General features: G+C 41.7%; 6 protein-coding genes across 16 annotated transcripts in view; 1 reads left to right on the forward strand and 5 right to left on the reverse strand.

The window, feature by feature from the left end:
- Positions 1-3,868: 3,868 nt before the first annotated feature.
- Positions 3,869-5,790, forward strand: LOC110534299 (fatty acid-binding protein, intestinal). Its single transcript, XM_021619074.3, has 4 exons — positions 3,869-3,966; positions 4,371-4,543; positions 5,067-5,174; positions 5,510-5,790. The coding sequence occupies exons 1-4, from the start codon at positions 3,900-3,902 to the stop codon at positions 5,558-5,560; spliced, it is 399 nt and encodes a 132-aa protein (XP_021474749.1). The 5' UTR covers positions 3,869-3,899; the 3' UTR covers positions 5,561-5,790.
- A 184-nt stretch (positions 5,791-5,974) lies between these two features.
- Positions 5,975-61,644, reverse strand: LOC110534297 (ubiquitin carboxyl-terminal hydrolase 53). 2 transcript variants are annotated; one of them, XM_021619071.3, is made up of 19 exons: positions 60,901-61,644; positions 56,886-57,076; positions 56,449-56,624; positions 56,121-56,213; positions 55,566-55,700; positions 53,253-53,366; positions 52,573-52,655; positions 47,503-47,608; positions 41,115-41,261; positions 38,984-39,133; positions 35,761-35,929; positions 33,089-33,199; positions 32,260-32,382; positions 29,949-30,762; positions 29,531-29,598; positions 19,291-19,369; positions 18,277-19,160; positions 17,910-17,998; positions 5,975-9,992 (listed from the first exon to the last, which is right to left on the reverse strand). In XM_021619071.3, exons 2-18 carry the CDS (start codon positions 56,950-56,952, stop codon positions 17,922-17,924), a joined length of 3,396 nt encoding a protein of 1,131 aa, XP_021474746.2. In that variant the 5' UTR covers positions 56,953-57,076; positions 60,901-61,644; the 3' UTR covers positions 5,975-9,992; positions 17,910-17,921. The 2 variants fall into 2 exon arrangements, with proteins under 2 accessions (XP_021474746.2, XP_021474748.2); XM_021619073.3 differs by having other exon boundaries at positions 29,531-29,595; positions 60,901-61,017.
- Positions 61,645-63,226: 1,582 nt separating this feature from the next.
- On the reverse strand, positions 63,227-78,502 carry LOC110534300 (myozenin-2). Of its 4 annotated transcripts, none has more exons than XM_021619075.3 (6): positions 78,149-78,472; positions 76,740-76,862; positions 74,727-74,893; positions 65,904-66,006; positions 64,345-64,528; positions 63,227-63,943 (listed from the first exon to the last, which is right to left on the reverse strand). In XM_021619075.3, the coding sequence occupies exons 2-6, from the start codon at positions 76,819-76,821 to the stop codon at positions 63,712-63,714; spliced, it is 768 nt and encodes a 255-aa protein (XP_021474750.1). In that variant the 5' UTR covers positions 76,822-76,862; positions 78,149-78,472; the 3' UTR covers positions 63,227-63,711. The 4 variants fall into 4 exon arrangements, with proteins under 4 accessions (XP_021474750.1, XP_021474751.1, XP_021474753.1 ...); XM_021619076.3 differs by having other exon boundaries at positions 78,107-78,292; XM_021619078.3 differs by lacking the exon at positions 76,740-76,862 and having other exon boundaries at positions 78,149-78,502.
- Positions 78,503-82,102: 3,600 nt separating this feature from the next.
- On the reverse strand, positions 82,103-94,405 carry LOC110534301 (synaptopodin-2). Of its 6 annotated transcripts, none has more exons than XM_021619079.3 (4): positions 93,638-94,405; positions 87,369-89,569; positions 84,297-84,341; positions 82,103-84,069 (listed from the first exon to the last, which is right to left on the reverse strand). In XM_021619079.3, exons 1-4 carry the CDS (start codon positions 94,377-94,379, stop codon positions 83,530-83,532), a joined length of 3,528 nt encoding a protein of 1,175 aa, XP_021474754.3. In that variant the 5' UTR covers positions 94,380-94,405; the 3' UTR covers positions 82,103-83,529. The 6 variants fall into 6 exon arrangements, with proteins under 6 accessions (XP_021474754.3, XP_090043278.1, XP_090043277.1 ...); XM_090187152.1 differs by having other exon boundaries at positions 93,651-93,724; XM_090187151.1 differs by lacking the exon at positions 84,297-84,341 and having other exon boundaries at positions 88,134-89,569.
- Positions 94,406-129,934: 35,529 nt separating this feature from the next.
- Positions 129,935-132,487, reverse strand: enam (enamelin). Of its 2 annotated transcripts, none has more exons than XM_090187155.1 (7): positions 132,317-132,487; positions 131,667-131,727; positions 131,491-131,514; positions 131,273-131,347; positions 131,089-131,112; positions 130,791-130,886; positions 129,935-130,605 (listed from the first exon to the last, which is right to left on the reverse strand). In XM_090187155.1, the coding sequence occupies exons 2-7, from the start codon at positions 131,718-131,720 to the stop codon at positions 130,237-130,239; spliced, it is 642 nt and encodes a 213-aa protein (XP_090043281.1). In that variant the 5' UTR covers positions 131,721-131,727; positions 132,317-132,487; the 3' UTR covers positions 129,935-130,236. The 2 variants fall into 2 exon arrangements, with proteins under 2 accessions (XP_090043281.1, XP_021474757.2); XM_021619082.3 differs by having other exon boundaries at positions 131,273-131,344; positions 132,317-132,448.
- A 9,118-nt stretch (positions 132,488-141,605) lies between these two features.
- LOC110534304 (uncharacterized) overlaps positions 141,606-144,179 on the reverse strand; it is a 5,846-nt gene continuing 3,272 nt past the window's right edge. The window contains exons 8-12 of the mRNA XM_021619084.3: positions 143,367-143,405; positions 143,192-143,242; positions 142,345-142,434; positions 142,032-142,066; positions 141,606-141,942 (exon numbers count right to left, since the gene is read on the reverse strand). Of these exons, the coding sequence (XP_021474759.2) occupies positions 142,046-142,066; positions 142,345-142,434; positions 143,192-143,242; positions 143,367-143,405 (201 nt within the window). The 3' untranslated portion in view covers positions 141,606-141,942; positions 142,032-142,045. The remainder of the gene's footprint in view (positions 141,943-142,031; positions 142,067-142,344; positions 142,435-143,191; positions 143,243-143,366; positions 143,406-144,179) is intronic.

Genomic DNA, 144,179 nt, shown 5'->3' on the forward strand with positions numbered 1-144,179 from the left:
GCCAGTAGCTGTGGGGGGTGCAGAGCTGTTGGCCGGGGATGGGGTAGCCAGGTGGAAAGCGTGGCCAGCCGTAGAGAAATGTTTATTGAAATTCTCGATTATCATGGTTTTATTGGTGTTGACAGTGTTTCCTAGCCTCAGTGCAGTGGGCAGCTGAGAGGAGGTGCTCTTATTCTCCATGGATTTTACAGCGTCCCAAAACTTTTTGGAGTTAGTGCTGCAAGATGCAAATTTATGTTTGAAAAAGCTAGCCTTTGCTTTCCTAACTGACTGTGTATGTTGGTTCCTGACTTCCCTGAAAAGTTGCATATCGCGGGGACTATTCAAAGCTAATTCAGTGCGCCACAGGATGTTTTTGTGCTGGTCAAGGGCAGTCAAGTCTGGAGTGAACCAAGGGCTATATCTGTTCTTAGTTCTACATTTTTGAAAGGGGCACACTTATTTAAGATGGTGAGGAAGGCACTTTTGAAGAGCTCGTCTACTGACGAGATGCTGTCAATATCCTTCCAGGATACCCGGGTCTGGTCGATTAGAAAGGCCTGCTCGCAGAACTGTTTTAGGGAGCGTTTGACAGTGATAAGGGGTGGTCGTTTGACCGCGGACGCATAACGGACGCAGGCAATGAGGCAGTAATCGCTGAGATCCTGGTTGAAAACAGCAAAGTAGTATTTAGAGGGCAAGCTGGTCAGGATGATTTCTATGAGGGTGCCCATTGTTACGGATTTGGGGTTGTACACGGTAGGTTCCTTGATCATTTGTGTGAGATTGAGGGCATCTAGGTGTCCAGGGCACAGCTGGGAGCTGAGGGGGGTCTATAACAAGCGGCAACAGTGAGAGACTTACTTCTGGAGTGATGGATTTTTAAAGTAGTAGTTCGAACTGTTTGGGCATATACCTGGATAGTAGGTCAGAACTCTGCAGAACTCTGCAGGCTATCTATACAGTAGATTGAATCTGAGATTCCCAAAGATTGGAAAGCTGCCGCGGTCATCCCCCTCTTCAAAGGGGGTGACACTTTAGACCCAAACTGCTATAGACCTATATCTATCCTACCCTGCCTTTCTAAGGTCTTCGAAAGCCAAGTTAACAAACAAATTACCAACCATTTAGAATCCCATCGTACCTTCTCCGCTATGCAATCTGGTTTCAGAGCTGGTCATGGGTGCACCTCAGCCACGCTCAAGGTCCTAAACGATATCATAATCGATAAGAGACATTACTGTGCAGCCGTATTCATTGACCTGGCCAAGGCTTTCGACTCTGTCAATCACCACATTCTTATCGGCAGACTCAACAGCCTTGGTTTTTCAAATGATTGCTACTCCTCCTGGTTCACCAACTACTTCTCTGATAGAGTTCAGTGTTGTCCAGACATCTGGCAGTCTCTATGGGGACAGCCAGACTGCTACTAATACATCAATGATGTCGCTCTTGCTGCTGGTGATTCTCTGTTCCACCTCTACGCAGACGACACCATTTTGTATACTTCTGGCTCTTCTTTGAACACTGTGTTAACTAACCTCCAGACGAGCCATTCCATGCCAAACAACTTTCCTTCCGTGGCCTCCAACTGCTCTTAAATGCAAGTAAAACTAAATGCATGCTATTCAACCGATCACTGCCCGCACCTGCCCGCCCATCCAGCATCAATACTCTGGATGGTTCTGACTTAGAATATGTGGACTACAAATACTACAAATACCTAGGTGTCTGGTTACACTGTAAACTCTCCTTCCAGACTCACATTAAGCATCTCCAATCCAAAATTAAATCTAGAATCGGCTTCCTATTTCGCAACAAAGCATCCTTCACTCATGCTGCCAAACATACCCTCATAAAACGGACCATCCTACCGATCCTCGACTTTGGCAATGTCATTTACAAAATAGCCTCCAACACTCTACTCAACAAATTGGATGCAGTCTATCACAGTGCCATCCGTTTTGTCACCAAAGCCCCATATATTACCCACCACTGCGACCTGTACGCTCTCGTTGGCTGGCCCTCTCTTCATACTCGTTGCTAAACCCACTGGCTCCAGGTCATCTACAAGTCTCTGCTAGGTAAAGCCCCACCTTATCTCAGCTCACTGGTCACCATAACGGCACCCATCCGTAGCACGCGCTCCAGCAGGTATATCTCACTGGTCACCCCCAAAGCCAATTCTTCTTTTGGCCGCCTTTCCTTACAGTTCTGTTGCTGCCAATGACTGGAACAAACTGCAAAATTCACTGAAGCTGGTGATATCTCCCTCACTAGCTATACGCACCAGCTGTCAGAGCAGCTCACAGATCACTCACTGTACATAGCCCATCTGTAAATAGCCAATCCAACTACCACATCCCCATGCTGTATTTATTTATTTATCTTGCTCCTTTGCACCCCAGTATCTCTACTTGCACATTCATCTTCTGCACATCTACCACTTCAGTGTTTAATTGCTATAATTGTCATTATTTTGCCACCATGGCCTATTTATTGCCTTAACTCCCTCATCCTACCTCATTTGAACACACTCTATATATACTTTTTCTACTGTATTATTGACTCTATGTTTGTTTATTCCATGTGTAACTCTGTGTTGTTGTATGTGTCGAACTGCTTTTCTTTATCTTGGCCAGGTCGCAGTTGTAAATGAGAACTTGTTCTCAACTAGCCTACCTGGTTAAATAAAGGTTAACTAAAAAATGAAATACTACTACTGTACTACTACTACTACTACTTGTGGCCAGCAGCATACCACCCTGTATACCACTGCTGGCTTGAAGCTTAAGCAGGGTTGGTCCTGGTCAGTTCCTGGATGGGAGACCAGATGCTGCTGGAAGTGGTGTTGGAGGGCCAGTAGGAGGCACTCTTTCCTCTGGTCTAAAAACATATCCCAATGCCCCAGGGCATTGTGTAGAGTGCGTCTTTCGGAGGGGACGTTAAACGGGTGTCCTGACTCTCTGAGGTCATTAAAAGATCCCATGGCACTTATCGTAAGAGTAGGGGTGTTAACCCCGGTGTCCTGGCTAAATTCCCAATCTGGCCCTCAAACCATCACGGTCACCTAATAATCCCCAGTTTACAATTGGCTCATTCATCCCCTAACTATTCCCCAGGTCGTTGCTGTAAATGAGAATGTGTTCTCAGTCAACTTACCTGGTAAAATAATGGATAAATAAAATACTACTACTAATGTACTAGTACTATTACTAATACTACTACTGCTATTACTACAACTACTACTACTATTAATGCACTACTACTACTACTGCTACTACCACTGCTATTACTACTACTAACTGCTACTATCTACTACTACTACTACTACTATTACTACTACTACTTGTTTACTACTACTACTACTACAGCAACTTCTACTACTACTACTATTTACTACTACTACTACTACTATTTACTACTACTACGACTATTTACTACTACTACTACTACTACTACTACTACTACTACTACTACTTGTCTACTACTACTACAACTTGTAGTAGGAGTAGGAGCAGCAGCAATACTGCTCTACTAAATAGATGGAAAACAGTGACTCATTGTTTATAACAAAGGAACCATCCTGCACATCCGAAGCACAGCACAGATTACATGCGGCCACAAATAACTATGTGATAGTAAAGGGCAAAGGATGTCGAAACAATAACCTTGCATATTGTATGATCATTAAAGGGACAATTACCATTGTCCCAAAACACAGCTATTGGCACTACACAGTGGAAGATAATGACTTGTGTAGCCTTGAGGAAATATGAGCTTTACACACCACATCAGCATATGAGATAGGGGAGAGCGATAAGAGAGTGAGCTAACACAGGCAGTGGTTTAAAAGGCCAAGTGGTAGGCTAAGGCAGGTCACTCCTTAGAGTAGAGCCAGTCCAACCCTTCCAGCAACCATGACCTACAACGGCACTTGGAAAGTAGACCGCAGCGAGAACTATGAGAAATTCATGGAGCAGATGGGTAAGAGATCAATAGTTTTTGGAAAATTAGTTTTGGGGGAAAGACACTTCGGCACAAATGGCCTTTTGGTGGATGTTGAAAGCAAAGACAAGTAGGCCTACAAAATGTTTACAGAAACAGGCATACAAAGTGCATTTAATGCAAATAAAGTCAATTCACTTTTTGTACCACAGGCAATTCAGTGGTGTGTTTGTATAAAAGCGATTTTTAATGCATTAAATGCCTTTAGATTAGAGGACTATGTATGTTTTCTGACATTTGACATAAGGCACTGTAAAATGATTGCATAATATCTAGCCAGGTGCTGCACTGTAGTACATACAAATGAAATATCTTGTATAGTCGTTTACGCATGGTTCAATTCGATTTGGAGTTGGACACATGGATTGTGTCTCTGTTCACAGGTGTCAACATGGTCAAGAGGAAGCTGGCCGCTCACGATAACCTCAAGATTACCCTTGAACAAACTGGAGACAAATTTGTCGTGAAGGAGGCCAGTTCTTTCCGCACGCTGGATATGGAATTTACCCTGGGAGTCACCTTTGAATATGCTCTTGCAGATGGGACAATGCTATCAGTAAGCAATGCATTTATACAGTATTATATAGTATTATATTCTTGCAGCCATACATACAATGGCTGTGGTAGAGCCTAGGCATAGTTTTTATGTTGATGCGTAAGAAGAAATTAGTAACAACATAATTGAATGGGTGCATACCACAATTCCAAAGATTTTATTCCTATCTGTTATTTCCAATAACAAACGTTTATTGCATTATTGTTCTGCGCTCGAAGCTATTCAATACTTGATAATGAGTTGCAAAGTACAGGGCACAGTCACATTGGCACTGTTCCAACATGTCCACACTAGGATACCAGTTAAAACACATTCACAATACATGTCTTCATTATGTACAGTTTGCTACTGTGCATTTAGGAACACAGGCCTGATGAAGTATAAAACCTTTCAGCAACTAGATGAATATGATAAGGAAATATTTTTCGATGTGCAGCATGACTGCAAAAAATATTACCTGGCGTGTTGCCACTTGATTCTTGGACCAGTATCATGATGAATTATTTGACCTTTCACCCCCCAGGGTACATGGGGCATGGAAGGAGACATGATGAAAGGTACATTCACCAGAAAGGACAATGGAAAGGTGCTGACAACTACCAGAGCCATTGTTGGAGAGGAACTTGTACAGGTTAGTTACCCTCTAAGGAAAATGTTATTTGCATGTGAAAAAAGTGTATATGCACCCTGTTTTACACACCCTAAATGAAAACATATTTACACTTCTGAAGAAGAAAACAGGCAGCAGACCTTGGCCAAAGTACAAATCAAATGCTTGAAAGTACCTAGCATGATTTACCTTGGAGTTTGCAAGGTTGGGACAATTCCATTGGTTTAATTATACAGGGCAAACCAAATCAAGTGCAGCATTTGACAGAAGTATTTGTCATGGATATGGATTTGAACCAGGTCTGGTTGTAGGATATTTTTGTTGTCATAATAAAATATATACTCTTCCTCCAACAGAGCTACAGCTATGATGGAGTCGAAGCCAAGAGAATTTTCAAGAGGGGTTAGAGGAAACCGATCAAACAATCCAACCACTAAGACCAAGAAGAGCTACGTTCAAAACCAGAATGATACCATTTTACAACCTTTCTGAAGCCACTGGACCACTTTAGGTCTTTGTAACGCCAACATCATTTTTAGCTGTACAAGAAGCACTGTTTGTAATAGAAATGTGTAAAGCAGGTTTTATTTGCACTTCAAGTTTTGATATTTTAAGAAGTAAACACATTTTTGAATTATTTATGGACTGATTTTCTCATTTTCTCAATGTCCACAAAATGTATACAGATATTTGTGAATATTCAAGATTAGATGAGTGCAAGCACACTAGCGCAATACACTATTGCCAATGACTGTGACTCACTGTTGTCAATCATCAATGGAAATCAAGTGACTGCAAAAACCAGAGGCATACAAAAAACGTTTAGTGATTGCATAATTTTAAGTTTATTAAACAATGAATAAAAATAAATGCATAGGCATCTCCAAAAATATAAAGTGTACACAGTCAGCTATACTGTACATGTTTCTTTTCAAATGGAACATGTTAAACCTTCTCATGGAAAAAATGCAAAGGCACTCCAGATATAACAGCAGAGCAATATATACAAAATCCATACTCCCAAAAATACCCAGTGAGAAAAACAATTAAAACCTTTCCGCTGAAGCAAGACTTACATAAATAAATAATAAACTGTATATTACATGAATATATTAATGTAAAGCATTGAAATAACCAACTTTACAACAAGCAAATAAAAACACTACTAGTGAGAACTGGGAACACAGTTAGTTTCATGTTGAGCTCAAAAAGATTAAAGAGGATTCATATATCAACAGCCTAGGAACCTTAGTGGGCAAATACTATGACATCCATTGTTATTACTGTCCCGGTTTGTTGAGTCTTACCCCAAATTATTTGAATGCCAAAATGTCATAACAAAAAATGAAATTTACCAGACATAATGGCAAAACCATTAATTTTGAAGCAGCATGGATTTAAATAAATTACAAAAATCAAATGACGGATCACAATTGGATTACATTTTGTTTTGATAACTGAAAAAGGACAGCCAAGATGCTAAGTTTTCAATAGCTTTTTTCTCTTAAAGATTTGTGCACATAGACGCAGCACTACATTTTATGCTGATGAATGTAAAAGATTCTAATATCGGGGATATTGACTTGCATTGAATTTGTGCCATTAGATGGTAAAACGTTTGCATTTGGAGACAGTGGCCAGGTAAACAAAACCAAAGCACGGATTGCTGTCTCACCTTGTCCATAGACTGCATAGACCAACATGTAATTTTGTAATTTGGGTGAACTATCCCTTTAAATAATTTTTGTTCTTCTGAAAGTAGCAGGGTTTTGTTTTTGGTTCTGCCCAACCATGTAATTGCTTTACCTGTTCTTTGCACACATTGCAAATGGATAGAGGAACATTGCAATTAAAATAAATCATTACGTTAATGAATCTACATACGTATCCCCAGTTAGCCGCAATGAAGTTTTGCCTATTGATGACTTAAATACCATAAAACTACAATGTAGCTCTGTTGTAATTTTTTATAACAGGCAATGGAGTTGAGATATCTGGAAAGTTTTCAAGAGACATTTTCCTCTCACCAAGAAGCACTTTGCATGAGCAAACTAACCATAACATTTTAAATATGTAATGACACATGATCCAAGGCAATTTCCAAATGCTGCAAAATTGCAACATAAATCATGAGCTGCAGTGTTCAGAAATCCCCATGGATAAAGTACCATCCCACCTATATAAAATATTACGGATAGTTTCCTCAAGCAAACTGTCACCAACACAAGTGTTATATTGTGAAGTGTTAAAGGTTAAATGCAGCTGTTTTTATCTCAATATCAAATCATTTCTAGGTAACAATGAAATGCCTTACTTTGATTGTTTTCAATTAAAATTTTCAAAAATAAACAAAAATATCTTATTAGGAATAGCAAATTCTCGAGCAAGAATTTTGCTAGGACTGCCTGGGAGTGATTTGAGCAGGGAAAAACTACAAAAAAAGATTTTTTTTTGCTTTTGCTGTTAATGGTGGAGAGGTTTGGAACTCTCGTATCTTCGACCCATCTCTCAGTCTATTAACTAATTTACTGCATGTTGATGTCACCATGGAAGGCCAATATTACCTCCCACCAAAACAGGCAGAAATTTCAGACGCTCTTTTCAAACAGCTTACACTAAAATGGTTTTCATCATTATCACAATGTCACAGTATTATTCCAACCTCATAGTGTGGAAATATATATAGAACAAGATTTTGACTGCACTGGGCCTTTAAAGTTTACACATTAGCATGATCTGAATGGTTTTATGGATCACCAAAACTGAAGCCATCTCCCATTGGGTTATTTACCTAATACTTTTCTTCCTTTAACAATGTGAAATGTGAAAATGTTGTATGTAAAAAAGTTATGGTAAAAGTTATGGTTCCTGGTTTTTGACAGGAAAATGACCCCTGACCTATCCAATGAAAACAGCATGAAATTAATTTTAATGTGAATTATATTTGTTTGGCTTCATTCAGAAACATCTAGAGGGCAACTTGCTATCGGATTTACCAACATTTAAATCAATTGCACCTTAAATTGTGATACTATGGGTGTCATTGCCAAAAACGTATTGACACAATCATGCTTACATAGTGTCCAACACTTTGGCCCGGATTCAATCCGATCGTAGGTTATAGACATTGATGAAAACATATTGACACAATCATGCTAGCATAGTATCCCACACCTTGGAACACTATGCTTTTTTCAGACTTACGATATTTTCCGATTGAGACAACATTAGCATTTACCGTAAATAGGATCTCCGTGAATGTGCAAACATTGGCTTTAAAAGCTGCAATAGCTATAACTCGCGATCATATTGAATCCCTGCCGTTATCTTCTCTCTAAATAAATACAATAAATAATAACAACTTAAAGGATTTTTTTTTTGCTGTTTTCAAACATACCTCTATTTTTTCCACTTACTCTGAAAGTAGTCTATGGGGCCAAAGAAACTGTCATCCACAGGTTTGATTTGTTTAAATAGCCACTATTAACAATTGGGAGTGATAGGGGCAAGCTCACCATGTTCAAAATTGCACGACCAAATCAACTCAAATACCTTCAAATCACTGGTGCGAAGGTGTCTGGCCGGCTCTGTCTGGCCGGCTCCCCTCTCTACACTGGCTTGCTAGTGCTCTCCCATTCCGTCCCTAAGAGAGGTGCATCACGTCGTGCAAGGCTTTTTTCGCTATACTCAACGTTATCTTCCTGTCCGGTTTTGGGCTTGTGTGGTGGGGGAGATCTTTGTGGGCTATACGCCGCCTTGTCTCTGGGTAGTAAGTCGGTGGTCTGTTGATATCCTTCTAGTGGTGTGGGGGCTGTGCTTTGTCAAAGTGGGTGAGATTACATCGTGCCTGGTTTGCCCCGCCTGGGGGTATCGTCGGGCAGGGCCACAGTGTCCCCGACCCCCCGTCTCAGTCTCCAGTATCTATGCTGCAATATGGAGTTTTTCCTAGCCACCTTGCTTTTACACCTGCATTGCTTGTTTTGGGGTTTTAGGCTGGGTTTCTGTATACACACTTTGTGACATCTGCTGATGTAAAAAGGTATTTATAAAGATATTTGATTGATTGAAGTCACTTCTAATTCTAATTCTGAACATAGTGAGCTTTACCCTATCATTCCTTTCACTTTTTGGTTAGCAGTGGCTAAAGTTGGTCAAGTTAGCAGTGGTTGAAATAAATCTGATGTCTCTCCTGCCCTATAAAGTACTTGCATGGTACTGTATGTGGAAAAATTGAGGCAGGTCAAAAAAGTGTAGATATAATTTAAGTAGACCCAATAACATAAACCAATTGGAATTTGGATGTCAGTTGGATACAAATGTAAAGTATGCCATGCGCATGCTCATACTGTACACATCACTATTGTTACCTCTTTATAAGTCCTCATGCAGGTTGGCTAACATTATTACAGTTGTCTATTCAGCAGGATAACAAGTATACAAACACAATGATAGTGTTTGTATTATGAGATTGCTGAATTTGCCGCTTATATTCGGAAACAGAATTTGTGTTGGCTACACAATCAGAGATGCACATTACCTTAAACCAAAAGGTATAGAGTGTATACTCAACAGGTAATCATTATATTTTACTGTATTATGACTTGGACTGCCCTTTCCAACTTCCAACTCATCTATCAACATAGATACATTTTTTCTCTGACAGTGGACTATCAAACTGTATCTTACTTTAAAATACATAGAAGTACTTCAGTAACCCACAGTGCATCAGTGATTTGACATTTGACACTGATTACAGTTGAAGTTCTGGGAGCAACACTTTTCCAGCCAGCAGACTCTTTGGCATCCAGTTCAATAGCTTATTTTATATGGACATCAGACCTATGAGTAAGAAGAGGACAGTAGATTATTATGACAGTAGATTATTATGATATGGATTATATGTGTACGCCATGAATACATTTTCACTGTTTACATTAAGAAATAAATGCCATTTAGCATACATACATTGTTTATGTATGGGTGGACGTGGGAATTGAAACCACTGTCCTGGTGTTGCAAGTGCCATGCTCTACCAAATGAGCAACAGAGGACCGCATTACTAATGTGTGTTATAGAGCTTGTTGCTAAAAACCTTTCTTGTCCTTACACACTTCTTGTATTGCAGACCTGGGTACAATATCTGTCAAATATTTTCAAATACATGGAGTTTCATTTCATTTGGTTGAGTACAATGAAACCAATGCAATATTACTAGAAGTGCACCACACAAACTATATATTTTTGATTAACAGATATTTTAAAGTATTTAAACTACTCAACCTATGTATTTGATCTAAGTCTTGTTTATTGGTTGTGCATTTTTCAGCTCTTGTTTTTGCTTGTTTAAGTTGACATTTTAGTAATTTAGTAGACACTTGTATTCAGAGCAGCTTAGTTAGTGCATTTGTCTTAAAGGCCCAATGCAGCTGTATATACAGTGCCTTGCGAAAGTATTCGGCCCCCTTGAACTTTGCAACCTTTTGCCACATTTCAGGCTTCAAGCATAAAGATATAAAACTGTATTTTTTTGTGAAGAATCAACAACAAGTGGGACACAATCATGAAGTGGAACGACATTTCTTGGATATTTCAAACTTTTTTAACAAATCAAAAACTGAAAAATTGGGCGTGCAAAATTATTCAGCCCCCTTAAGTTAATACTTTGTAGCGCCACCTTTTGCTGTGATTACAGCTGTAAGTCGCTTGGGGTATGTCTCTATCAGTTTTGCACATCGAGAGACTGAAATTTTTTCCCATTCCTCCTTGCAAAACAGCTCGAGCTCAGTGAGGTTGTATGGAGAGCATTTGTGAACAGCAGTTTTCAGTTCTTTCCATAGATTCTCGATTGGATTCAGGTCTGGACTTTGACTTGGCCATTCTAACACCTGGATATGTTTATTTTTGAACCATTCCATTATGTTTTGGATCATTGTCTTGTTGGAAGACTAATCTCCGTCCCAGTCTCAGATCTTTTGCAGACTCCATCAGGTTTTTTTCCAGAATGGTCCTGTATTTGGCTCCATCCATCCATCTTCCCATCAATTTTAACCATCTTCCCTGTCCCTGCTGAAGAAAAGCAGACCCAAACCATGATGCTGCCACCACCATGTTTGACAGTGGGGATGGTGTGTTCAGCTGTGTTGCTTTTACGCCAAACATAACGTTTTGCATTGTTGCCAAAAAGTTCAATTTTGGTTTCATCTGACCAGAGCACCTTCTTCCACATGTTTGGTGTGTCTCCCAGGTGGCTTGTGGCAAACTTTAACCAACACTTTTTATGGATATCTTTAAGAAATGGCTTTCTTCTTGCCACTCTTCCATAAAGGCCAGATTTGTGCAATATACGACTGATTGTTGTCCTATGGACAGAGTCTCCCACCTCAGCCGACAGAGATGGCCGCCTCGCTTCGCGTTCCTAGGAAACTATGCAGTTTTTTGTTTTTTTACGTGTTATTTCTTACATTAGTTCCCCAGGTTATCTTAGGTTTCATTACATACAGTCGAGAAGAACTACTGAATATAAGATCAGCGTCAACTCACCATCAGTACGACCAAGAATATGTTTTTCGCGACGCAGATCCTGTGTTCTGCCTTACAAACAGGACAACGGAGTGGATCCTATGCAGCGACCCAAAAAAATGACTCCGAAAGAGAGGGAAACGAGGCGGTCTTCTGGTCAGACTCCGGAGACGGGCACACCGTGCACCACTCCCTAGCATTCTTCTTGCCAACGTCCAGTCTCTTGACAACAAGGTTGATGAAATCCGAGCAAGGGTAGCATTCCAGAGGGACATCAGAGACTGTAACGTCCTTTGCTTCACTGAAACATGGCTCACTGGAGAGACTCTATCCGAAGCGGTGCAGCCAACGGGTTTCTCCACGCATCGCGCTGACAGAAACAAACATCTTTCTGGTAAGAAGAGGGGCGGGGGCGTATGCCTCATGGCCAACGTGACATGGTGTGATGAAAGAAACATACAGGAACTCAAATCCTTCTGTTCACCTGATTTAGAATTCCTCACAATCAAATGTAGACCGCATTATCTACCAAGAGAATTCTCTTCGATTATAATCACAGCCGTATATATCCCCCCCCAAGCAGACACATCGATGGCTCTGAACGAACTTTATTTAACTCTCTGCAAACTGGAAACGATTTATCCGGAGGCTGCATTCATTGTAGCTGGGGATTTTAACAAGGCTAATCTGAAAACAAGACTCCCTAAATTTGATCAGCATATCGATTGCGCAACCAGGGTTGGAAAGACCTTGGATCATTGTTACTCTAACTTCCGCGACGCATATAAGGCCCTGCCCCGCCCCCCTTTCGGAAAAGCTGACCACGACTCCATTTTGTTGATCCCTGCCTACAGACAGAAACTAAAACAAGAGGCTCCCACGCTGAGGTCTGTCCAACGCTGGTCCGACCAAGCTGACTCCACACTCCAAGACTGCTTCCATCACGTGGACTGGGAGATGTTTCGTATTGCGTCAGATAACAACATTGACGAATACGCTGATTCGGTGTGCGAGTTCATTAGAACGTGCGTTGAAGATGTCGTTCCCATAGCAACGATTAAAACATTCCCTAACCAGAAACCGTGGATTGATGGCAGCATTCGTGTGAAACTGAGAGCGCGAACCACTGCTTTTAATCAGGGCAAGGTGTCTGGTAACATGACCGAATACAAACAGTGCAGCTATTCCCTCCGCAAGGCTATCAAACAAGCTAAGCGCCAGTACAGAGACAAAGTAGAATCTCAATTCAACGGCTCAGACACAAGAGGCATGTGGCTGGGTCTACAGTCAATCACGGACTACAGGAAGAAATCCAGCCCAGTCACGGACCAGGATGTCTTGCTCCCAGGCAGACTAAATAACTTTTTTGCCCGCTTTGAGGACAATACAGTGCCACTGACACGGCCTGCAACGAAAACATGCGGTCTCTCCTTCACTGCAGCCGAGGTGAGTAAGACATTTAAACGTGTTAACCCTCGCAAGGCTGCAGGCCCAGACGGCATCCCCAGCCGCGCCCTCAGAGCATGCGCAGACCAGCTGGCCGGTGTGTTTACGGACATATTCAATCAATCCCTATACCAGTCTGCTGTTCCCACATGCTTCAAGAGGGCCACCATTGTTCCTGTTCCCAAGAAAGCTAAGGTAACTGAGCTAAACGACTACCGCCCCGTAGCACTCACATCCGTCATCATGAAGTGCTTTGAGAGACTAGTCAAGGACCATATCACCTCCACCCTACCTGACACCCTAGACCCACTCCAATTTGCTTACCGCCCAAATAGGTCCACAGACGATGCAATCTCAACCACACTGCACACTGCCCTAACCCATCTGGAATACCTATGTGAGAATGCTGTTCATCGACTACAGCTCGGCATTCAACACCATAGTACCCTCCAAGCTCGTCATCAAGCTCGAGACCCTGGGTCTCGACCCCGCCCTGTGCAACTGGGTACTGGACTTCCTGACGGGCCGCCCCCAGGTGGTGAGGGTAGGCAACAACATCTCCCCCCCGCTGATCCTCAACATTGGGGCCCCACAAGGGTGCGTTCTGAGCCCTCTCCTGTACTCCCTGTTCACCCACGACTGCGTGGCCACGCACGCCTCCAACTCAATCATCAAGTTTGCGGACGACACAACAGTGGTAGGCTTGATTACCAACAACGACGAGACGGCCTACAGGGAGGAGGTGAGGGCCCTCGGAGTGTGGTGTCAGGAAAATAACCTCACACTCAACGTCAACAAAACTAAGGACATGATTGTGGACTTCAGGAAACAGCAGAGGGAACACCCCCCTATCCACATCGATGGAACAGTAGTGGAGAGGGTAGCAAGTTTTAAGTTCCTCGGCATACACATCACAGACAAACTGAATTGGTCCACTCACACAGACAGCATCGTGAAGAAGGCGCAGCAGCGCCTCTTCAACCTCAGGAGGCTGAAGAAATTTGGCTTGTCACCAAAAGCACTCACAAACTTCTACAGATGCACAATCGAGAGCATCCTGGCGGGCTGTATCACCGCCTGGTATGGCAACTGCACCGCCCTCAACCGTAAGGCTCTCCAGAGGGTAGTGAGGTCTGCACAACGCATCACCGGGGGCAAACTACCTGCCCTCCAGGACACCTACACCACCCGATGTCACAGGAAGGCCATAAAGATCATCAAGGACATCAACCACCCGAGCCACTGCCTGTTCACCAGGCTATCATCCAGAAGGCGAGGTCAGTACAGGTGCATCAAAGCTGGGACCGAGAGACTGAAAAACAGCTTCTATCTCAAGGCCATCAGACTGTTAAACAGCCACCACTAACACTGAGTGGCTGCTGCCAACACACTGACACTGACTCAACTCCAGCCACTTTAATAATGGGAATTGATGGGAAATGATGTAAATATATCACTAGCCACTTTAAACAATGCTACCTTATATAATGTTACTTACCCTACATTATTCATCTCATATGCATACGTATATACTGTACTCTATATCATCGACTGTATCCTTATGTAATACATGTATCACTAGCCACTTTAAACTATGCCACTTTGTTTACATACTCATCTCATTTGTACATACTGTACTCGATACCATCTACTGTATCTTGCCTTTGCTGCTCTGTACCATCACTCATTCATATATCCTTATGTACATATTCCTTATCCCCTTACACTGTGTACAAGACAGTAGTTTTGGAATTGTTAGTTAGATTACTTGTTATTACTGCATTGTCGGAACTAGAAGCACAAGCATTTCGCTACACTCGCATTAACATCTGCTAACCATGTGTATGTGACAAATAAAATTTGATTTGATTTGATTTGATCTCTGCAGTTCATCCAGAGTGATCATGGGCCTCTTGGCTGCATCTCTGATCAGTCTTCTCCTTGTATGAGCTGAAAGTTTAGAGGGACGGCCAGGTCTTGGTAGATTTGCAGGGGTCTGATACTCCTTCCATTTCAATATTATCGCTTGCACAGTGCTCCTTGGGATGTTTAAAGCTTGGGAAATCTTTTTGTATCCAAATCCGACTTTAAACTTCTTCACAACAGTATCTCGGACCTGCCTGGTGTGTTCGTTGTTCTTCATGGTGCTCTCTGCGCTTTTAACGGACCTCTGAGACTATCACAGTGCAGGTGCATTTATACGGAGACTTGATTACACACAGGTGGATTGTATTTATCATCATTAGTCATTTAGGTCAACATTGGATCATTCAGAGATCCTCACTGAACTTCTGGAGAGAGTTTGCTGCACTGAAAGTAAAGGGGCTGAATAATTTTGCGCGCCCAATTTTTCAGTTTTTGATTTGTTAAAAAAGTTTGAAATATCCAATAAATATTGTTCCACTTCATGATTGTGTCCCACTTGTTGTTGATTCTTCACAAAAAAATACAGTTTTCTATCTTTATGTTTGAAGCCTGAAATGTGGCAAAAGGTCGCAAAGTTCAAGGGGGCCGAATACTTTCGCAAGGCACTGTATATAAATATTTACTCGTTTCTGGGTAACAATTAAGTACCTTACAGTAATAGATTTCCATTAAAATGGGCAAAATTAACTTTTCTCAAACTAAAATTTAGCTAGAATATTTTATTTGTCAAATGTCAATCATCATGTCACCAGAATAAGACCTTCGATATTTATTGTAAAGGAGCATCAAGAAGTTCATCATAACTTATTATATATAGCCTAAACTCTTTTGGTTTACCGAGTCGTAGTGGGAGGACCACACAGCATGTCATCGCGTGACTCCAAGTTTACTTCGATACGATGGTTATTATATCAATATATGTGTATAAAGGCTTTTCCACCGACATTTTACAGACACAAAAATTCACACTTCGAACAAACACATTATCGGTCGGCATTTATAGAATTGTATCGAAACTGCTCCCATCACAGCTGTGGATGGAAACATTGTTACTGTCAGCAAACATTTCCTCAATAAGTAGCAAAGTCAGTGCTTGTCCTGAGTAGTGGTATTAAACAGCTTCAATTCTAGTATACAGATTAATATATTTATTTATTGTATTTAACTAGGCAAGTCTTATTTACAATGATGGCCTACCAAAAGGCAAAAGGCCTCCTGCGGGAACGGGGGCCTGGGAATAAAATCAATACAATATAAATATAGGACAAAACACACATCACAACAAGATAGACCTAAGACAACAACATAGCAAGGCAGCAACACATGACACCACAGCATGGTAGCAACACAACATAACAACAACATGGTAGCAGCACAAAAGATTGTACAAACATTATTGGGCACAGTCAACAGCACAATGGTCAAGAAGGTAGAGACAACAATACATCACACAAAGCAGCCACAACTGTCATTAAGAGTGTCCATGATTGAGTCTTTGAATGAAGCGATTGAGATAAAACTGTCCAGTTTGAGTGTTTGTTGCAGTTCGTTCCAGTCGTTAGCTGCAGCGAACTCAGGGATGTGTGTGCTTTGGGGACCTTTAACAGAATGTGACTGGCAGAACGGGTGTTGTATGTGGAGGATGAGGGCTGCAGAAGATATCTCAGATAGGAGGGAGTGAGACCTAAGGGGGTTTTATAAATAATCATCAACCAGTGGGTCTTGCGACAGGTATACAGAAATGACCAGTTTACAGAGGAGTATAGACTGCAGTGATGTGTCCTATAAGGAGCTTTGGTGGCAAATCTGATGGCCGAATGGTAAAGAACATCTAGCCGCTCGAGAGCACCCTTACCTGCCGATCTATAAATTATGTCTCCGTAATCTAGCATGGGAAGGATAGTCATCTGAATCAGGGTTAGTTTGGCAGTTAGGGTGAAAGAGGAGCGATTTCGATAGAAGAAACCAAGTCTAGATTTAACTTTAGCCTTTGATATGTGCTGAGAAGGACAGTGCACCGTCTAGCCATTCTCCCAAGTACTAGTATGAGGTGACTACCTCAAGCTCTAAACCCTCAGAGGTAGTAATAACACCTGTGGGAAGAGGGGCATTCTTCTTACCAAACCACATGACCTTTGTTTTGGAGGTGTTCAGAACAAGGTTAAGGGTAGAGAAAGCTTGTTGGACACTAAGAAAGCTTTGTTGTAGAGCATTTAGCACAAAATCCGGGGAGGGGCTAGCTGAGTATAAGACTGTATCATCTGCATATAAATGGATGAGAGAGCTTCCTACTGCCTGAGCTATGTTATTGATGTAAGTTGAGAAAAGCGTGGGGCCTGGGATTGAGCCTTGGAGTACTCACTTGGTGACAGGCAGTGGCTGAGACAGCAGATCTTCTCACTTTATACACTGCACTCTTTGAGAGAGGTAGTTAGCAAACCAGGCCAAAGACCCCTCAGAGACATCAATACTCCTTCGCCAATAAAGTCAATAAAAATAGCAGCACAATGTTGCTTCGACTCAAGGGCAATGGTGACATCATTGAGGACCTTTAAGGTTGCAGTGACACATCCATAACCATATATACATTTATATATGTATACATATATGTAAATATATAGAGAGAGATTTTTTACTGCATTAAATGAATGTGTCCTCATCATCACCAGTGAAATGAAATTAATTTGTGCCTGCCCTTCTCTCACTGATTTTGACCCAGGCGAGTGCAGCATGTCATGCTGTAATGCACAAAATAAACTGCATCTGTATGCATAAAAGGATCTGGTCGCGGAGCCATCAAAAAGGTGCTGATAAGAGGAACTGTGACGCATGGCAATTCCTGAAAGGTCACAGTGTATCACTTACCAGGTAATATCGTCACAAATAGCCACGCTCATCCAGTCCTTTGGCTGTCACTGGGTTCCATTTTGCAGTGGGCTTATTGCTGTTATGGCCTGTTTTTGTGGAAAAAATAAAACAATATAGATATAGATGAACTCAATGCAAAAACACACATGAAAAAAAAATATATATATATATATATATTTTTTTTTACAGATAAACGTCAAAGCTAATTTTGGGCAGATGCCAGCATTTAAAATATTTGGATGCTTTATATTTCTAATTAGAGTTGTAAGTTTACTGTTGCGATCACTCGTTTTGGAACAGTGTACTTACTGTACATGACTGCCCGTAGGTGTTTTTACAAGCTGCTGTGACTGTCCAAGCTTACCTGCATCAGGCCGGGTTTTGGGTGGGTCTAGCATGGAGTGTGTGTTTGCGGGGTGCAGGTGGTGGCTGGGGTGTTCTCCGGGCTCCGTTGGTGCTTTGGGCATGATAGCTGAGAGTAGGAGGGGTCGCTGGTGATGGTACTTAAGTCTGTATGTGTCTGTCATGCAATTGTCCACGCTGAAGTACGTGGTGAGGGAAACCCCTTGGGCTACCGCTGACTCGGCTCCAGGTGGCCTGCAGATGGGGAGCCTCTCCTCGCTTTCGCCCGACGACGGGTTGCTCCTCTCTGGGTCCGAGCCCGACTTGGAGCTGGCACTCGACGAGGGCCTCTGCAGAGGGCCATTGGATTCCGACCTCTGGTTGGGGCTGGGGGTATGTGAGGCCGGGGTGGGCCGGACGCTGGGCCGGGGGCTGGTCTGGGAGGGCTCTTGGAGTAGCCTGGGACGGAAGCAATGGCGGCCAACATCCCCCTGGTGAGGGGAAGCTCGCTGGGCGGCTTTAGGGTGAGGCAGTGACGGCATGGAAGGCTGATGTTGAGATGAGGGTTCTTCCAGTTCGATATGGGGGGGTTGGTGGAAGGCCAGGTGGTGGGGGGGACAGGGGCAGGGAGACTCGGACAGAGGGGGCTTGATGTTGCTGGAGCGGTAGGCACTGTCCTCTGGTTCCGAGAGATTTCCAGCCAGGTCGTCAGAGCTGTTCCACTCCGAGCTACTGGTTTTACCCAAGCGCCGCACGGCGGGGCTGTCGCCATGGTGACCACCTCTGTTGTTGTTACTCATCTCTGGCGATCCCATCATGTGACTACTCCTGTTGTCTGAGGAGCTAGCGTCCCTCTCTAGACCTGCTCCTTTCTTAGAACTGCCAGAGCTGTATCTACATTTTCGCCTGTAGAATAGAATACAATAGAATAGAACACAATAGACTTTTTAAGTGCACAAAATATGGATGTACGCATTGACAATTAACAACATTAAACATATCAATAACAATAACAATATCCAAGTTGGTACATTACCTTGAACTTGGACTACTTTTCAGGAGATGTGAAACTTGATGGTCGCAGTTCTTTCCCTGAGTTGTCAGTTGATGTTTGCCTAGAAAACAAATAGACAAAGCTGACTCACTGCTTAGGACAAAATTCAAATGAAACCCCAAAATCATGCAACCACCAACATTTAATGGAGTTCTTTATTTACATTATTTATAAAGTATGGATAGTTTTCCCCCCACAATAAATCTTGATATTTTGTCCAAAAGGGAAAAGTAATACAACTTGGGGGTGATTATATTGAATAAATTCAATCAACAGTTAATCAGGTCTATTTATTCATGATTTCTAAATTAGGAATAAGTATTTGACATTTTCATTTAAACCTCCATTTTCTAGAGACAGATAGAAACTGACACCTAATCGCAGAGAAGAGAAATAACAAACAGAGAAACACACAGGAGAGACATTAGAGCGAGGGAGAAAGCGAGAGAAAGAGAGAAAAGGATGGACAGGCAGATGGACAGACAGAAACAGAGAGAGAAAGAGAGAAAGGGATGGACAGGCAGGTAGACAGACAGAAACAGAGAAAGAAAGAGAGAAAGGGATGGACAGGCAGGTAGACAGACAGAAACAGAGAGAGAAAGAGAGAAAGGGATGGACAGGCAGGTAGACAGACAGAAACAGAGAGAGAAAGAGAGAAAGGGATGGACAGGCAGGTAGACAGACAGAAACAGAGAAAGAAAGAGAGAAAGGGATGGACAGGCAGGTAGACAGACAGAAACAGAGAGAGAAAGAGAGAAAGGGATGGACAGGCAGGTAGACAGACAGAAACAGAGAAAGAAAGAGAGAAAGGGATGGACAGGCAAGTAGACAGACAGAAACAGAGAGAGAAAGAAAGAAAGGGATGGACAGGCAGGTAGACAGACAGAAACAGAGAGAGAAAGAAAGAAAGGGATGGACAGGCAGGTAGACAGACAGAAACAGAGAGAGAAAGAAAGAAAGGGATGGACAGGCAGGTAGACAGACAGAAACAGAGAGAGAAAGAGAGAAAGGGATGGACAGGCAGGTAGACAGACAGAAACAGAGAGAGAAGGAAAGAAAGGGATGGACAGGCAGGTAGACAGACAGAAACAGAGAAAGAAAGAGAGAAAGGGATGGACAGGCAGGTAGACAGACAGAAACAGAGAGAGAAAGAGAGAAAGAGCGAGAGAGAGAGAGAGAGAGAGAGAGAGAGAGAGAGAGAGAGAGAGAGAGAGAGAGAGAGAGAGAGAGAAATAGGGAATGGCCTATTTTCAGGGAGATAGCCTATTTCTCTCACAGTGCCGGTGAGTTGGGAGAGTAAAAGCATTTCTGTTTTTCTGAAGCACGGTGGCAGCACAGTGTTGATCTCCACCGCCATTGTCCCTGCCACCGGATCGACCAATCGGCAGACGGGCCAGCACAGCAGGAGGCAGTATGCATGCTAAATTCATCCACTTTAAAAATAGAAGCGTCTTTTTTCCCCCCACTAACCTAGAGGTCCATGCAAGGATAAAAGCTGTGGGAGACGGTTTGGCTCTAGATTCACACAGGCTTGACTGTAAGAAGGAAGCATTGCTATAAGCTAACCCATTCATGTAAAGGGATAAAACATGTTCAACTCTATGCTCTTGCATAAAACAATGAAAGAGTGCTTGCAGTCAACACTCGATCACATGAAAATTGAAAAAGGGGCCAGCACTCACTTGATTCAGTTACAATAAAAGCTTTCAATAGCTTAGCTTTTATATATTTTATGGGGAGCATATCCTACTAGAGCACACAGTGCTCTACACACAAGCTAACATATGACTAAAATGGAAACAGTCAAGTCCAGCTGCGGCATCTGAACAAGCATTTGGGGATTACTGTCAGATTAATGAATGTGGAGGGGCTTTGTGGGTGAACAGGTTAAATCAACAGGTGGACATTCTAGAGACATACAGACAACCAGCGCACAATCCAAAATGACATTCTGTTTTACATTTATTCACCCCATACTGTGTTTTCATTTTTTTTTTCTGTGACTAAAATGTCCTCTTTAGCCTCTGAACACACACAGGATAAAACGTAACTAAAATGCCATACTCTGGCCCCTCAATAATAAGATCAAGCTCTCAACATGACAACAACAAATTATAGTCAGGATGTTACTGCATTTTTATATTTTGCCTAGCCTCATTCTCCGTGTGGAAAATAGTTAGAAACCTACAGTACTACACAACACATATCCTACTGTACACTACACATGTCTGATATATTTTGATGTGACACTTACAGTATTGCTATTTACAGTAGCAACAGTTGGCCATTTGTTAGCTCGGCTCAAAATCTATTTCCACGCTAGGTTTATTTAGCGTTTTCTTCTCGGAAATCGTCTTGTTTTTTAAATAGCTAGTGCAGATTAGAACGTAAGAGATTTGAAGGGCATGGTCTTGCATGACTCACCAGGGCTGTGCAATCATGACAAAAATCCTTTGCGTTTAGGGCCTATGGCCCCATATTCAGTTGGCCATAATCTAGCGCCATTAAATCAGGGGATCAAAATGAAAAGTCCCTTAATCTGCTTTTCCTTCTTTTTTAAAGCCTATGTTTCCCTGAAACATTGGTATGGGGGAGGGGAAGATAATACTGATATATCTCTTTTCAAAACACTGAGGATTTTGTCTTTGCTCGGATGTAAATACAAAGTCATCTTATAATACAGTTTGAACATTTTATCAAGGGTTGAACTATGATAGTGTGATGGAAATGAAGTAAAACATTTCCATCACAATAGATAGAAGATACATTATGTATTGTATTGTCTTAGAACTATTACTATGATTTTGCAGTTATAATGCTAGATCTTTGCAAGAATAAACCTTGTTTTAAGTGTTCTGAGAGATTTGTTATGAATGCAACTCTTTAGGGACAGTTTGAAATACGAAAAAAATATTTTCACATGACCCTCCCCTTGCACTGTAAAATGTTCTGCACACAATCCACCTCATAAAATTAAATACAAAATAATTATTACCAACATAAACAACAATAACTGTAGCAACCTTGTGTTTATAAAACGTGGATATCGTCTTTAGAAGGTTGAGGGTTCGCCGACCACCACAGATAAGCTCACTCTCCCTGCCTGTATCTTAACACTACGACAAGAGCCAACTGCAGACAATGATCAGCTACTGTAGGGGGAATCATATTTTCAAAATGTTATTTATAATGATATAAAATATATGAAATGAATTTTCCACCAACAGGTTTCTATGCCAATGCACCACACAACCAATAAGCAAGAAATAACTGCATACCGATTACCAACTTCAAGCACTCATCATCATGGTTTGTGTCTTCAACACCACAACCAAGTAGAGTATGTCAGTCTCGAAAAAACAGAAAATACATCCCTCCCTAATCAATATCGAAGGCTTGGTTTGACAATCTCCAAATGTCATGACATTTTGTGTGTGTTTTGTAACAGTTGTCTCTTTACATTAATCGAATAGCAGTTAAGCAGTTTGGATAATGGAATTATATTCAAGTGGAGTGTATGAACGTGATAAGATAGCCGACGGGAGACTTTTGAAGTGGCCTAATCAGATTAAAACACTGTGACTAGTTGTGTTTATGCCACACATAAAAGGTAATACATTTAAAAAGTGAAATTACAAATATTTAGGCTATATTGAAGCGTTAGGTTCTAGGTCAAAGAATATCCGCTCGGATCGGAGGCAGAACACTTGTTATATTTTTGTGAGGACAGACACTGGGAGATGAGAAGCAAGTACAGGAAGTGATTTAATAGATACACGGACAAAAAACAAAACAAGAACAGCGTCTGGACAGGGGGGAAAAAACAACATTAATGCAGACAATGAGAATGAGGAAGTGACAGATATAGGGGAGGCAATCAATAAAGCAATAGAGTCCAGGTGATTCCCATGAAGCGCTGATGCGCGTAACGATGGTGACAGGTGTGCGTAATGGTGGGCCGAGCGCCAGAAAGGGGGAGCGTGAGCAGGCGTGACAACTTTCCTGAATAATGGGCCTGCTGGGAGCATAGGCCTATGTGGACACTATATAGGACGACTTCAGAGAATGATGATCGGCAACAGACAGCGCATTAGTATCAGAAGTAAATATACAGCCAGACTGTCCCGCTACTGTGCCTTTCTATAATCTGTCCTGAGTAGACCCACAACTGATCCTAATGGAATGAATGGAATGAAACATTCAAATAACAGGGCTTTTGCACCATTACAATTTACAGCCCAGAGTAGAATTTTACTCAATTGAATATATTTTTGTGTGGTGTGATTGATAGTTAACCTATTGCAGATCTTGACAAAATATTCACCTACCACGATTGTCACTATGGATAGAAGGCAGTATAGACAGTTGACTGGTAGACTACCCAGCTAGCACATAATGTTCTGAGAACCATATGTTTCTTAGAGCTTGGTGAGTGCGTGGTTGTCCTATGGTTATTTTGCATACAACCTTCCCAAAACATTCTGGGAATGGTGCAGGATACCCAGCTACTGTAGCACATACACTATATATAGAAAAGTATTTGGACACCCCTTCAAATGAGTGGATTTGGCTATTTCAGCAACACCCGTTACTGACAGGTGAATAAAACTGAGCACACAATCTCCATTGACAAACATTGGAAGTAGAATGGCCTTACTGAAGAACTCAGTGACTTTCAATGTGGCACTGTCATAGGCTACCACCTTTCCACCAAGTCATTTCATGACATTTCTGTCCTGCAAGAGCTTCCCCAGTCAACTGTAAGTGCTATTATTGTGAAGTGGAAATGTCTAGGAGCAACAAAGGCTCAGCCACTAAGTGGTAGGCCACACAAGCTCACAGAACGAGACCACTGAGCGCTGAAGCTGGTAGATGTCCTCGGTTGTAACACTCACTACCGAGTTCTAAACTCTACAAAAGCTGCCAGGAGCTTCATGAAATGGGTTTCCATGGCCGAGCAGCCGAACACAAGCCTAAGATCACCATGCGCAATGCCAAGCGTAGGCTGGAGTGGTGTAAAGCTTGCCGCTATTGGACTATTGGAATCTGACCCAATGCATAGTGCCAATTGTAAAGTTTGGTGGAGGTGGAATAACGGTCTGGTTCAAGCTAGACCCCTTGGTTCCAGTGAAGGGAAATCTTAACACTACCGCATACAATGACATTCTAGACGTGCCAACAGTTTGAGGAAGGCCCTTTCCAATTTTACCATGACAATGCCCCCGTGCACAAAGCGAGGTCCATACAGAAATGGTTTGTCGAGATCATGTAGAAGAACTTCACTGGCCTGCACAGAGCCCTGACCTCAACCCCATCAAACACCTTTGGGATGAATTGGGACGCCGACTGCAAGCCAGGCCTAATCGACCAACATCAGTGCTTGACCTCACTAATTCTCTTATGGGTGAATGGAAGCAAGTCCCGTAGCAATTTTTCAACATCTAGTGGAAAGCCTTACCAGAAGAGTGGAGGCTGTTATAGCAGAAAAAGGGGGACCAATTCCATATTAATGCCCATGATTTTGCAATGAGATGTTCGATGAGCAAGTGTCCACATACCTTTGGTCATGTGGTGTAACATTCTGAGAACCATATGTTTCTTAGGTGGGAATTCAGTACTTCAGCATAACGTTTCCTACAGGTTTCCCCATTGTTCTATTTATAGTAATGTTCTCAAATTGTTCCGAGACCATTAAGAAACAATGTCATTCTGTTGGAATTTCAGTACTTCAGCAGAACATTTTCTACAGGTTTCCTCATGGTCCTATTTAAAGTCATGTTCTCAGAACATTAAGAAACAACATTCCTCTGTGGGAATTTCAGTACTCCAGGATATTATTTTCTGCAGGTTTCCTGATGGTGATATATATTAAGTCACAATAAGAACACTTTCCATAAAAAACACAAAAAAACATTACTAACGTTCAAAGAACATTCTAAGAATGTCATTTAAAAATAGACAGTTCCTAGAGAAAGTATTCACACCCCTTGACTTTTTCAAAATGTTGTAGTAATTACAGCCTGAATTTAAAAATGATTAAATTGAGACTTTGTGTCACTGGCCTACACACAATAACCCAAATGTCAAAGTGGAATTATGTTTGTAAAAATGAAAAGCTTTTGTAAAAATTAAAAGCTGAAATGTCTTGACTCAATAAGTATTCAACCCCTTTATTATGGCAAGCCTAAATATGTTCAGGAGTAAACATTTTCTTAACAAGTCATAGTGTTTAACATGATTTTTGAATGACTACCTCATTTCTGTACCCCACACATACAAATATCTGTAAGGTCCTTCAGTTGAGCAGTGAATTTCTTACACAGATTCAACCACAAAGACGAGGGAGGTTTTCCAATGCCTTGGAAAGAAGGGCACCTATTGGTAGATGGGTAAAACAAAAAAAAGCAGATATCGAAAATCCCTTTGAAGATGGTGAAGTTACTAATTACACTTTGGATGGTGTATAAATATACCCAGTCACCACAATTTTCACCTAAAATGACATACCCAAATCTAACTGCCTGTAGCTCAGGACCTGAAGCAAAGATATGCATATTATTGATACCATTTGAAAGGAAACACTTTGAAGTTTGTGGAAATGGGAAATTAATGTAGGAGAATATAACACATTTGATCTGGTAAAAGATAATACAAACAAAAAAACATGTCTTCAATTTTTTTTCCATCATCTTTGAAATGCAAGAGAAAGGCCATAATATAATATTGCAGGTTAGATGATATTTCGATTTTGGCCACTAGTTAGCAGCAGTGCGTGTGTGCAAAGTTTCAGATTCAACCAGTGAAGCATTGCAATACTGCACAGTATATTGTATCAAGTCTGCCCAAATGTGCCGAATTGGTCAATTGATACATTTTCAAGTACATAACTATAGAGAACATACAAAAATGTTATGGTAATACAACATTTAAGTTTACACACTCCCAGGAATGTCATACATGACGGATCATTAGCTTATAAATCTAGATGGCCGGGCAGGGTGGGTGTGGAGCAAGAGACAGCAGGGGTTGAAACTGTAGAACCCAGTTCCTACATTTGAATATAAAAAATAATTTTATCAAACAAAACTATGCTACATTTTATCTCTGGGACCCTGAGGATGACAAATCAGAGCAAGATTACTGAACGTAAGTACACTGTTTACCTTCAGAGGTGAATGTAATCAAACCAGTTGCAGTGATAAAAGTGTTTTGTTGTTGTGCACTCTCCTCAGACAATAGCATGGTATTTTTTCACTGTAATAGCTATTGTAAATTGGACAGTGCAGTTACATTAACAAGCATTCAAGCTTTCGGCCCATATAAGACATGTCTACAGTATCTCCTGGAAAGTTTGCTCTTACTAACAACGTCATTAGCACACGTTAGCGCATGTTAGCATCAACCGTCCCGGTATAGGGACACCGATCCCGTAAAGGTTTCCTAACTCAGTTGCTGGAGAGGAAGGAAACTTCTCAGAGATTTCACCATGAGGGCAATGGTAACTTTAAAACAGTTACAGAGCTTAATGGCTGTGATCAGAGAAAACTGAGGATGGAACAACATTGTAGTTACTCCACAATAATAACCTACATGACAGAATAAAAATATTCAAAATGCATCCTGTTTAAAACAATGCACTAAAGTGAAACTGTAAAAAATGTGGCAAAGAAATTAACTTCCTGTCCTGAATTCAAAGCGTTATGTTTGGGGTAACTCCAACAGAACACATTACTGACTCTTCATATATTCTATATATGGCTGCATCATGTTATGGGTATGCTTGTCATGGGAAAGGACTAAGGAGGTTTGTAGGAAAAAAAGTAACGGAATAGAGCTAAGCATAGGCAAAAGTGGGAGACAAATGCACCTTTCTGTAGGACAATAAATTAAAACAAAAGGCCAAATATACACTGGAGTTGCTTACCAAGACTACATTGAATGTTCCTGAGTGGCCTAGTTACAGTTTTGACTTAAATTGACTTGAAAATCTATGACAAGACCTGAAAATGGCTGTCTAGCAATGATCAACAAACAACTTGACAGAGCTTGAAGATATTTAAAAATAATTATACAAATATTGTACAATCCAGGTGTGCAAAGCTCTTAAAGACTTACTCAGAAAGACTCACAGTTGTCATCATTGCCAAAGGTGATTCTAATATTGCAGGCGAAACCCTGAGGAAAATCAAACCAGAAAGTGGCTTCTATTTTGAAAACTCCATGTTCCATAGCCTGCCTTTGCTCCATTTAAAGGGATATCAACCAGATTCCTTTTCCTATCGCTTCCTCAAGGTGTCAACAGTCGTTAGACATAGTTTTGGGCTTTTATTTTGAAAAATGAGCGAGAACGATAACATCGTGTCATTGTATGGCTGGGTGCCAACAGCGTTTTGTAAGCGCAACAGAGTTTGGGCAGCCATTGTCTCTCCCTCTCCTACTGAAAAATACAGTTGCGGTTGATATATTATCGATTATATATTTTAAAAACAACCTAAGGATTGATTATATGTTACGGATACTATTTGGAATTTTCATCTGCGTTGTCGTGACCGCTCTTTCCTGTGGATTTATGAACATAACGTGCCAAACAAACTAAGGTATTTTGGATATAAAAATAATCTTTATGGAACAAAAGGAACATTTATTGTGTAACTGGGAGTCTCGTGAGTGAAAACATCCGAAGATCATCAAAGGTAAATTATTAATTTGATTGCTTTTCTGATTTTCGTGACCAAGCTACTTGATGCTAGGTGTTCATAATGTTTTGTCGAGCGATCGATAAACTTACACAAACGCTTGGATTGCTTTCGCTGTAAAGCATATTTTCAAAATCTGACACGACAGGTGGATTAACAAAAGGCTAAGCTGTGTTTTGCAATATTGCACTTGTGATTTCATGAATATAAATATTTTTTGTAATATTATTTGAATGTGGCGGAAACAGGTACAAAAGTATCTATATCCACAGTAAAACGAGTCCTACATCGATATAACCCGAAAGGCCGCTCAGCAAGGAAGAAGCCACTACTCCAAAACCACCATATAAAAGCCAGACTACGGTTTGCAACTGCACATGGCGACAAAGATCATACTTTTTGGAGAAATGTCCTCTGGTCTGATGAAACAAAAATAGAACTGTTTGGCCATAATGACCATTGATATGTTTGGAGGATAAGGGGGGAGGCTTGCAAAGCTGAAGAACAACATCCCAATCGTGAAGCATGGGGGTGGCAGCATCATGTTGTGGGGGTGCTTTGCTGCAAGAGGGACTGGTGCACTTCACAAAATAGATGGCATCATGGGGGAGGGAAATTATGTGGATATATTGAAGCAACATCTCACGACATCAGTCTGGAAGTTAAAGCTTGGTCGCAAATGGGTCTTCCAAATGGACAATGACCCCAAACATACTTCTAAAGTTGTGGCAAAATGGACAACAAAGTCAAGGTATTGGAGTGGGCATCACAAATCCCTAACCTCAATCCTATAGAAAATGTGTGGGCAGAACTGAAAAAGCGTGTGCGAGCAAGGAGGCCTACAAACATGACTCAGTTACACCAGCTCTGTCAGGAGGAATGGGCCAAAATTCACCCAACTTATTGTGGGAAGCTTGTGGAAGGCTACCTGAAACGTTTGATCCAAGTTAAACAATTTAAAGGCAATGCTACCAAATACTAATTGAATGTATGCAAACCTCTGACCCACTGGGAATGTGATGAAAGAAATAAAGGCTGAAATAAATCATGAAAACCTGCAAAATGGTGACTGTAAATCAGGGAAAAAACGTACTCCCCTGTTTTGGAGCAGCCCTCCCACCCCAGTACATTTTTTAACTGTCCCTTAGAGAGAACATGACAGTTTTTCAGTTTAAACTACAATTGATGAACCTTCACTACATACAGTACTACAGCTGTAGGATCTTAATTGGAACAGTAAAAATAATCCTGCAGCATGTTGCTTGATCGGTGGTTAGGCTATATTAGTGGTTAGGCTATTAGCCGGCCAAAATTGGGCAACATGAAAAGTGCAATACGGTTAATATAACCATGTTTTCATGTTTGCATGTTTTCAGTGAATTTATGTAAATCATGAAGCCCATCTGCCTTTCCTGCTTTGCAGAAAAATTCTCAGAAACAAAAGAGTGATAAAAATAAGATCATACATCTGTACAACAACTTCTATATTAAAAACACACTCTTGAAAGCTCAGAACATCCACTTACCTTGATGCAAAGAGGAGTGTACAGCGTCAGGTTTTGAATCACATCTGTTTGGGTGAAGTTGACCCCTGCTGAAAAAAATAAGAAGATTTCAACTCTTGAGAGTAAGATCGTTGTGATGCCCCAAGAGATGAAGCTTATGATGGACATTGTGGTGCAACTATCATTGTGTGATATTTAAAGTGTCAAATGCATTGTATTAGCGTATGGGTCCCCTGGAAAGACAAAAAATCTATGTAAACAAATATAAGGAAAGTTTATTCGGTGTCAAACTACGAACTCGATTAAACGAGACTTGCATGTAAACAAAGTCCACCTTTGTGACTGCACACCTGGCACTAACCTATGCTCCTAGGCTTTAGCTCAGCAGGCTAAAGCCCGGTCTCTAGATCTGGGTTCAAACCTAGTCTGTCACACATACCTCTGAGACTGCACCTCTGGTGTCAACCGCTGCTCCTTCCCGGCAAAGCTGTCTACCCCGGGCGAGTCAGGGTTGGTGGAGCCGCTGCTCAGCCGGTCGCTGCTCTCGTATCCCGACTCAGTCCTCTGGATTGTCCAGGTGTCGCTGCGCAACAGGGCTTTGGGCCCGCCCTTGGCCCTCCCCCCACCTCTGCTCCCACCCCCTCCACCGCCCTGGTCTCCGTGCCCACTTGCCCTGCCCTCCGATTCGAGGGAGCTGTGGCTCTCTGTCTCCTGCCGCTGCTCGTCCTCGTAAATCGTCATCAAGCACTTCTGCTGCTTGCGCTCTTCCCTTATCCTGAGACGCTCCCGTTCCCGCTCTTTATCCCTTTCCCGCTCTTTTTCCCAGTCCCGGTTGTCCCGATCGCTGCCGTGAGGCCTCTCCTGACAGGAGGGTTTAGAGAGCCGGGGGCTACCACCACCGCCGCCGTGCTGCTGCTGTTGTTGCCGTCGTTCAAGGTCATTCAAGACGCTGTCCACGTTCAGAACTTCCCGGATGGGCCTCCAGGAGGGCTTGACTTTGTTGCGGCCCGCTCCCGACCCGCCATCCTTCTCCCACGCATCCTGGCTGCCGTCCTGTTCTTGGCGACCAGGGGAGGTTTCCTGTCTCCAACTGTGTCCACCAGGGGCACCGGATTGAGAGCGTGGGTCCTGGGAAGCTCTGTTCTGGTGGGAGGATGACAACTTGTCAGCCCGGGCGCCACTCCCGCCTCGCAACCTCTGGTCGGCGTGCTGCCTCAGCCCGCCCTCAGAAGGGGATCTGGCATAGGCCATATCTAAACAGGAAGTGACATACAGATATAGGATCTTCATTTGTGCCAGTTTGCTACAGCAGGACAATAATCCTGCAGCAGCAGGAAATGTGAATAATTATAATTAATGGACATTTTTGTAGGGGTACATTAAGACAGATCAAGTCTGAAATTTCAAAGTGGAAATTACAAACTTTAGAAATTCTAAACCTCAAATACACTTCACATTTTTATTTTCCCAGATTGCAGGAAAGTTCTACTGCAACAGGGTGATCAAATTAAGATCCTACATACAGTGGGACAAAAAAGTATTTAGTCAGCCACCAATTGTGCAAGTTCTCCCACTTAAAGAGCTGAGAGAGGCCTGAGGTAAACCTCAACTATGACAGACAAAATGAGGAAAAAAAATCCAGTAAATCACATTGTAGGATTTTTAATTAATTTATTTGCAAATTATGGTGGAAAATAAGTATTTGGTCAATAACAAAAGTTTATCTAAATACTTTGTTATATACCATTTGTTGGCAATGACAGAGGTCAAACATTTTCTGTAAGTCTTCACAAGGTTTTCACATACTGTTGCTGGTATTTTGGCCCATTCCTCCATGCAGATCTCCTGTGCTGGCTGACTAAATACTTTTTTGCCCCACTGTATGTAAGAAACAGCATTTTTGTTTTAGTGTGTCAAGCGTGCATATGTAAAATGTAAAAATGCATTGTAAAATGTATTTAGGCCAACAATCTACATATAAGCTTGCACTTTTGGGACACATGTCACATGGTCTTCTGGGAAACACTGGCAAAATGCAACGCACATTGTTTAGCTTTATCAGAAAACATACCTCTGAACTGAAAATGTAAGAATAAAAGCTAGGATTAGAACTAAACAAAAAAAATGAAAGAGGTGAAGCACTCTGGAACCAATTATTTCCATCTTGCATGGTTCTGTTTGCCCTGAGCCAACTTTATCTGTGTAGGACAGATGTTATGCTCTTTTCTTGGAGATTGGCCATTGCTGCCCTTAGTTTGCCCTTTTCTTCAGGGCCACATCTAAAATCAAATGCACCAAAACATTATCCAAGTGACCCATCAGGCAATCTATTGGAGGTGCACCGCATCATCATATCACATTATAGTAAATACAATTTGTGGCTATAAACAGTGTGAAAAATCATACAACCACACATGAGGAGAAAACCGTTGCATCTTAATAATCTACATTCAGGTTAACACAGTCAAGTTTACATTGACTTTGGTTGTAGCACTGTTTGGTTGTATAGTTCACTCATCACACGCAACATTAAGTTTGTGGTAGTCAGTGACAAGTAACTGCCTCTGATTCAGTGAATAGTCATTTCTAACTGCCACTGTAAGCTAAAACTGTTTCGACAAAGAGACTATGGACACAATATACGGGTTCTTATGCATGTCATCAGCGCTCGTCATTGTTTTTCAAGGTACCCCTCAAAGTACAGTAAAACGTTACCTTGTTAGTAGAATAATCACTGTACTGCATGTTACCTTTGTGTGGATCTAGTTTTCGATGCCCTCTTTCGGCCTCTTTCTTTATCCCTTCTACCACCCTCTGGGAAGTCTCCTTGGAAGGATCCCGGAATGTGTTGGGACTAGCAGGTGGGCCTTTCACTAGGGATATTGGGATTGGGATAACACATGAGTTACAACACATGCTCTTTGGATTTGATTTGATTTATTGTACAATTTAAAAACACAATTCAACCACACAATGTGGATACAAAACATTTAAAATCATTAAGTATACCACAAAAAAGGTTTAAAAACACTGCTGTTATTTTTATTTTTTTATATATTTTTTGAAATCTTAGTTGTCTTCCTCTGCCAATTTGCCTTGGGGCCCTGACATACAGTGGGGAGAACAAGTATTTGACACACTGCCGATTTTGCAGGTTTTCCTACTTACAATGCATGTAGAGGTCTGTAATTTTTATCATAGGTACACTTCAACTGTGAGAGACGGAATCTAAAACAAAAATCTAGAAAATCACATTGTATGATTTTTAAGTAATTAATTAGCATTTTATTGCATGACATAAGTATTTGATACATCAGAAAAGCTCCCTCCAAAGATTTCCCATTGGGTTCAGGTCTGGAGACTGGCTAGTAAGTAGGAAACCCTGCAAAATTCGCAGTGTATCAAATACTTGTTCTCCCCACTGTATTTCATCTAAGGCCAAAGGGGCCTGGGTCATGTTCTTCAGGGCACCCGGAAGTACAACGATTTTAAAAGTTTTGAAATGTAATCGAAAATTAGGTTCAATACGCTTCAAAGCCTTTACTGTTCTGTGCCTACTGGCCTTGACCCGGATCTTACCTCTTTTGTAGCCTGAGGTGGAGGGTGGAGGTAGCATCTGCTTATAGGGCCCCTGGTTGGAGCGGAGTGGGCCTGCTTTCTCCCGGACGGCATCCAGCTTCTTCATCCCTGCTGCAGAAGCAGAACATCAGACAAGCATTCTGTGAGATGAGGTGAGAGCTATTGGCCATGTTCCAGGCTGACTACATTTCAGATGCATGCCAGATCTCAGAACGCTTGGATGGGTGTTTAACATGTCAGCTATCCACATCATATGATATAGAAATCTGATGCTTAACTGCGCAGTCAGTGACGTGGCACACAACCAATGCAACATCTGCAATGCAGTTGGTCTGGAAAGCAACCTATGTGTATGAAGGCCTTTGCTCTAGCCTGACACTAACCCAGCTGATTGAGTTTCCCAACGGTTAGCAGAATAAACTTGTTAAAGAAGGGCTAGAATAACATCCTGCAGTGGTGGCCAACTGCACAGGAGGAGAGTTGGCCACCGCTGCTGTAAGCTAAAATGCAACATTGGACAATGCATTTTAAAAAACGTTATAATAATGTTGCACATTTTCCACAAATGATGTCTGCTCCATTGGTGTTTTTTACGACACATGACATGACCTAGCCCCAGTAGTTTGCCTGTCACAAACCTGTGTGTCTATCCTTGCCAAGGTGTTCCGCCTCACGAAAACAGCAACTGGCCCAGTCTGGCATTCGTTCACTCCATTTTTGGTAGCATCTAGCCAGCCCATGTTGCGTCCCAATTCTCTACCCTGCTGCCTTGTGTTCAGTTGCCTTCACGGATTTAAAAGGAAAAGACTGTGGCAAAGAATACGGTGGAAACTCCCTTTAACCCAGGGGTCTCAAACCCATGGGAGCTATATCAGGCCCATAAAATGCTTTCTTGTGGGGTCCAGACTGATATCTGATTCCGATTGGAATTAGGCCCTCAAAGGATTTTCTTGCTTTTGGAATCAACCCACATGCGCAATTAGGTAAATGATTTAATATACTTTTTCGATCATGCTTTTAAATGCATTAGGGAAGAGCATCCAATTTGGCAGTGCACACTTTGGAAGAAAGGTAGAGAATTTGGACGTCTAACTAGTGTTACAGCATACCAGCTACTCTTCATCCAAATCAGTAGTCATGTGTATACAGTATATAGAACAACCAGTGAGGAGTATTTGCCAGTTAACCAGGCTTCAATTAGATAATGGAAAGGCATGCAAAGTCCAAAATAAAGTACTTTTATCTGTCGGCACGTTGATTAGTAGTCCACTGTTTGATTGTCCCCCCGAATTTGTTTTCGCTTTACAGGTGTATCGATATCAAATAAAAAATGCACTCTTTGTTTACTTTATATAATTAGCCCAATATTGTATGGTCACAGTGTATTTATATTTGATTGGATTTCAACATAAAATAAGTATTTATGCTCTGAGTAGTCTGTGGCGAGCCCACGAGTTACACAATCTCCAATTCGGGAAAAGGTTATTCTCAGACAAGAGCACTGCTAAGGCAGGTTAACAATGCCTAAAAAAACCTATCAACAGCATTGATAATCCAGCCAATACTGCCCAAAAGCAGTATAACAAATATACGTCCTTATATAAACCAATAATCTAACTCAAACAATAACGAAACACAACACTTTAATTACTTACTCTTATCCACATAATAATGCAAATCAAATCCCATTCCAAAAGAGGTGACCGGATACGACGCCCAGGCTAAACGGTCCATTTCAAAGAGCAGGACACCATTTCCGAAAGCAAGTGCATATTAGAATGGGAACAAACGCGGCATGGGAGATCACTGGAGGGAGTGAAAGCTACCAAGCGCACTTGACCCGGGGAGCAGGGATTGCAGGGAAAGCAGGGATTAGGCAGGGAGGCAGGCGTGGGCAGTAATCTGCACGCCAGAGACATCCTCATATCAAGTTCAACTCTGCACACGACAAGGGAGGACAATCCCAATCCCCAACTGGGGAGCGGTTTTAAAAACAATGCCAGGCGCCATCACATTGAAAGGATGTTTTTTTCTCAAAGCGACGGCAGAGTTAGTTGTGTACTGTAGGACTCTGTATTACGCATGTAGTGGAAGCAGGATAGTACATATTCTCTTTCCACAGCTACGTTATTTGAGGGGAAATGTATTGTTGCTGGGTTGTGGGTGGTGGATATGTGATTAATTTTCTTGTGTATGGGCAAGAAAATTGTGGAAAGACAGTGAGGACGACTGTGAAACAAAGTCTACTTAAGGCATTTAGGTAAAATGCATTCCACTTAAATGCCTTAAGTAAAGTGTTACCAACATTTTTGCACCAGGTAGGTGGTAGTGACCGAAAAAGTTAAGTAAACGTTTAACGAGCATAACCTAACCTGCCCCACACCTCCCATTAAAGGTCTGCTACACTGGACACTTAATTTTTGCTGAGCGTGAGACGCTCTCATTCATTTCAATATAACCAAGAACCTACAAAACTTTGCATAAAATTATGCTCTGGTTCTATTTTCAAGAATTTGAAGTGTAGCACACGGCCAAAAACTCTTCATAAAGTGGCTCCCGCTCTGCTCACGATGGCAAAAGTAACGAATCCAGTGTAGCAGGTAAAAACCAACTGTTTTTGTGACGACTCATTGTGACACACATGTAAACCCACCGTTAATGTTTCGTCTTACCTGGCACTTCCCCGTTGATGTTGGCTTTAAAGCGGGGACACATGGTTGTTTGTCTGGGTGCGTCCTCGCTGGAGACTGGGGTTCCCTCCAGGTTAGTGTAGAACAGGAGCAGTGGCTGGAAATGTCCCCGGATGCATTTAGAGGCCACGTCTTTCCACTTGGATCCGATCTAAGAAGAACATAAAAATAATGGAAAAGTGAAAATTATGTTTTGATGTGTAACTGACATGTTTGAGACTAAACGCTAAAGAATAGCAACTACTATGTTGACATACATGACGTTTTTATTTTCTTCATATAATGTGAAGTACAGAGAATTTTCAGTGTATTTCTACAGTACCAACCAGTCAAAAGTTTGGACACACCTATTCAAAAGTTTTTCTTTATTTCTACTATTTTCTACATTGTAGAATAACAGTGAACACATCAAAACTATGAAATAACACATATGGGATCATGTAGTAACCAAAAAAGTGTTAAACACATCAAAAGATATTTAATATTCTTCAAAGCAGCCCCCCCAGCCTTGATGACAACTTTGCACCCTCTTGGCATTCTCTCAACCAGCTTCATGAGAAATGCTTTTCCAACAGTCTTGAAGGAGTTCCCACATATGCTGAGCACTTATTAGCTGCTTTTCCTTCACTCTGCGGTCCAACTTATACCAAACCATCTGAATTTTGTAGTGGTCAGATGATTGTGGAGGCCAGGTCATCTGATGCAGAACTCCATCACTCTCCTTCTTGGTCAAATAGCTTTTACACAGCCTGGAGGTGTGTTGGGTCATTGTCCTGTTAAAAAACAAATGATAGTCCCACTAAGCGCAAACCAGATGGAATGGCGTATCGCTGCAGAATGCTGTGGTAGCCATGCTGATTAAGTGTGCCTTGAATTCTAAAAAAATCGCTGACAGTGTCACCAGCAAAGCACCCCCACACCATCACACCTCCTCCTCCATGGTAACCACACATGTGGAGATCATCCGTTCACCTACACTGCATCTCACAAAGACACGGCAGTTGGAACCAAAAATCGCAAATTTGGACTCATCAGACCAAAGGACAGATTTCCACCGGTCTAATGTCCATTGCTGCTGTTTCTTGGCCCAAGCCAGTCTCTTCTTCTTATTGGTGTCCTTCAGTAGTGGCTTCTTTGCATCAATTCGATCATGAAGGCCTGATTCACGCAGGACAGTTGTTCCTCTGAACAGTTGATGTTGAGATGTGTCTGTTACCTGAACTCTGTGATGCATTTATTTGGGCCACAATCTGAGGTGCAGTTAACTCTAATGAACTTATCCTCTGCAGCAGAGGTAACTCTGGGTCTGTCACGCCCTGGCCTTAGTTACCTTTGTTTTCTTTATTATTTTGGTTAAGCCAGGGTGTGATATGGGTGATTTATGTGTTTTGTCTTGTCTAGGTTTTTTTTTTGTAGATTTATGGGGTTGTGTTCAGTTTAGGTGTCTAGGTAAGCCTATGGTTGCCTAGATTGGTTCTCAATCAGAGGCAGGTGTTTATTGTTGTCTCTGATTGGGAACCATATTTAGGCAGCCATATTTTTGGGGTATTTTGTGGGTGATTGTTTCCTGTCTTTGTGTTTTATGCACCAGTTAGGACTGTTACGGTTTTCATGTTTATTGTTTTGTAGTTTGTTCATGTTTGAGTTTTCTTATTAAAGAACCATGAACTATAACCACGCTGCGTTTTGGTCCGCCTCTCCTTCCCAGGAAGAAAGCCGTGACAGGGTCCTCCTTTCCTGTGAGAGGTAGTTTTGTGACTGCACTTGAAGAAACTTTCAAAGTTCTTGAAATGTTCCAGGCTGACTGACCTTCATATCTTAAAGTAATGATGGACTGTCATTTCTCTTTGCTTATTTGAGCTGTTCTTGCAATAATATGGACTTAGCCCTATTTGGTAAAAGACCATCTTCTGTATGCCACCCCTACCTTGTCACAACACAACTGATTGTCTCAAAGGCATTAAGAAGGAAATTCCACAAATTAACAAGGAACACCTGTTAATTGAAATGCATTCCAGGTGACTACCTCATGAAGCTGCTTGAGAGAATGCCAAGAATGTGGAAAGCTGTCATCAAGGCAAAGGGTGGCTACTTTGAAGAATCTCAAATATAAAATATATTTTGATTTGTTTAACACTTTTTTGGTTACAACATGATTCCATGTGTGTTATTTCATAGTTTTGATGTCTTTCACTATTATTCTACAATGTAGAAAACAGTAAAAATAAAGAAAAACCCTTGAATGAGTAGGTGTCCAAACTTTTGACTGGTACTGTACGTGTGTGGTGATTCCAAATGAAACAAGGTCTAGTGTCGTGTTTTTGTTGGTGAGTCATAGACCTTGTATAACTATCAGCTTAACGATGGATAGTTTGAGTAAGATGTTAAAATGGCTTCCATCTTTTGTGAACCTGTCCATTTTGCCTTCACATTTCATCATTACAATTTGGCAGAGCTCTTGTGAGAGCCTTTAGTTGATTGCTAAGCTTTTTTAAATTTTTAAATTAAAAAAATGTTTAACTAGGCAAGTCAGTTAAGAACAAATTCTTATTTACAATGACAGCCTACCCTCCCTAACCCAGACAATGCTGGGCCAATTGTGCGCCACCCTATGGGACTGCGATACAGCCCGGGATGGAACCTGGGTCTGTAGTGACACCTCTAGCATTGCCGCTGCGCGACTAAGGATCACAAGGATACCTCAAAGGATAGCCCAGCTGTTAAAAGGAAAGCATTGCTTTTATGGCTCTTGTCAAAAAAATATATTTAGTATCAATAACCTACTTTCTTTCATTCATTAAACACAGATGATGTTTGCCGTTGGCTATGTTAAAGTGACATTACACTCCAAAATCAACATTTGCAAGATGTTTTTAGACCTCAAATGTAGTCTTAACATCAAGATGAATCCACATTGGATTGTGTCAATGTAACTGTATGCCAACACCAAATGAATGGAAAAGATAAGCACCTAATAAGATCTGGAAATGATTTGGTCCTTAACGTTCTGATTTATTTGATGTAGCTGGATCGGCTGAATTGATGGCCTGGGACTTATCTCAACATAAGAGCACTTTTGAGGTTGTTTTCAATGTTTTGACATGACTTCTGCAACATCTGCACAAATAGATCATCTATGAGATATTAGAAGCATTTTTCTCAATTCATTTGAAACAGACCCCAACACATTCATTTAAACACTCACCTCTTTCACGGTGGCGTCATCAAAGAAGACCCATTTTGAGGACTTGGTGTGATAAGCGAACGCAGAGTAATGTTTGCTGGAGAAACAAATCATTCCCACGAGACGTAACTCACTCCTTTTGGCGTTCTCATCAGTGACCCGGTTGAACAGCTGAAATAAGACATACATGAAAGATGGCATACACGAACAATGGATACATATTATCAATTAGGATAGGAATCTTCAACCAACTTTGACACTTAGTTAACACTCAAGCAAACCCTAATACAGCTATCCATTCTGGCTACTTTACAGACGCCCTCCAGATCTCACAGCACCTGGATAGGATTTAGTCAGACTGGAATGTGAACTTAAACAGTGGACAATCATGTCTCTTTGTGTGTGAGCTATTTCACATTTGGAGCGTGTTCATACTTTTGTTCTTGGATCATACTTCACAATATGTGCCCCTAATAACTTTGCATTTAAATGGTAGGCTACAAAGGCAGATACAGTGTAATTACAATGACATATTTCTACATACTACTAACAATTGTTATACCTGATTGTGGCATGAATAAATTCTACCTACATACTGTAGGCAGGTGCAGTCAGTGTAATTATAGTGTAGGCACACATTGTAACATATAACCTACATCTGTTATACCTGTTATAGCACTACATCTAAAGTTCCCCTATACATGTAGTTACACAGTAATAACTGTAGTAACACCATTGTAATGATGTCAGCTTTTCCTGATTTGTTTATCTGTTGTTATTATATTTTGAAAACAAGCAATTGAGTAATATCTCACATATTTGCAAATATTTGATTTAGTGTTTCTTGTTTTCTTTCATGAAAAGATCTTCATTTTTAAGTTGTATTCTTAAAAATGGAGGCGTAGTTACTTTATTTTAGCAGATACAATGAGACCACTGGAAATTGTACAGATTGAACTTTTAAGGATAATACTGTATGCTGAAGATTTTCCTCTGGGGGTGCTTTTGAAACCAAAAGGGCCCACGAAATGGAATAAAATATTGTGCAGAAATTACATAATTAGACACCCATGTAGGAGTTAAAAATATTCAAAAATTAAGGACTATGTTGTTGAATGGGATTGGGGTGCAGTGTGGGTCAGTTGGTAGATCATGGTGCTTGCAATGCCCAGGATTGTGGGTTCGAATGGCACTGGGGCCACCCAAACAAAAATTACTAAGTTGCTTTGGATAAAAGTCTGCTAAATGTATACACTAACGTTCAAAAGTGCGGGGTCACATTTAGAAATTTCCTTGGATCCTAATAACATATCAAAACACCAAATACTTAGAAATTTCCTTGTTTTTGAAAGAAAGTCATTTTTTTTGTCCACTAAAATAACATCAAATTGATCAGAAATACAGTGTAGACATTGTTAATGTTGTAAATGACTATTGTAGCTGGAAAGGGCAGGTTTTTTATGGAATATCTACATAGGAGTACAGAGGCCCATTACCTGCAACCATCACTCCTGTGTTCCAATGGCACGTTGTGTTAGCTAATCCAAGTTTATCATTTGAAAATCTTTTTGCAATTATGTTAGCACAGATGAAAACTGTTGTCCTGATTAAAGAAGCAATGAAACTGGCCTTCTTTAGACTAGCTGAGTATTTGTGGGTTCGATTACAGGCTCAAAACGGCCAGAAACAAAGACCTTTCTTCTGAAACTCATCCGTCTATTCTTGTTCTGAGAAATGAAGGCTATTCCATGCGTGAAATTGCCAAGAAACTGAAGATTTCGTACAACGCTGTGTAGTTCTCCCTTCACAGAACAGCGCAAACTGGCACTAACCAGAATATAAAGAGGAGTGGGAGGCCCCGGTGCACAACTGAGCAAGAGGACAAGTACATTAGAGTGTCTAGTTTGAGAAACAGACGCCTAACAATATGCTTTTCTGACATTTCTAAGTGACCCCAAACTTTTGAACGGTCGTGTATATTGTTTTATGAATTATTATTGTCATCTTATTCTGTATTATTATCATTGCTATTATTAAAATTAATTTATTAATATTCAATAATCTTGTATATGAACCATTCAGTCAACCGTCAAGCCAAATTTGATGTAAACAAGTAGCGACTAAACTTCCATTGTGTATTTTTAACTCTTACCCCCGAGAGGTTGAGATGTGGACCCAGTGACCTAATCACATCCTCTGTAAGGTCAGACTGCTCTGCGTCCCACACAAAGCCAATGGTGACGATCTCTGGGCAGTTCAGGAGAACCCGACGGATCTTGATGCTCTGGCCACAGTTGCTCTGCAAAGAAGATGAGAAACTATGATCCATGAGAGGTAATTAAAAGCAGAAATCTATTTATAAATCTATGTATTTTATTCCAGAAACCTTGTCAACTTTGCCATGAAACATGTTGCATCATATTGGAATCATAAACTATAATATATACAGAACTATGGTAGCACTTTATAATAACTCCACGTAAATAAAGCATTCATAAGGGATTAGTAAATACGTTTCATAATTTATTATTCACAACTCCCACATTTGTAAATGTTAGTAACCTAGTAACCATTTATAAACAACTTCTAAATGATTTAATAATGATGTATGAGATGTTTAATAAACCATTTCCTAATCGTTAGTTAAGTCTTTTTGTGTGGCCTCATCTAAAGTGTGGGCTATATATACTTTATAAATGCTTTGAGCGACCAGTGTCACAAGATATGCTATTGGTAGATATTCCAGCAGTCTCAAAATGGCCCCTAGAATTTATCAATGGTTAAACAATAAGCACACAACACAGAGGATCTTTAAGAAAATATATTGAAAATGATATTCCAAAACAGTCACACTGCTGTAATAGTGTGATGTGTACCTTTATACAAATGCTGAGGAAAATAACGAAAATGCTAATATATGCACACACAGTGTTTTCGGAAAGTATTCATACCCCTTGACTTTTTCCACATTTTGTTACGTTACAGCCTTACTCTAAAATGGATTAAATAACAAAAAAATCCTCAGCAATCTATACACAATACCTCACAATGATAAAGCAAAAACAGTTTCTTAGTAATGTTTGCAAATGTATTTAAAAAAAACGTATATACCTTATTTACACAAGCATATATTAATGAGATTCGAAATTGAGCTCAGGTGCATCCTGTTTCCATTGATCATCCTTGAGATGATTCCACAACTTAATTGTCCACCTGTGGTAAATTCAATTGATTGGAAATAATTTTTAAAGGCACACACCTGTCTATATAAGGTCCAACAGTTGACAGTGCATGTCTGAGCGAAAACCAAGCCATGAAGTTGAAGGAAAGATCTGAGACAGGATTGTGTCAATTCATAGGTCTGGGGAAGGGTACCAAAAAATGTATGCAGGATTGAAGGTCCCCAAGAACACTGTGGCATCCATCATTCTTCAATGGAATAAGTTTGGAACCACCTAGGCTCTTCCTCTTCCAGGCCAAACTGAGCAATCTGGGGAGAAGGGCCTTGGTCAGGGAGGTGACGAAGAACCCAATTGTCACTCTGACAAAACTCTAGAGTTCCTCTGTGGAGATTGAAGAACCTTCCAGAAGGACAACCATCTCTGCAGCACTCCACCAATCAGTCCTTTATGGTAGACTGGGCAGATGAAAACACCTACTCAGTAAAAGGCACATGACAGCCCACTTGGAGTTTGCCAAAAGGCACCTAAATGACTCTCAGACCATGGGAAACAAAATTCTCTGGTCTGATGAAACCAAGACTGAACTCTTTAGGCTGAATGCCAAGTGTCATATCTGGAGGAAACCTGGCACCATCCCTACAGTGAAGCATTGTGGTGGCAGCATCATGCTGTGGGGCTGTTTTTCAGCGGCAGGGACTGGGGGCAAAGTACAGAGAGATCCTTGATGAAAACCTGCTCCAGATGGCTCAGGAATTCAGACTGGGGCGAAGGTTCACCTTCCAACAGGACAACAACCCTAAGCACACAGCCAAGACCATGCAGGAGTGGCCTCGAGACAAGTCTCTGAATGTCCTTGAGTGGCCCAGCCAGAGCCCGGCTTGAACCCGATTGAACTTCTCTGGAGAGACCTTGAAAATAGCTGTGCAGCAACATCTGATCTGCAGAGAAGAATGGGAGAAACTCCCCAAATACAGGTGTGCCAAGTTTGTAATGTCATACCCAAGAAGACTTGATGCTGTAGTCGGTGCCAAAGGTGCTTAAACAAAGTACTGAGTAAAGGGGTCTGAATACTTATGTAAATGTAATATTTCTGTTTTTACTTTTTATGAAATTAGCAAAAATGTCTAAAAACCTGTTTTTGCTTTGTCATTATGCGGTATTGTGTGTAAATTGATGATAAGAACAAAACAATTTAATACATTTTAGAATAAAGCTGTAACGTAAGAAAATGTGAAAAAAGTCAAGAGGTCTGAATACTTCCCGAAGGCACTGTCCGTGTTTTTTTTGGCAGTGACTTTTCTACCAAACCAAAGTGTGGATTGCAGTCACTCCTTTAGACAGTCGAATCTCAGTTAACCCAGAACTAAAACCTTGCGTGTTTGTGTTTGCGAAGTCTATCCTCGCAAAAGGAAACTCTCCGCCAAAGCAAAAGGAAACTCTCCGCCAAAGCAAAAGGAAACTCTCCGCCAAAGCAAAAGGAAACTCTCCGCCAAAGCAAAAGGAAACTCCGCCAAAGCAAAAGGAAACTATCCACCAAAGCAAAAGGAAACTATCCACCAAAGCAAAAGGAAACTCTCCACCAAAGCAAAAGGAAACTCTCCGCCAAAGCAAAAGGAAACTCTCCGCCAAAGGAAACTCTCCGCCAAAGCCCCTGGCCTCCTTCCGGTAATTTCGCCACACGCACGAAGCGGTCAACGTTTAAGCACTACATTCACCCATTCCTGGTACATCCAAATAATCAGTGACGAAAACCCAAACACTGAAACTACTCCTGCGAACAGATTATTTGGTTTACGCACAGAATTTATCCTCATGAAAAGGTCTACTTAGTGAAATGTCTCTGCCGCATTTAATCAAACCCCTCTGAATCAGAGAGATGGGGAGGGTTGCATTAATGAATCAACATCCTCGGCGCCCAGGGAACAATGGGTTAACGGTGTTGCTCAGGGGCAGAATGACAGATTTTTACCTTGTCAGCTCGGGGATTCGATCCAGCAACCTTCGGTAACTGGCCGAATGCTCCAACCCGCCAGGCTATCTACTGCCCAGAACAGTCCATATACTGCTTACGAGGTAAGGAAGCACATATCTGAATACATTATTCCGCTGAACTATCCCATTACGTTTAAAACCTTACTGCCTTTAAAAGACATGTAAAGTTGCTGCCAAACAAAGCCATGTGTGAATTTAGTCAGCGGTTAAAAGACTGAGGCACTGCAGGCATTTGAAGTTTATACATGTAACATTTCTAACTGCAAATCATACATGTAACATTTATACCTCAATCATATATCAGTAGTATTGAATAAATAAAAATCCACTAGTGAAAAATTGCTGTTGTGTGTAGGCTACATCTCCCTGTTTTATTTTTTTATTTTTTTTTTATTTTACCTTTATTTAACCAGGCAAGTCAGTTAAGAACAAATTCTTATTTTCAATGACGGCCTGGGAACAGTGGGTTAACTGCCTGTTCAGGGGCAGAACGACAGATTTGTACCTTGTCAGCTCGGGGGTTTGAACTCGCAACCTTCCGGTTACTAGTCCAACGCTCTAACCACTAGGCTACCCTGCCGCCCCATGATGATTATGATTATGATTATTTTGCGTTGGCGAGGTTGACAACATAAGCAGAACATTCCATTACAACGCTTCCTCAAGTCCTGACATCAGATGTTTGACTATATACACTGCTCAAAAAAAATAAAGGGAACACTTAAACAACACAATGTAACTCCAAGTCAATCACACTTCTGTGAAATCAAACTGTCCACTTAGGAAGCAACACTGATTGACAATAAATTTCACATGCTGTTGTGCAAATGGAATAGACAACAGGTGGAAATTATAGGCAATTAGCAAGACACCCCCAATAAAGGAGTGGTTCTGCAGGTGGGGACCACAGACCACTTCTCAGTTCCTATGCTTCCTGGCTGATGTTTTGGTCACTTTTGAATGCTGGCGGTGCTTTCACTCTAGTGGTAGCATGAGACGGAGTCTACAACCCACACAAGTGGCTCAGGTAGTGCAACTCATCCAGGATGGCACATCAATGCGAGCTGTGGCAAGAAGGTTTGCTGTGTCTGTCAGCGTAGTGTCCAGAGCATGGAGGCGCTACCAGGAGACGGGCCAGTACATCAGGAGACGTGGAGGAGGCCGTAGGATGGCAATAACCCAGCAGCAGGACCGCTACCTCCGCCTTTGTGCAAGGAGGAGCACTGCCAGAGCCATGCAAAATGACCTCCAGCAGGCCACAAATGTGCATGTGTCTGCTCAAACGGTCAGAAACAGACTCCATGAGGGTGGTATGAGGGCCCGATGTCCACAGGTGGGGTTTGTGCTTACAGCCCAACACCGTGCAGGACGTTTGGCATTTGCCAGAGAACACCAAGATTGGCAAATTCGCCACTGGCGCCCTGTGCTCTTCACAGATGAAAGCAGGTTCACACTGAGCACGTGACAGACTTGAGTCTGGAGACGCCGTGGAGAACGTTCTGCTGCCTGCAACATCCTACAGCATGACCGGTTTGGCGGTGGGTCAGTCATGGTGTGGGGTGGCATTTCTTTGTGGGGCCGCACAGCCCTCCATGTGCTCGCCAGAGGTAGCCTGACTGCCATTAGGTACCGAGATGAGATCCTCAGACCCCTTGTGAGACCATATGCTGGTGCGGTTGGCCCTGGGTTCCTCCTAATGAAAGACAATGCTAGACCTCATGTGGCTGGAGTGTGTCAGCAGTTCCTGCAAGAGGAAGGCATTGATGCTATGGACTGGCCCGCCCGTTCCCCAGACCTGAATCCAATTGAGCACATCTGGGACATCATGTCTCGCTCCATCCACCAACGCCACGTTGCACCACAGACTGTCCAGGAGTTGGCGGATGCTTTAGTCCAGGTCTGGGAGGAGATCCCTCAGGAGACCATCCGCCACCTCATCAGGAGCATGCCCAGGCGTTGTAGGGAGGCCACACACACTACTGAGCCTCATTTTGACTTGTTTTAAGGACATTACATCAAAGTTGGATCAGCCTGTAGTGTGGTTTTCCACTTAAATTTTGAGTGTGACTCCAAATCCAGACCTCCATGGGTTGATACATTTCATTTCCATTGATAATTTTTGTGTGATTTTGCTGTCAGCACATTCAACTATGTAAAGAAACATTTATTTAATAAGAATATTTCATTCATTCAGATCTAGGATGTGTTATTTTAGTGTTCCCTTTACTTTTTTGAGCAGTGTATTTTCTTAAAGACCCTCTGTATTGTGTGCTTATTGTTTAACCATTGATATGTTCTAGGGGCCATTTTGAGACCTTCAGGAGCATCAGGTACTGCTGGAATGTCTACCAATGGCCAACTTTTTGTGAGAAATTACACTGGTATCTCAAAATATTTATTAAGTATTTTTAAGATATAAATAGCTCACACTACTAGACGAGGCCATGCAAAAATACTTAACTAAGGAATAGAAATACATTAAACATATTTTAAACGGAGTAATGATTAATAAATGATGAATAAACTATTTACTAATCCTTTATAATTATTATTTACATGTTGTTAATTATTCTTAATGTTGTTAATATGAAAAATGTAAAACAACTTTCATTACAGAAAATACAAAAATAGCTTTAATATCTAACTTTAAGAATCCTGTGTGATATGATTTTATTTTTCCCAGGCACAGTAGAAAGGGTTAATGGAACATAGCACTTTCACCAGGGCTGACGCACATTGAAGTGGTAGACCAGTGCTAGCCAATCGAGATGAGAGAGCAACAGTGGATAAGCCTTAACTGCTATTTATATCCCTAGCACTAGTCTGGCAGCCTTTCCTTCAGGCCTGTTCCCATCATAATGTCACACAGCAGAATACAGACAGTAGAAATCAGCTCGATGCGGGTTTGAATGAAATAATGTCTGGATCTGCATTCACTTGCTTTGGGATACTGCAGGTACAGTAGCTATAATATATTGTTCTGATGGTCATACTTTAAGGGTTCAGTTCAATAAAACAGTATTGTAGTATTTAAAGAGTAGCGTTGACTGTGAAGAAGTTTCCCATTGTATTTTATATCACAGAATGTTTTTGATACTGATAGAATAGCTGGTAGAATCCATTCATACTGAACATTGCTTCAGTAAGGGACTCACACAGTTCAGAAAGCATAAAAAAATCCATTGGAGTCATGTACTGCTCGAAGCTGGGATGACTTCCTCTAAATGACACATTGCAGTCACATTGTTCAGCACCAACTTTATGGCTGCATAGATAACAACATGGCCACATGTCAAAAACAAATATATCACATTGGATATTCGACTTCAAACTATGTTTCACAATGAAAATGAGCTAGCAACATACTGGACAGTTCCGTAGGTCACCGATGGTGTTTGCCGCCTGCAGCAATTCCCCGAACATGTCCGACCGAAGCCTGTCGTTCTTCCCCAGGACGTGGCCCACCTGTTGGCTGGGACACAGAGGAGGCGGGATAATAGGGGTGTCTTTCTGCACTGTAAATCACATAAGCCTTATCCAAAACTAACAGCAAGTGGAAGAGGAACAATGTATGCAGTGACCCTTAGCAGGCTAGTACGGTCACACTTTACATTAGTGCCTTACAGCCCTTATTACTGTGTAATTATTTCTGTAAGTACAGTACAGTCACTGTGTAGTTACTACACTGTACTGACACACTGTACTTACCACACACAAGTTAAACAGTTATAATAACATTGTAGTGTAAAGTCTTACCTACCACTAGCACATTATGCAGTTGGAGTACTTTGGAACTAATAGTTTAGTTGGACGACCAACTAGAGCAGTAGGTCTATTCTATAACTAGCTGTGCTTACACACCTAGTACAAGGCATTCGCATAGGTTATTGCCTTAATAGTTATCGTAGAATGATGCCTATGCACTGTCAAATCAAATGTTGTCAAATCAAATGTTATTTGTCGCATGCTTCATAAAACAACAGGTGAAATGCTTACGTACAGGTTTTTCCCAACAATGCAGAGAGAAAAATATAGAAAAAATAATAACACAAGGAATACATACACAATGAGTAATGATAACTTGCTTAGACACTAAGTGTACACAACATTAGGAACACCTGCTCTTTTCATGACATAGACTGACCAGGTGAACCCAGGTGAAAGCTATGATCCCTTATTGCTATCACCTGTTAAATCCACTTCAATCAGTATAGATGAAGGGGGGAGACAGGTTAAATAATTATTTTAAGCCATAAGACAATTGAGACATGGATTGTATATGTGTGCCATTCAGAGGGTGAATGGGCAAGACAATATATTTAAGTGCCTTTGAAAGTGGTATGGTAGTAGTTGCCAGGCATATCCGTTTGAGTGTGTCAAGAACTGCAACGTTGCTGGGTTTTTCACACTCAATAGTTTCCCTTCTGTATCAAGAATGGTTCACCACCCAAAGGATATCCAGGCCAGCATCCCTGTGGAACGCATTCGGCACCTTGTAGTCCATGCCCTGACAAATTGAGGTTATCGATGTGCAGGGGTACGAGGTAATTGAAGTAGATACATTATTTATACAAAAGTATGTGAACACCCCTTCAAATTACTGTATTCTGCTATTTCAGTCACACCTGTGCACACAGCCATGCAATCTCCATAGACAAACATTGGCAGTAGAATGGCCTTACAGAAGAGCTCAGTGACTTTCAACATGGCACCGTCATAGGATGTCACCTTTCCAACAAGTCAATTTGTCAAATTTCTGCCCTGCTAGAGATGCCGCGGTCAACTGTAGGTGCTGTTATTGTGAAGTAAAAACGTCTAGGAGCAACAACAGCTCAGCAGCAAATTGTTAGGTCACAAGCTCAAAGAACGGGAATGCCCCCGAATGCTGAAGTGCCCAGCGCGTAAAAATCGTCTGTCCTCGGTTGCAACACTCACTACATACAATAACTGTTCGTAGGGAGCTTCATGAAATAGGTTTCCATGGCCGAGCAGCCGCACACAAGCCTAAGATCACCATGCACAATGTCAAGCGTCAGCTGGAATGGTGTAAGCGCGCCGTCATTGGACTCTGGAGCATTGGAAATGTGTTCTTTGGAGTGATGAATCATGCTTCACCATCTGGAAGTCCGAATGACAAATTTGGGTTTGGCGGACGCCAGGAGAATGCGACCTGCCCCAATGCATGGTGCCGATTGTAAAGTTTGGTAGAGGAGGAATAATGGGGCTGTTTTTATGATTTGGGCTAGGCCCCTTTGTTACAGTGAAGGGAAATCTTAATGCTACAGCATACAATGACATTAATCTAGACGATTCTGTGCTTCCAACTTTTTGGCAAGAGTTTGGGGAAGGCCCTTTCCTGTTTCAGCATGACAATACCCCCGTGCAAAAGTGAGGTCCATACAGAAATGGTTTGTCGAGGTCGGTGAGGAAGAACTTGACAGGCCTGCACTGACCCTGACCTCAACTCCATCAAACACATTTGGGATGAATTGGAATGCAGACTGCGAGTAAGGCCTAATCGCCCAACATCAGTGCCCGCAGCAGTACCCGCAGCAATGTTCCAACATCTAGTGGAAAGCCTTCACAGAAGAGTGGAGGCTGTTATAGCAGCAAAGGGACCAACTCCATATTAATGCCCATGATTATGGAATGAGATGTTCGACGAGCAGGTGTCCACATACTTTTGGCCATGTATTGTATGTACATATAGGTAGGGGTAAAGTGACTAGGCATCAGGATATATTATAAACAGTAGCAGCAGTGTATGTGATGAGTCAAAATAGTTAGAAGAGCTAGTGCAAAGAGGGTCAATGCAGATAGTCCGGGTAGCTATTTGTTGAACTATTTAGTAGTCTTATGGCTTGTGGGTAGTTTACGGTCCTGTTGGTTACAGACTGGGTGCATCGGGACCACTTGCCGTGCGGTAGCAGAGAGTAAAGTCTATGACTTGGGTGGTTGGAATTTTTGTTAATTTATAAGGCCTTCTTCTGACATCGCCTGGTATAGGCGTCCTGGATGGCAATGCCATGCGTAGCACCTTGCGGTCGGATGCCAAGCAGTTGCCATACAAAGTGGTGATGCAGCCAGTCAAGATGCTCTCAATGGTGCAGCTGTAGAACTTTTTGAGGATCTGAAGGCCCCTGCCAAATCTTTTCAGCCTCCTGAGGGGGAGGACTGTGTTGGTGTGTAACTTGAAGCTCTTGAAGCTCTCAAACGAGCTGATCATGTAGTTCATGATCAGCTCGTTTGTCTTGCTGATGTTGAGGGAGAGGTTGTTTTCCTGGCACCACACTACCAGGTCACAGACCTCCTCTCTATAGGCGGCAGGGTAGCCTAGTGGTTAGAGCCGGAAGGTTGCAAGTTCAAACCCCCGAGCTAACAAGGTACAAATCTGTCGTTCTGCCCCTGAACAGGCAGTTAACCTACTGTTCCTAGGCCGTCATTGAAAACTCGGGGGTTTGAACTTGCAACCTTCTGGTTACTAGTCCAACGCTCTAACCACTAGGTCCAGAGTGCCTGGGATGATGGTGTTGATGTGAGCCATGACCAGACTTTCAAAGCATTTCATGGCTACAGATGTGTGAGTGCTACGTGCTACGGCGGGATAGCCATTTAGACAAGTTACCTTGGCATTCTTGGGCACAGGGAATATGGGGGTCTGCTTGAAACATGCATTTATTACAGACTGGGTCAGGGAGAGGTTGATATCAGTGAAAACACCAGACAGCTGGTCAGAACATGCTCTGACTAAGCATCCTCTGACTAAGCATCCTGGTAATCCATCTGGCCCCGCGGCCTTGTAAATGTTAACCTGTTTAAAGGTTTGACTCACATTGGCTGCGGAGAGCGAGATCACACAGTTGTCCAGAACTACTTCTGCACTCATGCATGGTTCAGTGTTGCTTGCCTCGAAGCATGCATAGACGGCATTTAGCTTGTCTGCTAGGCTTGTGTCACTGGGCAGCTCGAGGCTGGGTTTCACTTTGTAATCTGTGATAATGTGCAAGCATTGCTACATCCGACGAGTGTCAGAGCCGGCGTAGTAGGATTCGATACTAGTCTTGTATTGACGTTTTGCCTTTTTGATGGCTCCTAGAAGGTCTGTGGGATTTCTTATAAGCGTCCGGATCAGTATCTTGGTCCCTGAAAGCAGCAGCTCTTGCCTTTAGCTCAGTGAGGATGTTGCCCTTAATCCATGGCTTCTGGTTGGGATATGTACACTGTGGGGACGATGTCTTCGAGGCAATAATTAATAAAGCCAGTGACTGATGTGGCAAACTCCTCAACATTATCAGATGAATCCCGGAACATATTCCAGTCTGTGCTAGCAAAACAGTTCTGTAGCTTAGCATTCACTTCATCAGACCACTTCCGTATTGAGTGCATCACTGGTACTTCCTGTTTGAGTTTTTCTTGTAAGCAGGAATCAGGAGGATAGAGTTATGGTCAGATTTGCCAAAGGGAAGGTGAGGGAAACGCCTTGTACGGATTTCTGTGTGTGGAGTAAAGGTGATCTAGAGTTGTGTTGCCTCTAGTTGCACAGGTGACATGATGGTAAAATTAGTTAAAACAAAAAGTGCCCCCCCTGGAAAAACACCCCCTCTGGATGAGAATTTTCTTGTTTGCTTATGGCCCTATACACCTTGTTGAGTGTGGTCATAGTGCCAGCATCAGTTTGTGGTGGTAAATAGACAGCTATCAAAAATCTAGATGATAACACTCTTGGTAAATAGTATGGTGTGCAGCTTATTATGAGGTATTCTAACTCAGGTGAGCAAAAATCTGCCACTTTCTTAACATTAGAGATTGATCACCAGCCGTTGTTAATAAAGAGACACACCCCTCCCCCCCTCTCATCTTACCCGAAGCTGCTGTCTGATCTTGATTGTGCATGGAAAAGCCAGTGAGGTGTATATTATCCAAGTTTGTTCAGTCACGACTTCGAGAAACATAGGATATTATGGTTCTTCAGGTTCCATTGATAGGATAGTCTCGAACGGAGCTCGTCCAGTTTGTTATGTAGTGATTGTACATTCGCCTACAAAACAGAGGGCAATGACGTTCTAGATGCTCGCTGACATAGCTTAATCATGACTCTGCCTCGCTTGCCTCTCTTTCTCCGCCTGTTCCTCTTTCGAATCCCGGCGATCCGGGCCTGGTCCGGGGTAAGCATAATGTCCAGAGTTGCCGACTCATTGTAGTAGAAATGTTTTTCCAAATCGAGGTTAGTGATCGCTGTTCTGATGTCCAGAAGCTGTTTTCGGTCACAGGAAATGATGGTGGAAATAAGTTAAGATCAGCGTAAAAAAACACAAAATATTAGGAGCCCGTAAGACGGCAGCTATCCACTGCAGCGCCATCTCACCAGAGAATCCAATTTTGGCTTAGGGCAAAGATTCAGTTCAGTTTGACAAGTTTCTTAGAGGAAGTACTTACCACAGGGCTGTGGTGGAAACATAATGCACTAGCTCTGTGAAAGGAAGGGGGTCCGAGGAGGCGCCACAACTACGACATACAAACTGTAGGTGGAGAAAAACAAGGTTCATGTCAAATTAAAATAACAGAATAACTATAGAGAAAGTTGAAATTGGAAATCCGACGATATGTGTATAGGCCTAATCAGATTGGCCTTCGGGTCATCTATATACAGTATATTTGACAAAATCTCATTTATGCTTTAAAAAAAAAAACATCTTCCCTTAGCTGTGTATGTTTGCTGTGTGTATGCTTTTATTTATGCATGTATATGTCTTTCTTAAGTGGTGTAAGAATTCCCCATCGGGGACAATAAAGATCTATTGAATTGACTTGGTTTAATAATATTTTTGTTGTTAGTGAGTATCTCACTATTGGGTAACACTTTACTTAAGGCATACAGTATTATTACTTGTTACAAGAATGTATAAGTCCTTATAACTGTTTTATAAAGGAACTTATTAAATGCTACATCTTTTTATGTGGAAATGTATCAACTGAAAATGGCTGAAAATAGCAGTTTCATTATAAGATGAAAACACATTATAAACACTTCATAAATACTGATTGTTATCCAATAGTCTGTATGTCTCTCCTTTTCCCTCTTCCCAATCAACAGTGGAATAAATACATCACATTACCTGTTCATAAAGTGTCATGGCAAACTTCTGGTGGGTAATGCAGGACTTGGATGTGCAGGTCTCAGTCGCTGTGTCAGAAACTATGTGCAGGTGAATCCTCTCCAGAATGTTCTCCTTGTGCACCAAGAATGAAACAAAATGAGGTCAGACATCTGAAGTCAGTTACTGTTAAGAGTTTTCCATTACATCCTTAGCATATGAAGTCCAAACTATCCTGATACACATATTTGTGAGTAAAAACATAACAGTGTACACTGAGTGTACAAAACATTAAGAACACCTTCCTAATATTGAGTTGCACTTGTAGTCCATGCCTCAATTCGTCAGACCATGGACTATAAGGTGTCGAAAGCATTCCACAGGGATGATGGTCCATGTTGACTCCAATTCTTCCCACAGTTATGTGGCTTTAAGTTAAGTTTGCTGGATGTCCTTTGGGTGGTGGACAATTCTCGATACACACGGCAAACTGTTGAGCGTGAAAAACCTAGCAGTGATGCAGTTATTGACACACTCAAACCGGTGCGCCTGGCACCTACTACCACACACCGTTCAAAGGCACTTCAATCTTTTGTCTTGGCCATTCACCCTCTGAATGGGACACATCTGTCCATAATGAAGCGAGGCTCTGCCTTCTTAACAATACTATCCACAAGACAGGTCCTACAGGCCATAGTTTTGTCGCACCTGGACTACTGTTCAGTCGTGTGGTCAGGTGCCACAAAGAGGGACTTAGGAAAATTACAATTGGCTCAGAACAGGGCAGCACGGCTGGCCCTTAAATGTACACGGGCAGCTAACATTAATGATATGCATGTCAATCTCTCATGGTTCAAAGTGGAGGAGAGATTGACTTCATCACTACTTGTTTTTGTAAGAGGTGTTGACAAGCTGAATGCACCGAGCTGTTTAAACTACTCCAGTAGTACAAAGCTCGGAGACCCATGCATACCTCGCAAGAGATGTCTTCACAATCCCCAAGTCCAGAACAGACTATGGGAGGTGCACAGTACTACATAGAGCCATGACTACATTGAACTATATTCCACATCAGGTAACTGATGCAAGCAGTAGAATCAGATTTTTTTTTAAGATAAAAAAACATCTTATGGAACAGCGGGGAGTGTAAAGAGACACACACACACACACACAGGTACAGACACACGCATACGCACACAGGCACTAGCACACGCACTCCCCACACACGTACATTGTAATATTGTTGTATGGTGGTATTATACATTTTGTATTGTAGATATGTAGTGGTGGTACAGTATAATGTTATAGGATGTACTGTTTTATCTATGTGTAATGTAAGTGCCGTAATGTGCTTGGACCCCAGGAAGACCCCTTTGCAGCAGATAATGGGGATCCCTAATAAATACAAATACATACACAATCCATGTCCCAATTGTCTCAAAGCTTCTTTAACCTGTCTCCTCCCCTTTATCTACACTGATTGAAGTGGTGACATCAATAAGGGATCATAGATTCCATCTGTTCAGTCTATGTCATGGAAAGAGCAGGTTTTCCTAATGTTTGGTACACTCAGTGTATATTAAATCATTTATCTCGCACTATCCGTTTAAAATGACTGTTCACTGATATATTATGTTGAATTTTAATGACTATCAATGGCCATGCTAATGTTAGCCGAAAATGCTAACATGCAAAGTAAGCATACAGAAATATTAAACAAGTACTTCAATCCTGATTCAGTGGTGAACTATTAATATACTGTGCAAAAATTCACATTTCAACTATGTAATCAATGAAACAATGTTAACAGAGTTGACCAAAAAGAAACTCAACTGCTCAAAATTTGAAATGTATTTTTTTTGCAGCATAGGAGAAATGTCATCTTGTCTTACCCCTGGCGTCTTCCTGGGTTGTTATGGTCTTCAGCTAAGATGGTACCATTGGACAGCTCTGGGAGAATCCCCAAATATCTCAGTTGGAGCTATAACCTTGTCTGTGCTAAGCAGAAAATACCCTCTGACCTCCTAGCTTCTGTTCTTTTAGCTCAGTGTTTCCCAAACCTCTCCTTAAAGTACCCCTAGCCGTTTGCCCTTATTTGATTTATTCCAGAACTATCACAGCTGACTTAACTGGTTAAGTGACTAGTTGAATCAGGTGTATTTGTACTGGAATACATAGAGTAGGCTGGGTTAGGGTTGCAAAATTACTTTTGGGAAAGTTACTGGAATTTAGCTAATTTAAGGGGTACCAAAGAAGAGTTTTGGGAAACTACTTTAGTTCAATAAAAAAGGCATTGCGACCGCTAAAAAAGAAAGCGCTACAGTTCTGACTTACAAAGCACTCTGCAGCGTCATCCATGTGGCCTAGTTGGAAGCGTTGCTCGTCCTTAAAGGTTTCGGCAAGGGCGTGGCGCAGGCTATCTGAAGGCAACGCTCGCTCTCGGCTCTCCTGGAACTGGCTGAAAATACTCTGCAGGGGGAAAATGCATCGTAGAGAATTACTTAGTACTGTAAGTTGCCTTACTTATCAAGTCACTAAGGGCCGGTTTCCTGGACCCAGAAAGAATGTTCAATGCAGTCCAGGATTAGTCTTAATTCTAGATGTGGAACACTGCCGACTAGGCACAGACGTCAATTTTACATCTATTTCATGTTGGATCAACGTTATTTTATTGAAATGAAGTGGAAAAAATATTGATTCAACCAGTGTGTTCCCAGTGGGTGGGTTTAAAATATCTATAATATCAATGGCTATTTTTGTTTAAATAGAAACATAATAACTATTCTACATTTAATGAGTGGTATGGTGAACTTGGACATCTTGTGATCTCTTGAATAAGTCATCAAACTAGGTGGAAGATGTATTGTGATGATGATATTATATACAAACCTTTAAAGCGCAGAAAATGCAGGCATCCCCTAGACAAAAATGACCAGGAAGCTGTCTCAAACTCCTCCTGAAAATGTCCAACTGCCATAGCACCTGTTCCGGTGAAATGACAGACAGGTCACATTTATATGTGTATTAATCGAACAAAATCTGTAACATAAAATGTTATTACTGTTTTAGTCCTACATGAAGTTATACATGAAACGTAGACCTAGGTCCTACTTAGAACATGGATACATCTTAATTCAGTAGTAATCTTGCCCCTTAGCCTTCCATAGGAAATAAGCTATGTTTAAACTATTGCATATTGACAAGGTTTAGCACTCACCTGTACGGCACTGTTGAGGAAGCAGCTATTCTGGCCTGGTTCGTTCAGCAGGCCTTTGGTGAGAGCCAGAGACAACATGCTCCCAGGCTGATAGGACTTCCCCAGACCCCCACCACCACCAACACCTCCAGGCTTTTTGAAGAGTTTGACCCATGCCAGAGAGTTAGAGCCTGACCCTGGAGGGAGAGTAGTCACCAGTTGTTTTTATGTTCTAATAGCAATGGGATATACAAATGTGGCTCTTGGACCAGGAGTTTAAGACCCCTGTTATGAGATATATCCATAGAAAACACTTTAATCATACAATACATCCTGAGGGGTAAGTCCTTATGTGTCCATGTAAATCTTAGAGAGGAAATAGCACTTGGCCACTGGTTATGATCATACATTGGGTTTGGTAGGATTTAGTGACTTGTGTGATGGGAGCTGTTGTTTACCTTCTCCGGAGAGTGGGGGAGGTTTGCCACAGCTGGACATACTGGGAAGAGGGAGCTGGCAGGCCATGGGACCAATCCATTACATCCCTGCCTCGCACTTCCAAAGAGATCCATTGAAGTCATTCCCAGGCTCATCCATAGGGAAGCTTTGGAATAGCACTATTGTACATTGAATGACAATGGGACCAAGTCTAAAGAGAGATGGGACAAATCGTTGGCTTTAAAAAAAAAACGTTGGGCAATGACGGCACAAACAGCACAAAGCATCATTCTGTTACCAAACTTTGCATCTGCTCTGTTCTACAAGTAAATGTGCTTTTGTAAAAAAAAAAATGCAGGAATTGTTAAAAGTAGTAGCCATTGGTTTTTGTTTGAAATACATTTTAAAGTGAAAAATCTGGTTCTCAATGTCACTCTGTTACCGTTGCATTGCCCTAATATTTAATAGCAGTGAGTTACCACTTAAGTTCTCATGTATCTAACTTGAATATTTTCCCTGTGTTCATTTTCAAATAGATTTTTTGAACAGATTAGGGAGATACAAATTAACAGTTGAAACAGTTTTTCAGTAAAATGCATCATAGTTTAAGCCAATTGTCAATGCTATTTGTGATACAATTTCCTGGTTTCCCATAGCCACCCCTTACTGGTGCTTGGTCCCCGCTCTGGCCCCCCATTAAAATACTGCTTAGAATCGCCCCTGCTATTATGTTGCGTTACTGCCATTGTTTTATCCTATGCCTTAATACATTGTTTATGACATTCTCAAAGTGTTAAGATTTTATTTTACATACACCTAAATAGAATCATGATGATGATAGTTATATAAGTGACTATAGATACTAGATACTAGTGACCACAGAGACTAGGCCTACAGTTGCAATGGCTTCTCTGTGTTGTGATTGACATGAGCTGGGTGGACAATGTTGGAACTGTATAGCTTACTTGGACACTGAATCAACAGTCAGTTCACAGGCCGTAGCTGCATTTTCAAGTCACGGGTTGTCACAGCACTGAAAAATACAGTTCACCCTGGCATTTCATCAAATTATTTAATCACTTTAGGACTGTGTGAAGGTCCGGCTACTCCCCATACCAAAACAGCACATATAGTTTGCTAACTAGGCCAATGAGGCTCCCTGCAGGGTTGGGGTCAATATGAATGGAAGTCAGTCGATTCTGGAAGTAAACTGACATTCCAAGCGAATAATTGAAAAAAGGGCATCTATTTACAATGACTTCTCAATTAACTGAAAAGTAGAAGATACACTACATGACCAAAAGTATGTGGACACCTGCTCGTCGAACATCTCATTCCAAAATCATGGGCATCAATATGGAGTTGGTCCCCTCTTTCCTGCTATAACAGCCTCCACTCTTCTGGAAAGGCTTTCAACTAGATGTTGAAACATTGCTGCGGGGACTTGATTCCATTCAGCCACAAGAGCATTAGTGAGGTTGGGCGAATCTGACGGATTCATCCATCAGACTGTCAGATGGTGAAGCGTTATTCATCACTCCAGAGAACACGTTTCCACTGCTCCAGAGTTCAATGGCTTTACACCACTCATGTGCAATAGTGCTCTTAGGCTTGTGTGCAGCTGCTCGGCCATGGAAATCCATTTCATGAAGCTCCTGACGAACAGTTATTCTGCTGACGTTGCTTCCAGAGGCAGTTTGGAACTCTGTAGTGAGAATTGCAACGGAGGACAGATGATTTTAACATGCTTCAGCACTCGGAGGTCCCATTCTTTGAGCTTGTGTGGCTACCACTTTGCTGCTGAGACGTTGTTGCTCCTAGATGTTTCCACTTCATAATAACAACACTTACAGTTGACCAGGGCAGCTCTAGCATGAAAGAAATTTGACCAACCGACTTGTTGGAAAGGTGGCATCCTATGACGGTGCCACGTTGAAACTCATGGAGCTCTTCAGTAAGGCCATTTATTTTTTATTTTTTTATTTAACCTTAATTTAACTAGGCAAGCCAGTTAAGAACAAATTCGGGGACGGGGGCTGGGATTAATAATAAAATTAATTAAATAAAATATAGGACAAAACACACATCACGACAAGAAATTCTTCTGCCAATGTTTGTCTATGGAGATTGCATTCCTGTCTGCTCGATGTTATACATCTGTCAGCAACGGGTGTGGACGAAATAGCCGAATCCACTAATTTGAAGGGGTGTCCACACACTTTTGTATATATAGTGTATTAAAAAAAAAAAAAATTAAATCATTGTTTTTATTTTTATTTTATTTAAATCACTTCCTGAATTGACTGCCTTCGATTCAAATTTACCCAAACATTACAGACAGGACAGGTTGTTGATCTTGTTGCTGAGCTGTGATGCTGCCGAGTCTTGATGTTTTCCAGGAATCCACAGAATTAATTCCATATGAAGTAGGATTAGGCCTCGGCCAAGTAATAAGCCTAATAGCCTACAGGTAGGTAACCCAGAAGCACATTACAAAACCTTTGCTCCCAGGTTGCTCTTATAGGAGTGTAATAACACTGTAATTGCACTTTATTCTACATTGAACTCCATCTCTATCACTATGTGATTGTAAAGCATTACTAAAATAATATGTTATTACAATGTTGTTATTGTAGTAATTACAGTGTTAATACACAGGTATAAGAGCAAAAATAATGGAAATGTTACCGGTAAAGCATCTCATCCTCTTCTCTAAGAGTTGGCTATGGACTATCACTTTAATGTTTCTAATCCATAAAGACACTGCTATATAACACATAATATTTTATATTCTATAATATTTTCTGGGTCCAACCAGCCACATTTTTCTTGGAAGATGGTTATCCTCCTTCTGTCTGACAATGTAGTCAGATGTGCCATGGAAACAATGAGCAGGATGAATTATACCTCCCATTAATACTGTATCTGTGTCCCAAATGGCACCCTATTCCCTTTGAAGTTCTCTACTTTTGACCAGGACCCATACGGAACTATATGGGGAATAGGGTGCCATTTGGGATGCATCCAATAGCTCCTACTAATAGCCATGTATTAAACAAGAAGCCCTGTATTAAGACATATAAATCCCAACCCAAAGTACTCTACAAACCTACTTCAGGGATCATACAAGAGCTAGAGGCAATAGCACCAGCATTCCATCTGATATTGTTTCATAACTACCTAGATGTAGGGGCTAGAGGATGTTTGCTTCTGGAGAGGGCTGCAGCTTGGTTTGAAAAAGCTATAAGCCCTGTCCAGAAACAACCTGTTAGCCACTAATGCAGATCTGAAAGGTTTGGATAAGAATAAGCAACATGACAGAACATCCCACCTATCGATACATTACTTTAGGTATGCATGAAATTAGATGTGTTTTTTTGTGAACTATCCTTTCACATTATGTTTGCCATCACTGACTTAAGCATAATATCTAACTGCATCTGTAGTTGACCCATGTTTCTCCTTATTTTTGCTATTTGCAAATAATATGTTTTTGCTTGTAAGAATCAAATATTTACAAAATGTGCAAGATGTTTACTGGATACACTAGATACACTGCCTTCAATTCGAATTGAGCCCAACCCTGGTGTCCAGGCTAGTTATCCAGCCCATGTTGTGACCAAAAAGTGGTACAGTATACATATGAACCTGAATAATCACAAGCAAATAGACGTGAACAAATATTATTCAATGTGTTTATCTGCACATGTGGTGTATTCTTCAAATAGAAAAATGATGCTTATCAAAGCCCTATAATTATAACCTAAACCTTCATATGATTTAATTTAGCCGAAAATTCTCCATCCTTGCATGCACTGTATTAATCGAAATAGCGAGGGGTTTACACGAACATGAGGGACTTTTCTACCACGCATAGGGCTACTTCAGATGCCATTACATATCGTGCAATTTACACCTGTTAGGACGCATGCGTGTTATGGGGGAACCGCTTTATTTACCGCAACTCGCATCACTGCATCACAGAAAAACATACCCGTTCGATACAAAATGTCATAGCACACATGCAATACTCACCGTATCTCGTCGATGATATTTGGCCGATATAATAGATCTCCCAAAGCAGCTTAGTTGTCAACATTAGATTGCCACAAGTTTTGTCCCGTAAAAATCCTATAAGCAAAAATGACTGCAATAGACTACACAGACACGCTCGTGGATGTCAGGTAGTACTGGTGGATGGAATCTGTGGGCAAATGCAGTATTAAGGCCTGCATAGCTACAATAAATTCCTACGTTAGTGCAGTGATACAATTCCAACCCGCATTTTAACCGTCATACCCGAATACTTTTTAGCTCTTGTCTTATTCTAGCCTGACAATTTTCTTGCTGTTTTGACGTTTTCGGTTCAACAGCGGAATTCATTTCGGGAAATAAATCCAGCAGCGGTCTATGCCTGAATGTCATCCGCAGATTAGTGATGTTTTGAGAGTTGCGAGGTCAAAATCCGCCCCTAGTGTACAGTAGCCTAATGCAATTCCAAAAGAGAAATTTCGGCCGCATGGGCGCATTTGATAGCAAATTGCTTGTCTCGCAGAGCAGACAAGCATTCGGCGTTTGGTTTGTCCCATTTGAGGTGAGACTAGAAATCACATGACTCAAAAAACTGTTTCACAATAATGCTGACTGCAGCATGTAACGTGGCAATATTCTAGGTTTACTATATTAAGCTATGTTTTGACGTTTGCAATTATAAAATGCAATTATCTGAAGACCATGTTCATTGTCATCCAAGTAAAGTCATATCTTATTAAAAAAAAATCATGACAGCTTTGACAGAAACAGGAAGTGTCGTTGTAATTTTATAAATGCCAACATAAGACATGGGATTTTTTTGTGTAGGTAAAATTAATTATGCGGGAAATGGTGGTGGAAATGCCTTTATAGATAACTATTGATAGAATTCCGTTCATATATGAAAGTAAATATGGAGTCATGATGATGTGGTGTGTGGTCCTCACACTACGAATAGGGAAACCACACAGTTTATTAGGCTACAGATGAAATCAATTATGATGAACTTCACAGGGTGGTGAAAGTGCACAGAGGGTCTTATTCTGGTGACATGATGATGCTTGACTGCCATTTGACAAATCAAAATATTCTCGCTCTTATCCATAATAATCTGATCATGTAGACTAGCCAACCCGCACAGCCTACCTGCACTGTATATGCGAGCTGTTGGGTAGAGCGCAGGCGCCAAGACCAGATTTGGCACATTTGCTCTTTAACACAACAGTTTTTGTGACAAAACTATTGGTAGAGTTGAAAATGCAATGGAAACAAATTGAACTTTAGATTTTTATTTGGTACATGAAAAATTAAGCAAAAAAGCTAATTCTGTGTGCACTACCTCATCACACACTGATTTTTATCTGCAACAAGTCCGTTTGATGGAAACATACTGTACCACTGGTGGGAAAATGAACATATATTCCGTGTATTCTGGAATATCCGAATGAAAATCTGTCCCCAATTGGATACAAACCTTGCTACTGTCAAGACACTATTATTGTTATAATGTTAAAACAGCATACTTGTTTAAAATGAATGTACTTTCAAATATTACAAAATTACACATAGGCCTACAGTGCTATGTTCAGACTGCTCAGACTACAGAGAATTGTTTCACACTGATGGTTCGATCCATGTTTTCTACTATAATTCGTTTGCCAGCCATTGTGGCTAATGAGCAGGTCACATTCTGCAGTTAAACTAACAACATTGCTATGGATAAAGCTATAGGCTAATTTAACCCAACTGTTTAACATAATGACTTACAATAATGACATTGGTTCTAGGTATTTTCCTCTCCTTTGAATTTGTGATTTTGGTAGTAAAAAAAGTGAAATGATTTCTGGAAGTTCTTTTGAGGTGGAGTACATCTGCTGCAAAGCTATTTTTACCTTCTTTAAATGTGGTCTGTCAACGAACCCTAGCAGATAATTTACAGTGTGTGTGTGTGTGTGCGTGTGTTCGTGCGTGTGTGTGTGTGTGTGTGTGTGTGTGTGTGTGTGTGTGTGTGTGTGTGTGTGTGTGTGTGTGTGTGTGTGTGTGTGTGTGTGTGTGTGTGTGTGTGTGTGTGTGTGTGTGTGTGTGTGTGTGTGTGTGTGTGTGTGTGTGTGTGTGCGTGTGTGTGTGTGTGTGTGTAAATGGATCAACCATCATCAACTGTTGTTGGTGTATGATTGTTGGTCTGAGGTTGGTCATACAGTTCCTGGGTAGTAGCCAACTTACTTTTCTTTTCATTTGCAGAATTGTGTGTTTCAAGTCTGTACAGGTTCATTTGTTCCACATATCCAAACCACACATTGATTTACATAAGCCAATTCATTATACAATGTCATGACAAAGAGATAGATCTTTTTTATTTGCACATCGATAAGCCCATTCTAAAAGATTAATAGGCAACATGTCTACATAATTAAAAGACAAAGATAATTTTGGATCTGATATCCAATATAAGCCAACAGATGCATTGAAGTTTCAATGTATTGCTCATGTTTTTTTTCCTCTTAGACATTTCAATAACATTTCAGCCATGTGTGCTGTTTATTTACATGTTGTTCTCTGAATACACAATGCAAAACTAACCATCAGTATCATTACTCAGGCAAATGGCACAGAATTGAAACAGGGCAGCATGGAGGCCCCATTTTAAACCATCAGTTTGTCGTCGGTTGCACATAATCAGAAATTATGATTTAGGCTTCAGCTCCAACCCCTACATCGCAGATCAGGCAGTATGGTTAGAGGTGACAGCAGTGGATTTTGTCAGACTAGTGCTCTCTTGTGTTTCCAGGATATTATGGGTCATCTAAAGGTCATCTAGAGGTCATCGGACTCAGGGATGGGCATAGGTTCCAGAGGCACGGTGGGCAGGATCAGTGGGATGCCGTCGGATATCCATCCCTGGGCGACCCTGTTGAAGGTGGGTCTTTTCACCCCTGGGTCTTGGAGCTCAGAGTAGTTGTGGAGGTTTAGGTCGATCTCGGGCAGCTTGAACGTGATCCCGCTGCTCCGGGGGGCTTTGTCGAAACCACCAAATGGTGTGGCCACCCTGTAAATCAGATGTGGCGATACAAGGGTGAATGCAAAATCAAAATGAAGATCTCTAAAGATGTGACGGTTGCGTAGAATATAGAAAGCTGGCTTTTTATAGGGTGTTATAGTAGTGCATCCATGTAACAGTGAATCTGAACTGTGTTATAAGAAAACCATTTCATTCCATGGAAATGTTTGCAATATCAATGTCATTATATGTACTGATGATCATTTCTACTGAGAGTATTATCCCAGACTTCAGATTTGCATACTTAACTCAAAATCTGCCATGAGAGAAGTGCATGACTGATGCACTATGTTCAAGTAACACGCAAATCGTTGGCTTAAATTTTGAGCTGTTGAATAGCAGTTGTCTGAAAACTCTCCTCAGAACACCTGTTTTCACATTAGCCTCACCTGTTAAAGCTCTTGTAGTCAGGAGCCTCTGGTCTGGGCTCAGGGACAGGCATCCTGATATTGAGGGTCGCGGCCAGGTTGGGGTCGTTAATGATAGCTTGCTCCCAAGGGGAATGGTAGGACTTGGGTATAGCTGTAGAGTTGAACGTCTCTGCAGGGACATCCTTCAAGGGGCCTCCATATCCTGAGACACATACCAAGAAGACAGGATCATAAGACCAACAGTGCAGCGTACAGACACTCACTTATCCTATCAACACATTAGCAGATCTGTGGGGTTGGACTTAAGTGGGATACATGATTACTGGCAATGTCTTGCTTGTTGTCCTTTCACAAGAAATATAAAGAAGTACTAGGGCATTGAGAATGTATCTTGTTTTTTTTGTGTTGAATTTTCATTGTTGGACATAAAAGACTGTAAAAACAACAGGTAATCAGCTCCAACTGATTTTAATTTAAGAAATCTGTTCCCAAGTATTCTCAAGCATTATAGAGAAACACGGGATTGTATACAAACGTAAGCAAGGTTTGAATTATTATGTTTTAGTCCAACATTATATCTGTTTGAGCTTCATGCAGTCAATTTGCAGTCTACAAATTATTTGTAATTATGTTCCGCCCCCCGACCATCCGCTCCAGAAAAAACTGGCTTGCGGCTGAATCTAGTTTATGATCCCTGGTGTAGACTGAACAAGGTAGCAAAGACAACAAATTAGTCCCTCAGTTGTTACCACCTTTTCATCCATGCTAATTTCATCAAGACATAACAAAAAAAAATAAAAAATTTGGTTTAGTATTATCTGTTTTTATTGTTTGGGAAACAAAATAGGTGTCAACATGACTGTGGCAGTGTTGTTTTATCAATATCCACTGTCATTAAATAACAGTATTGACTAGAGCAGTGGAAAAAGTGATGAAGACTCAACACAATTTGTCGATCTTTATCATCTCAAGTCTTAAAATAGTGCACACCGTAAGTGTGCTTTCATCCTTTGGTGTGAAAAGCGGGTTGGTCCATTTGACATGGGTTGACACCATGCTTGGTCATATCAGATTCTACAAGAGTGTTCTGTTGGGATCCCCTGCTGACAATTTAACAGAGAGCAAGGCACCGCAGGGAAAGGAAATGCTTCTCATGTATCCTGCTTAAAGGCCAGAGGTCTGCTGAGTCGCTATGGGGAATAAGACTTGTCCTTAGAGGTAACAAGAGCATCTACATAGGCCTTAAAAATACATTCACAACCCATTCATAAGCAGTACATAAGCAGTTCATGAATGCTAAAGTCAACAATTGCAAGACATAGCGTACATATCAATTTGTAGTTGTTGAAAAATACCATTTACTTATGAATGCGGTATGTATGAGTTATGATTGTGTTATGAAGTCCTTATGTAGTATCCCTTCAAGTGAAGCATTGCTCATGTATAACACTACGTAATAATGACAAAGATATTTCAATAAGGCCTTATTCTCCCCTTAAACTGTATTATTCTGCCTAATAAGCATTCATAAATTTTGAAAATAACAGAAGGTATGTTTTGATGTGGTAGCTACATACCTGGTGCAATGCTTTCTGGGTTTCCTGGGGTGGGGGTGTAAGGAAGTGTTTTCGATCCCTCTTTGTTTTCGGCACTGTCTGCATTCTCAGCTAGAAGATCGCTCTGGAAAAAAATATAACGTATTTTGTCATTAGCTAAGCTTTCCCCTTTTGTGCAGTTCTGAACCTATCTAATTTATTCATTTAGGGATTAGCTGTACCAAATTGTTAACTTTGCATAAATGAGGCCCACTAGGTAAATGGGTAGGGCGCTCACAGGTTTTACAAGCATGTTAGCTTACAACACTGAGCTAAAGCTTGGGCATAACGTCAAAGCAAGATCAGCTACCGCCAAAATGTCCATCAAAAGACTTGAAATAGCAACTAGTTCATGTTTGTTTGCAATGTTGAGAATTTATGTGCAATGTTGCTCCATTAGAACAGTTGCCAAAAGTAAAAACAGTCATTTGCAACCAGACACCCCCCCACCCCCCAGATACCCCCTGTGGACTGGCATCTAACCAATGCACACATGAACATATAATGCCTTCAGAAAGTATTCATACCCCTGAACTTATTTCACATTTTTCACAGCCTGAATTCAAAATTGATTAAATATATATTCTTCTCACACACAATACCCTATAACAACAAAGTGATAATATGTTTGTAGACATTGTTGCATATTTATTGTAAACAAAATTCAGAAATATCTCATTTTAAGTATTCACACCTCTGTCAATACATGATGAAATCACCTTTGGCAGCAATTACAACTGTGTGTCTTTCTGGGTAAGTCTCTAAGAGCTTTGCACACCTGGATTGTATAATATTTGCACATTATTCTTTTAAAAATTCTTCAAGCTCTGTCAAGTTGGTTTTTGATCATTGCTTGACAACCATTTTCAAGTCTTGCCATAGATGTTCAAGCTAATTAAAGTCAAACGGTAACTAGGCCAATCAGGAATATTCAATGTCGTCTTGGTAAGCAACTCCAGTGTATATTTGGCCTTGTGTTTTCGGTTATTGTCTCCCAGCATCTGTTGGAAAGCAGACTGAACCAGGTCTTCCTCTAAGATTTTTCGTGTGCTTCCGTTTTTATTTTATCCTGTCCATGCCTATGACAAACATACACATGACATGATGCAGCCACCACCATGCTTGAACATATGAACAGTGGTAGTCAGTGATGTGTTAGATTTGCCACCAAACATACAATAATGCATTGTACTCAGGACATAGGTAAAACTGCAAAATAATTGACTGAGAAATGTACTTTAAGTGCCTTATTGCAAACAGAATGTCATGTATTGTCATGTTGTGTCTTGTTTCTGTCCTTTCCCTTCACCCTGTCTCCCTCTGCTGGTCGTTATTAGGTTACCTTTTCTCCCCCTCTTTCCCCCAGCTGTTCCTTGTCTCCTCCTAACTACCTCGTCACCCCTTTTCCCACCTGTTCCCTTTTTCCCTCTGATTAGTCCTCTATATCTCTCTCTGTTTTTGTTCCTGTCTTTGTCGGATTCTTGTTTGTGTTTTTCATGCCTGAACCAGACTATCGTCATGTTTGCTGCAACCTTGTCCTGTCCTGTCGGAATCTGCCGGTCCATCTGAGCCTACCTATGTTTTGTTATTAAAGAAGTTCTGTTTACGTTAATTCGCTTTTGGGTCCTCATTCACGCACCGTAACAGAAGAATCCGACCAAGAATGGACCCAGCGACTTCGGATCCTCTCCACTCAGCCGTCGAGATCCAGGGAGCGATGCTAGGCAGACACGAGCAGGAATTGTCTGCTGCTCGACATGCCGTTGAGACCCTGGCCACCCAAGTCTCCAACCTCACAGAACAGGTTCACCATCTCCGCCTCGATCCACCGGCCACTTCCAGGGCTTTCGAATCTCCGGAGCCCAGAATCAATAACCCGCCGTGTTACTCTGGGGAGCCCACTGAATGCCGCTCGTTCCTCACCCAGTGTGATATTGTGTTTTCTCTCCAGCCCAACACTTACTCCAGGAGCACTGCTCGTGTCGCCTACGTCATATCTCTCCTTACTGGACGGGCTCGTGAGTGGGGCACGGCAATCTGGGAGGCAAGGGCTGAGTGTACTAACCAGTATCAGGACTTTAAGGAGGAGATGATACGGGTTTTTGATCGATCTGTTTTTGGGGAGGAGGCTTCCAGGGCCCTGTCTTCCCTATGTCAAGGTAATCGATCCATAACAGACTACTCTATTGAGTTTCGCACTCTTGCTGCCTCCAGTGGCTGGAACGAGCCGGCTTTGCTCGCTCGTTTTCTGGAGGGTCTCCGCGCAGAGGTAAAGGATGAGATTCTCTCCCGGGAGGTTCCTTCCAGCGTGGATTCCTTGATTGAACTCGCTATTCGCATTGAGCGACGGGTTGATCTTCGTCACCGAGCTCGTGGAAAGGAGCTCGCGTTCTCCTTTGCCCCCCTCTCCGCATCACTACCATCTTCCTCTGCCGGCTCGGGTGCTGAGCCTATGCAGCTGGGAGGTATCCGCATCTCGACTAAGGAGAGGGAACGGAGAATCACCAACCGCCTCTGTCTCTATTGCGGTTCTGCTGGTCATTTTGTCACTTCATGTCCAGTAAAAGCCAGAGCTCATCAGTAAGCGGAGGGCTACTGGTGAGCGCTACTACTCCTGTCTCTCCTTCAAGATCCTGCACTACCTTGTCGGTCCATCTACGCTGGACCGGTTCGTCAGCTTCCTGCAGTGCCTTAATAGACTCTGGGGCGGAGGGCTGTTTTATGGACGAGACCTGGGCTCGGGAACATGACATTCCTCTCAGACAGTTAAGGGAGTCCACGGCCTTGTTCGCCCTGGATGGTAGTCCTCTCCCCAGGATTCAGCGTGAGACGCTACCTTTAACCCTCACTGTTTCTGGTAATCATAGCGAAACCATTTCTTTTTTAATTTTTCGTTCACCTTTTACACCTGTTGTTTTGGGCCATCCCTGGCTAGTTTGTCATAATCCTTCCATTAATTGGTCTAGTAATTCTATCCTCTCCTGGAACGTCTCTTGTCATGTGAAATGTTTAATGTCTGCTATCCCTCCTGTTTCCTCTGTCTCTTCTTCACAGGAGGAGCCTGTTGATTTGACAGGGGTGCCGGAGGAATATCACGATCTGCGCACGGTGTTCAGTCGGTCCAGGGCCACCTCTCTTCCCCCACACCGGTCGTATGATTGTAGTATTGATCTCCTTCCGGGAACCACTCCCCCCCGGGGTAGACTATACTCTCTGTCGGCTCCCGAACGTAAGGCTCTCGAAGATTATTTGTCTGTAGCTCTTGCCGCCGGTACCATAGTCCCCTCCTCCTCTCCCACCGGAGCGGGGTTTTTTTTTGTTAAGAAGAAGGACGGGTCCCTGCGCCCCTGCATAGATTATCGAGGGCTGAATGACATAACAGTGAAGAATCGTTATCCGCTTCCTCTTATGTCTTCAGCCTTCGAGATCCTGCAGGGAGCCAGGTTTTTCACTAAGTTGGACCTTCGTAACGCTTACCATCTCGTGCGCATCAGGGAGGGGGACGAGTGGAAGACGGCGTTTAACACTCCGTTAGGGCACTTTGAATACCGGGTTCTTCCTTTCGGTCTCGCTAACGCTCCAGCTGTCTTTCAGGCATTAGTCAATGATGTCCTGAGAGACATGCTGAACATCTTTGTTTTCGTTTACCTTGACGATATCCTGATTTTTTCACCGTCACTCCAGATTCATGTTCAGCACGTTCGACGTGTCCTCCAGCGCCTTTTAGAGAATTGTCTTTTTGTGAAGGCTGAGAAGTGCTCTTTTCATGCCTCCTCCGTCACATTTCTCGGTTCTGTTATTTCCGCTGAAGGCATTAAGATGGATCCCGCTAAGGTCCAAGCTGTCATTGATTGGCCCGTTCCTAAGTCACACGTCGAGCTGCAGCGCTTTCTCGGCTTCGCGAACTTCTATCGTCGTTTCATCCGTAATTTCGGTCAGGTGGCAGCTCCTCTCACAGCCCTTACTTCTGTCAAGACGTGCTTTAAGTGGTCCGTTTCCGCCCAGGGAGCTTTTGATCTCCTCAAGAATCGTTTTACATCCGCACCTATCCTTGTTACACCTGACGTCACTAGACAGTTCGTTGTCGAGGTTGACGCGTCAGAGGTGGGCGTGGGAGCCATTCTTTCTCAGCGCTCCCTCTCTGACGACAAGGTCCACCCTTGCGCGTATTTTTCTCATCGCCTGTCGCCGTCGGAACGTAACTATGATGTGGGAAACCGCGAACTGCTCGCCATCCGCTTAGCCCTAGGCGAATGGCGACAGTGGTTGGAGGGGGCGACCGTTCCTTTTGTCGTTTGGACTGACCATAGGAACCTTGAGTACATCCGTTCTGCCAAACGACTTAATGCGCGTCAGGCGCGCTGGGCGCTGTTTTTCGCTCGTTTCGAGTTCGTGATTTCTTATCGTCCGGGCTCTAAGAACACCAAGCCTGATGCTTTATCTCGTCTCTTCAGTTCTTCAGTAGCCTCCACTGACCCCGAGGGGATTCTCCCTGAGGGGCGTGTTGTCGGGTTGACTGTCTGGGGAATTGAGAGGCAGGTAAAGCAAGCACTCACTCAAACTCCGTCGCCGCGCGCTTGTCCTAGGAACCTTCTTTTCGTTCCCGTTCCTACTCGTCTGGCCGTTCTTCAGTGGGCTCACTCTGCCAAGTTAGCCGGCCATCCTGGCGTTCGGGGTACGCTTGCTTCCATTCGCCAGCGTTTTTGGTGGCCCACCCGGGAGCATGACACGCGTCGCTTCGTGGCTGCTTGTTCGGTCTGCGCGCAGACTAAGTCCGGTAACTCCCCTCCTGCCGGCCGTCTCAGGCCGCTTCCCATTCCCTCTCGACCGTGGTCTCACATCGCCTTAGATTTTGTCACCGGACTGCCTTCGTCAGCGGGGAAGACTGTTATTCTTACGGTTGTCGACAGGTTCTCTAAGGCGGCTCATTTTATTCCCCTTGCTAAGCTTCCTTCTGCTAAAGGCACAAATCATCATCGAGAATGTTTTCAGAATTCATGGCCTTCCGTCAGACGTCGTTTCGGACAGAGGTCCGCAATTCACGTCTCAATTTTGGAGGGAGTTTTGCCGTTTGATTGGGGCTTCCGTCAGTCTCTCTTCCGGCTTTCACCCCCAGTCTAACGGTCAAGCAGAACGGGCCAATCAGACTATTGGTCGCATCTTACGCAGTCTTTCTTTTCGCAACCCTGCGTCTTGGTCAGAACAGCTCCCCTGGGCAGAATACGCCCACAACTCGCTTCCTTCGTCTGCGACCGGGCTATCTCCTTTTCAGAGTAGCCTTGGGTACCAGCCTCCGCTGTTCTCATCTCAGTTCGCCGAGTCCAGCGTCCCCTCCGCTCAGGCTTTTGTCCAACGTTGCGAGCGCACCTGGAAGAGGGTCAGGTCTGCACTTTGCCGTTATAGGGCGCAGACTGTGAGAGCTGCTAATAAGCGTAGAACTAAGAGTCCTAGATATTGTCGCGGTCAGAGAGTTTGGCTCTCCACTCAGAACCTTCCCCTTAAGACCGCTTCTCGCAAGTTGACCCCGCGGTTCATTGGTCCGTTCCGTATTTCTCGGATCATTAATCCTGTCGCAGTGCGACTTCTTCTTCCGCGATATCTTCGTCGCGTCCACCCGGTCTTCCATGTCTCCTGTGTCAAGCCCGTTCTTCGCGCCCCCGCTCATCTTCCCCCCCCCCCATCCTTGTCGAGGGCGCACCCATCTACAGGGTCCGTAGGATTTTGGACATGCGTCCTCGGGGCCGTGGTCATCAGTACCGTGGTCATCAGTACCTAGTAGATTGGGAGGGGTACGGTCCTGAGGAGAAGAGTTGGGTTCCCTCTCGGGACGTGCTGGACCGTGCGCTGATCGATGATTTCCTCCGTTGCCGCAAGGCTTCCTCCTCGAGTGCGCCAGGAGGCGCTCGGTGAGTGGGGGGGTACTGTCATGTATTGTCATGTTGTGTCTTGTTTCTGTCCTTTCCCTTCACCCTGTCTCCCTCTGCTGGTCGTTATTAGGTTACCTTTTCTCCCCCTCTTTCCCCCAGCTGTTCCTTGTCTCCTCCTAACTACCTCGTCACCCCTTTTCCCACCTGTTCCCTTTTTCCCTCTGATTAGTCCTCTATATCTCTCTCTGTTTTTGTTCCTGTCTTTGTCGGATTCTTGTTTGTGTTTTTCATGCCTGAACCAGACTATCGTCATGTTTGCTGCAACCTTGTCCTGTCCTGTCGGAATCTGCCGGTCCATCTGAGCCTACCTATGTTTTGTTATTAAAGAAGTTCTGTTTACGTTAATTCGCTTTTGGGTCCTCATTCACGCACCGTAACACAGAATGCATGTTTTGGAATATTTTTATTTTGTATAGGCTTCCTTCTTTTCATTATGTCATTTAGGTTAGTATTGTGGAGTAAATACAATATTGTTGATCCATCCAGTCTCCTATCACAGCCATTAAACTCTGTAAATGTTTTAAAGTCACCATTGGCTCATGAGCAGTTTCCTTCCTCTCTGCAACTGAGTTAGGAAGGACACCTGTATCTTCGTACTGACTGGGTGTATTGCTACACCATCCAAAGTGAAATTAGTAACTTTACCATGCAAAAAGGGATAGTCATTTTTTGAAAAACTTCCCTGGTCTTTGTGGTTGAATCTGTGTTTGAAATTCACTGCTCGAATGTGGGACCTTACAGATAATTGTATGTGTGGGGTACAGAGATGAGGTAGTCATTCAAAAGTAATGTTAAACACTATTATTGCACACAGAGTGAGTCCATGCAACTTATTATGTGACTTGTTAAGCAAAATGTTACTCCTGAACTTATTTAGGCTTGCCATAATGAAGGAGTTGAAATCTTATTGACTCAAGACATTTCACCCTTTCATGTTTAAATAATGTGTAAAAATTTAAAAAAACAAAATTCCACTTTGACATTATGTGATATTGTGTGTAGGCCAGTGACAAAAAATATCTGCATTTAATCAATTTCAAATGCAGGCTATAAGCTATAACACAACAAAATGCGGAAAAAGTAAAAGGGTGTGAATACTTTCTGAAGTAACACACACACACACACACACACACACAAAATCAGCAAGCAACTGATAAGCAGCATAGATACTCTTGAGCAAAGTGCTCCAGGAGCCTCTGGCCAGAATAGGTGCAGGGAAAGGGCACCAGGCACATGTTTCACCATATCTCCCATGTGTTCTAACACTTTTGTCGGGGTGCACACATCCTTAATGCAACCATTAGACACACAGAAACATTTTTAAAATCCAGTTATCTGGTTGCAAAAAAGCACTTTTGGATCCAAGTAAACAATGAAACAATGTTACTGTACCGTAAATGAAAAGAATCGCAAATACTTTTTAAATCCGTAAGTCCAGAGATCCAATAATGTGATCCCAGGATTTGGACCCTCAACCCATAATGTCCAAGATACAATAATAACTGTGTGTCTGATATAATTAGGCCCGGCATTAGGGGGTGGCAGAACCGGGAATGTGTAAATAGGATTTTGGTTATAAAGTCAGTTTTATGAGACTGATCGTGACTGCATTACAACGTAAATTAAGTTTGGGTTTGTTTCAATCCTGCGCACATGCCAACAGCTGACAGCACAATTAATCATCAATTGGGAGTGCAGCTGCACGTGACCCGATTGTAATGGCTGTGGTAAATGTGGGTTGACTCTGGATATCCCTTTGGATATTAGGGACTATCGGTAAATGGCACAATTTACATGGGACAATACCTTAAAATTCCAATAGCTCCAAATTTAAATGACTTAAAAATCTCAGACCAATAATACATTGTACGAATGAATATACAAATATTGAAAGCATTTAATGAGAAAAAGGTGTGGAACATGAACATATTTTCTCATTTACATGTATTGCCGGTCCCTAACTACCCCCTTAATAGGCTATCCAAAATCAAACTAATTAGGCAAAGGTTGAAAACAACCCGGCTGAAGCTAATTGGCAAAATAACTTGTCTTACTCTTCCCACTTGCGAACACACACGAGACACCGATATCAAACCACACCATGAAACCAACTCACGTTTTAATTCTGTCATGGTCGTTAGCAATTCTTAATGAACCAAGTCTAAAACGAGGCAAAATCAGGAACTGCAGTCGTCCTTTAATAAGATGTATTTTTTTCAATTCTATATAGACACAACAAAAAAAATATGGGCTGCGTGTGACTGTATGTGAGAATTTTAAAAGTTGCCTTTTTGTTATAAAAAAACATGCGCCATTGCACTCCCTTCCGTGCCTCATAGTACAATTTATACTGTCTTAACATCTACTATTACATACTGTATGTGAAATTATTTTTGATAGGCTATGGTTTAGGTGTAGCCTATGTCTACATTTTGAAAACACTTGTATGTTGTAGTGGGACCAATATCTACCTTGTGTTATAAAGGGCTATAATGTAATACAAGTTGTGACCTTCATTCATTTCAGGTGCACCCCCATGGATTTCGTCCTAGTGCCGGTCCTGGAGTTGAGTGTAAGTCCAAAATGAAGCTGTCTTCTGAAACTCTACAAACAAGACCCTGCCTGTCACAGCTCTTTCTGCCCCAGCCTCACAGCGGTGGAACAAGCGTCCTGCAGCACTATCCATCTGACCCGTCTATCAAAGATGGCTGCTGTGGCGTCACCCAGATGTATGATATTGGTAGTGAATGTGAGTTGTGAGGTGTGTTTTATATTGTGGTTGTTTAAGTCTCCATAGTTGCATCCACTTATTGTTGGTATTTGTGATAGGAGTGTCTAGATTACTAAATTACACAAATGTAAATGTAAAAGTCCTTACACTCAGCTGCACGTTTGCCTCATTTTGGATACTTTCAAACGTGTATTTCTCCGATCTTCGCTGGCGCATTTTGAAAAGACGAGAGCCTCTGTTGGATTGCAGTGACAGCTCCTCCAGCATGATGTCTTTGGGAGTGCTAACCTTTATCCCCAGGTCCATGGTGTCCCCTGGGAAAAGAACCAAAACAAGTTTCAGTAGATGCCTTTGACTGACTTTCCATTAAAGGTAGACTCAGCAATGTGATTTCATCTAACACGGTTGAACAGCTTCCTGTTTACAGACATAAATAACAACAGAATTTAAATCTGTCAAAATCTGCCACTATTGGTTCTTTGCAATTTGTACCCACTTTTGAGATATGTCCATATTAGGATGAGCTAATAGTGCAGTATTGGCAGTCAGATTTTGTTATTGAGCATTGTAAACAGGAGGTCTTCCAGCTATATAATGATTTCATATATGGTGATGTCATGAGTCTACTGCTCCAAATGTAAAGCAACTGTAACAAAAATGTAATCGTCAAGATTCCCTCAAGACTTTATTAGTATGTCTTAGTTGCTCAAAATATATAGTTTCCCTAAAGATATACAGTATATATTTTGTTCTGACACTCTCCCTAAGACATACTGTACATAGCATGCATTTTTAACCATTTATGATTACAGCGAGACCTTTATCAAAGGAGAAGTTAATTAACATTATTATTCTGATATCATCTGAAGGGATAATATCAACGACATTCCTTCAAAATGCCTTTCTGCTGACAATTAGCATGCCTAAATCCAATGAATGTAGCTTCAAAACAAGATGTATAGTAAGCATCACAATATGATAAAAGGTTGCATGTATATAATAATAATTGGTTGCCAGTATACTGCAGTATACAGTATACTGCAATAGAGCCCTAGGACCATGCCTCAGGACTACCTGGCATGATGACTCCTTGCTGTCCCCAGTCCAGCTGGCCATGCTGCTGCTCCAGTTTCAACTGTTCTGCCTGCGGCTATGGAACCCTGACCTGTTCACCGGACGTGCTATCTGTCCCAGACCTGCTGTTTTCAACTCTCTAGACAGCAGGAGCGGTAGAAATACTCTTAATGATCGGCTATGATAAGTCAACTGACATTTACTCCTGAGGTGCTGACCTGTTGCACCCTCGACAACTACTGTGATGATTATTATTTGAACATGCTGGTCATTTATGAACATTTGAACATCTTGGCCATGTTCTGTTATAATCTCTAGCCACCGTGCTTCTACACCTGCATTGCTTGCTGTTTGGGGTTTTAGGCTGGGTTTCTGTACAGCACTTTGAGACATCAGCTGATGTAAGAAGGGATTTATAAATAAATGTGATTTGATTGATTTGATCTGAATGGTTTAGCAATCATTTGGTTTCTCAGTAATTCTGCATTGTATGTTTATTAAACAACATTGTGCGTTGAGTTGGTTTAGGCATGCTCTTTGGACAATGCACCTACAGCCTAGTGAATTTCCATTGATTTGCACTCAACAGTGCTAATGCTACTTGCTATTTGCAAGTTCTAGAAAGTCTAGGTGAATTATGATTGTACTCTTCAAATCTGATTGAGACAAATGCAGTCTTACAATTTTGTATGTATTATTTCTTATTGAATTCAATTTTTATTATGTTATTGTTCTTTTTACTTATCGAATGCTGAACATGATGCTGCTTTGATGAGCTATACCCAGACAGAATGTACTTCAGCTGTCGCAAACACTCACGGTCCCCTAAATGGCTACACACAGTTGTCCTACCCTGCCCTCCACAACTCCCCACCTCACCCGCCCCAAAATAGCACTTTCAAAAGGACAACGACAGAAGGATTTGTCGCCATAGGTAGTAAAAAATCTTCATTAGCTTATTTATGGCAACTGCTAGAGAAATGGCCCTGACATGTTCAACCCGGATCTGAATAACTGCCCTCCACCAGAATAAGTTTGATTCTCTTTGCTGTTGAGGCTGTCTTTGAGCCCGGGCCCAGATCATACCATTGGCACCGTGGACCTCTCGAGAAATAGCCGCTGCATGCATCTTCCTCTCTCCAGCTGGCATTGTACAGAATTGCGACATTGTGGCTTTGGGAAGGGTGGCACACGATTTGCCCCTGGGTACTGGAAACACATAAAGGACACAGGATGTACTTTCTGTTCTACCCCAGCAGAAAATGTTTTCCCTGTTATAGTGTTGATAAGGACTGAACATTAGAGAGCCAACATACTGTACTGCTATAAATAAAATAAGATTACTGTTAGTGAGGGTTTGTGGTAAAGAGTTATTGCTCACATGGCACGTGCAGTACTGGTTGACCTATCGGATAACTACTGCATGTTGTTTAGACCACATTATGATATGCCATTAATGTCCTGTGAGTTAACGGTCATAAAATATTATGATGGGCCTCATGTCTGGTTTATGTGAGCATTAGGTAAGCATTATGACATTTACTTCAAGGACAGGGTTTCTGTCAATCCCAAACCAAAACATTTACATGGCAGGTGGCAGGTGTCATTCATTGTTTGCGCTTGAAGAGCAAAGTCAACACTTACTTTAAAATAACCTTGTAAAGAATACTAGTTGATGCGCATTAAGGTGTCACATGGCATTCAGCATTGTGAATCATCAGTGTTGGGTGAGGGCTGAACATTGTGTCCCAGGGTAGTATGTGACACTGGAAATCCCTAACGTGATCTTGACAAAATAATTATTTTTACTTTGGCACAATGGCGTTTAGAGAAAAAAAGATACATTTCCGTGACAAATATAATAGCCTAGTTACCCTAAATCTAATTGCAGCAGTCCTAAAAAACTGAAGTTACCGTGCTAAAATGTAGATGTTTTTGCCTTGCAAACAAATGAAACGAAACAACAATGCCCTTTGTATTTACATCACAACTTTCACTAAACTCTCAATGTTACCCCATCATGTTCATATCCTCTCCTATTTGCATTATGTTTCAGACATGCTGTACAAAATCTTTATTCTCAATGTTATGACTAAAATGTAGATCATTTATAGTGCTTTAAATATTTACAAGAATAAATTACGTATCGAACATGAGAAATATAATTAGAACATAGAGATGTTATTGAACACAATGTTCATAATCAGTTCTTCACACAACATAAACATAGAAACATTATTTCAGAGTGATTACAGTAGAACCTAACAATTGTATTTTGTTTGTAGCTTCTTGTTTTGTCTTCACAAAATAATAAAGAGGTTTGTTAGTAAGGGATGTGAGATATTGATTAATACAAAGGTTATATGACTGAATACAACAGAAAATAGCATAATCAGAGTTAGTTGTTGTGAATGGTCAAAGCACAACACATTGACACTAGTATTTTGCCATACCTCGGAATCACAACTGCACACCTTGATGGGACTAGTCCATACCTGTGTGTGTGTGTCCTGTCTGTCTTTTAAACGACCTGTATCCTTGACTGGAAGGCAAGGAGGCTCAGGGGTCGACCTAGGTAGTTTTGATCCACCCTGATCTTCACACTCCCGGCCACTGAAGCCAAACTGTTGGGGGTGTCTCTGTGTCTGTTGTCAATGGAATGTAGCTTACATCAATAGGCTAAATTTAGCAGGCCAAACACTCAAAACCACTCACAAAAGCAATGGGGACGTGGGGAGGCTATCAGAGAGAGGGAGAGGATGGGGCACCTGACCTATGCCACCGGAACCACACCGAAGGAGGGCTCTCCCCTTAAGAGTGCTTGTGTTTCCTGGACCCTAGGTATGTATAGGGAAGACATGACACTGAAAGTAGTGTTGGAGGGGCGGTAGGAGGCACTCTTTCCTCTGGTCTAAAAAAAAAAATTAAATACCAGTCAAAAGTTTGGATTTTTCTTTATTTTTTATATGTTCTACATTGTAGAATAATAGTGAAGACATCAAAACTATGAAATAACACATATGGAATCATGTAGTAACCATAAAAGTGTTATTTGAAGTTGCCATCCTTTGCCTTGCAAAGCTTTGCATACTCTTGGCATTCTCTCAACCAGCTTCGTGAGGAATGCAGTTCCAACAGTCTTGAAGGAGTTCCCACATATACGGAGCACTTGTTGGTTGATTTTCCTTCACCCTGCAGTCTAACTCATCTCAAACCATCTCAATTGGGTTGAGTTTGGGTGATTGTGGAGTACTAGTCATCTGATGCAGAACTCCATCACTCTCCTTCTTGGTCAGCCTAGAGGTGTGTTGGGTCATTGTCCTGTTGAAAAACAAATTATAGTCCCACTAAGCGCAAACCAGATGTGATGGAGTATTGATGCAGAATGCTATGGTAGCCATGCTGATTAAGTGTGCCTGGAATTCTAAATAAATCACAGACAGTGTCACCAGCAAAGCACCCCCACACCATCACACCTTCTCCTCCATGCTTCACGTTGCAAACCATACATGCGGAGATCATCCGTTCACCTACTCTGCGTCTCACAAAGACACAGTGGTTGGAACCAAAAATCTGAAACTTGGACACCAGAACAAAGGACATATTTCCACCGGTCTAATGTCCATTGCTTGTGTTTCTTGGCCCAAGCAAGGTGTGTGTGGTCCAAGTCTGTGTTTAAGGGTCTCTTTTCCAATCTTAAAAGGATAAATATTCAATACCATGGGCCAGAAAAGGTTGAATACATTGGCCATGCTGTCAATCCAGCATGACTTCTGAAGCGTTCAAAACAACTGGAAAGTCAAAACTGGGAAATCTTAGACTTCAGTGAGTTCAAGACAACTGGAAACTGGAAGAAAAAAAAGAGCTCCGACTGGGAAAAAAACGTTTTGAACAGTCATCCAACTCGGAATTCCAAGTTGGGAATTTGGGCCTCTTTCTAAAGCTCTGACCTGGAGATCACTGACATCATGATTCAACCTTGTTTTTTTCAGAGTTTCCGGTTATCTTGAAAGCAACATAAATTCAGAGAATGCCAAAATTTGCCCACCGCCGCGCCACCTCCCTGTTCAAAAGATTACAGCACAACAAGGTGAGTCCAAAAATGCATTGTATGCTGCTGCATAAATGGTGTAATATGCCAGGGAGATATGTATACTGTAGCTAAGAAAGTAATACTATGTGTATGTTGTGTCGTAAGCTGTTAGTGGCCCATGTGCATCATCCTAACTATTTAGTCCCTATCCCCCGCATAACTTAGCTTACTGTTCTGACTTGCTGGTGCACATGTAGCCTATACTGTTTTAGAGAAATGTAATCATTGAATATTGTACGAGTTTTTATTGTCTGCTTGTATGCCCCCTTTACGTATCCTACGGTTCTGACTTGTTGTACAGGGAGAATACTGTAAGAACGGTCCATATTCTGAATTCTGTCGCTGTACATTTCAAAAGTGCTGAACAAATAGTTTATTGACTAAGTCCATCCTAGCTCGTAGTTGAAATTACGGATTGCCTCTTATTCACTCATCATCTCCTTATGCCATAGTTTTTACATCTCAATTGTCAGTAGAAACCACATTTGTTTAAGCAAGTCAGCCATATCAGCTATGTTTTTTAAAAAGTCAGTAAATGAGGCTGAACTGTTTCACTGCCAGACAAGGCTCCGGTGATAGCCAGGTGTAGCAGTGGTAACGATTCACTCTAAGGTGTTGAAAAGAAAGCTCTGCTGTTGGGACAGCTTTATGTAGGCACTAACAGTTTGTGGGCACTGTTTATCACCGTTATAGTGCAATCAATGTATTGTTTAGTGTTGTGTTGCGGCTTTGCTGGCATGCATCTAAAAAAAGTGGGGAGTTTTCCCCACCAAGATTTACATGCTAAAATTGCCACTGCATAGATAGAACTGATTTTTTACACTGTGTTGTAGCAATCAAGCAAACAACTTTGCAGGGGTAATGTTATAGAAATAGCTGTATGTTCATGGGACTTCTAAGATAAGTGCTGTCAAGATACTAAATCATTTATCTTCACAGTGCTGCCAAGAAACAAGCTTACTGCCTTGAATTGTCTAACTACTTCTGAAGTGACTGGTTCTTCTCATTTTCTTCTCACACCCTAATACAAAGACTTGTTGGAGGATTTGTGTCAATACATTTGAATATTAAAACATTCAGAGTAAAAATGAAACTACAAAAGTACACTGAACAAAAATATAAACGCAACATGTAAAGTGTTGGTCCCATGTTTCATGAAATGAAATGAAATGAAAGATTCCAGAAATGTTCAATACGTACAAAAATCAAAAATGTTGTGCACTAATTTGTTTACATCCCCGTTAGTGAGCATTTTATCCTTTGTCAAGATAATCCAACCACTTCACAGGTGTGGCATATCAAAAAACTGATTAAACAGCATGATCATTACACATGAACCTTGTACACATGCCACAGACGTCTCAAGTTGAGGGATCGTGCAATTGGCTTGCTGACTGCTGGAATGTCCACCAGAGCTTTTGCCAGATAATTGAATGTTCACTTCTCTACCATAAGCAGCCTACAACGTCGTTTTAGGGAATTTGGCAGCACGTCCAACCAGTCTTACAACAGCAGACCGAGTAACCACGCCTGCCGAGGACCTCCACGTCCGGCTTCTTCACCTGCGGGATTGTCAGTGGGGGACGGGGGGTGCTGAGGAGTATTTCTGGTTGTAATAAAGGCTTTTTGTAGGGCAAAACTCATTCTGATTGGCTGGGCATATGCCCTCCCAGGCCCACCCATGGCTGCGCCCCTGCCCAGTCATGTGAAATCCATAGATTAGGGCCTAATGAATTAATTTAAATTGACACATTTCCTTATATGAGCTGTGACTGAAAAATCTTTGAAATTGTTGCATGTTGTGTTTATATTTTTGTTCACAATAGATTTAAATGGTTGGGGTGTCATGTGGCTCTCTTCACAACAACAAAAATGTTTGGCAATGAGATGAGTGAGATTCATTTTTAGTTGTTTTTCTCATACTTAACATTTTAACTTTCTCTTTTCAACTTCCTGTGTAAAGTCTCCCACCAGTCGTCTCCCAATAGCTCAGTCTGTGATTATGTAACCATCTCTTTGGTTACTAGTCCCTGGATGGACTTGTGGAGATGCTTTGTGACGGATGTCTGAGCAATAACCTGACATGTTAGCAAAACAAACACTGGCTGCAGTGGAGTGTAACTTTAGAAAAGTACTTTCTCTACTTACCTAACTCCACATTCCACTCCATTTATATACATGTATCTAATATATTACTACGTGTTTTATTGGTATTTCAGCAATTGTTTGTTTCTCAATGAATTCAGCATACCACACATTTTGAATAGGTAAACCAACAATTTCCAAAGTGTAAAAAACATTTGACAAATCCTACATATCTTACATGTTAATGATATAAAACATCAGAGGCACGGTGTACTCAACAACCTTTTATTGGAAGAGTACAATATCTATCTTCAGTGCTGCAACAAATGAACAACACGATCAAGTGATAAAAGTGACAATATCTTCAACACATTCACAAGTGTGGCACATTTCGTATGCCTTTCACGGAAGTGCCAAACCAATCGCAGAAACTTCAACCTGTATTCAATGACGTGGTCTAGAATATAGTGTGTGCCTATGTTTTGCAAACTGACAATGGTATGAACAAAAACGTTGTTAATGTTCTATATTTCAGCAATGAAATCTGACATTTGATTGATTATTTTAAGAAATGTAAGACATTTGTACATTTCCTTAATTTTCATAGTAACAGAAAGTGAACATGAATATTGGTTGTTTTCATCAGTATGTGCACTTGGTACTTACTATCTAACCTGCTACACATGCTATCGCACATATTACACAAACCATCAAGGAACCCTAGCAGTACATTTGAAATCCGCTTTACTGTATTTATATTTTAGATGTTACCGCGTACATCACATAACAATACTCAATCCATGTTTCTATTTCATTTTCATATTATGTGGAAAATAAAACAAGTTATAGGTTCAACACATCTAACTTTCATTTCCCTTCCATCTGTCATTTTCTCACTCATCACCTTGCAAACCTCATACTTTTATGCACATGCAAATAAATAATAGGCCTATCATGTATCCATTTATCAAAATTCACAAAACATGTTTAGAATTGAAACCTTTCAGGTACAGAACATTCAATGGAACATGCAGTACATACTATAGATGTGTGTGAATGCACTTCACTGATCAGAATTATAGTGGAGAACGAGAAACCACTTCTTTGCCCCCTGTGGCCACAGGACAAAATGCACAAATGCACAAATCCATGCTCAAACCAAAATACTGTACATGCACACACATATAGAAAAACAAACTCCATTTTAAACCAAATACCATTAACATCAGTACTTTTTTTCCCCCATAAATGAAAACCTTTAAAGCTAGACTCCATAATGGTGAAACAAAGTTACTAAAAACAACTAACACTGTTTTTTTCCCCTCTGACATCATTGCACGCATGATAGAACAGCAGAATTAATACTACAAATATTTTTTTTCAGGCTGTGAAACGCTCCTCACCTCAAAACAAAAACAATAACAATGGTGATGGGGCAAACAGTGGCGCTGTTTCCCTGCAGAATCCATCTTCAAACGTGTAATTCACCTTAGCATGCTGCTGTAGACCGTTATCACTATCTGGGTCAGTATTTCCTCATTGATTCCAAACATTTGCCTTAAAAAATTAACACTACCTTGATCAAATTGTTGATTATAATATGCTGGCCCTATTGTTTACATCTGTACATCCAATTCTATTTTCTACGTTTGTTCTTACAAGTGCACTGTTTCTATGTTTGAATTCTAGCTGAGGAGATTACCTTCTCATAGCTGTGCGTGGCAAGGTAGCGTAGAGGGTCTGACTCGGGTGGCCCGGGCCTCGACCCATATGTCCAGCGCTAGCACTCTCCGCTGACCACAGAGGCTGGGCCTGTCTGAAGGGAGGCCCATAGACAGGGGCAGAGGTCATGCTCATAGACCTAGTATGCATGGATGGGGGTGGAGCATGATAGTAACCACCACTGACACTGGGGGCGTCCAATGACACCTTGCGCTTCCATTCGTCCGGAGGTTCTGGCAGAGATCGTCGGTTGGCGGCGGAGTTGACGTTAGTGGCGATGGACTGAGGGAAGTTCTGGAATCGGAAGGCATCGTCCACCAGGCCCAGAGGGCTCCGGGAGGCAGCCTCCCAAGGGCTGGGGGGCTTGAGGGCAGCTTTTTCCTGCCAGGAGGTCTGTCTCCCGAGAGATGGATGGAACACAGGGGTGGTCACAGGGGACATAGATGACTGCGAGGGCATGTAGGACATGGAGCACATCCGTCTGGGTAGGGACAGAGAGTAGCTTCTGCCAAGTCCCTGGAAGAAAAGGACATTGTACTAGATTGATGTGATTCTGGTAATATTAAGCATACTGTACACACTGGGGCTCAGGGTCAAAATATAAAATACCAAATGTACTGTAATGCACATGTATTTATGAGGCATTACATAAATGTGTTCATGACATTGTAATCCTCTGTTCCCAACAAATAATTTGGGGTAGAATACACAGAATACACAGAAAAACAGTAGTTCTCCACAACCTGGTTTGGCCTGGATTGAGCCGAGAAGGGGAGAAGATTCTCATCCTGGAGTAAGGTGATTCATTTTGCGGTCCAATAAAACACACACAGAAACACACACAGTGTCAGAGAGCATTGCCTCCCGTGAAAGGGCAGGCTATCCCCTTTCAAACTCTTCAAAATGGACACAGGCCAATTCTACTCAACTGTGTGTTCATCACTGTCCATTACATTTCCCCATGATTATTGCTATTTTTTCACAACATAGAAGTCATATCACTCTCTCATACAGTGTCATTGTTGCCTGGAGATTAACACCTATAAATAATCACAGTAGTGAACGGCCCTCAAACCTAATGATGCAACATTACTGCACATTTTGTTCAGTGTTCATGTTCCAAACATATCTGGGTGACGTAATGGGGTCATTTCTCCCTAAAATACATGAGTCCCCATGGCCAATTAAGACCAACGGATGGGAAAAGAGTTAGTTTTCAGCACTTACCTTTGGCATGGGTTGATCCTATCGGGTCTCTGCTTAGCAGAGCTAACTTTTCGAAAGGGATAGCAGGTTTTAAAGATGGTGAGTCTGAGCTATATTTGGAAACAGATGAGCTCTTTGCTCATAGCAGGTCTCCATGCAAACATTGCGTTTCAACAAAGACCTGTTTAGAGGACGTAACACATTGCCTTGTGGTTTATTGAAAACTTAAACCTACCAAAGCGTCTGATACAGGTGGAAAGGACTCAAATATAGTTTAATTTGCTGTAAAGTAGAAGATGTGATCTAACCTGCATGATGCACGGTGAGGCAATCTTGTTGTATCATTACTGTGTTTAACCAGATATTGCTTAAGGTACTAAAAATTGGCAACATTAATGAATACATGAGCAACATTAAAATAGAAGAGGTATTACAAATGAATAAAGAGTGTGGTACAATAATTAAAGCGTGATGCATTCATAAAAGAAAACGTTGCAAGAGTCCATGCAGTAGTAATGAAATATGAAAACTTACACAGGGAAAGTTAAAGGGAGATATTTAATAGCAAGATTGTGCCGAGTACAAGAAGTGCAATATACAATGGAACACATAAAAGAGGAAAAATAAATGTAACAAAGGACAGGAAAGGTAAAGCCAGCAATCTGGTTGGAAATTAAAGAAGGATTATTTGTAATATATATATATATATATATATCAATTGCGTTTAACCTGAAAATAAATAATGTTTGATGAACAACTAAGTAACTGGCCATAATTGACAATAAAATACAAAATTCCACATTGTCAACAACACAAAGATGTAGAGGGGACTTTAAAAACACAATTAGCAAAAGCTTTGAGCTGTATCACACTATTAAATATAGTTTGGAATGAGACTGAAGGAATTTTAAGAGGTCTGCATCCAAATATAGTGCCTATTATTATTATTCTATTATTATATCTCTTCCAATCATCGTCATCATAAAAGTATGAACAAACCCCCCTGTTTTTATGTTATGCACTCTCATTGCTATCATATTGCATACATTGCAAACATGATTTTGACTAGCATCCAACCTACCTACACTGTTTTACATTTCCTATGGGTATGAACATTACTGTTCCAATAATGGTAATGTTGCATGTGGTCATGAGACCACTGGTGAATACAGGCTACCCTAAACATAAATTAATTTACAAAAAAAAAGGCGAGGCAAGGCACCATAGACAAACTAGAAATGTTTCCTCTTTTCAGCTGCACACACAACTGATCTTATTTTCCTGAAATTACTCAACACGATGTATCCCTAGTGGGACCAAAGCTTCAGCCAACGAGGGGACTTTTTTTGTTGAATTCTGCCTCTTATGCCTAATGTGTATATCACTTTCCCCTGCTAGTATCTGTATCCTCATGAATGACCTAGCCCTGCAGAAAACAATATAACAGCTACCTAACGGATTGACGTGCTAAACTGTGTATCAATAGCTAGCAAAATTAGCTAACTAGCTTCATTGGCAAACATTACCTTCATTGGTATTAGCAGAAGCTAACATTAGCTTCATTCACGTCTTCATTAACAACACCTACAATAGTCTCTCATTCTCAATAGTTTTTCAATCAGCTGAGAAACACTCACGTACAGCTACAATAGCCTCTAATTTCATTGTTTTACAAGCTATAAGGCAAACAGACAGCATTATCAAGTTGAAGTGGGGCGTTAACTCAAGCAAAGGAGGTAGATCGAGGAGGGGTGGCCAATTAATGATAACAACCATATGAAGTGATATCTATTGAAATATTCTGTCTGTATAAAATCACTGGTATAAGCCAGATAGTTGGTCTGGGAAATGACTCCAGTGAGACAGAGGCATTTGTTTTCTTATGTTAATTCCCTATAAATGTAAATGTTCTGCTATTTCTTTCAACATTTTGGTAAAGCATTGTTTTCCCTTGTTGACCTGTCATGCATATTGCACATTCTTTAAAGATTGAATTCATTGTTTAGTGTTGTTGTTGTTCTAAGTTGTAATTTAAGATGTTTTGTGCTAGGTTTCCATACAATGTACAGCAGAAAGTAAGAAGATATAGGGTGACATTTTGACACTGCAACAATGCAAAGATATTACCAAAAACAAGTCAATTAAAAAAAAATACTTGGCAGGACACGTCTAATTATATATATATTTTTTTAAATAAATGGTTCTTTAGAAAAGGTAAGAAATAGTGTATAATCTCTGCATTTATTGCAACATCAAAATGGGGCAGTGGGTTGGAACTAGTGTTGGAGTACGACATGCCTCCACTGTTTGGTTGCTACCGCTTGTTTTTTGGCAGAAAATGTAGGCCGAGGAGCCATTTGAATGGTACCTCTAGAGAGGACATCAGCATCAAAGGGTATAGAAGACAAAGATGCTGAGTTGACACTGAGAGATAGCTGACAGGGAGTGCTTGTGGGTATAGGGCAGTGGGTGCTTGGAGCTTGGGGAGCTTTGTTGGCGCTATCATGCACAGCAGGTGAAGCATTATGCTTCCAATCCAGTTGCTTGCTAACTGGGAGTGGTTCACTTGACTGTGTAGGTTGACAGTCAAAAGGGTATGGGACACTCACCGATCTAGTAGACTTAGCAGGAGCTATGGGCTTGCTTTGTTGTTTTGCTGGGGGAAGGTCATGGCCAGGGTAAGAGTAATGAGAAATGGTAAAGGCAGGTCTAGGGCTGACAACAGGGGCAGGTTTAGGGCTCAACGTTGGGTTTGACTCAGGGGTTGGGATGGGGGCCGTTTTGAGGCTAGGGCTAAGGCCTTCAGCCTCAGTGCCTACGTTATATCTAAAGAGTGATGAGTCCAGCTGATAGGGCTGATGTTTCATGACATCTAGGGCATCCAGGTGCTTGGAGGGTTGTGGTTTGGTTTTCACAGTGGTCTTTGGTTTGATTTTTGGACTTGTTGAATAGGGCTGTTTAGCTGCTGCAGGGGGGTAGAAAGGAGCATGAAGGGGATTGTATGACAAAGGAGGTGGGGCTCGGATGTTGGAAGAGTATCTCCAAGCACCTGGAAGGGAGGCGGTGGGGGAAGGACACTTTGCTTTGTTGGCCTGAACTGTTTCGGCATCCACCACAAACTTCTCCATACGGGTCTGCCTCTTGGCAAAGAGTTCGGCACCTCTTCCCCTCAGAGTTGGACCATTTATGGCTGGACTAACATGGCCCTCAGAGATGTGACCCATTGAAGAAGTAGGTGGTGCCTTGGCTGCGTGGCTGTAAGAGCTCCCTCGTTGGGGTGGGCAAGATGCCACCGAAGGATTTGGGGACTTATTCTTTGAGACTGTGGGTTGGCGAGGTGCCGTGTGAGTTGAGTTCGGGGCCTGAATACTCACTGGGGACCGCGGTGGCTGTGGACTCCAGCTATTCATGGTTGGATGAAGTTGAGAGGGTGATGTTGAGTTGGCTGGTGCCCCGGTGTTCATGGGTGGCTGTGGTCGTGACTGAGTTTGGGGTGGTTCCCGGGGGTTCGCCGTTTGCTGAGGCGAAAGCCAGTCTTGTTGTTTGAAGTATTGCTGAGGAGGAGACCCCACTGGATTTGGGAAAGATGCCGGGATTGGACTCCTTGCCAGGTGAAGTAGCACATTCGAGGGACTCTCCTTCAACCATGGTGGACAGACTGGGTTAATGCTAGGCTTTGGGGCAACAGGTGGGGGATTCTTTTGCTTGACTGTTCGGGGTTGCATAAAGTTGCATGCCTCAGCACCAAGACTAAAGTAGTCTTCCTCTTCGCCTGACTCAATATATGATCTTCTTTCCCCTCTGTTTTGAATATAGGCGTTGGAGGGTTGATCAGAGGCCGCTCTATTAGCACCTCTTCTTTTTGAGTCTGGTAGGATGCCCGTCTTTATCGCTGGTACAGATATGCGTTCGTCACGCGAAGCTATGAAGTCCCCAGTTGGGGACCAGACCTGTGGAACTGTGTGTATAGGGACTGATACCTTGAATTTGAGTTCATGATGCTTCACTGGGCTAGTGACACCACTAAGAGGAGAAAATGGGACAGGCACTCTGTTTTGGGATCCCAAGAAGGGCTTAGCTGTTCTGTTGGGCACAAGAGGCTTTGGTATGGCACTAGCTAGGAGGTTGGGCATACTGTTCATCATGTGAGCATATTGTTGCATCTCCTGTTGGTTTTCTTTGTACTGCAGATGTTGATTGCCATGACCATCCATGTAGATCTGATCAGCATGCCTTTCACTGTATTGAATTTGATTGGATTGCACATAAGTTTCATCTGTTTTGTAAGACTTGTACATTTCTGTGTCTTCAAGCTCTACGATACCTTTGACGGGTAAGCCTTTGCGCCTCATTTCCTCGTGCTCTAAGGCAATCTCATCCATCCTCTGGCGGCGCTGCACAAACATTGCCACGCCCTTGCCTTTTGTCTCTGGCAGTTGCTCCATCTCTTCCAGGTGGTGAAATATGTTGGCTATTCCAAGGTTCTCCCAGTTTAAATTGACGTCTCGGTCTCGTACATTCACTGGGTAGTCTTCATCAAGTTCTGAATAATCATTCGTGGCCAAAGTAAACCTGACCGTTTTGCCGTATTCACTTTCTTCGTCTTTGCCGCTTTGGTCGTCAAACTGGTGCTGACCTGTCCCGTAGCTGACAAGTGTATACTTCTTAACCCTTTGCCGACGCTTCTTGAACATTAACACCCCTCTGTTTCTGGGATTTGGTGCATCGGTCAACAGCAAAGCAATGCGTTTACATTTAGACTTGGCTTCCTTCACCTGCCTGTCTGACTGGCTCTCACTCTGTCTGGGCCCTGTGAGGGAGAGATGAGGAGAGAGGACAGAGATAAAAATAAAATTATAATTGTTTGCTACCTCAGAATGATGCATATGTAATGTGAGGAGGTATCACATAAAAGTAGCCCACATACAGTACATTACAAGAGAACTGTCTACCCATTTCAAATTATCTGTGTCTTGAGAATGTCATCAACCGATTCATTTTAGGGTGTAGCTTTCTCAATTGCTATTTAAGTTAAAGTGCATTCGGAAAGTATTCAGAGCCATTCACCTTTTCCAAATTTTGTTACGTAACAGCCTTATTCTAAAAGGCAATACATCATTTTTATCTCCTCATCAATTTACACACAGTACCCCATAATGACAAAGCAAAAACAGGTTTTTAGATTTTTTCGCAAATGTATAAAAAAAACCCCTGAAATATCACATTTACATAAGTATTCAGATCCTTTACGCAACACTTTGTTGAAGCATCTTTGGCAGCCTTGAGTCTTCTTGGCTATGATACTACAAGCTTGGCATACCTGTATTTGGAGAGTTTCTCAATTTGTTCTCTGCAGATTCTCTCAAGCTCTTTCAGGCGGGCGGCGGAAACGTCACATCTTGGCACATCTTTTATCAGGTCTCTCCAGAGATGTTCGATTCAAGTCCGTGCTATGGCTGGGCCACACAAGAACATTCAGAAACTTGCCCCGAAGCCACTCCTGCGTTGTTTTGGTTGTGTGCTTAGGGTCATTGTCCTGTTGGAAGGTGAACCTTCGCCCCAGTCTGAGGCCTTGAGCGCCCTGGAGTTTTCATCAAGGATCGCTCTGTACTTTGCTCTGTTCATCTTTCCTTCAATCCTCACCAGTCTCCCAGTCCCTGCCGCTGAAAAACATCCCCACAGCATGATGCTGCCACCACCATTCTTCACCGTAGGGATGGTATTGGCCAGGTGATGAGCGGTGCCTGGTTTTCTCCAGATGTGACGCTTGGCCAAGAGTTCAATCTTGAATCTTGTTTCTCATGGCCTGAGAGTCCTTTAGGTGCCAAACTTCAAGCAGGCTATCATGTGCCTTGCTTTTGAAAGGCCTTGATTGGTGATGTGCTGCAGAGATGGTGGACCTTCAGGAAGGTTCTCCCATCTCCACAGAGGAGCTCTGTCAGAGTGACCATTGGGTTCTTAGTCACCTGCCTGACCAAGGCCCTTCTCAGTTTGGCTGGGCGGCCAGCTCTAGGAAGAGTCTTGGTGGTTACAAACTTCTTCCACTTAAGAATGATGGAGGTCACTGTTTTCTTGGGGACCTTCAATGCTGCAGACATCTTTTGATACCCTTCCCCCGATCCAATCCTCCAACACAATCCTGTCTCGGAGCTCTATAGACAGTTCCTTCGAACTCATGGCTTGGTTTTTGCTCTGACATGCACTGTCAAATGTGGGACCTTACATAGACAGGTGTGTGCCTTTCCAAATTATGTCCAATCAATTTGATTTACCACGTGGTCTCCAATCAAGTTGTAGAAACATCTCAAGGATGATCAATGGAAACAGCAAACGGTCTGAATACTTATGTAAATAAGTTATTTCTGTTTTTTTTGTTATACATATACATTTGCAAAACTTATGGGGTATTGTGTGAAGATTGATGAGGAAAAATGTGAATTTAATCAATTTTAGAATAAGGCTGTAAATTAACAAAGTGAAGGGGTCTGAATACTTTCCGAATGCATTGTACATGGTGATAGCTGTAGAATATAATGGATATGGAATAGAAATATCTGATTAATACTATACAATGTCAAATGGTTAATATTTTGACATTGTTCAACTTAGTTGCTTGTGACTTATTGATCTCAGCACCTATGGTAAATCTAGCCTTTCTTAGTCTGGAATATAATCTAATATAATCACATCTAATCCTTTGCCCTTCTGCAAAACAGTTAGTGTTTATGAATGTACAGTGCTAATATCATGACATGATTCATGAGGAAAATAATTTATCACGTACAGTACCTTAGTTTACTACATTATAAATAGAAGTCTTGGAGGCAGACAATTTTGGAAACAACAAGCTCTATTATTTCATAATGTATTACAAATCATTCAAACATTAATGGCCAATATTTTAGAGTAACCTTTCTCTTCATAACATTTAGACACCTCCAAAATAAAAGGAACAAATAGAGAGCTAGAGATTTGAAATGTAATTCCAGACCTTCTATTTACTATCTTGTCACGATGACTCCTGACAAATGTATTTCCTATCATATTGTATTATAGCAAACACTTCACTTTACTTGAAGCTTCCACCCTAAGGTCTACGGAACACTGTCATCTATTGACGTGATGGATGTCATATAAACTGACTGCACAGTTTTAGCTAAACCCATTATAGTTACCTAGCCAATTACCTGTAGCTTATATAAAGACCCTGTGCAGTCGAATTATACTTTTAAATAGTTATATTATAAGTTACAAACGAATACAAATTATAGAAATATGATACTTTTTAAGATTTTAGTCAGTTGACATTTTGAATTTATTTTTATTTTATCTAGTTTTTATAGTGCTCACTAGAGGATGATAATATATGTATTTTTGCTGATGATACATCCAATTTGCATACTAGGATTTGTAACATTAGACAGACACAACCTGTCAATATTACAACTTTCCTCTTTACATTAAAATAATACGTTAACTACTATACTCCGACATTGTTGCCAAATTAACACTTTAAATCTTAAAAGGGATGTTCAGCATTATACTATACAGAAGCAACAAATCTATGGAAGTAATGCAGTGCCTTTTTAAATGTTCATGGCCAAATCAACTTAAATCAACTAAGTTATTTTGTTTAAAGTTACTTGAAGGTGATCCAGCTTTTTTAAACAGGCACCACATGCCACCATCACTCCCATTGTTTTTTAGCTAGTGGTGGCTAAATTTAGCTGAAGTTGAAAGAAAACCATCTAAAATGACATTTTAAAATACTCAACTTCTCCTTAAACACTTGAAATAAGTTATTGCGAAATGTCTTGAAGCACCAGTTTATGTTCGGTCAACCTGATTTATCCATGTTTTTCTGTTATTGTCCATCTGCCAGTGTTGTAGACTGAATGAACGCAAATGATTCATTGCATTTGATATAGTTGAGACTTTAAAAAATAATAACAAGGTATAAACACATAATGACACTTCGTGTTAATTGAAATAATATTTATCAAAACATCTGTGGCCCCATTGAAAACGTCGCATTTAATGAAAAAAAAAACTAAATCGACTACTTAATAAATATATTGTTTGCATGGTGTTTGCAACAACGTTTTTTGCCATGTGCATAGAGCAAGCAGACAGCGAATCCAAAGAGGGTAAACATTCAGCAACGTTGGACTGCTACTTTTAATGTGCTTTCAGTATCACCTGGACCTGCCGACTCTGCAACTGTGTCCTTTTATTTTTAGGTCCACATTGCAAGATGCAATAAAAACACTAGTGTCATTTCAGAGCTAACTTAGGGGGGGGGGGGGGGGGGGGGGGGGGGTCTATGAGGCAAGAAAATTGAGGAGCTAACTTTCCATTACACAGTCAAAGCTAACGGTTTGAAAGGGCTCGGGTGTCAAGCCAGGATGACACATGTTGGTGTCTGTCAAATTAACATCTGCCAGCCTCATCAGAGGCATGGTCGTATTTTATTCTTATCCACTCAGACTATTAAATGCACAGAAGAGTCAGCCTATATGCCCAGTTCAAATAAAACACACATCCCAGCAGTCATGCCCTTTAGTCCAAATTCAAACATTGCATCATTATCTATTTTGCTTTATAAACGTCACTGGACTTTGTAGCAGCAATAACAGCAGTTAATTTACATTACAAAGAACAGGATTTTAGTGACAACAAGCCAGTTACATTTTGACATGCCTTTTCTTTTCAAATTATTGCATTAAAATAACATTTCTAACATTGTTTTATTTCATTATAAGCCGAATGCGACACAGAGAAAGTTACCACATAGTTTTGAGTTGCACAGACTTACATTGGTACACGATCTACAGTAAATGAATGAGGGGGTGGGGGGAGGAGGAGGGTGGCTACTTACGTGCGTGCCTCACCCTGTGTCTGCTGGGACTGGGGAGATCTCTCTCAGACGCAGAGTTCCACTGCTCTGCCTGCTCAGCACCCTGCGCTGAAATTCCAAAGGATAGATGAGCAGGAGGTGCTTCGCTGTGCCCTCCTTCCTCCAGAGACTCAACACTCCCATTCCCCCTGGCCCCGGTCCCAGAGCCCAGCCTCCTACCGTCCCCCCTGGGTTGCCCATGGGTCAGAGTTAGGGTCATCTCACTCCGGCCAACGGAGGAAGAGGAGGTGGACCGTTGCCTTGAAATTTGACACAAGTTGGGGTTCGGGGTGGGGGCTTGTGGGGACTTTGGGGGAGTCGGTGAAGGGGTGCTTGGGTAGGATTCGGCATCGGAGCTCACAGATTCCCCAGGGTAGACGCTACATGGCCCCTGTGATAAGGTGTCTATCTCCTGGCTTCTGCTGGGGCTCAGTCCCCTTACCAGGCTACGTACTTCCGGGCTGTAGTTCGATGGTGGTCTCTGATGTTCCACCATGGCTTTCTTGGTGTATGGTTCAGGGGACTCCACAGAATGGGGGGACTCGGCCTGTCTAATGTGGGTGTGCTGCGGATCTATGGGGAGCTCTGTATCACTCTTCCTTTCTTCATAGTAGGATCCATCCCGGGACTCTGAGATGTAAAGGTCGTCAGAGGAGTGGCCGTACTCAGAGACTGACCAAGAGTCCATGACAGTGCTCTCCTGGTCCTCTGTTTCTGGCTCCATGTCTAGTATGTTACAGACACAGACAGGGTCCTGGATGTGACAAGTGCAACATTTAGAACAAGACAAGAGACAAGAGAGCATGATAAATAAGAAGACAGGGACCTTCCACTAAGAAATTGATCACGTATACAGTATTAAGTATTCATTATCAATGTCAACAAAATCTCCTTGCAGATGTAAACACAAAGCAGCAAAGCAATGTGATACGATTTGAACACGCACACAGACACATGCACACATGCGCATGCATCATGAGCATGCATGCATGTACATGCAAACACGCACATAACACACACACACACCACCATCATTGCCAATTCTGATGAGAGAAAACTGCCTGTATTTCTTTAACTATCTCAAGCAGTCAAGTTAATATTTGATGTTTCAATTAAATTAGCTGATGACACCAAATAAGAGCAACTACAGTTCTAACTTGTGCAGCTGGTTTAGCCACATGTTTCACAAGAAATTGAGAATGCAATTCAGCTACTGTGTGATCAATGCATTCTTTATTCCTAATAGGAGGCGCAGTGGCTTGCGTCAGCAATTTCTTCAGCACTGCCACCACTCTAAATGGAATGGTATGCAATATCACACTGGAAACAGCATTCACATCCAAGGCGCTTTTCCAAGCTATGATTTATACAAAGAGAGTTTTTTTCCACTCCTCCATACAAACATATCACTCGGCTGAGCGGATTTGGATTGCTGGCATTTCCATTTAAGAACTAAATCCTAGATGTGTTTGATAAAGTGTTGCCAAAAAGAAGTCTCAAAGTTAAATAGCAACAAAGCCACTGCTACTTAATTACAGTTAAGGGTAGCACTTTATATGATAGTACTGTTGCTAAGGAAGCTCTTTATTTTTTATGTTTTATTAAGGGAGCTCTTTCTTTCATATTGTGGCACAGTAAAATGGCACAGTAAAAGTGTAATATGTAAGAAATGCATGCGCAAATAACACTTTTAATTTTCCCATAACCAAAATCTCCAAAAAATTCCCTAACAGTTGTACTACAAACTACCCCAAAACAACCCCTACCCCAGACTACTTCAAACATCCCAAAAATACCAGACTACCCCAAACAGCTACTCCAAGCTGAGTTTTTGTTTTTGCATAGTTTTGTAGTAGTTTCTTGTAAGGGGTTGTTTGTAGTTATCTGTGGTAATATGGGGTAAATAGTAGGACCTGTGTTTCAGTAAATCTTGAGTGAAGTAATTCTTACAGGAGGGAGGGAATTTGATTTGATTGGTTAAGTGAACATGTGAATTGAGTTGTGAGTTGAGTTACCCTGTGAGGAGGCTAGGTAGAGCACACGATGCTATCAGTGGTGTAAAGTACTCAAGTAAAAATACTTTAAGTAATTTTGGGGGGTATCTGTACTTTACTATTTATATTTTTGAAAACTTTTACTTTTACTTCACCACATTCCTATTGAAAATAATGTACTTTCTACTCTATACAAATCTCTGACACCCAATAATACTTGTTACATTTTGAATGCTTAGCAGGACAGGAAAATAATGTTACCGAAGGAGATGGCCGCCAATTTTACGATCCCGTAACCAATTGTGTTATTGTGTATGTTTTTTCGCATTATTTGTAACTTATTTTGTACATAATGTTTCTGCCACCATGTCTTATGACCGAAAAAAATAGCTTCTTGAAACCATTCTGGAGGAATTCTTCTTCTTCAACGAGTCGGACGGGAAGGATTTACTCCAGACACCCAACCCTTATCCCCGTCCATTTTCAGGAGGAAAAGACGGAGATACAGTTGAAGTCAGAAGTTTACATACACCTTAGCCAAATACATTTAAACTCAGTTTTTCACAATTCCTGACATTTAATCCTAGTATAGTCCCTGTCTTAGGTCAGTTAGGATCACCACTTTATTTTAAGAATGTGAAATGTCAGAATAACAGTAGAGAGAATGATTTATTTCAGATTTTATTTCTTTCATCACATTCCCAGTGGGTCAGAAGTTTATATACACTCAATTAGTATTTGGTAGCATTGGATTAAAATTGTTTAACATGGGTCAAACGTTTCAGGTAGCCTTCCACAAGCCTTCCACAATAAGGGTGAATTTTGGCCCAGTCCTCCTAACAGAGCTGGATTACTTGAGTCAGGTTTGTAGGCCTCCTTGCTCGCACATTCTTTTTCAGTTCTGCCCACATATTTTCTATAAGATTGAGGTCAGGGCTTTGTGATGGCCACTCCAATACCTTGACTTTGTTGTCCTTATGCCATGTTGCCACAACTTTGGAAGTACAGTGGGGCAAAAAAGTATTTAGTCAGCCACCAATTGTGCAAGTTCTCCCACTTAAATTTTATTTTCATCATAGGTACACTTCAACTATGACAGACAAAATGAGGAAAAAAAATCCAGAAAATCACATTGTAGGATTTTTAATGAATTTATTTGCAAATTATGGTGGAAAATAAGTATTTGGTCACCTACAAACAAGCAAGATTTCTGGCTCTCACAGACCTGTGACTTCTTCTTTAAGAGGCTCCTCTGTCCTCCACTCGTTACCTGTATTAATGGCACCTAGTTGAACTTGTTATCAGGATAAAAGACAGCTGTCCACAACCTCAAACAGTCACACTCCAAACTCCACTATGGCCAAGACCAAAGAGCTGTCTAAGGACACACACCAGAAACAAAATTGTAGACCTGCACCAGGCTGGGAAGACTGAATCTGCAATAGGTAAGCAGCTTGGTTTGAAGAAATCAACTGTGGGAGCAATTATTAGGAAATGGAAGACATACAAGACAACTGATAATCTCCCTCGATCTGGGGCTCCACGCAAGATCTCACCCTGTGGGGTCAAAATGATCACAAGAACGGTGAGCAAAAATCCCAGAATCACACGGGGGGACCTAGTGAATGACCTGCAGAGAGCTGGGACCAAAGTAACAAAGTCTACCATCAGTAACACACTACGCCGCCAGGGACTCAAATCCTGCAGTGCCAGACGTGTCCCCCTGCTTAAGCCAGTACATGTCCAGGCCCATCTGAAGTTTGCTAGAGAGCATTAGGATGATCCAGAAGAAGATTGGGAGAATGTCATATGGTCAGATGAAAGCAAAATATAACTTTTTGGTAAAAACTCAACTCGTCGTGTTTGGAGGATAAAGAATGCTGAGTTGCATCCAAAGAACACCATACCTACTGTGAAGCATGGGGTGGAAACATCATGCTTTGGGGCTGTTTTTCTGCAAAGGGACCAGGACGACTGATCCGTGTAAAGGAAAGAATGAATGGGGCCATGTATTGTGAGATTTTGAGTGAAAACCTCCTTCCATCAGCAAGGGCATTGAAGATGAAACGTGGCTGGGTCTTTCAGCATGACAATGATCCCAAACACACCACCCGGGCAATGAAGGAGTGGCTTCGTAAGAAGCATTTCGAGGTCCTGGAGTGGCCTAGCCAGTCTCCAGATCTCAACCCCATAGAAAATCTTTGGAGGGAGTTGAAAGTCTGTGTTGCCCAGCAACAGCCCCAAAACATCACTGCTCTAGAGGAGATCTGCATGGAGGAATGGGCCAAAATACCAGCAACAGTGTGTGAAAACCTTGTGAAGACTTACAGAAAATGTTTGACCTCTGTCATTGCCAACAAAGGCTATATAACAAAGTATTGAGATAAACAGATAAACTTTTGTTATTGACCAAATACTTATTTTCCACCATAATTTGCAAATACATTCATTAAAAATCCTGCAATGTGATTTTCTGGAATTTTTTTTCTCATTTTGTCTGCCATAGTTGAAGTGTACGTATGATGACAATTACAGGCCTCTCTCATCTTTTTAAGTGGGAGAACTTGCACAATTGGTGGCTGACTAAATACTTTTTTTGCCCCACTGTATGCATGGGGTCATTGTCCATTTGGAAGTCCCACTTGCGACCAAGTTTTAACTTCTTGTCTTGAGATGTTGCTTCAATATATCCACATAATTTGCCTGCCTCATTATGCTATATATTTTGTGAAGTGCACCAGTCCCTCCTGCAGCAAAGCACCCCCACAACATGATGCTGCCACCCCCGTGCCTCACGGTTTGGATGGTGTTCTTCGGCTTGCAAGTCTCCCCATTTTTTCCTCCAAACATAATGATGGTCATTATGGCCAAACAATTCTATTTTTGTTTCATCAGACCAGAGGACATTTCTCCAAAAGTACGATCTTTGTTCCCATGTGCAGTTGCAAACCATAGTCTGGCTTTTCTTATGGCGGTTTTGGAATACTGGCTTCTTCCTTGTGAGCGGCCTTTCAGGTTATGTCAATATAGGATTCATTTTACTGTAGATATAGATACTTTTGTACCTGTTTCCTCCAGCATCTTCACAAGGTCCTTTGCTGTTGTTCTGGGATTGATTTGCACTTTTCACACCAAAGTACGTTCATCTCTAGTAGACAGAGCGCGTCTCCAGTCTGAGTGGTATGATGGCTGCGGGGTCCCATGGTGTTTATACTTGCATACTTTATTGTTTTTACAGATGAACGTGGTACCTTCAGGCGTTTGGAAATTGCTTCCAAGGATGAACCAGACTTGTGGAGGTCTACAATTTTCTGAGGTCTTGGATGATTTCTTTTGAAAGGCACTGAGTTTGAAGGTAGGCCTTGAAATACATCCATAGGAACACCGTCAATTGACTCAAATTATGTCAATTAGCCTATCAGAAGATTCTAAAGCCATGACATCCTTTTCTGGAATTTTCCAAGCTGTTTAAAGGTACAGTCAACTTAGTGTATGTTAACTTTTGACCCACTGGAATTGTGATACAGTGAATTATAAGTGAAATAATCTGTTTGTAAACAATTGTTGGAAAAATTACTTGTGTCATCCACAAAGTAGATGTCCTAACCGACTTGCCAAAACAATAGTTTGTTATCAGGAAATTTGTGGAGTGGTTGAAAAACTAGTTTTAATGACACCAACCTCAGTGTATGTAAACTTCCGACTTCAACTGAATTGTGGAGGTCCGTGTGCCTTGTAAGGATCCGTAGCCGAGAGGGTAATCTACCTTTATTATCAGTCCTATTAGCCAATGTGCATAGACAAAATACGAGTACGTATATCCTACCAACGGGACATTAAAAACTGTAATAAAACTGTAATAAAAACTGTAATGTTTCACTGAGTCGTGGCTGAACGACGACATGATTAACATACTGCTGGCGGGTATTAAGCTTTTCGGCAGGATAGAACAGCGGCCTCCGGTAAGATGAGAGGCGACGCCTATGCATATTTGTAAACAACAGCAGGTGCACGAAATCTAAGGAAGGCTCAAGGGTTTGCTCGGCTGAGGTAGAGTATCTCATGATAAGTTGTAGACCGCCCTATTTACCAGGAGTTTACATCTATATTTTTCTGTCTATGTACTACCGCAGACCAATGCTGGCACTAAGACCGCACTCAATGAGCTGTATAAGCCATAAGCAAAAAAGGAAAAAGCTCATCCAGAGGTGGCGCTCCTAGTGGCCGGGGACATTAATGCAGGGAAACTCAAATCAGTTTTACCTAAATTTCTATCAGCATGTTAAATGTGCAACCAGAAGAAAAAATCTCTAGACCACCTTTACTCCACACACAAAGACACATACAAAGTTCTCCCTCGCCCTCCATTTGGCTAATCTGACCATAATTATATCCTCCTGATTCCTGCTTACAAGCAAAAACTAAAGCAGGAAGCACCAGTGACTCAGTCAATAAGAAAGTGTTCAGATGAAGCAGATGCTAAGCTACAGGAATGTTTTGCTAGCACAGACTGGAATATGTCCTGGGATTCTTCCGATGGCATTGAGCAGTACACCACGTCAGTCACTGGCTTTGTCGATAAGTACATCAATGACGTCATCCCCACAGTGACCGTACGTACATACCCCAACCAGAAGCCATGGATTACAGGCAACATCCTCACTGAGCTCAAGGCTTCTCAACAGCTTCTACCCCCAAGCCATAAGACTCCTGAACAGCTAATCAGACCCCTCTTTTACACTGCTGCTACTCTCTGTTTATAATCTATACATAGTCACTTTAACTCTACCTGCATGCACATATCACCTCAATCCTCGACTAACCACTGCCCCCGCACATTGACTCTGTACTGGTAACCCCTGTATATAGCCTCACTTGTTATTTTGCTGCTGCTGTTGAATTATTTGTTATTTTTATTTTCTATTTTTTCTTTATATATATTTTACTTAACACTTATTTTTGTAAACATTTTTCATTAACTTCTTAATGCATTGTTGGTTAAGGGCTTGTAAGTAAGCATTTCACTGTAAGGTTGTACCTGTTGCATTCGGAGCATGTGACAAATAACATTTGATTTGATTTGAAATGGTCCATCACATGCTTATCAAGAGAACATACCTGGTCTTCCCTACTGCCTCTGATCTGGCAGACTCACTAAACACATATACTTTGTTTGGAAATTATTGTGTTGGTGTTATGGTGAGTGAATGAGGACCCAAAAGCGAACTAACTTAAACAGAGCTTCTTTAATAACAAAACATAGGTAGGCTCAGATAGACCGGCAGATTCCGACAGGACAGGACAAGGTTACAGCAAACATGACGATAGTCTGGCTCAGGCATGAAACACAAACAAACAAGAATCCGACAAGGACAGGAGCAGAAACAGAGGGAGATATAGGGACCTAATCAGAGGGAAAAAGGGAACAGGTGGGGAACGGGGTGAATGGGTAGTTAGGAGGAGACAGGGAACAGCTGGGGGAAAGAAGGGGAGAAAAGGTAACCTGACACGACCAGCAGAGGGAGACAGGGTGAAGGGAAAGGACAGAGACAAGACAACATGACAGTACCCCCCCACTCACCGAGCGCCTCCTGGCGCACTCGAGGAGGAAACCTGGCGGCAACGGAGGAAATCCTCGATCAGCGCACGGTCCAGCACGTCCCGAGAGGGAACCCAACTCCTCTCCTCAGGACCGTACCCCTCCCAATCGACAAGGTACTGGTGACCACGGCCCCGAGGACGCATGTCCAAAATCCTGCGGACCCTGTAGATGGGTGCGCCCTCGACAAGGATGGGGGGGGGGGGGGGAAGACGAGCGGGGGCGCGAAGAACGGGCTTAATGCAGGAGACGTGGAAGACCGGGTGGACGCGACGAAGGTATCGCGGAAGAAGAAGTCGAACTGCGACAGGATTAATGACCCGAGAAATACGGAACGGACCAATGAACCGCGGGGTCAACTTGCGAGAAGCCGTCTTAAGGGGAAGGTTCTGAGTGGAGAGCCAAACTCTCTGACCGCGACAATATCTAGGACTCTTAGTTCTACGCTTATTAGCAGCCCTCACAGTCTGCGTCCTATAACGGCAAAGTGCAGACCTGACCCTCTTCCAGGTGCGCTCGCAACGTTGGACAAAAGCCTGAGCGGAGGGGACGCTGGACTCGGCGAACTGAGATGAGAACAGCGGAGGCTGGTACCCGAGGCTACTCTGAAAAGGAGATAGCCCGGTCGCAGACGAAGGAAGCGAGTTGTGGGCGTATTCTGCCCAGGGGAGCTGTTCTGACCAAGACGCAGGGTTGCGAAAAGAAAGACTGCGTAAGATGCGACCAATAGTCTGATTGGCCCGTTCTGCTTGACCGTTAGACTGGGGGTGAAAGCCGGAAGAGAGACTGACGGAAGCCCCAATCAAACGGCAAAACTCCCTCCAAAATTGAGACGTGAATTGCGGACCTCTGTCCGAAACGACGTCTGACGGAAGGCCATGAATTCTGAAAACATTCTCGATGATGATTTGTGCCGTCTCTTTAGCAGAAGGAAGCTTAGCAAGGGGAATGAAATGGGCCGCCTTAGAGAACCTATCGACAACCGTAAGAATAACAGTCTTCCCCGCTGACGAAGGCAGTCCGGTGACAAAATCTAAGGCGATGTGAGACCACGGTCGAGAGGGAATAGGAAGCGGCCTGAGACGGCCGGCAGGAGGAGAGTTACCGGACTTAGTCTGCGCGCAGACCGAACAAGCAGCCACGAAACGACGCGTGTCATGCTCCCGGGTGGGCCACCAAAAACGCTGGCGAATGGAAGCAAGCGTACCCCGAACGCCAGGGTGGCCGGCTAACTTGGCAGAGTGAGCCCACTGAAGAACGGCCAGACGAGTAGGAACGGGAACGAAAAGAAGGTTCCTAGGACAAGCGCGCGGCGACGGAGTGTGAGTGAGCGCTTGTTTTACCTGCCTCTCAATTCCCCAGACAGTCAACCCGACAACACGCCCCTCAGGGAGAATCCCCTCGGGGTCAGTGGAGGCTACTGAAGAACTGAAGAGACGAGACAAAGCATCAGGCTTGGTGTTCTTAGAGCCCGGACGATAAGAAATCACGAACTCGAAACGAGCGAAAAACAGCGCCCAACGCGCCTGACGCGCATTAAGTCGTTTGGCAGAACGGATGTACTCAAGGTTCCTATGGTCAGTCCAAACGACAAAAGGAACGGTCGCCCCCTCCAACCACTGTCGCCATTCGCCTAGGGCTAACCGGATGGCGAGCAGTTCGCGGTTACCCACATCATAGTTACGTTCCGACGGCGACAGGCGATGAGAAAAATACGCGCATGGGTGGACCTTGTCGTCAGAGAGGGAGCGCTGAGAAAGAATGGCTCCCACGCCCACCTCTGACGCGTCAACCTCGACAACGAACTGTCTAGAGACGTCAGGTGTAACAAGGATAGGAGCGGATGTAAAACGATTCTTGAGGAGATCAAAAGCTCCCTGGGCGGAAACGGACCACTTAAAGCACGTCTTGACAGAAGTAAGGGCTGTGAGAGGAGCGGCCACCTGACCGAAATTACGGATGAAACGACGATAGAAGTTCGCGAAGCCGAGAAAGCGCTGCAGCTCGACGCGTGACTTAGGGACGGGCCAATCAATGACAGCTTGGACTTTAGCGGGATCCATCTTAATGCCTTCAGCGGAAATAACAGAACCGAGAAATGTGACGGAGGAGGCATGAAAAGTGCACTTCTCAGCCTTCACAAAAAGACAATTCTCTAAAAGGCGCTGGAGGACACGTCGAACGTGCTGAACATGAATCTGGAGTGACGGTGAAAAAATCAGGATATCGTCAAGGTAAACGAAAACAAAGATGTTCAGCATGTCTCTCAGGACATCATTGACTAATGCCTGAAAGACAGCTGGAGCGTTAGCGAGGCCGAAAGGAAGAACCCGGTATTCAAAGTGCCCTAACGGAGTGTTAAACGCCGTCTTCCACTCGTCCCCCTCCCTGATGCGCACGAGATGGTAAGCGTTACGAAGGTCCAACTTAGTGAAAAACCTGGCTCCCTGCAGGATCTCGAAGACTGAAGACATAAGAGGAAGCGGATAACGATTCTTAACTGTTATGTCATTCAGCCCTCGATAATCTATGCAGGGGCGCAGAGACCCGTCCTTCTTCTTGACAAAAAAAAAACCCCGCTCCGGCGGGAGAGGAGGAGGGGACTATGGTACCGGCGTCAAGAGCTACAGACAAATAATCCTCGAGAGCCTTACGTTCGGGAGCCGACAGAGAGTATAGTCTACCCCGGGGGGGAGTGGTTCCCGGAAGGAGATCAATACTACAATCATACGACCGGTGTGGAGGAAGAGAGGTGGCCCTGGACCGACTGAACACCGTGCGCAGATCGTGATATTCCTCCGGCACCCCTGTCAAATCACCAGGCTCCTCCTGTGAAGAAGAGACAGAGGAAACAGGAGGGATAGCAGACATTAAACATTTCACATGACAAGAGACGTTCCAGGAGAGGATAGAATTACTAGACCAATTAATGGAAGGATTATGACAAACTAGCCAGGGATGGCCCAAAACAACAGGTGTAAAAGGTGAACGAAAAATCAAAAAAGAAATGGTTTCGCTATGATTACCAGAAACAGTGAGGGTTAAAGGTAGCGTCTCACGCTGAATCCTGGGGAGAGGACTACCATCCAGGGCGAACAAGGCCGTGGACTCCCTTAACTGTCTGAGAGGAATGTCATGTTCCCGAGCCCAGGTCTCGTCCATAAAACAGCCCTCCGCCCCAGAGTCTATTAAGGCACTGCAGGAAGCTGACGAACCGGTCCAGCGTAGATGGACCGACAAGGTAGTGCAGGATCTTGAAGGAGAGACAGGAGTAGTAGCGCTCACCAGTAGCCCTCCGCTTACTGATGAGCTCTGGCTTTTACTGGACATGAAGTGACAAAATGACCAGCAGAACCGCAATAGAGACAGAGGCGGTTGGTGATTCTCCGTTCCCTCTCCTTAGTCGAGATGCGGATACCTCCCAGCTGCATAGGCTCAGCTCCCGAGCCGGCAGAGGAAGATGGTAGTGATGCGGAGAGGGGGGCAACGGAGAACGCGAGCTCCTTTCCACGAGCTCGGTGACGCAGATCAACCCGTCGCTCAATGCGAATAGCGAGTTCAATCAGGGAATCCACGCTGGAAGGGACCTCCCGGGAGAGAATCTCATCCTTTACCTCTGCGCGGAGACCCTCCAGAAAACGAGCGAGCAAAGCCGGCTCGTTCCAGCCACTGGAGGCAGCAAGAGTGCGAAACTCAATAGAGTAGTCTGTTATGGATCGATTACCTTGACATAGGGAAGACAGGGCCCTGGAAGCCTCCTCCCCAAAAACAGATCGATCAAAAACCCGTATCATCTCCTCCTTAAAGTCCTGATACTGGTTAGTACACTCAGCCCTTGCCTCCCAGATTGCCGTGCCCCACTCACGAGCCCGTCCAATAAGGAGAGATATGACGTAGGCGACACGAGCAGTGCTCCTGGAGTAAGTGTTGGGCTGGAGAGAAAACACAATATCACACTGGGTGAGGAACGAGCGGCATTCAGTGGGCTCCCCAGAGTAACACGGCGGGTTATTGATTCTGGGCTCCGGAGATTCGAAAGCCCTGGAAGTGGCCGGTGGATCGAGGCGGAGATGGTGAACCTGTTCTGTGAGGTTGGAGACTTGGGTGGCCAGGGTCTCAACGGCATGTCGAGCAGCAGACACTTCCTGCTCGTGTCTGCCTAGCATCGCTCCCTGGATCCCGACGGCTGAGTGGAGAGGATCCGAAGTCGCTGGGTCCATTCTTGGTCGGATTCTTCTGTTATGGTGAGTGAATGAGGACCCAAAAGCGAACTAACTTAAACAGAGCTTCTTTAATAACAAAACATAGGTAGGCTCAGATAGACCGGCAGATTCCGACAGGACAGGACAAGGTTACAGCAAACATGACGATAGTCTGGCTCAGGCATGAAACACAAACAAACAAGAATCCGACAAGGACAGGAGCAGAAACAGAGGGAGATATAGGGACCTAATCAGAGGGAAAAAGGGAACAGGTGGGGAACGGGGTGAATGGGTAGTTAGGAGGAGACAGGGAACAGCTGGGGGAAAGAAGGGGAGAAAAGGTAACCTGACACGACCAGCAGAGGGAGACAGGGTGAAGGGAAAGGACAGAGACAAGACAACATGACAGTTGGAGTGTTGGAGTGTGCCCCTGGCTATCCATACTTTTAGAACTATACTCAAGTAGTATTTTACTGGGCAAGTTTCACTTTCACCTGAGTCATTTTCTATTAAAGTATCTTCACTTTTACTCAAGTATGACAATTGGGTACTTTTTCCACCAGGTTGCTATAGATTCTGATGCAACTACACATTGTGTGAGCTCTCTTTCTAGAGCATGAAAGGCAGTTCTTATTCAGGATTTAAAGGGAAATTATGCTCCAAAGTCTAATTTAGTCAAATGTTTTCAGCACTTTAAAGTAGTCTAATGTCAAAATGAGTCCATGTCCAGTTATATGTCAAATAGCAAATATGTCATTTACCAGAATTACCATGTCATTTCCAAATGTGCTTATCTTTTCCATAAATTTTAGGTTGAGACATAATATGGATCTGCACGACATATGGCCAGAGACATGGACTCTTCTTGACAAAATACTTCTCTGGAGGTCTGAAAACATCTGCAAAACTTCTATCTTTTTAATTTTTTAATTTACTTAACTCATTGAGCCCACCTTGTGGAATGGTCCGCAATTGCCGTAGTGGTGCAACAATAGCTACACATTTTACCATGGTAAGGGACCTTTAAGCCTAAAGTTGATGGCATCAACCTTGATTTACAGTGAAACCATTGCGCCAACCGTGTAAGATATACTGCACTATCAGCATTAACTAGGACTAACATACAGTAGACTACATTTAAGGGTCTCCAATGCTAGTATGTCACCTCTTATCTCGGTTACCCAGAAGTCAAATTTGCGCTAGATTAGTCACCCCTCAGAGCTGGTACTTTGAGATAAAGCATATTTTCGTATTTCCTAAGAAGTGCTTACTCTTCACTGCCATACTTTGATATTTAAGTCCTCAAGCCGCGACGGTGCAGCCACCTCTTGGCCGCTGAGATGTCTGTGACATGAGCTAGTAGCATATTTCTAATATGATCTATGACAATGTTTCTCAGAAGTAGGTCAAGATACCCATCTTTCTTTTCCATGGAGTTGAGAGTTGTTTTGCAAGGGATCCATGTTCAAATAGGGATGAACAAGGGCACGTTCAGCAAGACGCAACTTTTTGGAACATTCAGATAGAAATATGCCATGTTGCAAAAACATGCGTCTCTGACATGTAGAATAAGAATCATTGTATTTCTATTTGCAACATTTGACAACATTTGGCTACTGAACAGGACCATGGAACTAATTAGGGGCACATGGCTACAGTCCAAGACCACAACAGTGAAAGAAAGAAGGCAGCTCAATGGATTACTAAGCACTTTTCATGCATACTGCTTTTGTGCTATGAAGATGACACAAAATGCTTGCAGGCACACTAATTATCCAATAATTCAAAATTATGGCATTATGGCATATAGCACATTAATTTACTTTCAACAATAAGGCCTACACATTAATTTACTTTCAACAATAAGTCCTAGACACAGTACACAGTGTCATTACTAAAACAATGTCAAAACATATTTGAATAACATTAATTTCAGCTGTTGACCTGATGATAATTGTTTTCCTTTTTTTTATCAGTAATTTGTCCTCACATGGGTTGATAAAAAAAGTATGTTTTGTTGTCTGTGTATTGTTATTGTCTCATTGTTGTTTTGATTAGTTATGTTTCGCAACAGTAAATGGGGATCCGAATACACAAATAAATTATACTATTATTATGATATTATGATATTATATTGTAACACACCATGTTATACCTTGTAAAGCTACAGGTTTTTTATGACAATTTGTATCTATTATGTGTGATACGAATTTACTGACTGCTTTACATTTTTCATAACATTGTACATTTGCTCCCTCTAGCGGCCATCTAAAGTGACATAAATCATGCTTCCCTTTGTCAAATCAAACCAAATTTTATTTGTCACATACACATGGTTAGCAGATGTTAATGGTTAGCAGATGTTAATGCGAGTGTAGCGAAATGCTTGTGCTTCTAGTTACAACCACGCAGTAATATCTAACAAGTAATCTAACAATTTCACAACAACTACCTTATACACACAAGTGTAAAGGAATAAATAAGAATATATACATAAAAATATATATGGATGAGCGATGGCCGAACGGCATAGGCAAGATGCAGTAGATGGTATAGAGTACAGTATATACATACGAGATAAGTAATGTAGGGTATGTAACATTATATAAAGTGGCATAGTTTAAAGGGACTAGTGATACAATTATTACATCCAATTATGAATTATTAAAGTGGCTATAGATAGAGTCAGTATGTTGGCAGCAGCCACTCAATGTTAGTGGTGGCTGTTTAACAGTCTGATGGCCTTGAGATAGAAGCTGTTTTTCAGTCTCTCGGTCCCAGCTTTGATGCACCTGTACTGACCTCACCTTCTGGATGATAGCCGGGTGAACAGGCAGTGGCTTGGGTGGTTGTTGTCCTTGATGATTTTTTTGGCCATGCTTAGATACATTCGGGAACATACACTACCGGTAAAAAGTTTTAGAAGACCTACTCATTCAAGGGATTTTCTTTACATTGTAGAATAATAGTGAAGACATAACAACTATGAAATAACACATATGGAATCATATAGTAACCAAAAAAGTGTTAAACAAATCAAAATATATTTTATATTTGAGATTTTTCAAATAGCCATCCATTGTCTTGATGACAGCTTTGCACACTCTTGGCATTCTCTCAACCAGCTTCATGAGGTAGTCATGTAACCTGTAATGCATTTCAATTAACAGGTGTGCCATGTTAAAAGTTCATTTGTGTAATTTCTTTCCTTCTTTATGCGTTTGAGCCAATCAGTTGTGTTGTGACAAGGTAGAGGGAGGTATACAGAAGATAGCCCTATTTGGTAAAAGACCAAGTCCATATTCTGGCGAGAACAGCTCAAATAAGCATTGAGAAACGACAGTCCATCATTATATTAAGAGATTATATCAATACGGAAAATTTCAAGAACCTTTAAAGTTTCTTCAAGTGCAGTCGCAAAAACCATCAAGAGCTATGAGGAAACTGGTTCTCATGAGGACCGCCAAAAGAATGGAACACCCAGAGTTACCTCTGCTGCAGAGGATAAGTTCATTAGAGTTACCAGCCTCGGAAATTGCAGCCCAAATAAATGCTTCACAGAGTTCAAGGAACAGACACATCTCAACAGCAACTGTGTGAATCAGGTCTTCATGGCTGAATTACTGAAAAAAATGTTTTACTAAAGGACACCAATAAGAAGGAGAGACCTGCTTGGGCCAAGAAACACGATCAATGAACATTAGACCGGTGAAAATGTGTTCTTTGGTCTAAAGTTCAAGTTGGAGATTTTTGGTTCCAACCACCGTGTCTCTTGTGAGACGCGGTGTGGGTGAATGGATGATCTCCGCATTTGTATTTCCCACCGTAAAGCATGGAGGAGGAGGTGTTATGGTGTGGGGGTGCTTTGCTGGTGACATGGTCTGTGATTTATTTAGAATTCAAGGCACACTTAATCAGCATGGCACCCACAGCATTCTGCAGTGATACGCCATCCCATCTGGTTTGGGCTTAGTGGGACAATCATTTGTTCTTCAACAGGACAATGACACAACACACCTCCAGGCTGTGTAAGGGCTATTTTACCAAGAAGGAGAGTGATGGAGGGCTGCATCAGATGACCTGGCCTCCACAATCCCCCAACCTCAACCAAATTGAGATGGTTTGGAATGAGTCAGACGACAGAGTGAAAGAAAAGCAGCCAGCAAGAGCTCAGCATATGTGGGAACTCCTTCAAGACTGTTGGAAAAGCATTCCAGGCGAAGCTAGTTGAGAGAATGCCAAGTGTGTGTAAAGATGTCCTCAAAGCAAAGGGTGGTTATTTAAAGAACACTTTTGTGGTTACTACATGATTCCATATGTGTTATTTCATAGTTTTGATGTCTTCACTATTATTCTACAATGTAGAAAATAGTAAAAACAAAGAAAAACCCTTGATTTAGTAGGTGTGTCCAAACTTTTAACTGGTACTGTACATGTCCGTGAGAGTCTCACCTGGTCATATTAATGTGTAGGCCAAACTCTTCGGACGCTACAGACAGAAATTGGCAGATCGGAAGCAAGTCCCCGTAACTATGTTCCAACATCTAGTGGAAAGCCTTCCCATGATTTTGGAGTTAGATCTTCAAAGTAGTGGCCTGAGGGCACACACTTAATGTGTGTTATGAAATGCAATGTCATGTAATATTTTGTCATGTACTATTTTTTATTGTATATAACTGCATTAATGTTGCTGGACCCCAGGTAGAGTAGCTGCTAGCTTTGGCAGCAACTAATGGGGATCCTTAATAAATACAAATACAACATCTCTAGAGAACACCACTTTGGAGGTCTGAGATAATCTGTCAAGCATAGTTTTTGGACTGGAATGTCCCTTCAAGCACATTCTACAGTAATTAATGCGATACCACTTAACTGTCATGATCCACAGTCAAGGTTGGTGCACTCCTTCCTTACATCAGTAAGAAGACTTCAATTTTGACCTAGTAAGGCAATGCCCTCAGTATTATGACTCGTCCTGCCAGGGAAAAGTGAAATAAGCATCCGTGACCAGTGGAGACCCCGTGATGACCCCATAATCTGGTGTTTGACCCCTAGAGGGGGGTTGTGCTTGGAGTCAGGGGATTAGCTATTTCCATGGTCTCATCAGCCAATTAGACCACTTCATGTCACCCACTAATGAGAACCATACAATATTTTTGTCAGGTCCTCAACAAATCTCAAATGTCATAGTTGTTAAGACACTTGTGGATATTTAACAATTACAGTATGATTCTAAAGATCAATCAATCAAATGTATTTATAAAGCCCTTTTTACATCAACCGATGTCACAAAGTGCTATACAGAAACCCAGCCTAAAACTCCAAACCACAAGCAATGCAGGTGTAGAAGCACAGTGGCTTGGAAAAGCTCCCTAGAAAGGCAGGAACCTAGGAAGAAACCTAGAGAGGAACCAGGCTCAGAGGGGTGGCCAGTCCTCTTCTGGCTGTGCCGGGTTGAGATTATAACAGTACATGGCTAAGATGTCCAAACGTTCAGATAAAATTAAGGGGTGAGAATGGATTTGTTATGTTTATATTACATTCAAATATCATTTATTATAGCAGCAATGGATAGTATATTACGCAAAACTTTTAAAAATCACGTCTCATTATCTTCATTACATAATATAATATTTTATTTAAAACCCAGTGTGGGGTCCAAATGAATGTGAAATGCAAAACAAACACAAGTAACATGCTGAAAACTCTTATGATTCAGTTTATAGTGTAAAGTTAATTGTAGACATATTTCCTTGTTTAAGTCTCTGACGATGTTATACATATTGTATTTGAGGTATATACCAAATACTCTATAGGCTCTGCACACACTTTGCTTGCACGGACCATGCATATAACTAATCTTTACATTTACATTTCCAACGGTAAAATTACTTTATAATATCTGCCCTGAGCTGAACAGTTCTGAATTCCATAGCAACCTTGAATGAAAACCCAAATAAATAAATAGACAAATAGAATATCACACTGCTACTGTAAAACTAAAAACTTCACTACTAGCACTATTACCTCTCCCCTGCTCCAAGTATTGTCACTCCAGCCCTGTTATTTCTGATAATATCAACACAAAACAATTTTCACACTTACAACAACTCTTTTCAACTAGAAGTATCCATTATTATTTATTTAATATGACCTACCTTAGGTACCTGGAAATATCAATGAAGAATTCCTGTAGGGAAAAACCCTAAAACAGCAACCAGTGCACTGTTGTGCTGATTTAAGTGATCAAACAGTTGAAGTTACTCAGGGATGTGTACCGGGACCCCGCATGGTTCTAATCTGCAGTATGAATTGGGTGATGGTCAGTTGTGAGGCTGTCCAAGAATTCAATCCAGTCCTCTTAGAACACAGAAAGTTGTGCTGTGTCACACTATAGGCTACACCCACTTAGCTTTGTTACGTTTTGGAAGCGGTGAGCTGAATAATTATAGCTGGCTAATTAGCATGAATATCTGAAAAAGGCGGGGCACTGCCAAGAGCAAAAAAAAAAAAAAAAAAATGGTGTTGGCACTGAAACATGGATTAACATTTGAGACATACAGTGCATTTGGAAAGTATTCAGACCTCTTGACATTTTCCACATTTCGTTACCTTACAGCCTTATTCTAAAATGGATTCAATTGTTATTTTTCCTCATTAATCTACACACAATTCCCCATAATGACAAAGCAAAACCTTTTTTTAAATACATTTTAGCAAATGTATAAAAAAAACTGGAAATATCACAATTACATAAGTATTCAGACCCTTTACTAAGTACTTTGTTGAAGCACCTTTGTCAGTGATTACAGGCACGACACTTCTTGGGTATGACGCTATAAGCTTGGCACACCTGTATTTGGGGAGTTTCTCTCATTCTTCTCTGCAGATCCTCTCAAGCTCTGTCAGGTTGGATAGGGAGAGTCGCTGCACAGCTATTTTCAGGTCTCCCCGGAGACGTTCGATCAGTCCTGGCTCTGGCTGGGCCACCAAAGGACAATCACAGACTTGTCCCAAAGCCATTCCTGCCTTGTCTTGGCTGTGTGCTTAGGGCTGTTGTCCTGTTGGAAGGTGAACCTTCACCCCAGTCTGAGCACTCTGGAGCAGTTTTTCCTCAAGGATCTCTCTGTACTTTCATATTTCCCACAATCCTGACTAGTCTCCCAGTCCCTGCCGCTGAAAAACACCCCCACAGCATGATGTTGCCACCATCATGCTTCACCTATAGGGATGGTGTCACGTTTCCTCCATAATTAGCAAATAAATTCATTAAAAATCCTACAATGTGATTTTCTGGATTTTTACAGGCCTCTCTCATCTTTTTAAGTGGGAGAACTTGCACAATTGGTGGCTGACTAAATACTTTTTTGCCCCACTGTAGCTTTGTGTTATTTTTCGGGTATGGGGACAATGACCAATGCAGCCTATTGGTTGTGCTCTGAGGCAACGCTGAAATTGGCAGTGCATCTAACATTATCTTTCCATGGTTCTGAATCAATGGTTAAGTGTGTGCTGTTTAAATGATCGGATCTTGGGCTACAAGTCCTCGTGGGGATTTTCTTCAAAAACAATGTGTGCAAAATGACAGTTGTTGTGTATATGGCTTCATTTCAGAGAAGCTTACATTTTTGTAGATTTTGTATGTGGGACCAATACCATGTGTAGCCTGCTGAAAGTAGGCAAACTTTCACTTTGTATTCATTCATTTGCCTTACACAGTCAATGTGTGATAGGCTACAATAAATGTGATGTCAATCCTAAACGACACACTGACTACTTTTTCGCCCCCTCCCTGTTCTCTTGCTATAGTGTGTATACGTGTGCTGCTCTCGTAAAGGGCATTTCTCTTATTCATGGCAGATTCAAATTAGCTACTGATATTTAGGACATTTCACATCAACTATAACTATAGAATATGCACTCAGTTTGATTTAGTTTGCTTTTCTGAAGCTCTCCCACACAGAAAATATTGAACACCTGGAGAAGTGGCGGCAGCCTCTGGTAAAGACACGGAGTGGGGGCCTACGCATTTATGTAAACAACAGCTGGTGCACGAAATCTAAGGAAGTCTTGAGGTTTTGCTCGTCTGAGTTAGAGTAGCCTGAGGTATAGTATCTCATGATAAGTTGTAGACCACACTATCTACCTAGAGAGTTCTCATCTGTATTTTTTATAGCTGTCTTACATACCACCACAGACCGATCCTGGCACTAAAACTCAATGAGCTGTATACCGCCATAAGCAAACAGGAAAACGCTCATACAGAGGAGGTGCTTCAAGGGGCCCGGAACTTTAATTCAGGGAAACTTAATTCAGATTTACCTCATTTCTATCAGCATGTTAAATGTGCAACCAGAGGGGAAAAAAATCCTATACCCACTCCAATTTGCAAACTGCACCAACAGATCCACAGATGATGCAATCTCCATTGCACTCCACACTGCCCTTTCACACCTGGACAAAAGGAACACCTATGTGAGAATGATATTCATTGACTACAGCTCAGCGTTCAACACCATAGTGCCCTCAAAGCTCATCACTAAGCTAAGGACCCTGGGACTAAACACCTCCCTCTGCAACTCGATCCTGGACTTCCTGACGGGCCGCCCCCAGGGGGTGAGGGTAGGTAACAACACATGCTGATCCTCAACACCGGGGCCCCTCAGGGGTGCGTGCTCAGTCCCTTCCTGTACTCCCTGTTCACTCATGACTACACGACTCCAACACCATCATTAGGTTTGTTGATGACACAACAGTGTCAACAGCCTGATCACTGACAATGGTGAGACAGTCTATAGGTCAGAGACCTGGCCATGTGGTGCAAGGACAACAACCTCTCCCTCAACGTGATCAAGACAAAGGAGATGATTGTGGAGTACAGGAAAAGGAGGACCGAGCACGCCCCCATTCTCGACGGGGCTGTAGTGGAGCAGGTTGAGAGCTTCAAGTCCCTTGGCGTCCACATCACCAACAAACTAACATGGACCAAGTACACCATGACAGTCATGAAGAGGGCACGACACAACCTATTCCCCCTCAGTAGACTGAAAAGGTTTGGCATGGGTCCTCAGATCCTCAAAAGGTTTTACAGCTTCACCATCGAGAGTATCCTGAGTGTTTGCATCACTGCCTGGTATGGCAACTGTTCGGCCTCCGATAGCAAGGCACTACAGAGGGTTGTGCGTACGGCCCAGTACATCACCGGTGCCAAGCTTCCTGCCAACCAGGACCTCTCTACTTGCCGGTGTCAGAGGAAGGCCCTAAAAATTGTCAAAGACTCCAGCCACCCTAGTCATAGACTGTTCTCTCTGCTACCACACAGCAAGCGGTACCGGAGCGCCAGGTCAAGGTCCAAGAGGCTACTAAATAGCTTCTACCCCCAAGCCATAAGACTTCTGAACAGCTAATCAAATGGCTACCCAGACTATTTGCATTGTCCCCCCCTCTCTCCGCCTTAGGTATTTTAATAATTCTGTATTGTTGGTTAAGGGCTTGTAAGTAAGCATTTCACTGTAAGGTCTACTACACCTGTTGTATTCGGCGCATGTTACAAATAACATTTGATTTGATTTGATTGAACTGAAATTGCAACCAGCATTCTATGGCTTGTTTTAAAAATAGGGATATTTTGGAGATTGTTTCATTTAAAAAAACAAAAGCGAGGGGTTCTAATCTGAATGAATGACTAGTCTGCTCGAGAACCAGCTCGGATTTACATATAGTTTTTGCATGACTAAACCCTTAAGAGACAGGTATAAAGTTTTAATATTTAATCATTTCTGCCTTGTCTGGCTTGCCGTTCCAAATTAAGTGGAATATTTTTTTGTCATTAGGTGTAGGCAGGGGCATAAGTAAATAGGTAAACTGGGATATGACTAAAGAATGAATTAATGGGATTTCTACACAAAAAACAAGACCTTATCTAATTTGGCTAACTTTCTATTAAAATGTATTGCAGTGAGATGATTCATTTATTTTGGGACATGAATCGTCAGACCACTGTATTGGTAAACTAAACGGTAATGTAAAAGTTGTATTTTGGCATCAAAACACTGAAGTGTAAGTGGTCTCCAGTTTTTTAGGTGGACTGGATCTTTATATTTACCACCTGGGTCCTGCTTCAATAATAGTGAAAGCAGACCTTCTTGCTGATTATCTGATCATTTACATTTTTTTATAGGAAAGGTTAAAACATGTTCATAATGGACCTTTGAGTACATTGAAAATTGCCATCCAGACCTGGAGTTTTCCTGGACTTTAATTGTATCTAGAAGTTCCTCCTCTGTAATTAAGCTTTCACATGAGTCTTTCTGTACAATTTTACACTATTAATATAAAAAAATCTTTACAATTAACTTCAGTTACTGGAGACTGCAATGAAAACACATGTTTAAAGAACTTTTCTTCCTCTTTCAAAATATTGTTTGGTGAATCATGGATGACTCTTATCATTTGTAACACGTTTATGTAATTTATTTTTGGTAGAATTTCAATGTTGAAGATTTAAAAAATATTGAGTGCATTTTTCCCTATATTCTATGCAGTTCGCTACATTTTTGTAATATATTTCACTTGATCATTCTTGAATAAGTTCCTCCATTTATTTTTTAGTTTTCCTCTAACTTATTCTGTGCCTCTATGTTACAGTTTTTTTTATTGCTATCTGTCTGTACTGTTAGTTCCTCTATTTCCTTTGTTAAGATTAACTCTTTTGACCTAAATTGTTTTTGTTTTAAAGATGAGTATTGAATTGCATGACCTCTTAAGGCACATATAAAGTGTCCCATACAATAAGGGAATCTGCTGTACCTACAGTATGTTATGTAGGAAAAAGTATATAAATTCTTCTGTCTTGGTTAAAAATAAGTTGTCATCCTCTAGGCTTTTTAAAATATCCAATATATTTGCCCTCGTGGAAAATCTGTAAGAGTAATGTGTATTTCAATTATATGATGGTCCGACCGTATTCTGTCCCCTTTCAACACTCTTTTAACTTTTGGTGCCAGCGAAAATGACATAAGAAAGTACTCAAGATGACTAGTTTGACTGAGCCTCTGCTATGTATATGTCACTAGGTCAGGATATTTAAGCCTCCATATATCCACTAGTTCCAAGATATCCATAACATTCGTGATTTTCTTAAGTGCATGAGGGTGATAGTTTGTAGTGTGATTTCCTTTACGGTCCATTTAGTTACTTAAAACCGTATTATAATCTCATAATAATTGAGGAGTCATGGATTGCCTGTAAACTGGATAAATTATTATATATATTTTCAAAGAAGCATGGATCATCATTATTTGGACGATATAGATTAATGTGCCAAATCTGTTTATGGTCCAATTTCATATATAAAAGGATCCACCTTTTAGATCCACCTTTTAGATCCACCTTTTAGATCCATCTTTTAGATCCACCTTATAGATCCACCTTTTAGATCCACCTTTTAGATCCACCTTTTAGATCCACTGTGCTGGATCAAAATTATTGTTAATTAATATCATCACCCCTTTTTAGTTGAATTGCCCATGGGAGAAATATATTTCGCCCCCCATTCCTTTTTCCTTACAATTTTGACTAAAGGTGTAGAATGAGTTATATTCCTTCTTTTTTAGCCAGGTAAAAACGGATTGTCTTTTATTATTATCTGCAAAGCCATTACAATCATAACTAGCTATACCTATTTCTCCACTTACCATAATGAGATACACATTTTGATTATAGTTACTATAATATATGTTTGTAAATTTAAAACCTAAAACATCCCCCCATTCCATGTTGGGTTGCCGTCCCCGTGACTGGCTGACCACCCCTGTACACATGGATCCTAGGACCTTTGAGAGACAGGGGCCCACATCCTTTAAAAAGAGCACATGGTGCCACCTACAGTACAGAACCAGTTTTGCAGCCAAAAGCATTTATAATACATTCACCTAGGTTGTACTGCACCTATTTATTAAAACAACTTCTTCATATATCTTCATATATTCCAACAATTGACGAATAATATGCATAATAATACAAGCACTTCTACAAAGGATTGTTAACTATAACAATGACTGGCAGTAGAAAATCTACATTGTTGTCAACAGAGGTGGAAACATAAACTCACTCACCCCAGTACTCCCACGCACATGCACTCTCACACAACCAGAAACTCAAATGTTCAACAGTTGTTCCATCCCCAAGCCCAATTCAAGAGAAGACTTGATGTGTGAATGTCATTCAAGTTTGGCTGTTTAAGAAGACGTGCCAAATTGAGCAGGAATGGGAAGATTTGATTAACCAATATCTAGTCCTAGTTGATGGAGCTTGAATACCTCCCTTTCCCCCAGCACACACGCTTGTCTCCCGTTGTAACCCATCTTCCGAAGCACCTCTGTGCAGTCAAACCTGTTGATTATTCTGTGTCGCCAGGGCCACAATAATATGCCCCCTCTCTGAATGGCTAGTGTGACTCCCACCCATGTGTTACTGCAGCCAGTGTTGACAGCACTGCCACTACCTGGGTGGTGGTACTCCAATGGAATTCCCATCAGCTAGGTACGAGGTTATCAAGGTTCTCATTAGTAGCTTTGAGAAATGACTTGTATATTATGCTCACCCATCCGGGGGATTTGGCTTTTGGACCAACCCTGCCAGGCAGGCTCAGACTCTTGAGGCAGTGCTGCATTAGTGGGTCTCTGACCGCGTTCACCTTTCTGTCTTGTCTGCTTAGGCTACTTGCAGTAAGCCTAGGAAATGGACAATGACTTCTCCTTAGTGGGTGGATTGCTCAGGTGGCTGTCTAGGATATAGGTTTGGCATCATTCCATCATTATAGGACAAAAGATAAAACCATATATTTGTCATTTTAGGCTGCCCGTGTTTACAGATCTAGGGTTGTACGTGGTAGGTTCCTTGATCATTTGTGTGAGATTGAGGGCATCTAACTTAGATTGTAGGATGGCCCGGATTGTTAAGCATATCCCAGTTTAGGTCACTTAACAGTACAAACTCTGAAGATAAATGGGGGGCAATCCATTCACATATGGGGTCCAGGGCACAGCTGGGAGCTGAGGGGGGCCTATAACAAGTGGCAACAGTGAGAGACTTATTTCTGGAAAGGTGGATTTTTAAAAGTAGAAGCTCCAACTGTTTTGGGCACAGACCTGGACAGCATAACATAACTCTGCAGACTAACTCCACCCCCTTTGGCAGTTCTATCTTGGTGGAAAGTGTTATAGTTAGCAATGGAGATTTCAAGGTTTTTGGTGGTTTTCCTACGCCAGGATTCAGACATGGCTAAGACATCCGGGTTAGCAGAGTGTGCTAAAGCAGTGAGTAAATCAAACTTAGGGAGTAGGCTTCTAATGTTAACATACATGAAACCAAGGTATTTACGGTTACAGAAGTCAACAAATGAGAGCACCTGGGGAGTGGGAGTGGAGCTAGGCACTGCAGGGCCTGGATTAACCTCTACCTCACCAGAGGAACAGAGGAGAAGTAGGATAAGGGTACGGCTAAAGGCTATATGAACTGGCCGTCTAGCACGTTCAGAACAGAGAGTAAAAGGAGCAGGTTTCTGGGCACGATAGCATAGATTCAAGGCATAGTTTAAGGACAAAGGTAAGGTAGGATGTGAGTACATTGGAGGTAAACCTAGGCATTGAGTAATGATGAGAGAGATATAGTCTCTAGAGACGTCTAAACAAGGTGATGTCATCGCATATGTAGGAGGTGGGATAACATGGTTGGTTAAGGCATATTGAGCAGGGTGTCACAGATATCGTCCTCTTCGTCTGAAGAGGAGTAGCAAGGATCGGACCAATATGCAGTGTGGTAAGTGTCCATGTTTAAATAGTATAAATGAACATGACAGAATACAAAATGAATATAAACGTAACAGTCCCGTGTGGCGCAAACACTGACACAGGAAACAATCACCCACAAAATACCCAAAGCATATGGCTGCCTAAATATGGTTCCCAATCAGAGGCAACAATAAACAGCTGCCTCGAATTGAGAACCAATCTAGGCAACCATAGACATACAAAAACCCCTAGACTGGTACCAACCCCATAAACATACAAAACCCCTAGACAGGACCTAAACATATAATCACCCATGTCACACCCTGACCTAACCAAAAATGTAAAGAAAACAAAGATAACTAAGGTCAGGGCGTGACACAGGGCTAGAGTGAAATAAGACAGTAATCACTAACCAGGACAGTAATGGACGTGGCATATTGATATTAGAGAGACGCATGCGTAGCCAAGTGAACATATGGGTCCACGGCGATTCAGACAGTTAGCAGGCCGATACTAAACAAGCTAGCAGTTAGCAAATCAAATCAAATCAAATGTATTTACATAGCCCTTCGTACATCAGCTGATATCTCAAATTGCTGTACAGAAACCCAACCTAAAACCCCAAACAGCAAGCAATGCAGGTGTTGAAGCACGTTAGCTAGGAAAAACTCCTTAGAAAGGCCAAAACCTAAGAAGAAACCTAGAGAGGACCCAGGCTATGAGGGTTGGTCAGTCCTCTTCTGGCTGTGCCGGGTGGTGATTAAAACAGAACATGGCCAAGATGTTCAAATATTCACAAATGACCAGCATGGTCAAATAATATGTCTAGGACAGGTAGCACGTCCGGTGAACAGGTCAGGATTCCATAGCCGCAGGCAGAACAGTTGAAACTGGAGCAGCAGCATGGCCAGGTGGACTGGGGACAGCAAGGAGTCATCATGCCAGGTAGTCCTGAGGCATGGTCCTACGGATCAGGTCCTCCGAGAGAGAGAGAGAAAGAAAGAGAGAAAGAGAGAATTAGAGAGAGCATACTTAAATTCACACAGGACACCGGATAAGACAGGAGAAGTACTCCAGATATAACAAACTGTCCCTAGCCCCCCGACACATAAACTATTGCAGCATAAATACTGGAGGCTGAGACAGGAGGGGTCAGGAGACACTGGGGCCCCATCCGATGATACCCCCGGACAGGGCCAAACAGGAAGGATATAACCCCACCCACTTTGCCAAAGCACAGCCCCCACACCACTAGAGGGATATCTTCAACCACCAACTTACCATCCTGAGACAAGGCCGAGTATAGCCCACAAAGATCTCCGCCACGGCACAACCCAAGGGGGGGGGGGGGGCGCCAACCCAGACAGGAAGATCACATCAGTGACTCAACCCACTCAAGTGACGCACCCCTCCTAGGGACGGCATGAAAGAGCACCAGTAAGCCAGTGACTTAGCCCCTGTAATAGGGATAGAGGCAGAGAATCCCAGTGGAAAGAGGGGAACCGGCCAGGCAGAGACAGCAAGGGCGGTTTGTTGCTCCAGAGCCTTTCCGTTCACCTTCACACTCCTGGGCTAGACTACGCTCAATCATATGACCCACTGAAGAGATGAGTCTTCAGTAAAGACTTAAAGGTTGAGACCGAGTTTGCGTCTCTCACATGGGTAAGGCAGACCATTCCATGAAAATTGAGCTCTATAGGAGAAAACCCTGCCTCCAGCTGTTTGCTTAGAAATTCTAGGGACAATTAGGAGGCCTGCGTCTTGTGACCGTAGCATACGTATGGCAGGACCAAATCAGAGAGATAGGTAGGAGCAAGCCCATGTAATGCTTTGTAGGTTAGCAGTAAAACCTTGAAATCACCCTTGCCTTGACAGGAAGCCAGTGTAGGGAGGCTAGCACTGGAGTAATATGATCAAATTCCTTGGTTCTAGTCAGGATTCTAGCAGCTGTATTTAGCACTAACTGAAGTTTATTTAGTGCTTTATCCGGGTAGCCGGAAAGTAGAGCATTGCAGTAGTCTAACCTAGAAGTGACAAAAGCATGGATTAATTTTTCTGCATCATTTTTGGACAGAAAGTTTCTGATTTTTGCAATGTTAGGTAGATGGAAAAAAGCTGCCCTTGAAATGGTCTTGATATGTTCTTCAAAAGAGAGATCAGGGTCTAGAGTAACGCCGAGGTCCTTCACCGTTTTATTTGAGACGACTGTACAACCACTAAGATTAATTGTCAGATTCAACAGAAGATCTCTTTGTTTCTTGGGACCTAGAACAAGCATCTCTGTTTTGTCCGAGTTTAAAAGTAGAACGTTTGCAGCCATCCACTTCCTTATGTCTGAAACACATGCTTCTAGTGAGGGCAATTTTGGGGCTTCACCATGTTTCATTGAAATGTACAGCTGTGTGTCATCCGCATAGCAGTGAAAGTTAACATTATGTTTTCGAATGACATCCCCAAGAGGTAAAATATATAGTGAAAACAATAGTGGTCCTAAAACGGAACCTTGAGAAACACCGAAATTTACAGTTGATTTGTAAGAGGACAAACCATTCACAGAGACAAACTGATATCTTTCCGACAGATAAGATCTAAACCAGGCCAGAACTTGTCCGTGTAGACCAATTTGGGTTTCCAATCTCTCCAAAAGAATGTGGTGATCGATGGTATCAAAAGCAGCACTGAGGTCTAGGAGCACGAGGACAGATGCAGAGCCTCGGTCTGATGCCATTAAAAGGTCATTTACCACCTTCACAAGTGCAGTCTCAGTGCTATGATGGGGTCTAAAACCAGACTGAAGCATTTCGTATACGTTGTTTGTCTTCAGGAAGGCAGTGAATCGGGAGTTACAGACCGAACTGGCCTGCAGAGGAGATTTAACCAATACATCCGGATGTCGATATCCATTGGCAACCTACTGGTTGACCGCAGACCTATACAGTCGCCCATGGCCTGCGTGTCTTCCATGCCCTTCTCTCGTTCCCCATGGTCTAATAGCCCCGAACCCATGCAACTCGGCTGCACCCCCCTCACGCCTGCCGAGAGACATCGGAGGTTATGTGAATACCTGTGCATTTATTGTGGAGAGAGTAACCACCTACTCAATAGCTGTCCGATTCACCCCCCCCCCCCCCACAAAGGGATGACCACAACACCTCCACTTCTGCCTGGGTAAGCACCTCTACGTTTTTGAATATTACTAAAAGGTAGTTCGGTATCCCGGCTCTTCTACTAATGGGGTCACTCAGTTTGTGGAGGGACTAGTGGACTCGGGGGGCCACAGGTAATTTCATTGATGAACAATTGGCACAACAGTTAACCTCTTTGGGCTAGGGGGCAGTATTTTGACATCCTGATGAAAAGCATGCCCAAAGTAAACTGCCTGCTACTCAGGCCCAGAAGCTAGGATATGCATATAATTGGTAGATTTAGATAGAAAACACTCTAAAGTGTCTAAATCAGTTTGAATAATGTCTGTGAGTATAACAGAACTGATATGGCAGGCGAAAACCTGAGAAAAATCCATCCAGAAAAGAAAAATTGAGGTCACTCTTTTCAATGGGGTTTCTATGGGGATCTAGATTTCTAAGGCACTTGCTTGAAGTTCCTATCACTTACACTAGATGTCAAAAGTCTTTAGAAATTGGTTGATTTTTTTCCTTTGAGAAATGAAGAAGTAGGGCTGTTCAGAACGAGGGTTGAGTCTAGTTTATCCCGTCTTAAATTGTATCGATTATTTATGTTAAAAAATAGCTAAAGTGGTATTAGGAAAGTTTTTTGAAATACGTTTACAGGTAACTTATTAGATATTTATTAGTTATGGGATTAAAAAAAAAATCAGAATGGCACAAATTCCCCGATATCAGGGTACTCATGTCAACATGTTTGCTTTCAGAGCATATTTGATCCCAAATTCCGAGTTAATGCGAGTTGGAACCGGTGTTTTTCTGGATCAAACGCACCAAATAAATAGACATTTTGGAGATATAACGACGGAATTTATTGAACAAAAAGACTGTTTGTGATGTTTATGGGACATATTAGAGTTTCAACAAAAGAAGATCTTCAAAGGTAATGCATTAATTATATCGTTAGTTCTGCATTTTGTGTCGCGTCTGGCGGGTTGAAATATGAATGTCATGTGTTTGTTTGGTGGGGTGCTATCCTCAGATAATCGCATGGTTTGCTTTCGCCATAAAGCCTTTTTGAAATCTGACACGTTGGCTGGATTAACAACAAGTGTAGCTTTAATTTGGTGTATTGCATATGTGATTTCATGAAAGTTTAATATTTCATTTGAATTTGGTGCTCTGCCATTTCACCGGATGTTGTCGAGGGGTTCCGCTAGCAGAACGTCTAGCCGTAACAGGTTTTAACACCTGCTGCGCCCTGCGCTTGAAACCAGCTCTCTGTCTCCCGTCGTGTTCATTACAGGCATACAGTGCTTTCGGGAAAGTATTCAGATCCCTTGGCTTTTCTATATTTTGTTACGTCTATACACAATATCAAATTTTTTAAATGTATTTATAAAGCCTGTGCCGACTTGCAAGCCATGTGCCGACTTGCAAGCCCTTAACCAACAATGCAGTTAAAAAAATACCTAAAAAAAAACAAAGAGCAGCAGTAAAATAACAATAGTGGGGCTATATACAGAGGGTACCGGTACAAAGTCAATGTGCAGGGGCACCGGTGTCGAGGTAATATGTATGTAGATATTTTTAAAGTGGCTATGCATAGTGGCTATGCATAGAGTAGCAGCAGCGTAGAAGGGGGGACCATTGCAAATATTCTGGGTAGCCATTTGATTAGATGTTCAGGAGTCTTATGGCTTGGGGGTAGAAGTGGTTTTGAAGCCTCTTGGATCTAGACTTCGCACTCTGGTACCGCTTTCCGTGCGGTACTACAGGAACAAGATCATCCACATGTATTGATAACATTTTTACTAATACTGCAGAACTTTGTTCTAAAGCTGAATCTGTACCCATTGGATGCAGTGATCACAATATAATGGCTATATTCAGGAAAGCCAAAGTTCCAAAATCTGGGCCTAAAATAGTGGATAAGAGATCTTACAAAATATTTTGCTGTGACTCTTACGTGGATGATGTTAAAAATGTGTTGGTCTGATGTGATTAAGAAAGATCCCGATGCTGCACTTGAATTCATGAAATTGATTCTTCTAATTATTGATAAACATGCACCTGTTATGAAAATGACTTTTAGAACTGTTGAGGCTCCATGGATTGATAAGGATTTGGGGCATAAAAGTGGATGATTTACTGCAAATTGAGAAATTATGTGACCAAACTCAACAAAAAGAAGAATAAACTATGAAGCCAAGATCAATGATGTAAAGAACAATGAAAAAAAACTTTTGAGAACTTTAAATGAAATGATGGGCATAAAGACAGATTCAACTCCATCATTTATCGAATCAGATGGCTTATTCATCACAAAACCATTTGATGTTGTCAATTATTTTAATGATTACTGATTAATCACTGATGATTAGCTGAGAGAAATGTATGATCAATTATTGTGGGGGCTGTCTTGTTAGACTTCAGTGCAGCTTTTGACGTTATCGATCATAGTCTGCTGCTGGAAAATCTCATGTGTTATGGCTTTACACCCCCTGCTATAATGTGAATAAAGAGTTACTTGTCTAACAGAACTCAGAGGCTGTTCTTTAATGGAAGTCTGTCAAACATAATCCTGGTAAAAGCAGGAATTCCCCAGGGTAGCTGTTTAGGCCCCTTGCTTTTTTCAATCTTTACTAATGACATGCCACTGGCTTTGAGTAAGGCCAGTGTGTCTATGTATGTGGATGACTCAACACTTCTGTATACATTTCAGCTACTACAGCGACTGAAATGACTTCAACACTTAACAAAGAGCTGCAGTTAGTTTCAGAATGGGTAGCAAGGAATGTTAGTCCTAAATATCTCCAAAACTAAAAGCACTGTATTTTGGACAAATCATTCACTAAACCCTAAACCTCAACTACATCTCGTAATGAATAATGTGGAAATTGAGCAAGTTGAGGTGATTAAACTGCTTGAAGTTACCCTGGATTGTAAACTGTCATGATCAAAACATATTGATACAAAAGTAGCTAAAATGGGGAGAAGTCTGTCCATAATAATGCGTGGCTCTGCATTCTTAACAACACAATCAACAAGGCAAGTCCTACAGGCCCTGGTTGTGTCTCCTGTTCAGTAGTGTGGTCAGGTGCCACAAAGAGGGACTTGGGAAAATTGCAGTTTGCTCAGAACAGGGCAGCACCGCTGGCCCTTAAAACTACACGGAGAGCTAACATTTATGACATGCATGTCAATCTCTCATGGCTCATAGTGGAAGAGAGATTGACATCATCATTTATTGTTTTCGTAAGAGGTGTTGACAAGTTGAAGGTACTAAGATGTCTGTTTAAAATACACCCATGCCTACCCCACAAGACATGCCACCAGAGATCTATTCACAGTCCCCAAGTACAGAACAGACTATGGGAGGTGCACAGTACTACATAGAGCCATAACTACATGGAACTCTATTCCACATCAGGTAACTGATGCAAGCTGTAGAATCAGATTTAGAAAGCAGGTAAAAATACATGTTATGGAACAGCAGGGACTGTGAAGTAACACAAACATAGGCACAGACACATGCATGAACACACATGATAACATACGCATTATACATACAGGTACATGTGGATTTTGTGTTGTAGATATGTGGTAGTGTTGTATGGGCCTGAGGGCACGCACCTAGTGTGTTGTGAATTATGTAGTGAATGTATTGTAATGTTTTAAAAATTGCATAACTGCCTTAATTCTGCTGGACCCCAGGAAGAGTAGATAATGGGGATCCATAATCAATAAAAATGCAAATACGTAATTGACAAAATGGGCAAACTTAGGCTCATGTTTAAAAAAATGAATAATGAAAGAAAAGCATTGCAAGTTTGAGGTGGAAACGTTATTGTCAAACTAATCAAATCAACAACAGGCTTATAGAGAAGGACACTCAACATGTACTGCACTGACACAAATGACTGATGATTGGTTGACAGAAATTGATAATAAGAAGATTGTGAGAGCTGTTATATTTCAGTGTAGCCTTTGAAAAAAAAAATACATGCAATATAAATATAGGACACAAAATACGTCACAACAAGAAAGACAACACAACACCACATAAAGAGAGACCTAAGACAACAACATAGCAAGACAGCAACACATGACAACACAGCATTGTAGCAACACAACATGGCAACAGCACAACATGGTAGCAGCTCAAAACAGGGTAAACATTATTGGGCAGAAACAACAGCACAAAGGGCAAGAAGATAGAGAACAATGCATCACGCAAAGCAGCCACAACTGTCAGAGTGTCCATGATTTGAGTCTTTGAATGAAGAGAATGAGACAAAACTGCCCAGTTTGGGTGTTTTTTTCAGCTCGTTCCAGTCGCTAGCTGCAGCGAACTGAAAAGATGTCTGTGCATTGGGGACCTGTAACAGAATGTGACTGGCAGAACGGGGAGGATGATGGCTGCAGTAGATATCTCAGAAATGGGAGAGTGAGGCCTAAAAGGGTTTTATAAATTAGCATCAACCAGTGGGTCTTGTGACAGGTATACAGCGATGATCCAGTTACAGAGTATAGAGTGCAGTGATGTGTCCTATAAAGAGCTCTGGTGGCAAATCTGGTGTTTCTATGTCAATCGGTGTTGTTATGTTTGTCTTCTGTGATGTATATAAAGTGTAATATTGGGATGCAAACTCAAAATGTAATACTTTTCAACTCTATATCTGACATGGTACACGTCTTCTTTTTCTTTTGCCCATAACCATGTGAGTGAGGTGTATACTTTTGTTTCAAAGTAGATTTGTTTAAGACTACCAAGAAACACTGTGTGACCCTGATTTAGTAAAAGGTTAAACACCACTACAAAGTACCCTACAAAGTATGTATAAAAACACACACTGTTGGAGGTGACCGGAAAACCCAAGGCAGAGGTTCTGCCAGGAGCACCACAGAGTTTTAGAGGTGTTCTGCAGAACAAACCAGACACTTATCTGCAGACTGTGCCTAGTAACAAAGCACAATGAACATGATACTGTCTATGATGAGATAAAACAAGCTGGAAGACAGGTTTGTTTTTTACTATTTATTAACTGGATGACCTATGCTCCTCACAGACTGAGGGTTTAAAGTGATAGTTCACCCAAAATACAAAATTAGATATCAGTGTTCTTACCATGTAGTTTACAGAAAGTGTAAGATAGTAATCCATGCGTTGTTTACGTTCATCTGGCTATTGTCTGCAAATGCTAGTCAATATCCCCAATATTAGCATATTTTGTCCAAATCATCTTATCTTGTTACCTTCCCTTGTATTTTCTGTGAACTATCACTTTAAGTAAGATATGGATATGTGCTAATTGACCCATTGTCAAGCCCCACCCCAGAATTTGATGCATTTAATTACCTCGCATTTAATTGACTGGCTGAGTCAATCGCAGTGTCGTTAATCAAGTTCAAAGTCAAGGCCAAAATATATTTTCAAATGCATTCAATCCAGATGTTTTGTTTTCTATAGATCATCGGAAGGAGCAAAATCTAAAGTTTCTAACACCTACATTTTGACACAACTTCCACCTAAGTCGGCTCCTTTCCTTGTTCGGGCGGCGTCCGCTGATCAACGTCACCAGCTTTCTAGCCATCACCGCTCAATTTTTCATATATCCATTTGTCTTGTCTTGTTTCCATACACACATGGTCTTCATCTCCCAAATCAATCTACTTGTATTTAACCCTCTGTTTCCCATCATGTTTTGTGTGTAATTGTTTCATGTTATGTGGTGTTAGTTTACGCGCTTTACTTTTCTGTTCCGTTTTTTGAGCGCGTTTGATTTATGTCGTGCTCTCGTTTTTGGAACTTTAATAAAAGTGTGCCTATTCATTATACTCTGCTCTCCTGCACCTGACTTCCCCTCCAATACACCATTGACACATTTTCCAAAACAACATTTGCCAAACAAATCTTTGGTATTTTTCCTATTTTGTTGCCATACAACCTGGAAATAAAATGTATTTTTGGGGGTTTTGTATCATTTGATTTAAACAACATGCCTACCAGTTTGAAGATGCAAAATATTTTTATTTGTGAAACAAAAAGGAAATAAGACAACAACAAAAAACACTTGAGCCTGCATAACTATTTCCCCCCTCCAGCAGTACAGCAATCTTTATGTCATCCCACAGATTCTCAATTGGATTGAGGTCTGGGCTTTGACTAGGCCATACCAAGACATGTAAATGTTTCCCCTTAAATCACGCGAGTGTTGCTTTAGCAGTATGCTTAGGGTCATTCTCCTGCTGAAAGGTGAACCTCCGTCCCAGTCTCAAATCTCTGGAAGACTGAAACAGGTTTCCCTCAATAATTGCCCTGTATTGAGCACCATCCATCATTCCTTCAATTCTGACCAGTTTCCCAGTCCCTGCTGATGAAAAACATCTCCACAGCATGATGCTGCTACCACCATGCTTCACTGTGGGGATGGTACTCTCGGGGTGATGAGAGGTGTTGGGTTTGCGGCAGACATAGCGTTTTCCTTGATGGCCATATAGCTCAATTTTAGTCTCATCTGACCAGAGTACCTTCTTCTATGTGGTTGGGGAGTCTCCCACATGCCTTTTGGGGAACACCAAATGCGTTTGCTTATTTCTATCTTCAAGCAATGGCTTTTTTCTGGCTACTTTTCTGTAAAGCTCAGCTCTGTAGAGTGTACGACTTAAAGTGTTCCTATGGACAGATACTCCAATCTCCGCCATGAGTTTTGGTGGGCAGCCCTCTCTTGGCAGGTTTGTTGTGGTGCCATATTCTTTCCTTTTTTAAATAGTGGATTTAATGGTGCTCCTTGGGATGTTCAAAGTTTCCGATATTCTTTTATAACCCACCCTGATCCACAACATTGTCCCTGACCTGTTTGGAGAGCTCCTTGGTCTTCATGGTGCCGCTTGGTGGTGCCCCTTGCTTATTGGTGTTGCAGACTCTGGGGCCTTTCAGAACAGAACAGGTGTATATATATATATATATATATATATATATATATTGAGATCATGTGACAGATCATGTGACACTTAAATGAAGTCCACCTGTGTGCAATCTAACTAATTATGTGACTTATGAAGGTAATTGGTTGCACAATATCTTATTTAGGGGCTTCATAGCAAAGTGGGTGAATACATATGTACGCACCACTTTTCATTTCTTAAATGTTGTTTACATTTTTATTTCACTTCCCTAATTTGTGCATGTCCATTACATGAAATTTAAATTTAAATTACATCAATTTAATTCCAGGTTGTAATGCAACAAAATAGGATAAATGCCAAGGGGGATGAATACTTTTGCACGGCACTGCATGTTCTTTTGAAATACTTTATTTTAGTATGATAATGTTTTTTAAAGACCTCCCTGAATGAAATAATGAATTTCTCTGTGATGGTCTATACTAAACTGGATTTATTAGACTGCAAAAAAAATATTATCTAAGGAGTACGTGGCTTGACAGTGGGACAATTGAAATGGGGTAAATGGAGTACACATCTTGTCTCTTGTTCCAAAGTAATGTGAGGTATCACATCATAAAACATAAATTCTTCTGCTGATAAAAAAAGAGCATCAAGTGCAGTATCTCAACAGGCATTTTTATTTAATGAATGAAAAAAGCACAAAGAGAAAAGACTGAATCATCATATTTTTTTGTGACTGCACAATGACAGTACAGGCTCATTCACACATAGAGGTTCACAGAGATTTGCCAAATTCCATTTCAGTCCCTATTCAAGTAGCCATAACATAGACCTCGCCGCTCCTACCCTGCCTTTTTCCCATCAATGTTGGTTCTGCCTTTGTGTTACTATGACTATGACAGGGAATGTCTCCCTGGCTCAACACAAGAGCAAGCTGGCAACCATTGCTGTGGTGCCTACATAACAGGGAGGGTAGGGTCTAAAGGCCCAGCCACCACGATGGTGTCGATTGGCGCTATGAGAGCAGGATCGACGACAATGATGTCAGTGGCAACGGTGGCAGGGATGTCGACGGCAGCGGGTATAACAACATCGATAGGTACATCCATGGCTGGGTCGACAGGGGCTGCATCAGCTGGGTCTACTGGGGCGGCGGTATCCACAACTGCAGGTTCCTCAGCTGCGTGGTCCACTGCTGGCTCAGCCTCGGCTTCAGTGGCAGCCTCGTCCTCTCCAACCTCGTCAGAGTTCAGAGGGACGGCAGGGGCAGCAGGGGCAGCCAGGCCAGGATAGGGATAATATCTGCCATAGCCGCCATAGCGGGGCTGAAAGAGGGATAATGAGCATGAGAAGGGGTTGAACACACGCTCACATCACAATGAACACATTTGTAAGCATTATATTACAGTAATTCTTATCTCTTCTCTTAGAGAGATGGAGAGGAACCCACTGATGCTTTTTAACAATTTAGCAGATTAATTCAAACTGATTTAAAGGACCATGAGCTCACCACTGGGGCCTCTTCATCTGAGTTCATTGGTGATGGTGGGTAGAAGAATTTGGGGTCTTGAGCTGGGGCAGCAGGGGCTGCAGCAGGTGCATTCAACTGTTCACACCACAAATGGTTCAGTCCATAAGAGTTTTCAGACAACATTATGGTGTCACTATCAGCTCTAAAACAGGGTATTGAGTCTTGAGTCTCGCAAGGAGTGATAGAAGTGTTAGAAAAGCTAGGGATGTTTATGAGAAGAATCTTTCTACAGCATGCATCTACAGTTTTTTAAAGAGTTTCTAAAAGCAACATTTACCATTGGGGGCTGAGCTGGTGCAGCCTTCGGAGGAAAGAAAATAATTAAATTGATTAGATGATCACTGATATGGTTGATATACAGAGCTAATTATTCCATTATCTTCCTTTTATTCCATTGAAAGTTGTTATATGTCTAACATGTTGTGCAAGTTAAATCCGAAACATAATGGCTGCCCTCTAACCAGTTGTCCGAGGGAACCATACATTCTGTAGAGCTCCATCCATCTCAGGGCCTCGTTGGCATGTGCTGCAACCTGCTGGGAAATACCAGATGTGGAAGCAAACATGTCATTAAGGTAGTAGTTAAGGTAATTGAAACCCCTTTCCCATGTCCATGACATGACGTGACATGATGATTGCATGATGTTGTTAAGAGATGTCGAAACTGAAATCCACCTACCTCATCGCTTCCACTATCAGGAGTCTGCAAGGCACAACACAGCATTTTGATAATCATCATCCAGTCAACACACAGACTTATATCAACATCAAGAGAACACCAGCGTACAATTGAAGTTCAAGCATAAAACGATTCAATTAGAATGTAAACAACATGGTCTGGGTTTGGAGACTTACTGGAGCAGCCAGGGAGAAGCCCAGCAGGCACATCAATAGCACCACAGATATCATCTTGATCCTTAAACAGAGAAAGAGGATATACGGTCAGGTCCAAAATGATTGGCACCCTTGATAAAAATGAGCAGAAAATACTGTATAAAATTAATACAAATATCATATGCTCCAAAACCAAAAAAATGGGAAATTATATTCTTTCATACTAATACAATTGCTCAGAGTAGTATTGTTTTATTGTTTTCTCGCAAAAAAGTAGCCCCATAATTAAGTGGTAATGCCCTCGAAGCCGGTGCAACAAAGTTGAGGGGAAATTAATGATCAGGAAAGATTCTGTATGGAGAAATTGTAAAAAGATCCCTACCAATGTGTTCTCCAATCTCAAAAAAACATTTTAGAAAAATGCGCCCTCATCCTCACAAGGTGAGGCATTGAAAGGTATTGAAACAAGGGTGCATTTTATTTTGAGAAAAATATTACTTGCAGAACAACATTCATTTTCAGCAGCAGTTTCTTAAATATATGCTTAAAAGTATTCAATAATGTAATGTAAGTAGTCTGTGATATAATAATACAGCAAAACAAAAGCTTTCTCCCAAACTGTAAACGGTATACTTTTCTGTATACTGTGAAATGGAAATCTAGAATCTCACCTTTGTCTTGGTATCAGGAGCAAGTGAAGCAGTGGTCTTGATGTGGGAAAGAATGAACTACATAATTTCTCACTCAAAGTCAATTTATACTCTGGAACCACCTGCGACAACCAATCAGGTCTTTGCACCCCGACAAATGTGCATGCCACTGTTGTTTGATAAAATCTCCTTTCTCTTCAAAACTCAAGTAAGACGTGGAGTCTTAATGCCCCTATTATCTTTAATTACACACCGTGCAATTATGCTTACCACACCACACACACACCCCCCCCCCCTCCCAAGTAAACCCCAAACTTGAAAAGATTCTCAAACTAAAGTAAGAGGGTATCAATCGAGTGTATCTCTCATGGTTACATTAATAAAATATCTCTTTTAGGACTTAAAAGTTCTCACAGCCTGTTAGAAATAGGGCAATTATCTCCATAAAGGCAGAAGGGATAGTGCCAAGTCAATCAAACTCAGAACAAACGCCTTGATAGATATTGGAGCTCAAAAGTGTACATTCCTTTAACATTTTTAATGAACAGTCTGTCAACACACTGACTCGAACACACTGATGGTGCAGAGAGATATTAAACATCAATCCTTCTCTTTTGTCGTTGTTGTGAACACAGTGATATTTTGAACAGGTTTTCCCTCTTCATTGGTTAGGGCATGTCTGATTCATATCACAGATGCACAAGGGTATTTTGAATGTTGGATGTAAAGGTTAGGTCAGCCGTGATGGTGGTGTGGACCAAATCAGATAAGAGGAGTTGCATCAATGTGTGATAATCAGGTACAGTATTCTAAACATTCCACAATCCATAACATACACACATGCCACTTAAGAATATGCTGAGCTGTGAGACTTCATGGAGATATGATAAGAATCTTGGCAACTTGTTGCTTTCTGCTTTGTCTAGAGCTGAAAAATACTATTGTGCTGAAGGAAGAGGGAGGTTGTGAAAGTGGGTGCCTTGTAGTCAAATTAAGAGGACTGCCACAGCATGTCTATGACTTTGTACCTTACTAAACATAACAGTTCTCTTCCACTTCACTGTATTTTCACACCTGGTCACAATACTCTATTTGTAGTAGGTTTTATTGGTTTCTTGCAGTCAGAGACTGAATTGTACACCAATTTACAATCATATCATTAATCATAAATAATTATCAAATAGTAAAATCCTAAAATAGCAAAACACTTATAATATAATACAGCTTTAAAATACGTAATATATATAACAAATACTACAAAGACAAGGTTTGGGGTGGCAGCTTTAGAAAATACATTGTTGAAGTTCTTACATAGACATTTCTAAGGCCCCTGGGCTATAGAGTATGGGGTGTGCATTGATCAGTTTTGTGAAGCACCAGTAAGCCAGTGACTCAGCCCCCGTAATAAGGTTAGAGGCAGAGAATCCCGGTGGAGAGAGGGGAACCAGCCAGGCAGAGAGAGCAAGGGTGGTTCGTCGCTCCAGTGCATTTCCATTCACCTTCACACCCCTGGGCCAGACTACACTCAATCATAGGAACGACTGAAGAGATGATTCTTCAATAAAGTTGAACTTGAAATTCTAGAGACAATAAGGAAGCCTGCATCTTGGGACCGTAATTGTGTGTATGGCAGGACCAAATCGGAGAGATAGGTAGGAGCAAGCCCATGTAATGCTTTGTAGGTTAGCAGAAAAACCTTGCAATCAGCCCTAGCCTTAACAGGGGGACACCATTGATGAAGAAGGATGGTGCAGGGAGTGGGGTTTTAGAGTTGACATGCATCACTACACATTTCTTCTCCTTGAGGAGCATGTCATTGGAAGCGGCCCAGGTAATGTGCTCATCCAGTGCATTTGCATTGATGCTGGTTTCCTGGTTTCAAGAAGATTCATGTCATCAAGATATTTCCACACATTGGCAGCATTATTGATGAGGGCAAGGAAAAGGATTGGGCCAAGGATGATCCCATGTGCTACCCCACATGTGAGGGACTCTCATTCAGATAGGGCAGCACGATTGCGCACCTGTTGTCTCCTATCAGATAAAGTCACAAATCCATGGGGCTATTTCAGGCCTCACCCCCATTGACAGGATCTTTTTTGATGACAATAGTGTGGTTAACCCTGTCAAATCAAATCAAATCAAAGTTTATTTGTCACGTGCGCCAAAAAAGATATTAGGGGAACAATAGGTAGGTAAAGAAATAAAACAACAGTAAAAAGACAGGCTATATACAGTAAGTAGCGAGGCTCTAACAGTAGCTAGGCTACATACAGACACTGGTTAGGCAGGCTGATTGATGTAGTATGTACAGTACATGTGGATATGTTTAAACTGTGTGACTATGCATATATGATGAACAGAGAGTAGCAGTAGCGTAAAAGAGGGGATTGGCAGGTGGTGGGTGAGACACAATGCAGATAGCCCGGTTAGCCAATGTGCGGGAGCACTGGTTGGTTGGCCCAATTGAGTGAGTATGTACATGAATGTATAGTTAAAGTGACTATGCATATATGATAAACATAGAGTAGCAGCAGTGTAAAAAAGAGTGGTTGGGTGGAGGCACACAATGCAAGTAGGCATTTGATTAAATGCTTTGCTGTCAAATGCTTTGCTGAAATCTGTGGTTATCAATAAGCAGGGTGGTTGACTTAGGGCTAGGGTCCTTTTTTCTCAATTTCTGCCTGACTGACATGCCCAAAGTATAATGTCTGTTGCTCAGGCCTTGAAGCCAGGATATGCATATAATTGATACCATTGGAGCGAAAACACTTTGAAGTTCGTAGAAATGTTAAAATAGTGTAGGAGCCTATAACACAATAGATATGGTAGGAGAAAATCCAAAGAAAAACCAAACAGAATTTTTTTATTTTGAGAGCCCATGCTCTTACAATGGAAAGTGTAGGGAAATAATGTAATCTGGCTCCCAGTATGCAATTCCTATCGCTTCCACAGGGTGTCTGCACTCTATGTTCAAGGTTTCAGGCTTGTTTCTTCCAAAACGAATGAGAAAGAACAGTTTTAGTACAAGGACACAGTCTTGGAAATTCGTGTTTGGGAGCGCGATTGAGACAAGATGCACCTGCTAATATCGGTTTCCTATTGAACATACTTCTTTCCGTACTAAATATTATAGTTTGATTACATTTTAGGGTGTCTGAGGAGTCAATCGAAACATATTTTGACTTGTTTTAACAAAGTTTAGCGGTAAATTCTTGGATTCCTTTCTATGCATGTTGAACGAGTGGATTACTCAAATCGATGGCGCCAACTAAACAGACTTTTTGGGATATAAAGAAGGGTTTTATCTAACAAAATGACACTACATGTTATAGCTGGGACCCTTTGGATGACAAATCAGAGGAAGATTTTTTTTTTTAAGTAGGTGAATATTTAATCACTATTTGTGAATTTATAAAACCTGTGCCGGTGGAAAAATATTTTAATGTGGGGTGCCATCCTCAAACAATCGCATGGCATGCTTTCGCTGTAATGGCTACTGTAAATCGGACAGTGCAGTTAGATTAATACGAATTTAAGATTTCAACTGATATAAGACACTTGTATCTACCTAAATGTTTAATATCCATAATTTTTATGATTTTTTATTTGAATTGCGCGCCCTCCAGCTTCACCGGAAGTTGTCCCATTAGCGGGACGCATAGCCCTAAGATTAAGACTTCCAAACTGTCTGTGGTCAATGTCGTTGAGTATCAGATGTCGTTGAGTATCCATTGGAGAGCACTACTTCTTTCCAATGCTTACGAACTAGGCCCTCCTTGAAGAGGAGTTGAGAATGTGACATAGGGGAGCACTTATCTCGCAGGCAAAATGTTAAAACAGTTTCTGGGGGTATTAGGTCTGGGCTGGGTGCTTTGCAGACCTTGATTGCTTGGAGACTTTTGTAGATATCTCACCATAATTTGCAAATACATTTATTAAAAATCCTACAATGTGATTTTCTGGATTTTTTTCTCATTTTGTCTGTCATAGTTGAAGTGTACCTACGATGAAAATTACAGGCCTCTCTCATCTTTTTAAGTTGGAGAACTTGCACAATTGGTGGCTGACAATACTTTTTTGCCCCACTTTAAACACTTTGCAGATAATAAGATGCTATGTATCGCATAACATTTTTATATAAAAGTTGATAGAAGCATATTCTCTGAACATTATAATTAATCAAAATCAAACCTTTGATTTGTCAATCGTGATGATCACTATAAAACTGTTGTACAAAAATGCAGTTGTATTATTCATTTTGCTGGCTCATCAAAACCTGCTGTTGACACCCGTCTGTTTCTAGGGTGAATAAATATGATACATTCCATACTCCATCAACACATTCAGTTAACATTTTCAGATAACTACTTGCATCTTCCCTAACAGATATGTTGTTCCACAGTTGAGCGAATTACTTAGCTAGTTTGGTGCTCAACTTGTAAACACATTTTTGAGAAATGTCAGTGTCTTGGTGTTGAGTTTTTTGTTTGGTGTTGTGTAAAATAAAATAATTATACAATTATAAAATATTTTCCATCTTAGAGTACAATAAAATGATTATATTTAAGACAGTGCTTGGAGATTTGAATTATTCAACAAATTGGAGTCCTCAACAAGTAAAAAATAGGAGAATTTAAAACTTTTTGGGGATAGGGGGCAGTATTCAGAAGTTTGGATGACTGAGGTGCCCAAAGTAAACTGCCTGTTACTCAGGCCCAGAAGCATATAATTGGTAGAGTTGGATAGAAAACACTCTAGAGTTTCCAAAACTGTTAACATTTTACTGTGAGTATAACAGAACTGATATGGCAATTGAAAACCTGAGGAAAATCCATCCAGGAAGTGGGTTGAATGCCTATACATTTCAATTGAATGCCTATACAGTATGTAATGGGTTAGGACCCAGATTGCAGTTCCTATGGCTTCCACAAGAAGTCAACAGTCTTTAGACATTGCTTCATGCTTGTTTTCTGAAAAATGAGGAAGAATGAGACCATTTTGTCAGTGGACTGTAGAATGAAGCAGAGCTATATTCCGGTTGAAATATTATCGATTATTTAGACAATAGACAACCTGAGGATTAATTATAAACATAGTTTGACCGGTTTCGACAAACTTTACCGGTACTATTAGGATGTATTCATCTGCATGTTGTGACCGCCTTTGAGCCAGTGGATTACTGAACAAAGCGCGCCAACAACAGTTTTTGGGATATAAAGAGGGACTTTATCGAACAAAACAAACATGTATTGTGTAACAGGGACTCTTGTGACTGCAACCAGATGAAGATCATCAAAGGTAAGTGATTAATTTTATCGCTATTTCTGACTTTCGTGACTCCTCTACTTGGCTTGAAAATGTTTGTATGCTTTTGTAAGCGGGGCGCTGTCCTCAGATAATCGCATGTTATGCTTTCGCCGTGAAGCCGTTTGAAATCTGACACAGCGACTGGATTAACAAGAAGTTAATCTTTGAGCCGATGTATAACACTTGTATCTTTATCGAATGTTTATTATGAGTATTTCTGTATTTTGAATTTGGCGCTCAGCAATTTCACCGGATGTTGTCGAGGTGGGTCAGAACCATACCTGTGCCTGAGGTACAATCAGACCCAGAGATTTTGACTGTTTATTGTTGACTGCCCTTTCGACGGAACAATGATGTTCCGTCGATGTTCAGTTACAATGAAGATTTCTATTGCTGTCCTTTATGCAAGTGTCATCGGCACAGTGCCTCTGTGCGCCTGTAAGTACAATACCTTATTTATATGTTCTTATGTACAAATTGAGACTCAGGCTGATGTTTATGTGAATTGAATTGTATTGTAATTCTGAAAGTGTGATTCCACTTCCGTCGTAGGCAGTGCAGTTAATTGAGTATGAGGCACCTCAGGCACAGGTGAGAACTTCTGAAAGAACCAACTTTCACTCATGCACCATTAATTTGATTCAAAAAGCCACTAAGAGTAGCAAGAGAGACACATGTTTGATGTTCATTGTTTAATGCATGTTTAATGTTTGTTCATGAGGAGGAACACTTGAGGAGCTTACGCTATCCATTCATTATGATGATGCAATCTCTATTGCGCTCCACACTGCCCTTTCACACCTGGACAAAAGAAACACATATGCGAGAATGCTATTCATTGACTACAGCTCAGCGTTCGTTCAACACCATAGTGCCCTCAAAGTTTATCATTAAGCTAAGGATCCTGGAACTAAACCCCCCCCCCCCCCTGCAACTGGATCTTAGACTTCCTGACGGTCCGCCCCCAGGTGGTAAGGTTAGGAAAACAAAACATCTGCCAATCTGATCCTCAACACAGGGGACCCTCAGGTGTGCGAGCTCAGTCCCTTCCTGTACTCCCTGTTTACTCATGTCTGCATGGCCAGGCACAACTCCAACACCATCATTAAGTTTGCAGATGACACAACAGTGGTAGGCCTGATCACCAACAACAACGAGACAGCCTATAGGGAGAAGGTCAGAGATCTGGCCGTGTGGTGCCATGACAACAACCTCTCCCTCAACGTGATCAAGACAAAGAGATGATTGTGGACTACAGGAAAAGGAGGACCGAGCACGCCCCCATTCTCATCGACGGGGCTGTAGTGGAGCAGGTTGAGAGCTTCAAGTTCCTTGGTGTCCACATCCCCAACAAACTAACATGTTTCAAGCACACTAAGACAGTTGTGAAAAGGGCACGACTCAACCTATTCCCCCTCAGGAGAAATTTGGCATGGGTCCTCAGATCCTCTAAAGGTTCTACAGCAGCACCATCAAGAGAATCCTGACTGGCTGCATTACTGCCTGGTATGGCAACTGCTCAGCCTCCGGCCACAAGGCACTACAGAGGGTAGTGTGTACGGCCCAGTACGTCACTGGGGCCAAGCTTCCTGCCATCCAGGACCTCTATAGCAGGCGGTATCAGAGGAAGAACCTAAAAATTGTCAAAGACTCCAGCCACCCTAGTCATAGACTGTTCTCTCTGCTGACGCACTGCAAGTGGTACCGGAGCGCCAAGTCTAGGTTCGAGAGGCTTCTATAAACAGCTTCTACCCCCAAGCCTCAAGACTCCTGAACATCTAATCAAATGGCTACCCAGTTTATTTGCATTGCACCCAAACCCCACCTCTTTTACGCCGCTGCTACTCTCTGTTATAATCTATGCATTGTCACTTTAATAACTCTAACTACATGTACATATTACCTCAATTACCTTGACTAACCGGTACCCCCTGTATGTAGTCTTGCTATTGTTATTTTACTGCTGCCCTTTAACTACTTGTTGCTTTTATTTCTTATTCTTATTTTTTAAACTGCATTGTTCGTTAGGGGCTTGTAAGTAAGGTCTACATGCATGTGACTAATAAAATTGGATTTGATTTGATTAGACTCAATTTCCCCACAGAGAAGAGAGAGAGAACCCTAGCGAGGCATGTCTCTCTTTAATTAAGTTAGTTACCGTGACGCTGTTCTTCCTTGGGTTTCAGAAAATCCCTCTAGGAGCCCAGCAGAAGCCTGGAATGTTAAGTTGTTTTATTCAGAAATCTTATTCAGTTAATTAAGGAAAACGTTTAATAGTGATGTCATTGAGACACATTTTATCATTTTCAGTCAACATCACTTACCATCGTCTAGTAAGTAGCCAGGCAGTGCCAGCCAACTGTAAGTAGCATATGTTGAATGCTACATAATGCAATAGTTTAAACCTACAGTGGGAAAAAGGGGACCTGTGGATATTATGGACGTTTAGAACGTGGTCTCAGCTGCGGAACACCAGCCTCTGTTATGTTTACTCTATCTACATACTGTATGAGCAATTCTACACACATTAACAAAGTCTCAATAGATATAATGGAATGTAAAGATTGATGTGTTCCTGTTCTGTCCCACAGCTCTTCCCACCTTAAGGCTTCACAAAGCGTGACATCCCTCAGGGTCCCGGTAAAGCTAGTCTCAAGGTGGTGAGTTAACACTGAACTCTGACCCTTCTCGGAACATACTGTATCAACCTTTGCCTTCTCCATGAGTAGGTTTTCCTCAGAAGGGATGGAAATAGAGATGGGCTTTCCTAAACATTACCTTCTGTCTTGTCCTCCAGTTCTACCCATTCAGTTTTGAACAGGCATCCCCTGCCGCAAGTCCGATAAGATACCATGTGATAAAAATGGTAAAACTAGGCTTATCTGTTTTTTGGTACATAGAGGGCAGAATTGTAGAACCTGTAGACACACTGGACATGCTGTTTCTTTAACTGCTTGAGCATTCAATGAATTATGGCTGATTTTTATCAGTTTGTGATAGTATCGAGTTGGTATGTAGGGAGTTTTTACCATTCAATGTGAATGGTAGGCTGAACAGTTGGTGGCCTGCCTGAAAGAAAGTTAAGTGATTGTAGTATAGTGGGTGCTGTAAACAATCCAAGACTGTAGGCAACGACTTGTGAGGTGAACAGCCATAAAGGAGTTCAAAAGATGGTGCCTGTCTCTCCTTCTATTTTGAGGAGTGGAGTGTGTTCTCACAATATACCTGTTCTTACTTGTAGGCCCCTGGAGGGGAGGATGAGGAGAAGGATGACTAGACCAGATAGACAATAATTATTTGTCTGCTGAGGGAAGGGAAATCTTAACGCTACAGCATACAAGGACATTCTAGACGATTCTGTGCTTCCAACTTTGTGACAACTGTTTGTGGAAGGCCCTTTCCTGTTTCAGCATGACAATCTCCTTGTGCAGAAAGCGAGGTCCAGAAGAGCAGGTGTCCATATACTTTTGGTCATGTAGTGGATTTGTTGGTAATGTTTCTCTTATTTGTTTATTTTGTACGATCTGATTGAACATGGCTGGTAGGACCCAGAATACCTACTTATAGTTTGCTTTTCTTACTCTACAATACACCATGCATTTCTGTTGATTTGGAGGACTATGCAGTGAAATGTATTTTGGAGTGACATTCTTTGCTTATTCTACAGTCAAAAAAGGCTATTATAAAGCTTAGCCCCCACAAAATAAAAATGCTGGGAAATAGAATTTATTCCCTGTGATATGACTGATCAAATTCAAAACTTTATTATATATTTTAGACTTTTATGGCCATGAAGAATTACAGTTACTGGTAACTCCTTTCGCAGTAAAGTAAGAGGGAACTATAAACAAATGGACATTGATTGTTATTATCAACAGATATCCATCGATCGATACTGTCCACCTGAAATGAACATGAATAAAATGAACTGTTTAATCAAATAACTTATTCTCCTCTTTAAATTCACACAATGACATTTAACAGGGAAACAACTCAGTAATTGCTTGTAAACATACTTTAATTGCCTTTACTAAAATACATGGCTTAAATTAAATGTAGCAAAGAAAAGATTGCATGTCCACCCAGATAATGTCCACCCATACTCTCTATTGCCTACTGTAATATCAATGATGCATGCTTATTATACTAATTACAATAGCCTCCGCTAGAAACTTCAAGGGGAAAAACTCTAAAGGACAGTAGATTAACACTCTACATTGATACTCATAACCATACTACTGTAAATACCCCAATTAATATCAATAGGCCATATTGAAGCAGCAAATCATCTGGTCTTCTCTGGGTCGGCAGACTTTGTACTTCCTTCAAGCTGGTAACTAAAAGAACAGCAGGAATAATGTAATGAACAAAATATAGTGTGTCTTCATTTGTTGTCAAAGGACTTTACAGCATAATTAAGACTTACATTCAGTTTCCATTCTATGGTTGCACATGAGGTACCTGTGGACAAAGAAAAATGTCACTGTCATTCTTGGATTCCCGCTAAGCTATAGATGACATCTTGTAAAAGATCAGGTATAAAAAATATGAATCACTTAAACAATATGTTCAGGAAAGGAGTTGTATTTCAGTCAAAAGTTCACTGTTATTGATGTATTTCTTAAACCACAGATGACATATAGTAAAAGTATGTGAAAAGAAGGTAAATCATTTCCAAATGATGTTCAGTAAAGAAGTTGTACATATAGTTATGATAGATAGAGTTCTAGCTTTCCAACCTGGCCTGTCTGCATTGGCTGCTCCTGCTCAGCTGGCTGCAAAGGATCCTGGGAATGAGGAAGTTGAGAGTTGTATGATGGGAATGGGATCTGCAGAAAAAAGAGCACCTGTTGTCTTGGACAGCAAAGCAGGGGTTTCCAAACTTTTTGTGTCTGGGACACCTTTTGTGATAACAAATTCATGAGGGACCCCCTCATAACATCAGAACACAACTCTTACTTTAGAGTTCAATAAAAATAGCATACCATCAGTTTTATCATGACTTCTGTAGTGCATGGCCGGACTAATCAAGTCTCAGGACCCTGGAAATAACATTTTAAAATCCCCCACTTTGCATGTTGCAGTTTTAAAGTTAATTTCCTGCAATTCTGAAAATGTTGCCTTGGGGCAGAAATAACATTTAGCAGTTTTAAAGCTTAAATTATAGTGAATTATGTTCAAAACAAACATTTAGGGGAATATAAGAAGAATTTAGTCAAACATTTTTATAATTGATCACTACTGTGGATACCAATATCCCTGTGAGCCTCCCAGGCCCATGTTGTGCATATAAGGCCCAAGAACATAAATTGTAGTGTAATAATATTACATCGCATTGTATTGCACCCTCTAAACTCTTTCCATTGAGAACTTGTCCAAAATGTGTTTAATCCGTTTTTGCGAGCAATATTCATTTTAAAAAAATTAACAAAATAAAAATTGGATATATTTTGAGATTTGGCAGCGGACCCCCCTCCCCTGCAAATACCCCACTTTGCCCCCTGTTCAAAACCATCTGTCGTCAAGGAAACGCGTACATCTTTGCACCCATTACAATAACTACAGGTCAAGAAAGGGATGTCCTACATTGGGTCTTTGCTGTGGCACAGTTTGTGGTTGGTATTCATATTGGAACAGCTGTGAAAGATAAAACAAAAATATTGCAAAAATAAAGCAATTAAATACATACGTTCCAAAATCATTCCAAAAATTCATAAAACGTTTTATTACAGTTTTTTGATTGATAAATCTTTGTACTCACGTTTGGAATCTGTGGCATCTGAGGGATATTTGGCATCATCTGAAACAAAAAATATAGCTCAAACTTCCTTTAAAGACAGAATTGCTGAAATAAGATACAAATGTTTACACCAAATGAAATATATTATTTATATTTAACTTTATTTGCCAGAGTGTGTGTATATCTTTATTGTATATGATGGTGCACTTACAATGTGCACATGCTAAAAGACAGGAAGGAGGTGGGTAGATAACTACATGTCATTGTAGCAAAGTATTTATACACTAAAAATCAGATCTATTAAACTTTTCATTCATTTTTGTTATGTTATCAATAGGCCATAATTGATTATGGCCAAATATGCCTGGCATATTCCCATGTTTAAGGAGTTTTTCATTTTGATTGGGCTATTTTGGCTAGAAACCATTAGAACTACCTTTAGAAAAATCAAAAAGCAACTCTGTATCTCTGCCCAGTCTAGCAAGAGTGACCAAAAGGAGGTGTTCAGCATCCCCAGTGGCTCTGCAAGTGTGGCGAGGATATTCTCCGCTACTGTCCTGCTCTCCACACACAGTCGCATGAGGCTGAAGCCAGACTTTCCAAACTTGTGTTTCAAAGAATGAATTCAAAAAATGAATTCAAAGGCACTAATAAGTCTTTTTTTGTAATTAATTCTAACTTAAGTCACAGCCTATATGCACAATTTATGGACTTTAATTATTTAATACAATGAAATATTGTTTAAATGCTGAGTGCTTTATGTCCCTACCCGACTACTGTGTTGCACACTTCACAATGTATTTCTTTGCTGGCTAGAGTCCGGAAATAATTGAA

Source organism: Oncorhynchus mykiss, chromosome 10 (assembly GCF_057628025.1).
Source record: "Oncorhynchus mykiss isolate SJ-2025 chromosome 10, ASM5762802v1, whole genome shotgun sequence".
Taxonomy (NCBI): domain Eukaryota; kingdom Metazoa; phylum Chordata; class Actinopteri; order Salmoniformes; family Salmonidae; genus Oncorhynchus; species Oncorhynchus mykiss.

Coding starts and splice junctions, on each gene's coding strand:
- LOC110534300 (XM_021619075.3), bottom strand. CDS start 76,821: ATGTCGCAATTCTGTACAATGCCAGCTGGAGAGAGGAAGATGCATGCA. Junction 66,007..74,726: donor AGGCAAACGTGCAGCTGAGT/GTAAGGACTTTT, acceptor ATTTTTTTCCAG/AGCGATCTTCTAGCTGAGAA. Junction 64,529..65,903: donor CCCAGAAAGCATTGCACCAG/GTATGTAGCTAC, acceptor TATGTGTCTCAG/GATATGGAGGCCCCTTGAAG.
- LOC110534299 (XM_021619074.3), top strand. CDS start 3,900: ATGACCTACAACGGCACTTGGAAAGTAGACCGCAGCGAGAACTATGAG. Junction 3,967..4,370: donor GAAATTCATGGAGCAGATGG/GTAAGAGATCAA, acceptor CTCTGTTCACAG/GTGTCAACATGGTCAAGAGG. Junction 5,175..5,509: donor TTGGAGAGGAACTTGTACAG/GTTAGTTACCCT, acceptor TTCCTCCAACAG/AGCTACAGCTATGATGGAGT.
- LOC110534297 (XM_021619071.3), bottom strand. CDS start 56,952: ATGGCCTGCCAGCTCCCTCTTCCCAGTATGTCCAGCTGTGGCAAACCT. Junction 35,930..38,983: donor ATGACGCCACCGTGAAAGAG/GTGAGTGTTTAA, acceptor TGTTCTTCTTAG/ATCGGATCCAAGTGGAAAGA. Junction 29,599..29,948: donor CCAGAGGTGCAGTCTCAGAG/GTATGTGTGACA, acceptor TATTTTTTTCAG/CAGGGGTCAACTTCACCCAA.
- LOC110534301 (XM_021619079.3), bottom strand. CDS start 94,379: ATGGAGCCAGAAACAGAGGACCAGGAGAGCACTGTCATGGACTCTTGG. Junction 84,342..87,368: donor CTGCTAAGTCTACTAGATCG/GTGAGTGTCCCA, acceptor ACCTTACTCCAG/GATGAGAATCTTCTCCCCTT. Junction 84,070..84,296: donor CTCAATCCAGGCCAAACCAG/GTTGTGGAGAAC, acceptor CTTTTCTTCCAG/GGACTTGGCAGAAGCTACTC.
- enam (XM_090187155.1), bottom strand. CDS start 131,720: ATGATATCTGTGGTGCTATTGATGTGCCTGCTGGGCTTCTCCCTGGCT. Junction 131,515..131,666: donor GCTTCTCCCTGGCTGCTCCA/GTAAGTCTCCAA, acceptor TGTGCCTTGCAG/ACTCCTGATAGTGGAAGCGA. Junction 130,606..130,790: donor CAGATGAAGAGGCCCCAGTG/GTGAGCTCATGG, acceptor TCCCTCTTTCAG/CCCCGCTATGGCGGCTATGG.